Source organism: Lipotes vexillifer, unplaced genomic scaffold (genome assembly GCF_000442215.2).
Source record: "Lipotes vexillifer unplaced genomic scaffold, Lipotes_vexillifer_v1.1 scaffold1103, whole genome shotgun sequence".
Taxonomy (NCBI): Eukaryota; Metazoa; Chordata; class Mammalia; order Artiodactyla; family Lipotidae; genus Lipotes; species Lipotes vexillifer.
The window spans coordinates 841044-966441 of record NW_006775759.1 but is presented as its reverse complement, the minus strand read 5'-3'; the positions used below and the strand labels follow the sequence as shown (position 1 = coordinate 966441).

The 125398-nt window shown below is 36.1% G+C and overlaps 3 protein-coding genes and 2 pseudogenes across 3 annotated transcripts in view; 1 reads left to right on the top strand and 4 right to left on the bottom strand.

Moving 5' to 3' along the window:
* The window catches only part of TMPRSS11F (transmembrane serine protease 11F), a 16800-nt gene extending 12215 nt beyond the window's left edge, over positions 1-4585 (bottom strand). The window contains 1 exon segment of the mRNA XM_007472242.1: positions 4470-4585. Within this exon segment, the coding sequence (XP_007472304.1) occupies positions 4470-4585 (116 nt within the window).
* An 18731-nt stretch (positions 4586-23316) lies between these two features.
* TMPRSS11B (transmembrane serine protease 11B) lies at positions 23317-47999 on the bottom strand. The gene is given in 13 exon segments (XM_007450179.1): positions 23317-23480; positions 24115-24255; positions 24607-24866; positions 26603-26780; positions 27593-27631; positions 29020-29200; positions 30357-30402; positions 30404-30426; positions 30505-30620; positions 32873-32902; positions 32905-32990; positions 41695-41836; positions 47936-47999. Coding segments are annotated over 13 exon segments (1470 nt in total).
* A 206-nt stretch (positions 48000-48205) lies between these two features.
* On the bottom strand, positions 48206-49178 carry LOC103081917 (RNA-binding protein with serine-rich domain 1 pseudogene; annotated as a pseudogene).
* Positions 49179-55036: 5858 nt separating this feature from the next.
* Positions 55037-83334, bottom strand: TMPRSS11E (transmembrane serine protease 11E). Its single transcript, XM_007450177.1, is given in 10 exon segments — positions 55037-55198; positions 61023-61165; positions 61771-62030; positions 62877-63054; positions 64531-64569; positions 72157-72320; positions 76018-76085; positions 78293-78414; positions 83164-83307; positions 83310-83334. Coding segments are annotated over 10 exon segments (1305 nt in total).
* A 15122-nt stretch (positions 83335-98456) lies between these two features.
* On the top strand, positions 98457-111714 carry LOC103081652 (vacuolar protein sorting-associated protein 45-like; annotated as a pseudogene).
* Positions 111715-125398: the final 13684 nt, after the last annotated feature.

The window sequence follows — 125398 nt, the reverse complement described above, 5'->3', positions numbered from 1 at the left end:
AAGGTCGTATATGACAAGCCCACAGCCAACATCATCCTCAATGGCGAAAAGCTAGAGGCCCGCTTCCCAAAAAAAAAAAAAAAAAAAAGTAGCCAAACATAAGGGGGAAATATGCTGTGATAAGAGTACACATAAAGAAAGAATTGTCTGTCACTAAAGAAAATTTAAAATATCACAGAAATGTCATAACATATAAAATCCACGTAGAAGTAGTAAAAAGAAAAAGTGACACCAAAAAACAGAGATAAGTGGTTTTTGGGAGTATAGATCTGATGAGATCTTTCAGAATGCAGAGGAAAGTAACCTGAGATGGAACTAGAAATAATGATTGACATGGATAGCAGAAAATGGACATTCAGATAATAAATCATTTGTGTTCCTGAGGAAGAAAAAAAAAGAACAATTGGAACAGAGTCAATCATCAAATTTATAGAGGAAGAACATTTTTCCAGAATGAGAAAAAAATAGTGTACACATTGAAAATGCTCATAATTTCCCAAAGTTTAGTGCCAAATACAACCACATCTAGACCTCTTGGCAAAAAAAAAAAAAAAAAAAAGTTATAGGATAAAGATTTCCTACCTTCAAAAAGGTAACCTATATAAGAATAAAAATCACACCAGCCTTAGACTTCTACTCTATAACAAAAACACTAGAATAAAAGGCAATAATGTATATACAATTATTTGGGAAAGTTTATGGTCCAATAATCCTATAAAATGAGAAAAAGGAAGTAGAAAGAGATTCTGACATGCGAGTTCTCAGAAAATACACCATCTGTATAATTTTCTTGTTTAAAAATAACGTGAATATAGCTGATTCACTTTGTTAAAAAGCAGAAACTAACACACCATTGTAAAGCAGTTATACTTCAATAAAGATGTTAAAAAAAAAGAAACAGAAAAAAGAAAAAAAAATAACTTGAAGATAGAGTTTAGCAAGCAAAAAGATGAATTTAAATCAAGACTCAAGAATGAGAAATAGTAAAAATATAACAAGAGTCTTTAGTGATGGGTAAATAATTGTAATATTGGGATAAAATGGAACATGATATTTTGAAAAAGAGTATTAATAGATTTCCTGGACATTTCACTTCTCTTCATTTAATGAGAGCTATGTATGTGGCAGAAGAAAATATATGTGGTAGAATTTTGTTTATTGAGGATGGTCATAGAATATCGTTATTTTGATATTAAAATAACCTTTATAGTAAAAAGTCAGTATACATGACCAAGAAGGCTGAAAAGTGATTTTTAAAAATTGTAAAATAAGAAACTCTACAATTTTAACATTTTTTATGGTGGATATTTTACTTTAGCTTATATAATCATGTATTAGGGAAATTATATTATTAGGAATTGAGATTTAGTTTGAGATTGCCGTTTATAGAGTGCTGGAAAATGTCATATTTTTCTTTGGAATATAATTGATTAAAAATAAAGGTGGAAAACATACTCTTCATCATTTCTAATTACTTCAGGAAGAAGTTGTCACTATTATGTGTGGAGATTCTATCTCAAAATGTATTTAAAGGATTTTCCTGATGTCTAACAATAAAGAAATTCACTTTAGATGATCTGTTTCTTCAATTCATGGCTGCTAGGAGGGGAAAAGACTCTAGGTCCAAAGGACAAGCCTTATTTTTTGGTATTAAATCAGAAGTAACTACACTTGGAAATAATTGGAAGCAATGAACAGAGCTGGAACACCTAATGCCTGTGAGACGTATACTAGAGTTCAGGGGGAGGAGTAAGAAAATAAAAAGACACAGTCCCTTACCTTGGCACTTACAATCTTATTTGAAACACATTATTTTACTTTCTCTAATTATATGTTGGCATAGAAAAATAGAAATGTCTCTCAGTTTGGTTTCCAACCAGTTGTGAGGTAGTTTTAGTTTCATAACCTTTTGAACTTCATTTTCTTCCACTTTTGGGGGAAAATAAAACGAGAACTTTTCTGAGTTTGTGTTGTGAGGAATCAATGAGGAGATGAATAAGGAATTGTTTTAAATTGGAAATAAACTAGAGAACCTCTTTACAGTTCGTGTCAGTGGCTCTTCCAACAGGGGTCAACCTTCATAAAGATGTCTGTTTCTTTGATACTATAGAAGCTAACCCCCATAACTGACCAGTAAAGACCTCTGGGAGTCAGGATACCTGTACTTTAATTCTTCCCCCAAGGCTTGCTAGTCCCATGTCTGACATCTTACTTGAGTCTAGTTTCCTTAAACTGGTGGAAATAATACCTACCCTTTCATGTTTTTGAAAAGATCCAACATGATAATACATATATGGGGGGAAATTAAAAACCCATAGCAATGCCCACGAGTCTTCAGCTGAAAAGAAACCAGTGAAAATGATAAGCAAAGAAACAAGCAGCAAAGGAATGAAGAACTCAGCTCAGGGCTCATTTAGCCCCCCCCCCCAATAAAAAGTTCTTTATCAGTATAACAACTGACACTAGAGCATTTACATAAGGACTATCTGTGATTCAACAAAGCATAGGAAGGACAAAGTAATTGAAAAAGCACCTCACAGACACAAGGGACAAGAAAAACAGGATATGTTACTCTGATTCAAACTATTTTACTTTACTTCCTTAGTGTGATGTTTTAGTTCTGTTTCCTTCACTCCCTTAAAAAAATATTATAGACCACAAGAATGGAAATGGTGGGTCATTATGATGAGGAAGAGATTGAGGAGATGATGAGGTGGTGGAGAAGGAGGGAAATGTTCCTGAGTGTGTGGTTTTGTGTGTGTTTGTGTATATGACAGAACAAGAACTCAGGGCTGGAGGGGAAGCAAAAATTATATGTTTGAATCTTGAAGCATTTTGTTTTATTTTTGTTGAGTAATATTGAGCTGGCAACTCTAATCAAAAGATTTGAAAAAATTCATTCCATTGGTTATATTTAGATCTGGTTAGAAAAATGGAGGAAAATCAGAATTAGTCTATCAATGGGGCCTAAGAAGTTAAGTTGACAGATAAAATGTCGGATACCTGGTTAAATTTGAAATTCATATAAACAATAAATAATTTTTTTAGTGTAAGTATATTTTATGCCATATTTGACATCCTCCCACATTCCACAGCTGCACAGCCCAGGTTTGAAACCCAGCTGAGCCATTTATTTGCAAGGACAAGCAATAGTTGAAATATACTTATACTAAAAAACTATTTTTTGTTTACTGAAATTCAAATTAAACAGAGTGTGATTGATCTGTGAATATATTTCTCTGGATGTGTATTGTCATGAGTGTGTGTGTGTGTGTGTGTGCTTGTGTGTAGAGAGACAGGGATGAAATATAGATGACTCCAGGTGGAGTAAGTGTAAGAAATATTATTTTAAGTTTCTAAAATAGAATTTATTTTTCTTTGTATTATAATAACATTGGTATATATGTTACACAAAATTTTGAAAATACATAAGAGTATAAAGAAAAAATTTAAATCCACAATCTCATCACCTGGAGGTAATCGCTGTTAAAATTTTGAGTTATGCCTGAATTTTTCTTTCTCTTCACTCCTCATACCTACAAATATAAAATTATAAAATTTAAAGATATACAAATGCTAACATTTATTAAGTACTTAAATATATATGCCAGGCAGCTTACTAAGTGCTTCATGGGAATTAACTCACTAAATTCTCAGTGAAAACCCTATTAGGTAGGTATTATTGTTCCTACCATTTTACAGGTGGGAGAAAAAGGCAAAGAGAAATTAAGCAACTTGTCCATGGTCACCTAGTAAGTTAGAGGCCCCACTAGCATTCAAATCTGAATAGTGCACCACTGGAGTGTGGTTTATATGGTTCCTCCACCACTGTAATTGAAGGAGTAAGCCACATCCACAACCATTCATTCATTTTATAACATTTAATCTACTAAAGATGTCAGTACCACAGACCTATTTTTTTAATTTTAATTTTTATTTGGAATTAGGAATAAGACATTACCCTATAGAAAGACAGTGCTACTGCTTCAACAGAATAAGCCATCAGCAGTTTCTGTGACCAACCAGAAGTTTAAGACGGAGTGAGCTTTTCTATGTGGCTCAGCACATAACTAAGAATTTAATTTTCAGATTAGATATATTTGGGTTTAATCCCTAGCTCTGCTGTTTCCTAGCTATATAACCTTGGGCAGGTGACTTTTCAAACCTTAGTTTTCTATTTTTTTTAACAAGGCTACTAAGAGTCTCTATCCTACTGACAGGTTCATGAGAGTACAACTTGTATAGTCTTACAGGACACTTCCTACCAGAAGGGCTCCCACTTGGTTTAATATTCTACTGTGCCATCTTGAAATTCTTAGTTATTTTAACTGTAAACATGTGCATGAGCAGAGGCAATACACTGGGTATCAGTGAGCACATATGATTGTGATCAAGCAGTAGTGCCCACATCTGTAGGCTCAAGTCCCAAGGCACCACGGGCAGTATAGGTGACAAGCTGTGGGCCTCACTCTCTGGAGCACATGTACATGTCTGAGCGGGCTGCCAGAATGGGACCCTGGTTCAGGTTGGTAGTGACAATTGTGGCAGCAGCAATAGAGGTAGCAGTAGCAGTGGTAGTGGCCATTGCCCAAGAAAGGTCCTCACATGGACGCAGAGATGAGACGGTCGTAGAAGACCAGCTCATCCTTCTGTTCCAGGGCTCTCCCTGCAAAGTCTGCACAAATATTAACTGTCTAGCCTGAGCTTTGTCAGAAGGACTGCAAGCATTCAATCAATAAACTTTCCCAGTAAATTATTACAAAATAAAGTCATACACATGGACCTTGCAATAAAATATATCAGGGAGTTATTAGAATTCTTAAAAAGGTGTAGAGTCTCCAATTTTGAAAACTGCTCCACCATTGCAAAACAAATACCTATAGTCTTAGAAAAAGAAATTGTCTTTAAAGATCATTTCATTCAATGGAAAAGAAAACTATTTTCACATGGTACTTTGAATGAAGAGATTATTAATGAAAAAAATTTTTTAAATTAAGTTTTCTTTGTATAGGCACTTTGAATTATATACAAATCATGATGCCACTTTCAATTTTTTGTATGGTTTCCACAAGTTACAAGAAATGTCTGAAGAAACATTAAAATTTCATTGTATAAATTTGAATTTAAAATTAATTTGACTTACTCAGAACTGATTTCTATGAAAAGTTAACTCTTTTTTAGAAAAATCTTTTTAGTTATGTGAGAATCATCAGCTCTAGAGATACTAAAACTTATATTTTAAAATAATTTATTAGAAATTTATCTAAATGATGTCAGATTGTATAAAATACTCTTAAGAGCTCAAGTGGCAGTCGTATCAGTGAAAAGAGCTTTCTCAAAATTAAAAATTCTCAAAAATTTTAAGACTAGAAAAATCCATGTGGTAATGGATTAGATTTAGAGACATAAGTATGAATTCATGTTTAGTTTAATATGGATACAAATTGCTACACAGCGAGATATTTTTAGACACATATACACTGGATATATATGTATATACATATACACCCATATATTTACTATGTATACACTATGGTTGTAAATATGTATACATAGTATATAACACATATGTATACAAACATATTTACTATGTATATACTATGTATGTATATATGTAGGCATATTTCCTCCTTCTTTCAGCTGAGAGGATTTAGAAGCAAGGAAACACAGTAGCCACAAACACACTTAGCTCCCAGATCTTAATTTCTAATACCATTCTCCAGTAAAAGTCACCAGGGCTCCATGGAGAAATGGCTGAGTTTAGGGCTGGGACAGGAAATACATGAGATGAGCCCACAGTACCTTGTCGTTCCAGAAAGAAAGTGCTAACAAACAAACAACCCCCCCCAAAAAACAAAACAAAAAAGCTTGATGGTAGTATGTCACCTAGTTCGGACACAGGAGGCAACCAAAAGAGCTTCTAGGACTTCCCTGGTGTCACAGTGATTAAGAATCCACCTGCCATAGCTAGTGGGAAGCAGCCGCATAGCACAGGGAGATCAGCTCGGTGCTTTGTGACCGCCTGGAGGGGTGGGATAGGGAGGGTGGGAGGGAGGGAGACACAAGAGGGAAGAGATATGGGAACATATGTATATGTATAACTGATTCACTTTGTTATAAAGCAGAAACTAACACACCATTGTAAAGCAATTATACTCCAATAAAGATTAAAAAAAAAAAAGAATGTAACAAGGTGGGAGGGAGATGCAAGAGGGAGGAGATATGGGAATATATGTATATGTATAGCTGATTCACTTTGTTATAAGGAGAAATTAACACACCATTGTAAAGCAGTTATACTCCAATAAAGATGTTAAAAAAAAAAAAAAGAATCCACCTGCCAATGCAGGGTATACGGGTTCAAGCCCTGGTCCAGGAAGATCCCACATGCCGCAGAGCAACTTAAGCCTGTGCGCCACAACTACTGAGCCTGTGCCCTAGAGCCCGTGAGCCACAACTACTGAGCCCACATGCCACAACTACTGAAGCCCGTGTGCCACAACTACCAAGTTTGTGCTCTAGAGCCCATGAGCCATAACTAATGAGCCCACATGCCACAACTACTGAAGCCCGTGTGCCAGAGCCCGTGCTCCGCAAGAGAAGCCACTGCAATGAAACACCCGTGCACGGCAACGAAGAGTAACCCCCGCTCGCCACAACTAAAGAAAGCCCGTGTGCAGCAATGAAGACCCAACACAGCCAAAAATAAATAAATAAATAAATTTACTAAAAAAAACTCAACGTACAAAATAAATATCCATGAGTGTATACTGATATAAGTAAATACTTGGGGGAAAAAAAGTGAGGGAGAAGAGACAAATCTCTCATGTAGAAGAATTCCTAATAATTTATGTAGATACTCCATTCTCAAGGAAGTGGAATGTAACTCTCCACTCCTTAAGGGAGGCTGCAAAGAGTGACTTCCTTCCAAAGAGTACCCTTTGGGAAGGTGAAGAGGAAGAATAACTTTACAGTGGAGAAACCACACGATCACTACCTCAGCCAGTTGAACAAGGTCAACATCAATGGTAATAAATCATGTTAATGGCACATAATGATGTAAAGAAAATGACATTGTACCTCTGTGGTATTCTTCCCCCAAACCTGTGACCCCAATCTAATCGTGAGGAAAACATTAGACAAACCCTAGTTGAGGGACATTCTACAAAATACCTGACCAGTACTCTTCAAAACTATCAAGGTCATCAAAATAAGGTAAGTTTGAGAAACTGTCACAGACAAAATGATCCTAAGGAGACATGACAAATATACTATGGTAGCTGGGATGGGGTCCAAGAACAGAAAAGGGACATTAGGAAAAAAAAAAAAACTGAAGTAATATGAGTAAAGTATGGACTTTATTTAATAATAATGGATTAATATTGGTTCAATAATTATAACAAATAAACCATATTAATGTAAGATGGTAACAATAGAACTGTGTGGAGACATAGACACTGCACTTTTCTGTAAATGTACAACTGTCAAAAATTATGTTTATTTAAAATAAACTTTTAACTAAATTGTTTACCTTTTAAAAAAGAAAAAAAATTGTGATCTTGCCAAGAGCTACTGACATAAATTTTAATTATACCAGTTGAAAACAAGGTTGATAAAAGTATAAATTTTAATAAGCTAACAAATGAGTTTTTATAAAAGTAAACCCCAAATTTTTATAACACATATATTACAAAGTGTTGCTATTTATTGTGATAGCAATAATTATATATTTTGCCATTTATTATTTTATAATGTTACGCAACACCAATATCCCTATTATGTTTTATCAATAACAAAATGTTTTTAGAGGAAAAAGCTTAAGGGACTTCAAATTTTCACATTTCATTAGGCCCTACAAATTATGTAGCTGACCTGTTTCTACATCATAGGGCTACTAGGAAGTTAAATGAGATTACCTATATTAAGCACTTAGGTTACCACCTGTTACACAAGAAGTGCCTAATAAATAGTTAAGTATTGTTATTGAGGAGTTATTGTCAGTGCCCAGATATTGATGCCTGAGAACAATCATTCTTCAGAGAATGTTTGTAACACCTCAGTTGAATTTTTCACTAATTCACTCATTCAAAGCAAAATAACTAATTCATAGCAAGATCCAACCAATTAATGTCACATAGATGGTGAGAGATACTAGTATACATATTTGCATGTAAAGTTAAATATTGGAGAAGAAAAAAATTTGTGACAAAGTATAGTTCAGGAGCAGTTTCTGATTTAAACAAGATTTGCTGATTTCCTGTTGCTGTAACGAACATTTTCAGTACTTCGTTTCCTTTAATCCTCACATCACTGTGAAGTGTACAGCACAAAGCTGGAAAGCAAACTGAGATCAGGGAAGTTGAGTAAACTTCTCAAGCCACAATATAAGTAACAGAATTGGGACTGGAATCCAGTTTTTCTTACTTCCAAGTAGTTTTCTTTTCATTACCTCACAGTGCCTCACATTTCCCATGGTGCAGGTACTGTTTTCTTTTTTATTGAGGTATAGTTGACTTACAATATTCTATAAGTTTCAGGTGTACAACATAGTGAGTCACAATTTTTAAAGGTTATACTCCATTTATAGTTATTATAAAATATTAGCTATATTCCCTGTGCTTTACGATATATCTTTGTAGCTCATTTATTTTATACATAGTAGTATGTACCTCTCAATCCTCTCAAACTCCTATCTTGCCCCTCCCCTCTTCCCTCTCCTCACTCGTAACCACTAGTTTTTTCTCTATATCTGTGTCTGTTTTTTTCTTTTTGCTATATGCCTTAGTTTGTTTTATTTTTTAGATTTCACATATAAATGGTATCCTACAGTACTTGTCTTCCTCTGACTTACTTTATTAAGCATAATACCCTTCAAGTCCATCCATGATGTTGCAAATGGCAAAATTTCATTCTTTTTTATGACTGAGTAGTATTCCATTGTGTGTGTGTGTGTGTGTGTGCATGTATGCACGTGTGTGAGTATATTTATATATATATATATATACATATATATGTATATATATATGTATATATATATATATATATATACCACATCTTCTTTACCCATCCATCTGTTGATGGACACCTAGGCTTCTTCCATATCTTGGCTATCATAAATAATATTGTTATAAACATTGGGGTACATATAACCTTCCAAATTAATGTTTTTATTTTTTTTCAGATATATTCAGATATATATACCCAGGAGTGGAATTGCTGGATCATATGGTGGTTCTATTTTTTAGTTTTATGAGGAACCTCCATACTGTTTTCCACAGTGGCTGTATCAATTTGCATTCCCACCAGCAGTGCACAAGGGTTCCCCTTTCTTCACATCCCCACCAACATTTATTATTTGTGGTCTTTTTGATGATAGCCGTTCTGACAGGTATGAGGTAATATCTCATTGTGGTTTTTGACTTGCATTTCTCTTCTCATCACTTCTGATTAGTGATGCTGAGCACATGTTGTGATGCTGAGCACATTTTTTCATGTGCCTGTTGGCCATCTGTATGTATTCTTTGGGGTACTACTTGCTTTTGTTTACATCGCCTCATTTTAGTGAATACTGCAAAATCGTTGGATATCTTTAATGAACTTAGTTTAAACAGGTAAGAATTAAGAGTGGCTTATTCCCCTACTTCTTTTATAAGCTTAATTTCCATAAATAGTGGGGGTTTTCCTTATAATGGCTGCAATACTCTTTCATGAGCTCACTCCCTTCCAGCTCTGTTGGGTTATGACTAGACCCAGTTTTTGTTCAACCTTTGGATTCTAGACCATAGTTTTCTCTGGTTGGTCCTAATAATCCTCCAGATTTCCTGGCACCTACACATTAGCATAGACCATAGAAGAGGAATTTCAGACTTTGTTGGAGGAAAGCTTGCTGATGTCTTTGTGATGGGAGCCATGTTTTCATGGTATTCTGCTTGCTTGGCCAGGCAGTCATATTGGGGTGACTGCTCGCAGTCCCTCGTTCATGGGATTCTCAAGCAAGACTGACAACATGTTGTCTTATTCTTTACACTACATCTCATGCTTCCCATTTGGGCTCTTCCTTTGCCTGAGACACACAGGAGGTGCACTGGCTTGCCCAGCTGGGTCTGTGAGATTGAAGCCTATACATGGACAGGTAGGCAGTATCACTGGCTTGCTTCTGCTCACTAGCTCACCTCATGCAGTGTGGCTGGTGTTATGAATGCTGTCACTGCTGTCTTGGGATTTAGATTTCCCATGGCTACTGGAAGGACCAGGTGGTACAACCTAAAAGTGTGTCACTGTTGATTCACTATATGGTGAACTTTGTTCAAAGGTAGATAGGAGAAGGTGGATAAACTCTTCTTCCTCTCTCTCCCTGGTCAGTCTGTGCAGAAACACAGTAGCTCATATAGATATTCTGAAGATATTGTATTAGCTTGATATAAAGCTCTAGACAGACTGGTAATCTTCCTCATTGCATTTGATTTCCATACCTCCCTGCTCATTGGCCCCTTTCCCTCACTCTTTCTTCCCTAGAATTGCAAACCCCCCAAAGTAAGGCTTCTGCTTCAGGCTCTGTTTTCTAAGAAATCCAGACTAAGATAGTTGGTGATCCTAAGATCCCCTGTGATTAGGGTTTCTGCCTAGAGTCAAGTCCTATTCACCTTATTAAAAAAGATCAGCAATAGTTTTAAAATCGCAGAAACAGAATCTTCGTGGACTTACCTAAAGTTAATTTATTGAGAGATAAAAGAGGAACAGAAGAATCATATTTACTGGGCTCCAAGAAAGTAGCTGAGATTGTCCTACTAGGAGAACCATGACAAATTTCATAGGTTAACAGATGGTTTGGTGGGTGGAAGGGAGTTATACGTGCAACTATTCAAGTCATTAGCACTGTAAAAATCTTACTTGATTTGCAAGAGGTAGAGTTTAGGATGTTTTAGGGACAGACATATCAGAAACTCTGATGTAGTAATAGGTGAGTATATAGATAAACAGGTTATCCCATGTGTAATTGTTTATTTGATTACTATTTGATTTATATTAATGCATACCATTCATTTGTGGCCAAATAACCACAGCAAATTTGCTAATGTAATGTGTTTAAATAATAACAGCCAGACTAGAGAGAAGAAAAGAGCACAGCATGACCACTATTTTCACATTCTTCTCATAGGAAGACAATGAAGTGAAAACAACCCTGTCAAATTCTCGGAAGCGGAAGCTCAGTAACATAAAATACTTTAATGGAACTATCAACTTTTGCCCTACAATTAGCGGTAATCTAATTATGTCAGAATAAAGGTCAGGGAAATGAATAAACATGACCAGGGAACAATAATATGACATTTATATTAAAAATTCAGATGCCTCCTGACATAATACTATATATTGAGTACTTTGGATCACACCAAATTTCTCATCAAATGTTCAGTATATCCTTTGATGACCTGCTTGTTTAATAACAGATCATACGATCATTTTCTTAAGGTGTCTAGGATTGCAGGAGTTCAAAATGTATTGGTGATAGACGACTAGGCATCCAAGTGACAATACATATTACCTAATTTTAAATAATATGGTAGAGGTTTAACCTGTGTGAGGTTAGGGGAAACTGATTAATGTCTTTATCGTTTGAACACTGAAATTAATAGTTAGGTCATATACTTATATCTCAAAAGCAATATTCTTTCACGTGATTAAGCTGCAGCCTCTTAGAACAAAGACTCATTTTCCCTCTTATGTGTGTCATAATTGGGCCAATTCTTCTGTAGCATCTCTTATATTAATAAGAAATTGTCATTTCATGCAAAGGGCTGATGATGACTATAAAGAGGAAGTGAAGAGTCTTCTGCTGCTATTTTAATTTAAATTATTCATTGAGAAGACAAAGATGATGCATTAACATAATTTGTTTGACTTGTAGCATGCATTTGAGTCTAGTATTTTGTAGACTTGTTCATTTATTCAGCAAATATTTACTGGAGGCCCACCATGTAGAGGCACTGTTCTGCGTGCTGGTGTTTTGGTAGTGAATACGACAAAGTCCTTGCCTTCATGGTAGCCTACAAAGAGAGGAGACAGGGAGTAAACAAATAAACACATAATTCCAAGTTGGTTTTGATGCTAAAAAAAAAAATTAAAGCAAATGAGGGCAGAAAGTGATGAGTACCTGGGCACTATTTCAAGTAGTGGAATGAGGAGAAAAATCTCTGAGGATGTGAGATTTAAGTTGAGACCTGAAGAATGGTATTCTTTGATAAATGTTAAAATAGCTTTAATTCAACAGTTCTTTTAAATAAATTTATATTTTATGAATTTCAATAGCATCTATACATATTTGGAAGTGGGAAGTCGTACATATTATTCACTTTAAGGCATTGTTTGGAGCACTAATAGATTTGAGGATTCCTTATAATAGCTACACATCCCACTCCCTCCTTTAGGGCTCCAAAGCTGAGAAGCCCTTCTCTAGATTAACCCCATATGCCAGATCCCATCCTTATGCTCCCTAATGTGCATTTCTTTCCTAGTGTGCTCAAATGTGCCACCATCATTGCTTTGTTCAAGTTCATTATTCCCCTCACCCAAAATGCCAGCCTTTTTCCACGGTTTCTACCTGTCCAGATTCTCCCTTTCCATCAAGGCCTAAACTTCCCTAAAGCTTCTCTAACAATAGATCACCATTTGAGGGGTGTGTGCGTGTGTGTGCGTGCGTGTGTGTGTGTGTGCTTACACGTATGGTGGGGCACTAGGCACTGTGTTAAATACTTTACATTCGTTATGTTATTTATGAGCCTTGGTACTATTATCATTCCTACTTTGTAGACAAGGACGTGGGGACTTGTGGAGCTTAAGAAATTTGCCAAATTCATACAGCTGGGCAGCAGGGACAGAATTCCAGTTCAGGTCTGATGATTCTGACATCCATGCTTTAAATCATTCTGGGACAACTATTCCATCTTGATACGATTTTACCATCTTAGAATGCTGACAGAAAGTACACTTCCCAACTTTGTTCTGCCTTGCTTTGTGCACTAGTATTTCATATAATATTTAGTTTATACTCCCCAAGTTTGTAGGCAACAAACATATTTTGTACTTCTTCAACAGATTCAATAACAATGTTTATGGTTCTGAACAAATATAAATTCAGAAAATAGTTGGTCCAGCTGCAATGGGGGCAGCAGGCCCTTCCTGCGCACAGGTGGGTTGGAGTCTACCAGCACCTGCAGCTGCTCCCTGGCTAGCCAGGCCAGCCAGTGCAGCCTGGCCATCATCTGGTAGGCCAGGCAGAAGCAGCAGAAGAAGGAGGAGTATTGTACTTACTACATCCACTTGGGCAGCTGCAACTGAGGAGAGCACTGTCCCTGCCTCAGGGGATTTGCAGTAACAGCTACGGTCCCTATAGGCACGTCTACGTGTCCCTCAGGCAGAGGTCTGCACCGACATCCTCAAAGATTGCTGTGCCCTGGGCATGAAGTGCAAGAAGAAACACACACCGCTGTGCCATGTCTTCTCCTACAGAGGCGTCTGCCTCAGGGGTGTCCAGAGATATTAAATGGTATTTAGAGGTCTAAAACTGGCAGTTATTACAGCTATCTTGCATCTGAGTTTGCTGGGTATTCATACTTTATCTTCACTAGATCATGTGTTTTTTAGAACAGAATCCATTACTTAATAGATATATCTTTATTTATCTTGGAACTTGATATTGTCCTTTGCAAGAGTGGATTTTAAAGAATGAACTTAACCTGTGCTTCTTCCCAGATCCATTTTTAACCTTCCCTAGATGTGATGACACCCTCATTAAAAACTGTTTGCCCTCTGGGCTGTTAGCTGTCTGTCTCCACACACTTGACGTCTGGCACAAATTGATAAGAATATGCACAAATCACCTCAGCTTATATTCCTCGTTTACCCAAAATAAAGATTGAATTTGTGAAGCATGATGCTTGGGTTGTAGTGCCCTCTGCTGGGAGAAATGATAGAACATAGGTGTTCTCTCCTGTTTGCAAAAGAAAAAAAAAAAAAAAGCCCAGATTTCAGAGGTAAAAATTAGATGCTTATTATCCTTTAAGCAAATATGTGTCTGTGTGTGTTTGTGTGTGTGTGTGTGTGTGTGTGTATCTTTTACAGAAAAGTAATTCAAAATAATGCATCATTTAAATACCAAGCTATTTTAGTAATTTAAAACATAATTCAGTTTACAGAAATTGGATTAACACAAATTTCAGTAACACCTCTGTGGAGAGCAAGGATGTATGTTAAAATATATATATGTACATTATGTACATATATACATATGTATATGTATATATACATTATATGTATATTATGTATATATACATATATGTAAATATGTCCCATTTGTGCTTAAAGAAGAATAATTACAGCTTTTCAGTTCTTTGTGGCTGTGCAGCCATATGATTTTCCAAGACTGTTTAATGCAAAGTTTTCAATCTTGTCAAATTTATATCAAGCCACACATCCCAATTTAAGGTGGGGGAAAGTATGTTCACTGTATTAATGAATATCTCATCTCAATATCAGACTTATTTGTAGAAAATGTATCATTTAGATTGGCATTTTTAAAATGAAACTTAAGTTTTTCCCTTAGTTACAATGTAAACATACTCATTATGGAAAATAGAAATATCAACAGAATTAATTGTTGAAATCATCCTGTATTTCCTTTTAGTCTTTTTATGCATATTTTACACAATAGGGACAAACTACATAGTAGTTTAGTATAACTTTTTTTCTATTAGCATTATGATATAAATTTGTGTAATTCTAGACTTCTCTCTACATAGTACCTGTTTTTCTTTCCCTCTTTTACCCATTTAAAGAAAAAAGTTAGCTTTCCAATATCAGAGGGAGATTTTGATCTTTATACCATAAAGAATCTCTCGCTTTGTATCTGATCTCCACTCCTCTACTTATACTCCTTTTCGGTCTGAAACTGCAGTGTGGATCTTTCTACTAGTCATCATTCTGGTTGATTAACAGAGCCCTTAACTCTTTACTCTTAGAAATTATGTGTGCTAGGGATCTGTTTTAAGGAAATAGGTTAAGCCATAGAAATGTAAGGCTCTCCAAATATCCAAGCCCTCTCTCACATTTCTCAGCCTCTTAAAGTTAGAAGGGGCCATTTGAGGGGTTATGGCTAATGGTCTAGGAGCATTAGCGGATATTTGTTCAGTTCTATTAGTGGAGCTATTATTAGCAGCTTTCTCCTCCTCTGCCATGGATTCTGGAGCCACATGTTCACATGGCATAGCCACAACACAAGCCTGGGTTGCTGATCCAGTTGCCTTAGAGAGTTGTCCTACTGGTAATAGTCAATGAGGGAGAAATAAATTTTGATGTGCTAAACTATGGAGATTTAGGTGTGTATTAGCACAATATAATCTAGCCTATCCTGACTAATACACGATGCTATGTCCAGTCACGGTGTTTGACAATGTGTTTTCTCTGTTTTGGGTGCCATTCCCAAACACCTCCACCCCTTTACCAGGAAGTCTTTTCCTGGCTTTTTCTTGCTCATCTTCTTGTTCATCTCAGGGGCACTTCCTCTGATAAACCTTTGGTTGCCCTCATCCCCCTTTCTGGGTTAATTGCCTCTTCCACATGCTTTTGTCATACATGAGTATATAGATTAGTGATTTTTGGTTTTATATGGATTGATAAGATTATTTTGGATATTGGTTATGTACACTTCCCTTGAGAACAATTAGCATAGATCAGTGGTTTTAAAAGTGTGGTCTGTTAACCCCTGAGGTCTCTAAGATCCTTTCAAGAGGTCTGTGAAATCAAACCAATGGTGTGAAAGCAGTAACTGCTAAAACTGCTAGTACTTTAGCAGATCAAGTTAGTGGAATCAAACTATAATAGGAGTCTTTGTATCATAGTATTTTTCACTGCCACATATTCACAGGGGAAAATATCGTTTCATCAAGAACGCCCTGAATGAAACATTAAAAAATATAACTTGTATAAAATCTTGACACTGAGTATCTGTCTTTGTAATATTCTAAATGACAAAATGAGAATTACACATAAGCACTTTTGCTGCATACTAAATTAAAACGGCTATCTTGAGGGACAGCACTTGAGCAATTGTACAGTTTATAAGCTGAAGTCACCACTTTTGTAATGCAACAACATTTTATTTGAAAAGGATGACTGAAAACTATGGTTATTTAGAATCAGTATTTGGTAGACATTATCTTGGAAATGTATAAAGTAAACAAGGAAAACAACTAACAGTATTTGTTGTTAATGATAAAATTTGAGATTTATTGTGAAAAATTAGAATTGTGGTAAATGTATATGTGCCCCTGTGAACTTGACAGCCTCCAGATAATGAAAGACTTTATGATGAGGTTGGTTCTGATATTGATGAATATGATTTTTTTGGTATTATATAATGAAAGCTGTCAATACTTGGAACAGCACCAAAAGTTCATTGATAAGGTTAAATTCCACATTGGAAGAAACTACCACTTGTTGAGTAGTATTTTCACTGGAGAATATCTAGAAATATTATTGCCATACTTTTCCCTTTTTCAACTGCATACCTGTGTAAATGTCAGATTTTCTTCATATACTTTAATCAAAAAAACAAGTTTAATAGAAAAGCAGATATGAGAATCCAGCTGTCTTCTGTTAAGCTATATATTAAAGACATTTGCAAAACTATAAAGCAATGCCATTTTTCTCATATTTTTGTCTTGGAAAATTGAGCTATTTTTTAAATAAAAATTCTGTTATATTAACATGTAATGAATTTATTATTGTTATTTTAAGTGGATTAAATATTTTAAATACTTTTCTCTTTTAGCTTTTAATATGATAAATATCAGTAGTTATAGCCTATATAAGCAAAAGCTCTTTGGGGTTCTTAATAATTTTGAAGGATATAAATCGATCCTAAGAGCTCACAGTTTGAGAACCACTGCTATAGATAATTTAAGATCAAGGATATGCATCTGGCAAAGCTAACATAGTAGGCTGACTACAAGAGTGCAGACAAAAGAGTTTATAGTAGAGATAAACACCCTCAAGCCCACAGCCCTCATGTGACTCATTTATAAGTGCCTTTTCTTTTTTTTAACATCTTTATTAGAGTATAATTGCTTTACAATGGTATGTTACTTTCTGCTTTATAACAAAGTGAATCAGCTATACATAAACATATATCCCCATATCTCCTCCCTCTTGCGTCTCCCTCCCACCTTCCCTATCCCACCCCTCTAGGTGGACACAAAGCACCAAGCTGATCTCCCTGTGCTAGGCGGCTGCTTCCCACTAACTATCTGTTGTACATTTGGTAGTGTATATGTGTCCATGCCACTCTCTCACTTTGTCCCATCTTACCCTTCCCCCTCCCCATATCCTCGAGTCCATTCTCTAGTAGGTCTGTGTCTTTATTCCTGTCTTGGCCCTAGGTTCTTCATGAACATTTTTTGTTTTGCTTTTTAGATTCCATATATATGTGTTAGCATACGGTATTTGTTTTTCTCTTTCTGACTGACTTCACTCTGTATAACAGACTCTAGGTCCATCCAACCTCACTACAAATAACTCAATTTTTTTTATGGCTGAGTAATATTCCATTGTATGTATGTGCCACATTTTCTTTATCCATTCATCTGTTAATGGACACTTAGGTTGCTTCCATGTCCTGGCTATTGTAAATAGAGTTGCAATGAACATTGTGGTACATGACTCTTTTTGAACTATGGTTCTCTCAGGGTACGTGCCCAGTAGTGGGATTGCTGGATTGTATGGTAGTTCTATTTTTAGTTTTTTAAGGAGCCTCCATACTGTTCTCATAGTGGCTGTATCAATTTACATTCCCACTAACAGTGCAAGAGGGTTCCCTTTTCTCCACACCCTCTCCAGCATTTACTGTTAGTAGATTTTTTGATGATGGCCATTCTGACCAGTGTGAGAAGATATCTCACTGTAGTTTTGATTTGCATTTCTCTAATGATTAATGATGTTGAGCATTCTTTCATGTGTTTGTTGGCAATCTGTATACCTTCTTTGGAGAAATGTCTATTTAGGTCTTCTGCCCATTTTTGGATTGGGTTGTTTGTTTTTTTGATATTGAGCTGCATGGGCTGCTTGTAAAATTTGGAGATTAATCCTTTGTCAGTTACTTCATTTGCAAATATTTTCTCGCATTCCTAGGGTTGTCTTTTTGTCTTGTTTATGGTTTCCTTTGCTTTGCAAAACCTTTTAAATTTCATTAGGTCCCATTTGTTTATTTTTGCTTTTATTTCCATTTCTGTAGGAGGTGGATCAAAAAGTATCATGCTGTGATTTATGTCATAGAGTGTTCTGCCTATGCACTCCTCTAAGAGTTTGATAGTTTCTGGCCTTACATTTAGGTCTTTAATCCATTTTGAGTTTATTTTTGTGTGTGGTGTTAGGGAGTGTTCTAATTTCATTCTTTTACATGTAGCTGTCCAGTTTTCCCAGCACCAGTTATTGAAGAGGCTGTCTTTTCTCCCCTCTATATTCTTGCCTCCTTTATCAAAGATAAGGTGAACCTATGTGCATGCATTAATCTCTGGGCTTTCTATCCTGTTCCTTTGATCTATATTTCTGTTTTTGTTCCAGTACCATACTGTCTTAATTACTGTAGCTTTGTAGTATAGTCTAAAGTCCAGGAGCCTGATTCCTTCAGTTCCTTCTTTCTTTCTCAAGATTGCTTTGGCTATTCAGGGTCTTTTGTGTTTCCATACAAATTGTGAAATTTTTTGTTCTAGTTCTGTGAAAAATGCCAGTGGTTGTTTGATAAGGATTGCATCGAATCTGTATATTGCTTTGGGTAGTATAGTCATTTTCACAATGTTGATTCTTCCAATCCAAGAACATGGTATATCTCTCCATCTATTTGTATCATCTTTAGTTTCTTTCATCAATGTCTTATAATTTTCTGCATACAGGTCTTTTGTCTCCTTAGGTAAGTTTATTCTTACGTATTTTATTTTGTTGCAGTGGTAAATGGAGTGTTTTCTTAATTTCACTTTCAGATTTTTCATCATTAGTGTATAGGAATGCAAGAGATTTCTGTGCATTAATTTTGTATCCTGCTACTTTACCAAATTCATTGATTAGCTCTAGTAGTTTTCTAGTTGCATCTTTAGGATTCTCTATGTACAGTATCATGTGATCTGCAAACAGTGACAGCTTTACTTCTTCTTTTCCGATTTGGATTCCTTTTATTTCTTTTCCTTCTCTGATTGCTGTGGCTAAAACTTCCAAAACTATGTTGAATAATAGTGGTGAGAGTGGGCAACCTTGTCTTTTCCTGATCTTAGTGGAAATGGTTTCAGTTTTTCGCCATTGAGGATGATGTTGGCTGCGGGTTTGTCATATATGGGCTTTATTATGTTGAGGTAAGTTGCCTCTATGCCTGCTTTCTGGAGGATTTTTATCATAAATTGATGTTGAATTTTGTTGAAAGCTTTCTCTGCATCTATTGAGATGATCATATGGTTTTTCTCCTTCAATTTTTTAATATGGTGTATCACATTGATTGATTTGCATATATTGAAGAATCCTTGCAATCCTGGGATAAACCGTACTTGATCATGGTGTATGATCCTTTTAATGTGCTGTTGGATTCTGTTTGCTAGTATTTTGTTGAGGATTTTTGCATCTATGTTCATCAGTGATATTGGCCAGTAGTTTTCTTTCTTTGTGACATCTTTGTCTGGTTTTGGTATCAGAGTGACGGTGGCCTCATAGAATGAGTTTGGGAGTGTTCCTCCCTCTGCTATATTTTGGAGGAGTTTAAGAAGGAAAGGTGTTAACTCTTCTCTAAATGTTTGATAGAATTTGCCTGTGAAGCCATCTGGTCCTGGGCTTTTGTTTGTTGGAAGATTTTTAATCACAGTTTCAATTTCAGTGCTTGTGATTGGTCTGTTCATGTTTTCTATTTCTTCCTGTTTCAGTCTCAGAAGGTTGTGCGTTTCTAAGAATTTGTCCATTTCTTCCAGGTTGTCCATTTTATTGGCATAGAGTTGCTTGTAGTAATCTCTCATGATCCTTTGTATTTCTTCAGTGTCAGTTGTTACTTCTCCTTTTTCGTTTCTAATTCTATTGATTTGAGTCTTCTTCCATTTTTTCTTGGTGAGTCTGGCTAATGGTTTATCAATTTTGTTTATCTTCTCAGAGAACCAGCTTTTAGTTTTATTGATCTGTGCTATAGTTTCCTTCTTTTGTTTTTCATTTATTTCTGCTCTTTATGATTTCTTTCCTTCTGCTAACTTTGGGTTTTTTTTTTTTTCTTCTTTCTCTAATTGCTTTAGCTGTAAGGTTAGCTTGTTTATTTGAGATGTTTCTTTTTTCTTAAGGTAGGATTGTTTTGCTATAAACTTCCTTCTTAGAACCGCTTTTGCTGCATCTGATAGGTTTTAGGTCATTGTGTTTTCATTGCCATTTGTTTCTAGGAATTTTTTGATTTCCTCTTTGATTTCTTCAGTGATCTCTTGGTTATTAAGTAGTGTATTGTTTAGCCTCCATGTGTTTGTATTTTTTACTGATTTTTTCCCTGTAATTAATATCTGGTGTCATAGCATTGTGGTCAGAAAAGATACTTGATATGATTTCAATTTTCTTAATTTACAAAAGCTTGATTTGTGACCCAAGATATGATCTATCCTGGAGAATGTTCCATGAGCACTTGAGAAGAAATTGTTTTCTGTTGTTTTTGGATGGAATGTCCTATAAATATCAATTAAGTCCATCTTGTTTAATGTATCATTTAAAGCTTGTGTTTCCTTATTTATTTTCATTATGGATGATCTGTCCATTGGTGAAAGTGGGGTGTTACAGTGCCCTACTATAATGGTGTTACTCTTGTTTTCCCCTTTTATGGCTGTTAGTATTTATCTTATGTATTGAGGTGCTTCTATGTTGGTTGCATAAATATTTACAATTGTTATATTTTCTTCTTAGATTGATCCCTTGATCACTATGTAGTGTCCTTCTTTGTCTCTTGTAATAGTCTTTGTTTTAAAGTCTATTTTGTCTGATATGAGAATTGCTACTCCAGCTTTCTTCTGATTTCCATTTGCATGGAATATTTTTTCCATCCCCTCACTTTCAGTCTGTGTGTGTCTCTAGATCTGAAGTGGGGCTCTTGTAGACAGCATATGTACAGGTCTTGTTTTTATATCCATTCAGCTAGTCTATGTCTTTTGGTTGTAGCATTTAATCCGTTTACATTTAAGGTAATTATCAATATGTATGTTCCTATTACCATTTTCTTAATTGTTTTGGGTTTGTTTTTGTAGGCATTTTCCTTCTCTTTTGTTTCCTGCCTAGAGAAGTTCCTTTAGCATTTGTTGTAAAGCTGGTTTGTTGGCACTGAATTCTCTTAGCTTTTGCTTGTATGTAAATGTTTTTATTTCTCCATCAAATCTGAATGAGATCCTTGCTGGGTACAGTAATCTTGGTTGTAGGTTTTTCCCCTTCATCACTTTAAATACGTCCTGCCACTTCCTTCTGGCTTGCAGACTTTCTGCTGAAAGATCAGCTGATAACCTTATGGGGATTCTCTTGTATGTTATTTGTTGTTTTTCCCTTGCTGCTTTTAATATTTTTTCTTTGTATTTAATTTTTGATAGTTTGATTAATATGTGTCTTGGTGTGGTTCTCCTTGGATTTGTCCTGTATGGGACTCTCTGTGCTTCCTGGACTTGATTAACTATTTCCTTTCACATATTAGGGAAGTTTTCGACTAGCTCTTCAAATATTTTCTTGGGTGCTTTCTCTCTCTCTTCTCATTCTGGGGCCCCTATAATGTAAATGTTGTTGCGTTTAGTGTTGTCCCAGAGGTCTCTTAGGCTGTCTTCATTTCTTTTCATTCTTTTTTCTTTATTCTGTTCCGCAGCAGTGAATTGCACCATTTTGTCTTCCAGGTCCCTTATCCATTTTTCTGCCTCAGTTATTCTGCTATTGATTCTTTCTAGTGTAGTTTTCATGTCAGTTATTGTATTGTTCATCTCTGTTTGTTTGTTCTTTAATTCTTCTAGGTCTTTGTTAAACATTTCTTTCATCTTCTCGATCTTTGCCTCCATTCTTTTTCCAAGATCCTGGCTCATCTTCACTGTCATTATTCTGAATTCTTTTTCTGGAAGTTTGCCTATCTCCACTTCATTTAGTTGTTTTTCTGGAGTTTTATTTTGTTCATTCATCTGGTACATAGCCCTCTGCCTTTTTGTCTTGTCTATCTTTCTGTGAATGTGGTTTTTGATCCACAGGCTGCAGGTTTGTAGTTCTTCTTGCTTCTGCTCTGAGTCAATAATTTATAATAAAGAAAAAATAAAAGTAATGTCACAAACAATTGAAGGAAGAGAATTTTTAGTTTATTTTAGCTGTTTTTGAAATTTTTAGGTACTTCTTTTAATTTTAGGAGAATTAAAAGGTGAATTATTTGAAGAGATTACAAAATCAGCCCTCCATACAATTGCACATGCACTATCAGGAGAGCTACTGCAATAGATGCCACACCGTCCTCTCCCCTTGAGGACCTCACATTATTTTTGCTGCAAGAAAATGCAAACAGATGACAAAAGAAGGACATGAAGAAAATATTATATAAATAATTGAAACTTAAAAATCATTTTTTAATTCCTGACTAATTTTGGATTTAAATTCTATGAGGGAAAATTCATGTGAGGGTTACAATTTATCATAGAGGCTGAAGAATGACTTTAAGCAAATAATTGTTCCTCTTAGTGTTCCTCACTCTGTAAATTAAGAGACTTGGTCTAATTGAACCTATGTTACTCCTTCTCCATTCCAAGGTCATATGATTTTACAAGATATACAAACTATCTCAAATATAAATAAAATGTGAATGTACATTATTTTTCTTACATATTCCAGTTTAACAAAATGAATTTATAATTTATAGAATTATAAATCTATAAATTTATAATTTATAGAATTAAAAATAATTTATTTGGTAGATCCAGCATTCATGTTCTCATACTAACAAAATATGTATTTTTTTTAATTCTGAAAAATAAATTAAGGTCCATTCCGAATATAAAGGTAAGATAAATTAGAACTAGGCTATGAATAAAAATATTTTGACCTTTTTTTTTCTTTCTGTTTACTATATTAGTAAAATAGATAAATAAATGGATAGTGTTTTAAATAAAATAAAACATTAATCAAGACCTTTATGCATTTGTATATAAGAAAATGATTAGTATACCAACAATCAAAAGAGAAAGATTTTGAAGCAATGGATAAGAATACCCTATAGTTGTCTTTTTGTTCCATTTCAAAGTTACTTCTGTTTCAGAGTGCAGTCTTGGAGGTAATCCATCCATGATAAGCAGTCACTCGAGTATAGACACCTGGTTTATTCTTTTTACTACATCCTTCACCCCAGCTTACTATTCCAGCAAGGTTCCAGATATTCCTAGAGTTGGGGTAAGCTAGTGGTCCAACAGAATCATTCTAGAGTAAAAAGAGAAAAAAATGTTTCTTGTTCTGAAACATTTCTTTCTATCTCTCCTCTGGAGTTGTCAACAGCCCCTAGGCAGTGAGACAATCCACCCTCTTTGGGCTTAGAACTGTCGGTCTCTTGAATTTCTTCAAAACACAGGGCAACTACAAACCAGAATATATTACCTACAGCTGGACTGGAGTGGATTGGGAAGACTAGAAGCTGACTTTGTAATGAGTCCAAACTTAACTATGGAGAAAGTGACTCATAGGCTCCATGATGAAGCCTCTGAGGAATGCATGACATGTGCACCTGTAAAGCCTCCTGCTGCATCTCCTGATAAGAGAGAGGCAAGCATTCTAGTTCTGCAGGTTTCCCAGAAAATAGAGCCAAATTTATTTTATTACCTTGTAACTATGGATTCCTAGACTGAAAACTCCATGAGAACAGGGATTGTGTTCACCACTGCATCTCCAGCTTATGAATTGGGTTCTGGTACATTAATGAGATTAATAAATGTTTGTTATGTGGATTGAAATAAGAAGCTACTCTGAAAATCATTAAGACAAAAAAAATTATGGTGATAAAAACTTCCATTGAATTAGTACTTGGGAAAAAATGATTTGATAATGTATCTAGAAGTATTTGACAGGCATCAGCTTCTCCTGACATAAATCTAGCACACAGCATTGTATCAGTTGCCAAGCCAGACAATGCATGTGGAGCATTGCAAACTTTATTATCAATAATCTTCAAAAAAGCCTGCTGAAGTATCACTGGAAGAGGACCTAAGGGCAATAAATTCTGCGTATTATGGAGATCTTAACCTTGTTTGTTGAGACAAAGAACATCTATGGAATAAAGCAGATTCTCTTGGTCACCAAGAGCCAGACCAGTCCCAGGCTAGATTGCTTTCTTTCTAATGTTTATTAGAGCTGGCTGCCTCACAGATAAATTCCAAATTTTCTAATTCTTATTCCCAGAGATATTTCAGAAATTGAAGACAACACCATGACTTTGGTCCCATCACTTGGTTTTCTTTTCAGTATATTTATGGACTGGTTAATTGTGTGAAAGAATGATTGATTGATTAAATAATTATTCCTATGAAGCTATTACATATTTACAGAAAAACTTACTATTTATATAAAGTGTTCCCCATTCTGTAACTACAACACTGTCATTTTCTGAGAGCTTCATTTTGGCTTTAGGAAAACAAATCCTATGAATGTACTTCGTAAAAGAGACTTCTTCAGCAAGCTGCACAAGGGCAATATCATCATGAACCCCAGCTCTGCTATAATTTTCATGAAAAAGAATGCTTCGGACTTTCTGTGTCATATATGGTTTATTTACTATAGTTACAAAGTTGACAGTCAAATCTTCTGAATTATTTTTCCTGGAGGACACAATTTAATTAAAATACACTCAGTTTGGGGGCCAAAACGGTATTCACAGTGATTATCTTATCACTTTAAGGTGTGAGTTTCCCAAACAACACTATAAAGCACTTAAATTCTTATTTTTAAAATGTCTTTGTTTTTTTTTTGTTTGTTTGTTTTTTTGCGGTATGCGGGCCTCTCACTGTTGTGGCCTCTCCCGTTGCGGAGCACAGGCTCCGGACGCGCAGGTTCAGCGGCCATGGCTCACGGGCCCAGCCGCTCCACAGCATGTGGGATCTTCCCGGACCGGGACACGAACCCGCGTCCCCTGCATCGGCAGGCGGACTCTCAACCACTGCGCCACCAGGGAAGTGGAGAAGTCATAAATGCTGCAGACACATAAAAATAGTGCTAAGGACTATTAGAGCTGTCAGCTTTCTTCAAATTCTCCTAACTAGAGTCACTGATGTCTCCTGCTAGTTCAGCCCCATCTGGTTTCTATGCATTTGAGTTGGGTAGGAATCATATAAGCAGTCTCAGTGGATGGAGTCCAGAATCACTCATACTGCCATATACCCTCGGCTCCAGGAGCCTGTGGCAGGCTCTGGGCATCCGTCTGCATACATAAAAAATTGCAATTTGTTCTCACCCAATCACCCCATTATATTTACCAAGTCAATGCATCTTGGCTTCTAATTTAGATTTTCTGACCAGTTTCTCCAGTTCCCCTGAGATTCTTTCTCAGTTTAGGCCCTAAGATCCTATTTAACTATTGTCACTTCCTCAAAATGTCAGGTGTTTTTTTTTTTTAAAAGGTTTCAAGACCTTCATGTAACTGTGACCCTCTTCAGTCCTTCTCTCCTTCTGAAATCTTCAGTGACTCCACACATTCAATAGCTGTGTTTCTCCAGTAAGTAAGCATCTTGTCATTTAGAGGTGTCCCCAATGAATAAAACTACCTTTTCTAAGAATATTTTCTAATGTTTCCTTTTACAAGTCTTCTCTACTTCAAATAGTTCTTTCTGTTTGCTGTCCAGAGAATACAACTTGTGTTGCTCCATCTCAACACATTTGAAGAAGGCTATTTTTCCAACTCGAAATGCATATAATTTTTTTCTGATCTACCTACCCCAATCAATCAAAGCTTATATCTTTAGAGTCTAGATCAAATCTTACAACTGAATACCTCAGCTAGATTGTGTTCTCTTTCTTCACCACGTTTCCATAGCATGTGCTATCTGTGTTGTACATGTGACACTTACTACACTGTGCTGCCTTATACCTTTAATATATAATGTTTAAATTTCTTCAACTAGATTGTAAACCCCCAGAGGGCAAGACAAATAAGCACCCTGTAACTGGAGTCAGACATACCCAAGTTCACACTCAGTTTCTTTTATTTAAGAGCTGTATGATCTTGGTCAAGTTACATCACCATTTCTAAACCCTAGTTTCCTTATCTTTAAATAGGTTAAAGTATACCTTTCATATGGAATTATTGTTATGATTAAATAAAATGATGTAAGTAAAGTACTTAACATCAGGCCAAAGCCCCTATTTGGAAAATGTTAATTGCTTCCATTCACTTTTCCCTTAGTTGCCCAATTTAAATGTCTTTGCTGCCCTTCAATTACCTAAGTGGTTGTAAATTTCATATGGTCTTAGAGAACCTCACACATTTAGGTTAACCCCACAGACCTCCCAAACAGGCCTGCAACCAGAATCCTGCATTTAGTCAGACTTTCAAACTTACTTAGCAAAGCAGTGAGCTGCAGATAGGAGCCACCTACTGCTGATCAGAGAAGCACCACAGTGGTGTTGGCCTTTCCACTACATGCTTGCCTGCCATGGCCAGGCCCCCATCAGGGCATTTTCCCCATTCACAATTCGGTTGCCTGCTGTGATACTATTGGTCAGTCATCCCCCACAACCTGAAGAAAGGATTTATTTATATAAGAGCACGTATCTTTCATTATATTTTTTAAGAAATATATTTTAAAACATTATTTGAAACCCTTCAATGATTGTCCCACATCTCCTAACCAATGTTGTTTCTTTCCTGGAATGTACCCTTACATGATAGCCCACTCCATCCTTGTTTGGGTGACTTTTACTTTTCCTCTTTTCCAATTTCAAGCATTTTTCAACTACTGATTTTTGTTGTATCTATCTGTTATAATTCTAGTCTCCCCAAGTAGATTGCATAATTCTTGAAGGTGGAGACTTTGCTTCATTAAGGTCTGTATCTTGCATAGCATATGCAATGCTGTCTGTAAAGCCCCATGTAGACAACAGATACTCCATAAATATCCACTGAGCGAATGAATACATGGATGTATCACACTGTAGGCCTCATGATACTCTAAAGAGAATTTGCTTAAAAGGTACAGAACTATTATTTACCTTATAATAAATATATTTGATATAGCCTAGTTTTGCATTTTCTTATTATTAAGAAAGTTGTTCTTTCTTCCTTCACTATTTTTTTAAAACTAATTCAGACATAATATTCTTCATGATTCCATTCTTTGGAAACAGTTCTCATTTCACCCTTTTGGACAACCCATTATAAATGGTCAGTGTTTTTCAAAAAGAAATGCCAGGTAGATATGTGGTATATCCAATAATTTTGAAAAAAACTACTATAGATTTCCAACATGAAGTACTTCTAGATCTTTTTTAGCAAAATGATGGGGAACTATTTGTGAATGTGTTAAATTTATAATAAAGTTTCTAAACTTACAGTTATTGGTAAGCATTTCAGCATTAGCCTTGCTGATTTCTGAAATTAAAATAAAAACATAAGGTTGATAAAATAACACCAAGCAATTCTCTTCAGCCCAAGGACTAAATTTCCTAACCCAATTACTCCCAACATTTAACTATTCAGACTAGTTCATGTATTGTCTATCAACCCCTCTCACTTCTACTTGTTATATTTTGGCCATCTCTCCACATCTCTACCAGGTAGTATAGGAAAAGGGAAAGGAAATAAAAAAGCAAAGCTCTCAGTTTTATAATGGTTGAAGTAAAATATTTAGTGAAGTAAGAAGCTGACACTCTTACTAAAAATGGCACTGGACATAATCTTTAGATTTTTTTTCCCTATGATAATTCTCATTACTCTGAAATGTAGTTAGCTATTTTTTAAAGAAAAAAACCCAATTCAAATTACATTTCATTAGACCTATCCTGCTCTTTAGAAGTCATCTCATTACTAAGACTGAATTATGAAATTTTAAGAATTTAACTTAAATTCAAGTCTCTTTTCTATTGGGAAGAGGCTCTAGAGAGAAAGAGAAGAGAGATCTAAAAAAAGACACATCAGAAAGTGCTGACTCTGAATCCCTGGGATACAGAGGGGCAGTAACTGGTACAGCCTTCTTTCCCAATGACTACCCACAAAGGAATCGTATCGCTCCTTTCAGAACCTCTACCTCAAACTCACTTCTCATGAGTGGCCCATTGGTGACAGGGACTATATTCTGAGGCAAAAGAGCTGTAACTGGCAGCTGGCAGCCATCAGAGCTTCTGGATCAACTGTCAGTCTGGAAGAAGCACAAAACTGGGCTCTGGAAACACAAGCTTATCACCTAATAGACCTTTTAACAATCCAAGTTAACATTTGAAGAACTTCATAGGACCTTTGAATGTTTACAAACTTTACTTTCTGTACTGGGGCAAAATCCTATCATTTTCTTCCCTTGTTTTCTAGGGAATTATTTCAGACAGATTTTATCTTTAATAGTATTACTTCCATTCTTCCACAAGAAACAATGAGAACTCCCTGTCCTCAACTTCACACTGACTTCTGCAATCTTCACGCTTAATGATCAAGAAAACCCTGTCTGTTTCCTATAATGAGTTCCTGACAAAAGTAGAAGTAGGGAGGAATAATGCTTCAATTATTATTTTTCACCCCCTTTGCAACCATTACAGCCAACCCTTCCAAACTCACAAGCATACCTGTAGCTTAACACTTATTTCTATCACTGTGCAGACAAAGATTCTATAGCACTGCCCTCTCAACTACCACCTCAATGGTAGGAGTGCCACAGTTGGGAAGACTAGTTTTTCCTAAGCAAATTCCTGAAACTCTTGGTTCATTTTTTTTTCCAGTACTTTTTTTAATAGTCTAGATAGTTAAGTAGTAGAAAATAAGTGAAATACCTATAAGTTTGATGGAAGTGGGAACTGCATTCCAGGATGCCATGTTGTCCTTCAATATCAGATGTAAGATAGCCTTGATTTTAGTCCTCATGCTATTCTTTTTTGCTGGAGGAAACTTGAATGTCAACTGTAACTGTACACTTGAACCATTGGGATAAGAAGTAGAAGCAACAGAAATGTTCTAGTGTGTTGTTTCTTGATTTTTTAGATGTTTCATGAACACATTGGATTTGCCACATTTTAATTATTATATTGCCTTCACATACATATTAAAAAAATATACAGATATTGTCCCAGTATAAATAAAGTGCAATGGTCCCTAAAAATTTAACTGGTTAAGAGGTATTGTTCATGAAAGAGGATATGAACCACAAACTAGAAATCAGAATATTTCAAACACATTTGAGAAACTGAGTACTGACCAACAAATAATTGACTTGAGATTTTATAATAATACAGTAAAAAAAAAGTGTTCTTGTACAGATATTTTCTAATAACTTAATTTTAGAGAAAGAGATAAATGAGAACTTAAATGCAGGGCCAGGAAGCATTCAAAAGATATTGTCTGTAGGTAAGTAGATTGGTTGGTTGGTTGGTTGGCTAGCTGGATTTTTTGTTTTGTTTTGTTTGGAGAGTTCAGACTTTCCCAGAATAGATATTGGCAGTTACCAAATTACAGGTGCTCTCTCCTTTTATCACTCATCCCCTATGCCCTGTGATACCTGTCTCCCTGCAGCCCTCACCACTACCACCATCAAGCACACTTACAATACATTTAGACAAATGTTATCTCAAAAGATTCACTTTTGTTCACAGGCATTACAGTGATGGTAATTATTAAAGAGACCAAAAGAGGATTATTTTAGGAAAGATATGGCCAGGTGGGTATGAATGGGAGAAGAGGTGGCTAGTATATAGGTAGCAAAACAATCAGATCAGACTCCTTGTTTTGCATAGTTACAGTTATCTTTTATCATAGAAATCAGTTAGGACTGACTGCCACGAAAAACCTTACAATTCTCCTTCAAGTACAGAGATTAAAGATATGTACAGAATACTTCCTACACTGAATAGAAATTTGTTAAATACAGTGATACTTTAATTTATGGGGAGCTCTTTATCCCTTCCCTCCCTCCCTTCCTCCCCTCCTTCCTTCTTTCTTCCCTTCTTTCCTCCCTTCCTTCCTTCTCTCTTTCTCCCTCTATCTCTCTTTCTGTTTCTTGCTGTTGTTGTTATTTAAAACTGGAGCTGATATGACATATTACCTACTTCTCATTCCATAAGATCTTTTAAAAAAATTTTTTTTTTGTTCCATAAGATCTTGAATGAATTTGTACTTACAGAAGTTTGATGACCTGAGAGTTGATATACTCTCTATACACCAGAATTTTGAAATGCATCAGACATCTGTCAAGAGAAAAAAACAAAGCTACCACGTTTCAATCAAATTTATAGTAAAATTAGTAAGATAAATCTCTGACTTACCTTAGTCTCAATATATTTTCTCAGATCTGTGCTGACTTGTGAAACTGCTTTTTCACAATTATCACTGTATGTGACTCCAGAAATATGAAAATCACCTTGGTAATAGTAAGTCTTTCCTGTGAAATAAAGAAATACTTAGAAAATTTTAAAATAGGAAGTGACCTCAAGTCCCTCCATATCTTTATCTCAAAATTAATATTCAATGGATATACTCAGACAGGGAAATTAATTTACTACCACTTGAATGAGAGATTCCCCTAGCTCTCATCCAACTCTAGTTACTCTCAATATTAACAAAGATGGTGTTAGTTCCTAAGCCAGAATCCCAGAGTAAACCCATCTTCCAAAATGACTTCAAACAACCTTTACAACAGAGTTTGAGTGTCTATTTTTACTTCAAGAAGCCCAGTTCAACTAATTTAACTTCAGGTAATATAAGCTTGTCCAGCCTTGTATCTGAAATTGTAGATAGTTGATCATATAGAGAAATTCAAGAGTAAATTCTCATCCACACACTTCCTGCTCAAGCCAGGATGCCTGCAGTTCTCCCTTTTGCATCACTCCTTTCCACTAAGTAATTGTTTCCCCAGAAGAAGAAACAATGTTAAATGCAAACTATATTTTGGAAGGATAGCTAATTAAGCTACTGGTCCTCACTAACATGCTGACAGGGCTTCTTTACGAGGGTTTGATTTGGAAAACTCAGAGCACTATACATAAGGAAATTATGTGAATAAAGTTATTTTATTATTATTATTATTTTTTTTTTTGTGGTACACGGGCCTCTCACTGTTGTGGCCTCTCCCGTTGCGGAGCACAGGCTCTGGATGTACAGGCTCAGCAGCCATGGCTCACGGGCCCAGCCACTCCGCGGCATGTGGGATCTTCCCGGACTGGGGCACAAACCCGTGGCCCCTGCATCGGCAGGCGGACTCTCAACCACTGTGCTACCAGGGAAGCCCCAATAAAGTTATTTTTTAATGAGTAGAGCCAAGAAGAGGATAGAAAGATTCAGACTACAGAGAGTTCGTGGGTAGACATGGCAGGCAAGAGACTGAACAACCACTATGCTTCTGAAGGATAAGTTTTAAAATTTGAAACTAAGATAGTTGGGGAGAAGCAAAGGAGAAGAGGTTAGGTTGGAAGAGAACTGGAATTTTCATTGAATCAAGGAAAATGTATCCACACTGCATTATTGTATAGGGTGATATATTTCAGAGGAATAAAACAGAAAAATCATGATAAAGTCAATAGAATAATATACTTAAAGTATTAAGATGTGGATTTGTGCTCAGCTATGCCACTAAAAAGCCTGTGATATCTAGGAAGTCACTTGACTTTACTGAGCCTCATTTTCTTGCGTATGAGAATGAGGATAATAGTAAAACCTGCCCTCCCAGGCTCAAAGAATTAGTATGAGGATCAAGCAGAATAATAGATATCAAATTTCTTTAAAAACCTTTAATGGTCACACAGATTTAAGGGTTTACTTTTCTGAAAGGTAAAAATAAGCTGGAAAAACATGCTTTTCTGGATGTAGGGTTAATAAAAGTTATTAAAAATAAGATCAAGTTAGTATGAGCATTCAGCCATTTAACCACTCTTAACTATCCACTATTAGAAGAGCCATTAGTGGATTATCCATTGCTGCTTATCAATTATATCTTAACAACCAATATCAGAAATGAGCCAATAAGAGGGGGCTTCCCTGGTGGCGCAGTGGTTGAGAGTCCGCCTGCCGATTCAGGGGACATGGGTTCGAGCCCTGGTCTGGGAAGATCCCACATGCCACGGAGCAGCTAGGCCCGTGAGCCACAACTACTGAGCCTGCGCGTCTGGAGCCTGTGCTCCGCAACGGGAGAGGCCGCGATAGTGAGAGGCCCGCGCACCGCGATGAAGAGTGGCCCCCACTTGCCACAACTAGAGAAAGCCCTCGCACAGAAACGAAGACCCAACACAGCACAAATAAAATAAATAAAAATAAAAAAAAAAAGAAATGAGCCAATAAGAGTAGGGATCTCCAAAGTTTGAGGTATATTTACTAAAAGATGTACAACTTAACTACAAACCTCCTATATAAACACTTTTATTGACAATGAATATTGGCATCAAATTATTGAGCATTTCAGTCTTGCCCATACTCCCATAACTGTTGATATAACTTATAGACTGGATCAAAGAGGCATCTGATTCCAAAATATTATAAACTTTGGTGTCAAATAACATAAAGTTATTATGTTGAAATAAAGTAGTAAGTAGATGAGAAAGTTTCCATAAAGAAATTTAATATTCCTGTTGTTTCTTGTCAATTTCTAAGAGTTAAAATAGATTTAGTAGTAAGGGTGAAAATTGAAGTGTCAATACTGACCAGCTGCCAGAAAATGGACAAGGAGACCAAAGTTACTGCCAAGATTGTCATCAGTCCAAGAAAAATAAGGATTGTCATCCACAGTGGCCAAGATCTTCTCTGGGAAGATATGTTGTACCTACGAAAGGAGGAAAGTGGCTCAAATCAGATGATAAATATTCTAAATCTACCTGTCTCTCCGCCAACTCATACAACACAATCTATAACTTATGCATCAGGTCTTTATATTAGCTTAAAACATAGAAGCCTCAAATGTGTCAAAGAGGATAGACCCTAATGCTCATTCATTTAACAAATCATCCTGGAGTACTATGTTAGCTGCTAGGGATACAGCAGTGAGCAAAATAGCATGGTTTGTGTACTCATGTTGATGAGGAGAGATTGATTTGCTTTTTTTCTTTATCCAAAGAAAGTTACAAAACATTACATGTGATCTGATTTTATCTTTGCAAACTATAGCCACATCATCTACATGGACATATATAGATTTATAAACACAAATATATAACATCATTTATATGTTTAATTAAATGTGTAAGAAAACATAATGTCAATTGCAACTTTCCCATGTTATAAGATTATGGGTAGACTTTTTTCTTTTTGTTTAGTTTTTCTTTAACTATACTTTATAATGTTTTGACAATAAACAAGGATTATTTGTATAACATAATTTAACAGGTACGTTTCATCATCAAAACCAATCAATTAGATTAAAAATAATCAGAAAATATTGTGACTTGGCATCATACAGATAGAGTGGTCTAGGGTTAGAGTTAGGTAATATGGCCACCCTTAGTCTAATTTTTAAGGTTTGGACATTAGTTATTCTTCATATCTTGAAAGACATGATGTCATGAAATAGTCCATTTGGACAAAGAGCTGTAACACACACACAAATCTGATTTCAAGTTTCAAAATAGTCTCAACTAGTTCTTCAATCTCTTCAATCTCTGCATTTTCCTAAATAAAACTTACAAAACAGAAGAGTTTGTAAGCAGTGGATATATTTGGCAAATTAGATATTTCCTATGAGCAGGAGAACATTTTTGTTCTTATCCCTCCAGGACTAATTAACTTTTAGGTAGAGAAGATCCTTTAAAAATGAGTAATAAGGGGCTTCCCTGGTGGTGCAGTGGTTGAGAGTCCGCCTGTCGATGCAGGGGACATGGGTTTGTGCCCTGGTCCAGGAAGATCCTACATGCCGGGGAGCGGCTGGGCCCGTGAGCCATGGCCGCTGAGCCTGCGCATCCGGAGCCTCTGCTCCGCAACGGGAGAGGCCACAACAGTGAGTGGCCCGCGTACAGCCAAAAAAAAAAAAAAGAGTAATAAGTACCTATGCCACACCTGTGCAACTCCACCCAGTCTTATTCCTCTCTGTTCTGTTCTCAGTTCTTAATCCTACTCTTCCTTCTATCTCTTTTGATGACTTGTTAATTAATGTTTCCCTGAGCCAACATTGTCAAAGCTCTTCAAAGAAACTCCCCACATTCCATGTATGCTTTTATACTGGAATTCATTTGTTTAATCTCATCCTCTTATACTAGATAAATCACACTTTTAAAGGAGTATACAATTAAAGTAAATAAACAATATTTATAACCTTATTAATATCTGATCATATGTGTCTTCTAATGAGTAGAAAAATTTACTGTGATAGTGAAGTCTCAAATTTGTTTTGGATTAGCTGGTTGTAACTTAGCCTGGTAGCTTAGTCTTTCTGAGACATGAATATTAGTTTGAGGGACTCAAACACTATGTAGCCTAAATTATGTACATAGTACAGAAAGTAGCTGAGATGGTTTCTATACAAATAATCACTATATTACAGTTTATAAAATGCTTTTCTTGGGCTTCCCTGGTGGCACAGTGGTTGAGAGTCCGCCTGCCGATGCAGCAGACACGGGTTCGTGCCCCGGTCCGGGAAGATCCCACATGCCGCGGAGCGGCTGGGCCCGTGAGCCATGGCCGCTGAGCCTGCGCGTCCGGAGCCTGTACTCCGCAACGGGAGAGGCCACAACAATGAGAGGCCCGCGTACCGCAAGAAAAAAAAAAAAAAAAGCTTTTCTTGGAAGACCCCTTTTAGATGTTCTTGAAAGTTCTAAAGAATACATATTGTTGACTATAGCACTGATATTGCTTTTTCCCCTTCATTGTGAATTTCTTCCTGTCAAAAACAATTAAGGAGATTTTTTATATCTAAAAGATCACAAGAGTTTATAATTTATTCAATTTCTCCTCTAGTAAATAGGATGTATGGACTCTAAAAATCGATTATTATTTTTTAATAATAGCTGAAATTGTTAAAATCATGTTCTAAATATCCAAAAAAGTCCATTCATGAAACAATTTACTCCCTCATCTATCAAAAGAATTTTGGGCCATAATTTTTTTTAAAGGTAGGAATTTGAGTTCTTGGATGACAAAGAGAATAGGTTAAAAATTAATCTTCAATGAATTTAACCAACTCCATATGCTTAACTAAACTATACCTGACTCACTTTGGGATTGAATTTACTTCAAAGAAGGGCTCATTATTATTCTGGTATAATCAACCATTCACCTTAATCAAATTACAATAATGTTAAAAAATGATGGTAACTACATTATTCACAATTTTTTTTTTTTCAGTACTTGGGCTTCTCCCGTTGCGGAGCACAGGCTCCGGACGCGCAGGCTCCAGATGCACAGGCTCAACGGCCATGACTCACTGGCCCAGCCGCTCCGCAGCATGTGGGATCTTCCCGGACCGGGGCACGAACCCGTGTCCCTTGCATCGGCAGGTGGACTCTCAACCACTGCGCCACCAGAGAAGCCCCACAATTTTAGAACATCAATCTCACTGTAATTTATCTCCTACAGCCCATACCAGGTATCATTTCCTAGATTAGACTTCCCTATAGCCACATTCTGATACTGCATTAGCAGTTAAACTGCAAAGTATTACAAACAGTAGTTTTAATTTATTAAAACTTCATTTCCAACCATTTGAATTGGATTAACCTGATTTCTGTTATACAGTGAAGAGTGTTAAAAAAAATTCCAAAACAAAATTCCTCAAATCCTCTAAAGATAAACCTTTTTTTTTTTTTTCCCAATAGGGGACTTTAAATTATTAGGGAGAGGCTTGTGAATAAGGAACAAAGAAATTAATGATCAAATGAAGCAAATGGCCTCCACCACCAACTTTCTTCTGGAACTCGAGGAAAGCCAAGAGTCCGTGGATAGGAACTCACTTGGAAATCTATTAAGTTTTGTGGGCCCACTGCAGTTTGTCAAGTGCTAATTTAGGATCTGTGTTGTAAAGTACATTATTCTAAAAATCTATAATGGCATTCAGGTTTTTAAATTATTTCTAAAAAACATTCAAGCTAGAAAATATGGTTTTAGTTACACTATTAGAGAACAAAAATGGTAGTATTCTTATGAGTGATTATTTTTAAAAAGTAAACAAAATTTTGCTGAACTTTATTTTTTTTCCAAATTTCTGAAACTTTCCCAGAGACTTTCCAGGACCTCTAGACCTCAGAAATAATAGCATGGGTCCAGAAATAAAAATCTAAATTATAAAAAGCAACCAATTAACAAAAAACTAGAGCAACCTGTTAGCTTTTATAGACTTAATCTCCCAAATAAAATCCCATTTACCTGAACATAATGTTCTGATTGTGGTGGTGATGTCAGGGACAAGGGTAGTGATTGATGATGACAATGATGATAGTGGTAATAAAAATAAGGGCCTTCTGGTGTAGCTTTTAAGATAATCAGTGTTTCACAGGTTTATGTGCTACATCCAGTGTTGGTTGGTTTGTTTTTATGGGCTGGCTGAAATATAGAGAACAAATAAGATGAAACTTGTCCAACTAATGTTAATGACTGTCGTATTTCTATGGTTTCAAGATAGGAGTCATCCACTTCAAGTCATCAAACTTCCTTGACTTGGCTATTTAGAAAAAAGTAATAGCCTAGTCTTGGACTAGTCACTTAAAATGCACACCCAAGAAACAGCTTTGTGGTAAATCAGGATAATCCTAACTCTTGTGTTTGACCAATCCCATCATTCTGGCTTCTTTCTTCTCAACTGAAACCATCTGTAACTATGTAGAAGTTTCTGACAAAAGACTTCGCACAAAGTACCAATTTTAACATAACTAATATTGCCATCATTTTGATATAACGAAATTCTATTTAATTGCAGTTTATATTTTCATTTCCCTAATTACCAGTGAGAATGATCATTGTGATCATTATTTCACATATTTCACTTTTCAGCCATGCTGCAGCCCCAATTTTTGTGCTCTGACTCTTAAAGCCAGTAAGACGGTGGCTTTCTGCTTAACTTTTTAGCTCCTCTACATCACCTGGACTGGCCAGTGCCCTCTGGCAAGAAACCATATGTATGTAAATCTTACCCAGTACAGTCCCTTCCCTTCATGAATTGACTCTGAGACAGTTTTTATCAGTTTTTTGTCACTCTGTACTGCCTTCATATGGTTTTTATATTTTTTTCCAAAGTTTATAACTATTAACTCTAGAAGGGCTTTATATAAGAAATTTCACCATTGCTGGAAGTGGAACTAGTTATTGGTGACTTTTAAAAAACAGAATTTCTTAATTTTAGTTTAAAATTTGTCAATATTTCCTTTCAAGGTTAGTATTTTATGTGTGTATATATGAAGTTTGTTGAAGAATTCCTTGCCTTTTATAAAGATATACTTGTATGTTTTATTTTAAAAACTTTAATATGTTACCATCTGCATTTAAGTCATCAATTCACATTGCATTCATTTGTGTGTATATTATGAAGTAGGAGTAAAGGTGCATTTTTTCCATATGACTATTAATTGACCCTGTACATCTTATTGAAATCATGCATGTGCAATTCTTTATCTACTGCCGTGCAAAGCCACCTCTGGTATAAATCAAGTATAAATCAAATGCAGGTCTCTTTCTGAATTTTTTATTGTTTATTTGATTTATATTTTTATTATTGTGCCATATCACACCACCTTAATTATTGAAGTTATAGAATGTTTTGTGTCAACTTAAAGAAAAACACACAACATAAGAGTTGTGAGTTTAAGTTGTATTCAAGGTCTTACTGAGGACTAGCCACTCAGTTGGCTCTAAGGAAACTGCTGCAAAGAGGTAGGGGAGAAACCAGTTTATATACGATTTTTGGCTGAGAAATACATGCAATCAAGCATACATCTTGGTAAAAGTGTACTGCTATCACAAAGAACAGATACCTCAAGTCAGTGATTTTAGTGCTTTTCTATGTATGGGAAGATGCAGGAATCCGGGGTTATTAAAATTCTTCTGGAGATGTTTATCTAACTATCTAAGGGACCTGCTTGTCCAAAACAGAGAGCCTCATCCTGTCATCCTCTTAATTTCTTCTCAGATTGCAGTAGGTCAGCGAATATAGTGGGTTATGACTTAATCCTTGTAGAAAACACTTTGTTTTTCTCTGTTCACACTTGATATCTGGTATGTAAGCCCATATTTGTTTTCCTTTTTCAAAATTATCTTGGCTATTTTTAGTCCATTGCCTTTACTTATAAATTTTAACATTGATTGATCAATTTCCAAAAAGAAATCTCTAGACTTTTGTTGATATAGCATTGAACCTATAGATCAATTGGGGAAGAATTGACTTCTTAATATATTGAAGCTTCCAATCTGTGAACTTGGTACCTTCTTTCATTTATTTAGATTTTCTTTAATTTCTCTCAATAATGTTTCACAGTGTCTGAATAGGAGTCTTATACATGTTCTCCTAGGTTCAGTCTCATGTATTTGGTTTATTCTATCCTGGTGTAAATGGTATTATTCCTTAAATTTCATGTTATATTTATTGCTGACATATAGAATACAATTGACTTTTGTCTATTGACCTTGTATTGAGAAAACTTAATTCATTTATTAATTTTATTTTTTCTATTTGTATATATATATATATTTTAAATTTTATTTATTTTATTTATTTATTTTTGGCTGTGTTGGGTCTTTCTTGCTGCATGCGGGTTTTCTCTAGTTGCGTCGAGCGGGGGCTGCTCTTCATTGCAGTGTACGGGCTTCTCATTGCTCTGGCTTCTCTTGTTGCAGAGCATGGGCTCTAGGCCCGTGGGCTTCAGTAGTTGTGGCTCACAGGCTCTAGAGAGCAGGCTCAGTAGTTGTGGCACACATGCCCAGTTGCTCCACGGCATGTGGGATCTTCCCGGACCAGGGCTCAAACCCGTGTCCCCTGCATTGGCGGGCAGCTTCTTAACCACTGCACCACCAGGGAAGCCCTGTATTTATATATTATTTTAGATTTTTAGCATACACCTACATCTTCAAATAAAAACAGTATTATTACTTCCTTTTTCATTGATTATATTTTCTTTTTTTTTTTGGTTGCTTGGTTGATTGATTGCCTTACATCATAGAACTCTAGTACACTGTTGAATAGAAAGGGTTGATAGCTGGCATCCTTCTCTTGTTTCTAATTTCAGGGAAAAGCTTTCAGTATTTCACCATTAAATAGGATGTTTGCTATCATTTCATCAGATTAAACAAGTTTTGTTTTACTTTTAGTTTGCTAATTTTTATAATAAATGAATTTTGAATTTGACCAAATGCTTTTTTTTGCATTTATTGAGATAATCATATCATTTTTCTACTTTTCTTTGAGCAATATTGTGAATTACATTGATTGATATTTAAATATTAAACCAACCTTGTATTTATAGAATAACCCCAACTTGATTGCAAATAAAATATGATACATTTTGTGTGTCACTGGGTTTCATATCTTATTTTGTTTAGGATTTTTGCATCCATGCTTCTGAAAAAGAATGACATAATTTTGTTGTCTTTTAATGTCATTGTTAAGTTTTGTAATCAAGGTTATGATGGCCTTATAAAACAAGTTGGAAAGTAACTATTCTATTGCAAATAAAATTTTAAATTTATATCAAGTGAAAAAAATTCCTAGAAAAAAGTTCAAGTCTCCAAAACTGACGTAATCACCACTCTAAGAAATGCTACCTGCCCTTCAAGCATACCACCTTTGGACTTTGCACAAAGTCAAAATAAACTAACTCCCTGAGATTCAGAACTTTATTGGGTTGGCCAAAAATTGCCTTTAGTTTTTAAGTAAAAATAAAAGGCACATTTTTAATTTTCACCAAGAACTTTAGTGAACAACATATTCACACTTTGTTCCAATACCTTCTTCCATTTTTCAGGCAAATTCATAATTCCATCTTCCTAAAACTTCTTATCTTTTTGAGAAAAGAACTGTTCCAGGTGCCTTTTACAGTCTTCCAGGGAATTGAAATTTTTCCATTAAGAGAATTTTGTAAAGACCAAAATAAAAGGAAATCTGAATGTGCACCAAAATAAATGGAAATCTGAAGGTGCAATGTCTGGTGAATACGGCGGATGAATCAGAACTTCCCACCCAAGCTGTAACTGTTTTTGCCTGGTCATCCAAGAAACATGTGGTCTTGCAATATCCTGATGGAAGATTATGCATTCTCTGTTGACTAATTCTGGATGCTTTTCGTAGAGTGCTGCTTTCAGTTGGTCTAATTGGAAGCAGTACTTGCTGAAATTAATCATTTGGTTTCCCGGAAGGAGCTCATAATAGAGGACTCCCTTCCAATCCTACCATATACACAACATCACCTTCTTTGGATGAAGACTGGTCTTTGGTGTGGTTGGTGGTGGTTCATTTCGCTTGCCCCATGATTTCTTCCATTCCACATTATTGTACAGTATCCACTTTTCATCACCCGTCACAATTTGCTTTAAAAATGGAACGTTTTCATTATGTTTAAGTAAAGAATCGCATGAGGAAATATGGTCAAGAAGGTTTTTTTCGCTTAACTTACGTGGAACCCAAACATCAAAGCAATTAACATAACTGAGCTGGTACAAATGGTTTACAAGGCTTGATTTGGATATTTTGAGTATGTTGGCTATCTCCCACATGGTATAATGTTGATTCTTCTCAATTAATGTCTCGATTTGATTGCTATCAACTTCAGCTGGTCTACCTGACCGTGGAGCATTGTCCAGCGAGACATCTCCAGAACAAAACTTCACAAACCACTTTTGACACATTCGATCAGTCACAGCACCTTCTCCATACACTGCACAAATCTTTTTTGTGTGTTTTGGTTGTGTTTTTACCTTTCTTGAAATAATAAAGCATAATATGCCGAAAATGTTGCTTTTTTCTTCCATCTTCAATATTAAAATGGCTACACAAAAATTCACCAATTTTGAAGTCTTTTTTTAAATGCACGCTGATATGACAGCTGTCACATACAATCTAACGAACCTGTTTTTTTTGCGGTACGCGGGCCTCTCACTGTTGTGGCATCTCCTGTTGCGGAGCACAGGCTCCGCACGCGCAGGCTCAGCGGCCATGGCTCATGGGCCCAGTCGCTCCGCGGCATGTAGGATCCTCCCGGACCAGGGCACGAATTCGCGTCCCCTGCATCGGCAGGCGGACTCTCAACCACTGCGCCACCAGGGAAGCCCAACAAAACTGTTTTGAATGAAGTTAAAGGCAACTAAGTGCTACTAGAGCCATCTTATGGAAAAAACAAAATGAACCTTTTGGCCAACCCAATATTTGTTGAAACAGCTAATAGAAATATGATCCGTGACTCATAGAGATGTTATATGACATTTACTGTCAATTTATCTTTTTAAAACAAGACTTAAAGATTTGAAGCTGATATATATAAAATGTTTATATTAGATATCAATCATTTCATAGCATCTCTTTTTTCTTTTGATTTGCTTCTAATGTCAAAAATAGCAACTACCGAATGACGTTGTTCTTCAACTTTCCACGGATAAACAGTGTTGCTGCTGAAACAGTATAAGCCTTTCTTCCATCTTGAACAAAGCCTAAAATTTCAGTACTTATGCACTTTTTCTCCCCTTGGTCCCATAACCACAAAAGTCCTGTCAATTGTAATGGAAAATCACAATATGTCATGTTATATATTAATGATCTGGTTGACTCATCATTCTTTAAATGAGTATATTATAGAATGCACATGTGTTCCAATACATTTCCCATAGGTTGCATGTCCCAGTTTCAATTCAGTTATGAAGTCTCAATGTCTTAACAAACTTGGATAAGAATTAATTAAATGCTCTGTACCAGCTGGAATTATCCATCTCATGACAGCACTTCCTCTTCCTGGGTTTATATTTCCCTCCAAACTTTATCATGACATTTGCATCCAAATACATTTCTTTTCAAAATTTTCAAAATCCTTCAAACCCACCTTAAGCCTTTCTACCAAATTTTCTGCAATAACTGTGGTCCACATTACTTTTAATATTTTCTGTCATAAAATTGCACATACCTCACAACAACCAATTATTATTTATTGTTCTATTTGTGCCATACTTGTTTCCCCAAGAAGATGATAAGATACTAAAGTTCAGGGTTTATGTATTTTACTAATTTTTCATACATTCCAGGTTCTCAATAAGCACTTACAGGTTCATTGTCTGGAACAGGAAGCAAGTACCTCTTCTCCTTTCTCTTGATTGCTTGTTTATTCCTACATAGTATTTGGCTCTTATTCATACTATTTTCTTTTGCATTTGCAATAATATTTGGTTTAGCTCATCTAGTGAGGTAACAGTGGCCTTTTTCAGGACACTGTTTCTTAATAAGCACACTTCTAAGAGGACCTGGTTCTCAAAATAGCAAAACCAGAAGCTCAGTTTTATCAGTAGTTGATCATGATCCAGATCTAGGGAATTACTTCATATTTATCAAACTCATGGTGTATTTTTTAGACCAAGATGTCATGTAGTTAACTTAGAATGGGAGCTACAGTATTCCCTATCTATAGAATGCATGAGTCCCATCACTAGGAAGCTACCTTCATATTCTCAAGTAACCTGGGTAACCTATTAACCTAGTCAATAGGTCTGTTAGTTAATAAGTGATGTAGGACTTCCCTGGTGGTCCAGTGGTTAAGACTCTGTGCTTCCAATGCAAGGGGCGTGGGTTCAATCCCTGGTCAGGGAGCTAAGATCCCACATGCCCTGCAGCATGGCCAAAAATTTAAAAAAATAAAAAAGTGATGTATATGTATCAAATTCAAATATTCTGATACTTGAGTGCCCACCCACTTCCTATAAATCCTCTAGATTAAAACACCATTTCTTGTGCATTGGTAATTTTTTTTGTTAAAACTATAACTTCATTATATACTCTGTTCAGACTAAAGAAAGTTGAAAGAAGATTGACTTTCCTTGCCAACCCTTGTAACATAGTGAACTGAAGTCTAACATTAATAAAAAGACTGTAAGAGATCAAGTTGCTGTTCAATAGGTTTCAGTCTTTTCTAAGATGAATTACATTCCTAGGTATTAGGAGTACTTACAAATGAAACTGTGTGCAGTATTATAGCTAATCTTTATGAAATTTTGATGAATCATAAGATGAGAGGAATACAAGAGTGGAGATAACACAGTTTATTTTTTTATAATAGATATTTATTGAAGTATAATTGCTTCACAATACTGTGTTAGTTTCTGTTGTACAACAAAGTGAATTAGCCATATGCATACATATATCCCCATATCCCCTCCCTCTTGAGCCTCCCTCCCACCCTCCCTATCCCACCCCTCTAGGTCTTCACCAAGAGAAAAGTTGTTATTGAAAATCATTTGCCACTAGTCTAACAAAATACTGGGTAAAAAAAAAATCAAGGATAAATTATTAAAAGTATATCTTGAGCAAATCTAAAAACTGGAAGCAATCATTACTTGAAGACTATGTTGATTCACTTAAAATAAATGTTGTCAGATTAACTTTATACCACTTTTAGATTAGGAGAATAGGGCAATGTGGTACACAGAGGTACTTAGAACTCTTACTGTTTTCATCATCATCTTAATAATTATTATCATTACTAATATAACAAAGATAATAGCTGCCATTCATTGAAGGCATACTATCAGTCTTATATTGCATCTTCCAAGCTTCTATATAACTTTCATATTAATTTTTTCAACAATTCTATGAGATAAATTTTGTCACTCCCGTTTTACAAATGAGGAAATTGAACTTCAGGGAGTTTGTTACTTGTCAAAGTTCACCCAGATAGTGAGTAGTGAAATCAAGATTAATTTTTAAAAAATATATGGGACTGGGCTTCCCTGGTGGCGCAGTGGTTGAGAATCCACCTGCCAGTGCAGGGGACATGGGTTAGATCCCTGGTCCAGGAAGATCCCACATGCCACAGACAGCCAAGCCTGTGTGTCACAACTACTGAGCCAGAGCTCTAGAGCCTGCAAGACACAACTACTGAGCCTGTGTGCCCCAACTACTGAATCCTACACACCTAGAGTCTGTGCTCCGCAACAAGAGAAGCCACCACAATGAGAAGCCTGCGCACCGCAACGAAGAGTAGCCTCAGCTCACCACAACTAGACAAAGCCCGCACGCAGCAACGAAGACCCAACGCAGCCAAAAATAAATACATAAATAAATAAATTTAAAAAAATATATATGGGACTGACATGGAAGCAACTTAAATGTCCATTGACAGAGGAATAGATAAAGAAAATGTGGTACATAGATATAATGGAATATTACTCAGCCATAAAAAAAATAATGCCATTTGCTGCAACATGGATGAACCTAGAGATTTTCATACTGAGTGAAGTAAGTCAAACAGAGAAAGAAATATCATATGATATCACTTACATGTGGAATCTTAAAAAAAAATGGTACAAATGAACTTATTTACAAAACAGAAATGGAGTCACAAGTAGAAGCCAAATGTATGGTTACTACGGGTGAAGGGAGTTGAGGGATAAATTGGGAGATTGAGACTGACATATACACACTACTATATATAAAATAGATAACTAATAAGGGCCTACTGTACAGCACAGGGAGCTCTACTCAATACTCTGTAATGACCTATATGGGAAAATAATCTAAGAAAGAGTGGATATATTTATAACTGATTCACTTTGCTGTACACCTGAAACTAACACAACATTGTAAATCAACTATACTCCAATAAAAAATTTTTTTAAATACATGGGTCTGGGACTTCCCTGGCGGTCCAGTAGTTAAGACTTCACCTTCCAATTCAGGGAGTGCAGGTTCGAGCCCTGGTCGGGGAGCTAAGATCCCACATGCCTCAGGGCCATAAAAACAAAACATAAAACAGAAGCAAACAAATTCAATAAACACTTAAAAAAAAATACATGGGTCTGCCATTTCCTGTAATGATGGACTAAGGAATTCAGACCAACACTTCTGATAATTATAGTAGGAAAGATGGGTAAAATAAATAGTTAGAAATTCTGTTGGTGAGGTCACAGAGATAACAAGATAAAAATTTCAGGGCCGAGATCTCGGCGAAGATAAACTCAAAGAAGTTGGGTTAGCCTGCCATTTGGAGCTGCTATTTCTGAAAACTATGCTAAAGCTGAGTAGGACATCTGACAGTATCAGGGCAACAGCATCAAAAATTGGAATCCAGGGCCCACACTGGGTAAGGGTGGTTGATAAACCCAACATACTTTTAGTTGGGTTCCTGAAAGGCAATTTGCTAAATGAAAGTATATGCCCAATGACTGAATTGGATATCTCTATGAAAAACAATAATGATACTTGGTCCCTACATGGCATTCTACTATAGGAGGATCATAGATCTTAATGTAAAAGGAAAAATAATAAAGCTTTTAGAAGATAACTTAGGAAATAATCTTCATGATTGTGAAGACAGCAAAGTTTTCACACAATGAAAAAAAATGTACTACCACAAAATACCATACCTTGTGGTATTTTTACATAATAAAACATTCCACAGCATTTTATGTAAAAGAACTTCAGATGCATGCAGAAACATAGATAATTCTCACAAATGAAAAACTTACAAAATAATATATACTTTATGATTTCATTTCTGTAATATTCAAACACACTTAGATGTAGAATATAGAGTTAGAAGTCTAGGTTACTGTTTTCTGGGATGCTGGCAGTGTACTATTTCTTCACTAGGTGGTAATTATATGGCTGTTCACTCTGTGACAATGTATTGATCTGTATCTTTGTCTTCTGTGTTCTTTTCTGTGTTATACTTCACAGCAAAATTTCTGAAAAATTAATATGTAAGCTATTCAAAAGAAAATTATTTCTGTATGAAAGCAAAATAAAGAGCCTGTCAACAATATGTACTGAAAACTTGCTACACTGCCGAGCACCTTGCAAGGTGCTGTGAAGGTAGATATGAAAGATACAGAAAAGAATGCGTCTGCATTCTAAAGATCTAAAGAGGTTAGATGTGATAAGAAATTTAATATACCTGAAACATATGTGAATATTGTTATTATAATAACTAAATGACTTTTTCCAAGAAAACTTGTCAAGAGTTACACATTTCAGTGCACTCCATTTTCAGATGGAGTTTTCATAAGAAGAAAATGAGTACCCATTATTTACATAGCTAAATGTGTAAAATTTTAAATATACTGCTGGTATTTAAAACCCCTACTCTCAAATTTTTTTTTTTGTTGTTGGAGTATAATTGCTTTACAATGTTGTGTTAGTTTCTGCTGTACAGTGAAGTGAATCAGCTGTATGTATACCTATATCCCCTCCCTCTTGGACCTCCCTCCCTTCCCCCCATCTCACCCACCTAGGTTGTCACAGAGCACCGAGATGAGCTTCCTGTGCTTTATAGCATGTTCCCACTAGGTATCTGTTTTACACATGGTAGTGTATATATGTCAATCCTAATCTCCCAATTCGTGCCACCCTCCCCTTACCCCACTGTGTCCACATGTCTGTTCTCTATGTCTACATCTCTATTCCTGCCCTGCAAATAGGTTCATCTGTACCATTTTTCTAGATTCCACATATATGCGTTAATATACTATACTTGTTTTTCTCTTTCTGGTTTACTTCACTCTGTATGACAGACTCTAGATCCATCCACATCTCTACAAATGACCCAATTCCATTCCTTTTTATGGCTGAGTAATATTTCATTGTATATATGTACCACATCTTCTTTATCCATTCGTCTGTCATTGGACATTTAGGTTGTTTCCATGTCCTGGCTATTATAAAATCTTTATAACTATAAATATATTTATGTGATAAATATGATTCTGTTCATATAATTAAACATTTCAAATTTATCCTTAGCAAATACTTTCCAAATTACTGGGGAAAGAACTACTGAAGTTGTAGACACTACATATTTTCTTATGGTTTTTGCAAAATATTTTTAGCATCCTGAAAATACTAATATTTTATACTACTTCACCTGAGATTTTTTAAGAATGCAAATCACAAAGAGCAATTGAATTCTCTTCTTTTATCATAGTGTTTAAGTATAGATATTCTAATTGTCCCCTCAGAATTATTCCACCTGGACCAGCAGGTCTTCTTTCCTGGCTGAAATTCTGATTTGCAGATTAGTAGCACCATCTAGAGTTCTACCTACATATATCTCTGTGGGCAAAAAAGTCCTTTTTTGTTTGTTTTTTTTTTTTTTTTGGCACTCTAATCCTAGGTTTATTCAACACAATTCTTTCCTCTACACTACAAAGTACAAACACAATATTACCTAAAATGTTACATACAAAGTTACAAAACTCAAAACAGAAAATGTATAGTACTGACTGTACAATAAAAGCCAAAAAAGCAATGTACACGTTGCCAAGGTAACCTGCACGACCACCATGAATACCAACACAACGGGGGGCTTCTGTGATGACCCGACAGAGGTGGCTCTCAGCTTACCAGTTTCAGAGAGAAAGGGAGACGTGTGTGTGTGTGTGTGGGTGTGGGTGTGTGTGTGTGTGTGTGTGTGCGTGCGCGCGCACATGAGTACACATGGAAAGAACCATTTTGGGTATTTGGCCCTAGAGGTCAGAAGAGGACTCAAGCAGGAGAGCAGGGCCAGGCTCACAGTAACGGCAGTTGCATAAAAGCACACCCTTTCCTGTGGGACCCTGCAGGTCAACAGGTTAGGGCACGAGCAGGCCACCAGATCGGCCTCAGGTCACCTGTGGAACGGGAAAACATGCTCCCAGGCTGGGGCTGTACCACCTCCTGGAGCCCCCGGCTCATCCCTGCTGGCTTTGCCACTAAACTGACTCTCAGGAACTAGAAATGTGGAAGCTTTCTAGCCAGAAAACTGGAGGGCATCTTTATAAGCACGACCCCAAACCAACAACGCTCCTGCAGCCGGAACTCTGCCGCCAGGGCAATTACTGCCTTCACCTTGGAAGCCTGTCCCTGAGTGAGGATTTTCTTTCCTACCGATCCTCCTTCGGCTAGAAAAGTGACAAAAGTGAGTTGGATGCGATACAAGTCACAGGGCAGAGCTTCGGTGGCCCTGCGTATCGGGAGGAGTTGAAGCTGGAGCGGCTCCTGTGGCTGCGGCGGCCAGGGGACCTGCGCCAAGGGGAACGCGACCTTCTCCTCATCCGTGGGGGTGACCTGCGCCACATGGGAGGCGGTGACAGCATTCTCCTGGGAGGGCTGAATCGCCGGGGGGCTGGGGGAGGGGGTTGGCCGAGGCCAGGGGGCCAGAACAACGGTGGCAGTGATCTCCTGGCCATCGATGTGTCCTCCGTCCATGTGCTTCAGCGCCTTCTCGGCCTCATCTGGATTCTCAAACTACACATATGCGTAGCCTTTAGACAGATGCGGGTGCATCCTTTCTACAGGCACGTCAATCATTTTAATTTTCCCATAGATGGAGAATATCTCCATGATATGATCCTTGGTCACACTCTTGGTGAGCCTTCCAATGTGCACTTTGGTGGGTTTGGGCGAAGGGCTCCGCCTTTTCCTTTCCTTTTCATCTCTTTTGGGTGGTTTGGATTTGGAGCGGGAACGCCGCCTGTTGTCCTGCCTGCGCCGACAAGGACTGGGAGAGCCAGGGGAGCTGCCGGAGCTGGAGCTGCGGGATGTGCTGGAACTTCCTGAGCGGCTCGATGCTGAAGATGAGCTGGAGCCGCTGCTGGAGCCTGTGCTGGTGCTGGAGCCCGAGCTGGAGGTAGAGCTGGACCGAGACCTGGTGCTGCTGCTACCACTGGAAGCGCTGCGCCTCTTTCGAGTTTTATCCCTGCCACGATCCTTCTCGCTCGACTCCTTGGTAGCCCCCTTATCTTTAGAGCGATCCTTGGACTTCTTATCAGAGCGGTCTTTGCATTTGGTAGGAGAAGGAGCCCTAGTGCTGGACTTTTTATTCTTTTCTTTGACTCCTAGCAAGCTCTTCTTTTTCACTCCTGATAAATGCATTCTCCCCTTCTGAGGTGTTCAAAGCAGCAGTGGCGGCCTCACTTATCTGAACTCTCATTTCTAACTTGAGTCTGAGAAACGATCCCTAATCGATTGCAATTTACACCAAAGTGCAGCAAGTCCCCAGTCCAGGCGCCGGGCTGTGAGCACTTCCAGGGTAGGGCTCGGCGTTGCCGGCCTGGGTCTCCCCGGCGAGAGGGCCACGAGGGCGGGGCCGAGTTCCCGGCTGCCCCGAATTCCGGGGGGCCTCACTGGGCCCGCCGCAGAGCGGACCTAAAAAAGTACATTTAAAAAAAAAATTGGGGCTTCCCTGGTGGCACAGTGGTTGAGAGTCTGCCTGCCGATGTAGGGGACACGGGTTCGTGCCCTGGTCTGGGAAGATCCCACATGCCACGGAGCGTCTGGGCCCGTGAGCCATGGCCGCTGAGCCTGCGTGTCCGGAGCCTGTGCTCCGCAACAGGAGAGGCCACAACAGTGAGAGGCCTGCGTACCGCATAAATAATTTAATTTATTTTGGACTACAGTTGATTTACGATGTTGTGTTAGTTTCAGGCATACAGCAAAGTGATTCAGTTATACATATATCTATTCTTTTTCAAATTCTTTTCCCATTTAGGTTATTACAGAATACTGAGTTCTGTGTGCCATACAATAGGCTCTTGATTGTTAACTATCTTAAATATAGTAGTGTGTAGTCACACAATCCCAAACTCCCAATTTATCCCTCCTCCCCACCTTTACCTTTTGGTAACCATAAGTTTGTTTTTTCTAAGTCTGTGAGTTTGCTTCTGTTTTGTAAATAAGTTCATTTGTATCATTTTTTTTTTATTCCACATACAAGCAATATCAGATAATATTTGTCTTTCTCTATCTGACTTACTTCACTTAGTATGATAATCTCCAGGTCCATCCATACTGCTGCAAATGGCATTATTTCATTATTTTTAATGGGTTAGTAATATTCCATTGTGTATATGTCTTACATCTTCTTTATCCATTCATCTGTCAATGGACATTTAGGTTGCTTCCATGTTTTGGCTATTGTAAACAGCACTGCAATGAATATTGGGGTGCATGTATCCTTTAGAACCATAGTTTTCTCTGGATATATGCCCAGGAGTGGGGTTGTTAGATCATATGGTAGCTCTATTTTTAGTTTTTTAAGTAACCTCCCTACTGTTCTCCATAGTAGCTCTACTAATTTACATTCCCACAACAGTGTAAGAGGGTTCCCTTTTCTCCACACCCTCTCCAGCATTTATTGTTTGTAGACTTTTTGATGATGGCCATTCTGACTGGTGTGAAGTGGTATCTCATTGTAGTTTTGATTTGCATTTCTCTAATAATTAGCGATGTTGAGCATATTTTCATGTGCCTCTTGGCCATCTGTATGTCTTCTTTGGAGAAATGTCTGTTTAGATTAAAAAAAAATCCATTTTTAATGGCACCCTGAGTGCAATTTATTTAATACTGTTCTCATATTTATTTTTAAATATAAAATTACTTTTTAGTGTTAATTATATTAATAATATTGTACATTAAATCTCTAGTACTTATTTGTCTTAAAACTGGCAACTTGATCTTGGGCTTCTCAACCTCCAGAACGTCAAGAAACACATTTCTGTTGTTTATTAAAGTCACCCAATCCATGGTATGGCTGCTTCATTTTGCAGGAAGAAACCTGAACATCAGTAATGTTTGTTAATTTACACCACCAGAGTGCTAGAACTAACAAGAGAAATATTCTAGAGTTAAAAAACATCATTGCTGCACTGGCTTTCTGCTAAAAGTTGTTTCTTTGAAAATGTTTTGTGAATTTCTTGAACATCACAGAATTTAATTATTAAATTCCCTATGTTTACATGAAAAGATATTAAGATAATAACACTATTATTAAGATATAGTCTTATTATATTTGAACATATAATTGGTCCTGCAATGTTTCTAAGTGTGTAAGTACATAGGATGATGCACCAGGAACAGTGATAAATATAAAATTTGTACACCAAAGGAGGTTAGGGTTGACAATTGATGTGTGCTTGCATAGTACTTTATATAAGATTGAGAAAAAAATGGGAAGATACAATGAAAACTTAGGTTCACACAAAAACCTACACACCCACATACAAATGTTATAGTAGCTTTATTCATAGTAGCCAAAAATTATAAACAACTTGAATGCCCTTCAATGTATGAATGGTTAAACAAACTGCAGTGCTTCCATACTGTGGAATACTACACAGCAATAAAATAAGAATGAATTATTGTGTGTGTGTGACACGCACAACTTGGATTGATCTCAAGGGAATTATGCTGAGTGAAGAAGCCAACCTCCAAAGTTTACATATCGTATGATTCCATTTATATACCATTCTTGAAATGACAAAATTATACAGATGGAGAACAAATTAATGTTTGCCAGGGGTTAAAGACTGGGAACAGGGGTAGGGATGGAGCCAGATGGCCGTGGGTAGCATGAGGGGTCCTTGTGATCAAACTATTCTGCATTTTGACTGTGGTGGTGGCCCACAAATCCATACATGAGATAAAAAAACAACATGGAACTAAATACACACACACATGCAAAGAACTGCATGTTTTAAAAACATAAAATGTCAAAAGGTTAATAGATTGTCTCAATGTCAACTTCCTTGTTGTGATATTGTACTATAGCTAAGCAAGATGTTACCTTTGCCAGAAACTGGATAGAATACACGAGATCTCTCTGTATTACATTTTACAACTCTGTGTGAGTCTATGATTATCTGAAAATAAAAATGTTATTTTTAAGTGGTAAGAAATTTCAGAAAAAAGAATGTTATCTCCACTTGAGGGAGTCAAGGAAGGCTTCATGGAGGAGGCATCATTTGAACTAGACTGTAGATCTTCATGTAATCCAGTAACTCTATGGTTAATAAGGTTTATCATTTTTAAAAGTTGAAATGAAAAATTAGAATAACAGAGAACAAGTTGACAATCTCTTTTGGAATAATCCCAATAAAACTTCTTTTGTAGAATTAGAATTAAACAAGAAGTCAGTGCATTCTGTTGACCTACTCATCTCTTCATTTTGAAAATACTTTTTCAAGCTATTGTGATCAAGTAGCAATCGTATAAAATAAGACTGTAGTTACAGCAACAGTTATAATAACACTGTTTCTTGAGCACCTACTGTGTTCCAAGAACTTTGGTAAGCACTTTGAAATATCTCATTTTAATCTCTACAACGGTGTTTGAGGTAAATATTATTATCCCTGTTTTATAAGTGAGTATACTGAGGCTTAGTGTGTATAAATAACTGGCTTAAGTCACACAATGTAAAATCTGGGATTACTTCTTAACACATTATTAACCGGGGGATTTTTGCAGAAACTAACGCCTGTGGCCGTATTATGTCTCCGGTCAAAAATGTGTTAAATCAATGTGTAAATAATAACAAAGCTATATTTTCTGCATAATACAAAAATAAAAGGTCAGTTCAACAACACTTATTGAAAGACTATTATATACAGAGCACTTTATTAGGTACTGTTGGAAGAGAGATAAAAGATGTAGCTGAGAAATGGCCTGCCCTCTTGCACAGTTAATAGGTATTATTTCAGTCATGACTTCTTAAGTTTTTCCAACGAGATGGTTAAAACAGACATGTCCAGGAATGCTGAAACCCTTTATAAGTTATCTTTCAAAGAAAGTTATTTTAAAAATATGATACTGTATTATCTATTTCTCTGTGCACATAATATTTGAACTATTGCTCATATTTTCACTGTGGCCTAACCTCTATTTCTCAAATCTTTTGTAAAAGAAAATATCAGAAATCTTTCTCTGAGAAATATGATGCCATTGTGAAATTAAACTTCTAAAATTTCTCCTTAATTTAAATCTCTTCAAGTTTGTTTGCCAAAGAAATTCCTCATTATCACATTATAAAATTTATTTTAATTTGGAAAGTCACGTCCAGAAATCTGGAAAATACTACTCATGGTGTCAATTTATATGGATTCATCTTTAAATGCCTTTGCAAAGATGAATTGTATTCTTTCGGTTTTACTACAGTTTTCATTATTATTTGAACATCCCAAGGGCTTGCTTCCCTGTATCTACCTGTGTGCTACCTAGAGGCCCAACTGCAAAACATACTCAAACAAGGGGAACCAATCTTTAACAGAACACTGAGAGAAATTAAGTTTGAAATGTACTTAAGTCTTTGTTTAAAATTCAACATTTTCCTCAATGTTTTTCAAAAGAGTTCATTAAATGAAATATGTTTTTGCAAAATATTTAATGCTGTCAATTCATATCAGATTTCCTACCTTATTTTAGCCAAGTCCCTAAATTTTATCAGTTCATATACCAGCATTATTTAGGTTGATAAAAATCAATCTTTTTCTACTAATGTTTCTTTCAAAGTGGTTACGGTACAACACAGAACTCACACGAGTAGCTATACACAATGAGGAAAGGGTAATGGGAAGATTCCGTGAAATCTCACCACCAACAGGCCTGTACGCCATGGCACCAATCCTAACTTCATAGTGCCTAGATCACGTGAATGTTGTGTATCTAACAACTCAGTAATAATTTACCAAAGCTGAAATTATGAAGGTGGTTGATATTAGGCTTTTTCTCATCAACTTTATATCTAGGCAATGAGCAATTCAGTGTCATGCTAGAGGTAGCAGGAGGCAGCTTTCGTGATGATGTCTTCCCCCTGAGCCCAGAAGAGTCTAAGATTCCCATGGTCCAAGCACTGACTGGAAATGTGGAGGAGCGGGAGGGAGTGGTAAGAAGGGGAATCTGCAGTCATTTCAAAATAGAGGTCTGACCTCTAGCTTCATTTGCACAACTACAGCTACACACTAACACCTGGACCTTATTCCCCTTCAAGGCCTTGCAGTTTGGAAAAGTTTTAAATACAAGTACACAAGCACTTGGTGTTAATTCCATTTCATTCAGTAGTTTGTACTGATTCTGTTTTTATTTCCTCCGATCCAACCGTACAAAAATCTTACCACATAAGGTATGCTGGTTGTTCTTAAGTGAATTTTCATTCTAGCCTCAGACTTTAAAAGAATTTGCAATAAATTGATTGGTGACATTTTCCCCATCTTCCCCTTCCTCTTGGGTTATTATATTATAATATCAAACAAATTGATGATTTTTTTATTATTATATATTGACATTCTCAGTAGTGCAATGTTAAATAAATATTATTTGCTTTAACTTAGAATAAGTACATTATATGTTTGTATAATTATTACAGGCCACAAGAAAACAGAATCTTCCCCACACTTATCTCTGTTGTTTGCTGAAAATGAAAATAAAGTTGTATTTCGGTTTCTTTTTGTTTCCTTAACTTTAGTTCCCATTCTTTTGCCGTCATGAAGTGTTTGGTATTCCGCTGTCTGTGTGCTTGAGCTTTCATAATGATTAAGATCACTTTCCTCATTTCATTAAGAAAAAAAACACCTAATACTTTTCTGTACATAAAAATGTAGTTCTTTCCTTTTCATACTTCCTTTTACTCTTTGTCCTGCACCTTGAAAGTGGAAATTTACCAAGATGAGAGAAGCTGGGGAAATGAAGGTGGGGATCACTTCAGATTGTATGTATGCATGAGAAATTTATGTCAACAAGCCAAAATTTGATGACAGAAAACTCCTAGAAAACAAGTGACTGCAATTTGGGACAGAATCCATCTGGCAGAAGCAGGATGCTAAGTGAAGCAGAGCTAGGAAGGAAATAGCAGTTTAGTTCGATCGGTCACATCCAGGTGATCTGCATGACTTCTGCAATTCTATATCTCTAAGGACGGCCTCTACACAAAAATGTGTTCCATTCTTCTAGGTTGTTCTCTCTCAGACACCAGTTTTGGAAGTGATCCAGTCCCGGAAGGCAGTCACTCTAGCATAAACACCGGGTTTATTGGGATGCCCACATTCGTCTCCCCAGCTCACTATTCCAGCGAGGTACCAGATATCTCTAGCATCTGGACTAACCAGTGGTCCTCCAGAGTCACCCTAAAGGAGAAGGGAGAGATTGGTAATTAGTATTTCAGTTTTTCACAGAGAAATGTGCTGTTTTTCTAACATGAGTTTAATGAAAGGGGCGGTTTTCAAAAATCTTCAGTGTGCTCAAATGAGAAGCAGTGCTTTTTATCTATGCCAGTAATTCACATAAAGGAGGCACTCCCCTACCTGGAGAACAGCTTAGACTCAGGGTTCAGTACACAGAGATTAAAGACTCCACCTCTTGGCAGGACAGTACTAGTCTGATACATCTGACAAAATAACTGCCCATACTCTTTATCAGTTTGACACAGCTCCCAAAAGAAGGGTGAAGAATTTATTACTGATAAAGAATATGGACATTAGGGTCAGAAACCTGGGTTTAAATCTCAAGTCTGGCCCTTCCAAGCTGGCTAAGACCTTTAATTTGCTTATTTGTAACGCTCCTAATAATACCTACCTTCAATGATAATTTTGAAGATTATGCAAGACAGTGTATGCAATGTGCTCAGCATAGAGCCTGACACAAAACAGAACTTAGTAAATATCATATATAACCACAAATTCCAATTGTTTGTTCTTTGTGAAAAACAGCCAGCGGGCTGTTTCTTTATACAGGTCATAAAAACAAGGTGCTGACTGATCTTCCCCGAAAAATCCTGGGGTCTCTAGTTACTGACCACCCATTAAGTGTTCTGCACTATATGAAACTATTAATTAATATATTATTTCATTAACCCATGTAATTCTGGCAACAAAACATGGAGTTAGGTTTAATTTTCTCCATTTTAGCAGTGAAGAAACTGAAGCCAACAGAAGTTAAGCAATTTTCCTGATATCACATGCTATTCAATGTCCAGAGTGATCTAACTCAGAAGCCTATGCTTTCTTTCCCCTTACATTATACTAACTTCCTTGTGAATTTTCTTTTTTCCACATAAAAATATTAACTAATAGTAATAACTCAATTAGAAATAATGTTTGTAATTTTTAAATCAATTAACCAATAAGTATTTACTTATACTCTCATATGTGGTAGGAGATGTAAAAAGAGTATAAACACATGAGCCGTCCTCTCAAGCAGTGTACAATCTGCTTATAGAAATAAAATGTATTATATGAAGCTATTTGATAACAAATCATTTTGATAATTGAAACCCAGGCATACGTGAAAACATAGCAGATTAGGAAAAAGAAATAGAAGATGACAGAGACAACAAAGCTTAAATTTGTTCAAGGGACAGGAGTGAATGAGTCTGAGAATAAGGTAATTAAGGAAAAAAAGAAAGCAGTGAGTCTAACAGCATTACAAGCTGAAAACTAAGTTAATGCCAGCAAGTATCAAATAGAGAAAGATATAGTAGGTTCTGCTAACATTAGTTAGCTCACATGCAATTGGTAAATAGGGGAGTTATATCAGGATAAAGTGGAAGTTTTCATGGCTTATATGTGTTTTTGTCTTAGGCAGTGGAGCCAGAATAATGGGAGTAGAATTGCAATCTTGAAGAAAAGGCCTCAGCTCAGCTATTGCACAGGCGGAAGCCTTTGAAGCTCTATTTTAAGAAAATGTTAAGAGTGTCTGTGCCGAGGAAGCCCTCTCCCTGCCCAGAGTGACACAGCCCAGGCTTGCTTAATTCTTGGGTCCTGGCAGGTCAGAGTTCCTCCTCTGCCTAGAGCTATACTCTCATGTGCAGTGTCTCAGCCTCAGCAAGTCAGTATTTCTACTCTATTGTTTCTGTGCATTTTTAACTTCACTTAAGTCAGCTACCAGCCACCCTGGACATTCTGTCTACCTACATTGTCTAAGTTATTTTTCAAGGTACAATTATTTTTGTTGTTGTCGATGTTGTTAATTCTCTGGTTACAAAGTTGCATAGCCTTTGAGGGGTCTGTTGGTCTGTATCTAACCCTATTTTTACCATAAATTCAGTTATTTTTAGTGAATGGTTTAGTGAGAAACATAACAGGAAGTTTATTCAAGAATATGTGTATGGGACTTCCCTGGTGGCACAGTGGTTAAGAATCTGCCTGGCAATGCAGGGGACACAGGTTCCATCCCTGGCCTGGGAACCCATACGTGGCGGAGCAACTAAGCCCATGCACCACAACTACTGAGCCTGCACTCTAGGACCCGTGAGCCACAACTACTGAGCCTGCATGCCTAGAGCCCGAGCTCTGCAACAAGAGAAGCCACCACAATGAGAAGCTCGTGAACCACAACAAAGAGTAGCCCCTGCTTGCTGCAACTAGAGAAAGCCGGCTTGCCACAAGGAAGACCCAACACAGCCAAAGAAAAAATAAAAGAATATGTGTATGTATAACTGATATAACTGATTCACTATGCTGTACAGCAGAAACTAACACAACATTGTAAATCAACTATACTCCAATAAAAAGTTTTAAAAAAAGAATATATATATATATCACAACAGAAACTTTTAAAACTAGAAGCCAAGCTAGAAACCAATGTTAGTGATCAAGATATGAAGTAATGAAGGAATAGAGTACGGTCTTAACAGAAAGAATAAAGACAAAGAGATAAATTTGGAAGAAATAGTAAAGAGGAAAAATATTTCATGACTTAATTGATTACATGTGAAGGAGATTTAAGAGTAAAAGAAGATTCCAAGAATAATGAAAGCCAACCACATAAATGAGAAACTTGAAATGAAAAAACAGGTAACATTTTGTGATGCCTGTTGAGTTTAAGATGGCAAGTACATAAATTTTAGTCTTATACTAACAACTTAAAATATATAAATGGAAACGGTTTTGGAGTACATGAAAATGTGAGACTGAATTTGGGCAAGAGGTTAATTTTGGAGATGTAGATTTGGAAGTCATTAAAGTGACAGCTGACTTAAAGAAAAGATAATTTCTTTGAGTGAGTATATAGAGAGGAAAAAAAAAAAGAGTGTTGAGGAACAGCCAGGCTTAGAGGGAGGGAGAGAGGAAGAGAAAGAGAAACCAAAATAAGGAACCAGGAATGAGTTGTTGGAGAAGGAGGGAGGGGGAAATCACCATATTTCAGGATCATAGAACCCAAAGAAAGATCATATTTTAAGAGGAGGTAGCCACATGCCACTGAGATGGGAAGGAGTAGGACACCCAAGTAAAGGTTTTTGCATATAAAGTTATTAATGATTTTTGAGATATTAAAATATATGGAGGCAGTAAAGTGGCAAAAATTGTGGCGAGTAGACATAAAAGAGGGGGAAAAATGAGTGCCAGGTCCCCCCTGAAATAGAAAAGCAGGATATTATAATCACAAGGCTAATCTTGGTTTCTCCTCTTTAATTCCCCAAATTTATGAGACATTCACATCTAATACTATTATCAAAATGGCATTGTAGAATAGGTGACATATTTTCAAGTGAAATCATATACATCTGTGATTTACTTCAAAATAGATCTAGAGTTTAGGGTGGGGAGAAGAAAGTTGGGGGGTTAAAATATATAGGAATGAAATAAGATCAACCATGAGTTGATGATGTTGAAGCTGGGTGATGAGTACACACTCCAGCCTATAACAGAAAAAACTGTGGCTCCATTCCAACCCCCATAAGCAAAGGCCAATTGGGGAGCCTAGACTTCCAGCCTTACCAGGATCTAATGAGGCCCAATCCCCCATCAGACTTATGTCAGAGAAGGCTGAGTGGAGAGCCACTCTTTCATCCCTGCCAGATGATGATGAAGCCCTCCTCTGCCTCCTCTGTGGTGACCAGCTGGGGAGCATGGACTACTGCCCAATGGTATAATGCCCAGTGGCATAACTTTCTCTCCCAGTAAGGTGATGTAAGAAGAGACCTAGTGGAGAGCCAAGCGGTGATGAGGCCACTACCCCATGAGGTCAGTGGAGACCACAAGGGGAGCAGTAAAAAGATGCCCCCATCCAGAGTGGTAGTTTTATATTGATACTTCATCCTCACTATCTCAGGCTTTACATGTGGAATCCCCTCAATGGAAGGGGTGGGGGGTTTTCTGTTCATCCAACAAGTTGGTGAGGATGGGAAAAAGAAAATATTTAAAGAAAATTATATTTAATAAGTTTCTCTAACCTTTAAGAAAAACAACAACAACAACCAATAAAACCCATGCCTAGTGAGGACCCTGAAATTCCACCTCCATCCAGCAGTAACAAAGCACTATTCACCACCCTGGTGTCAGAGGACAATGAGTGGGAATAAGATAGCACTTCCCTACCTCCTCTGGTATCATGTCAAAGGAACCCTGTTAAAACAGAAGATACAAAGACTCATAACATAATACCCAAAATGTCCAGGATATATCTGAAAATCACTCAATACCAAGAACCAGGAATATTTTGACTTGAGTGAGAAAAGGCAATCAATAGACACTGACACTGAGATGACACAGATGTTGGAGTTATCTGACAAAGATTTTAAAGCAGCCATCACAAAAATGTCTTAATGAGCAACTACCACCTTGCTTGAAATAAATGAAAAAATTTAGAAGTTTCAGTAAAGAAATAGCATACATAAAGGATCAAATGGAAATCTCAGAACTGAAAAATACAATAATCTACAAAAAAAAAAAAAAAACCTCACTAGAAGTACTTAACAGAAGAATGGGGATGATTTAAGAAAAAAAATCAATGAACTTGAAGACAGAATGATAGAAATTACTCAATTTGAACAGAGATAAAGAGGAGTGGGAAAAAAAAGAACAGAAGCTTAGAGATCTCTGAGACCATAATGGAAGAGCTAACGTACCTGTTATTAGAGTTCCAGAAAGAGACAAAAAAGAAAGTAAGGCTGAAAAAGTTTTCAAATAAATAATGGCTAAAAATTTCCCAAATTTGTCAAAGGACATAAACCTGCAGATTAAAAAGCTGAGCAAGCCCTAAGCAGTATAACCCAGAGAAATCCATGACAAGATATGTAATCAAACTTCTGAAAACTAAAGACAAAGAAAAAACCTTGAACACAGCAAAAGAGAAATGACACCTCATCTTTTAGGGAAAAACAATTCTAATAACAGCAGATTCCTCATCAGAGATCACAGAGGCCATGATTTAAGTGCTGGGGAAAAAACATTGTCAATCCTAAATTCTATATCTGGCAAAATTATGATTTAGAAATGAATAGGAAATATAGAATTTTGCAAACCAAGAAAATCTAAGGGAATTTGTCACTAGCAGACCTACACTAAAAGAATGGCTAAAGGAAGTTTCTGAAACAGAAAAGAAATGATGTAAAAATAGTCTTAGAAAACCAGAGGGAAAGAAAGAACAAATTATGAGTAAATAGACTTCCCTTCTCCTCTTGAGTTTTCTAAGTTACATTTGGCACTTGAAGCAGAAACACTGTTTGATGTGGCTCTCAGCATATAGAGAGGAAATATTTAATATTTGTATTTATTAATATTTAATATTATAAATGAGGGAGGGTTAAAGAGACTTAAAGGGAGGTACATTTTCTATTCTAAACCCCACTCAAACTAGTAAAATCTCAACGCCAGTAGACTGTGATAAGTTATGTGTGTTTAACTTAGAGGAACCACACAATTTTCTTACAAAGAGAGAGTCTGGTCAAAAACACTAATAAATAAATCAAAGTGGAATTCTAAAAAAAGGTTACTGTATGATGCTACACTCTCAAAATTACAAAATTATAGAGGGTGAACAGATTGGTGATTGCCAGGTGTTAGTGATGGTAAAGTGTTGGGGGAGGGAAATAGATGTTATTATAAAGGGAGACAGACCTCTGTGATGATAGAAGATGAGACCCCTCTGTACTATCTTTGCAACTTCCTGTAAAGCTGTAATTATTTAAAAATAAAAGGTGAACAAAAAATTATGTAGCAAACCACTTACCTGGCACGCATCTCTGTTTCCTTTCAAGGATCCAGCACATAACATTCTAGGAGTTATGGCCTTATTGTAAGCTTTGTGTTCATTACAGATTTTAGTGTCTATGAGATCCACCTGTACTTGCCAAAGGTGATTTTGACTACTTCCTAAAGGAAAAAAATAGACTTCATATTTATAAATCTACATATATTCTATAAACCTGAAGAAAGTCTTTTATAATTAATTATTAGATAAGATGGTGGCATAGAATCTTAGGATATGTATTTTTTCAGGTACAGTAAAATTTGGGAAATGAATTCTTTTCTAACTATTTTAAATGAAGTTAGGTGCCTAGGAAAGAAGCTCCAGTTGTTTAAGTAATTTCTCTGTCATTGTTAAGCTTAGAAGATAATTTCAGCAGGGGAGAATGGTGTCTTTATGATTCTCTGATCTTCACAACTGGGTGTATGCATTAATGATCCCTAATCTCTTATGTGGTTAATACCCTAGTAAAAATTTCAGATATATTTACTCTTTCAGACACCTTACCAGCACAATTACTATAGTGGTAGTGATGTATTTGATAGTAACCTAAGGCCTGAAGGAATTTATGTGTCTTCTAAATGACTTAGTTCGCAAGTAGGGCCTGACTTGGCCCCGGTCCATATGACCAACCCACAAACATATTTTGGCATAATGGCATTCCATTTTTTAAATGCCTTAGAATACCAAATTAAATTACTATGATTTGACTTTCTCCTCAGATGCGCACCATCATTTTGCAGTGCTCCAAATCCTGTCACAAACATCTCATCACCAGGGTGGAATTCACGGGATGCATCAGGGAGACAAATTCTGTGTACTGCATTTGTGTAGGGAACAGGGCTAGAAAGCTCTGCAACTGAAATATCATAGTCATGTGATGGATATTTGTATTTTTCATGCACAATTATCCTCCGGAGGCCTTGTTTCATTTTTGGAGGCTCTATTTTTACTCCAAAGGAAGCAGTCCATCTGGCTGGGTCCTTATACCTGAGGAGAAAGTATGAGGAACAAATCCTACTTTACCATTTTTACCAATATAACTATTTATATTAAATAATTTAGTGTAAAAGTATCAATGTAAGTTTTCTTTTTAAAATGATGGTTTATATGCATAGATACAAACTCTTTCCAATCTAAGGCTCAGGTGTGAGATCAGGTGGAAATTCCACCTTGGTATGTTTCTTAAGATATGCACGCCACTCAGCATGCTGAGTCACCACTCCAGATCCTAGGACCTTTTGACATTTCTGGGCATCAGTTGGCTCCAGGGGACATATGGAAAGCATATCCTGTACAGAATGAGAGAACTGAATGTATTCTATGTGCACCATGTTGCCTATCCACACATTTCTCTGAAAATCACTAATGTTATACAATAACAAAGCATTACTTATCCTGTATACTGTAGGCATTTTGCACTGGGTTGGAAGATTGAATTGAAATTCCTTGAAATATAACTAGTCGACCTATTCAGTTGTATAATTTGTTACTACCAAATTTCTTCATATTTAATTTTTTCTTACAACATGGAATTTCCCTATCAGGGTCAAACCTACATCCACCTAGCCTCCATCTCTGATAGATGACTCTCAAATTCCTGCTTTCTTTGATAAATTATTGTGTAGTTGTCAATGGATAATTTATCTACATGTACTTTGGTACCATTTCCATTTCTAAACTATAAAACCACTTACTAAGGTTTATGAATTTCCCACTCTCATATGTATATGATCTTTAATTTGTATTAAACTCATCTCTCATGAGGTATTTCCTTCCTGCCAAGCCCCAGTGCACTTCGCTTACCCTTAGTCATTCTCAAGGTTCAGGACTTACGTTCTAAAGCAGTGAGCAGCACTCACAAGCCATGTGTCATTAATCAAAGTTGCTCCACAGCGATGGATCCCATCCCATTGCAGACTAGCTTGCCATGGCCATTCACCCTCTTGTACCTCTGTCCCACCAACAATCCTGAGACTCTTTCTTGTAGTTTTGCTCCTTCGTGTCCCACAGCCTGCAAAAGAGATGATGCGTTAGTTAGCAGTTGTTTTTTAAGTATCAAATTATGTTACTGCGTCTCAAATTTCTTATACTTTGTGCTCCAACAGTATCAAATATTTTCTCTTGCTCTTACCTTTGCTTAAACTGTAGTGTTCCATTTATTTAACTCCTTTTCATCTTGTAAGATTTAAATCAGTCATGACCTTCTCTAGAATGCCTTCCCTAATAATTCCCTTGCCTCCAGACTGGATTACTTATGACTTTCTTGATGCTTACATCAAAATAATAATAACAATAATAATACTCTGTGTGTATATATATCTCTATATAATAGATTAATATATATTAGTTTATATTATTGTATGCATATATATCTAATATTAGTATGAGGATATTGTTTATAACAGGATGTCTCAATCTTGGCACTATTGACACTGATAGATGGATAATTCCTCGTGTGGGCGGCCGTCTCATGCATAATAGGATGTTTAAAGGATCCCTGGCCTATATACACTAGTACCAATAGCATCCCCCCTACAATCATGATAACCAAAATGCCACAATAGGACAGAGTCACTTGGGGGCCAAATTGCCCCTGTTTGAGAGCTATTATTTTAGAACTCTGTTTATGCATTAGTCTCATATATCTAGTCTCATTTGAGTATGAGCTGCCTTAAGCAAGGAGTAAATCTTATCCATTTTATATCCCTATTGACTAACACAGCACTAGCACATAGCAAGTTCCCACTAAATATTGGTGACAAAAATATATGCCATTTAGGTAATGGGATTATCCTTTGGTTTTATGTTTAGTTAAGTTTGTGAATTAATCAACATTCTGAGCTGGTGAATAACACACTTCCTTTCATCTTTTAACATAAATGTATTGTGTACTAATTCTGTTAAATATCAAATGTATTCTCTAAATCATGGCAGGGTACTCTGCTATAGGGGAAAGGAAACACTAAGCCTTGAGTCAGTATTTTTTTTAAATATGAGTGAAGATATTATCTGGGCCTTCAATAATTTCATCAGTCTATACTCCAACCCCATAATTGTCTGTAAGTTTTACAATAGGGATTAATAACATCAAGATTTTATTTAGTGTAGAGTAACACTAAATTTCTGCCTCTAGCTGACAAATAACAACATACAGATTACTTTTATATAATCTTTAGAAAATGTTCATGAGAGTATATTGTAGATATCTGCAATCAGAACATTGAGAAGTTTTTTTGCCTTTTCTTTAACAACTGTACTACTCTCTTCCACTACACATCTTCCACAAGCCCCATACATCCATTCCAAAATCCTCCCAGTTTTTATCCTTTTGCAATAAAATGTGTCTCAGAAATAAGATAAAATACCATGAGCTGTGCACAGATCAAACTTTGTTCTGACCCTATAATACCAACAAAGTAAGCCTAAATAATCCAGAGTTAAATTTTTCATTCAGGTAATGCAATTTTAATAGATATATTAAACTTAAAATTGTTCAGAAAGTTGTCTGTTTCTGTCTTGTTGATTTCTGAAACACACAGAAATGGTGAATAGAACAGGGTCTGCACATCAGAATTTCATAACGCCTCTGAGTACTTCAAATACTAAAGGTTGCTCAATTCCATTATCGGATAGTATCTCTATGTTGTTAAAAAAAAAAGCAACACAGTTTATCATAGATAGAACAGTTCATTGTCTTGGGGAGAAGGGAGATTTGAACAGTGTTTCTTAAACTTTAGTGTGTCTAAAAGTCACCTAGAGAGCATCTTCATACTGTAAATTCCTGTTCCTCTTCCCAGTGATTCTGACTCAGTAGCTTTGTGCTGAAACCCAGGAATCTGAATTTAATAGCCGGAAATAAGATGCAGGTAGTTCAGCCTTTTGGGGGGGACATAATATTCTAAACCAGAGTATTGATTCCCTAGATGTAATAGTATTTTTATTGACCATTATTTCAGATTTTTTTTTTTTACCAAACTCATAGGCATAGTTCCATCTGTATAACATATTCCAGTGGCCATAAATTTGTCCTTACTCCCATTTAAAAGCAAATGTTATCGTTTTCCAGGTCTTCTTTCTGCTGAAGTTTTAGCAAGTTTGCCCTCAAATTGTCATTCAACTCTAGCCAGTGGCTCCTTAGTTTGTTGACTTGTCAACAATCAGGCCCTAATCCTATCCAAACACTAAACCAACCGACAGATACATAAAACTTTAAGAACTCAAATTTTCTGACTCAGTAGATTTCCAATGGCCCAACCTATTTTCTTAGAACATGGTAAGATGGGAGTTCTAAATGCAAAAATTTTAAAGTTAATTTTTCTTTTAGTATTTAATAGTATTGATTTACCAAAAAAAAAAAAAAAAATCTGTATTCTTGAGAGGCTTCTTTCTGACTTTCTCTATTCTGGCTATATTTGGGGAAAATGACAAAAATGAAGAAGAAGTGACCATTTATTCTCAGTAAATAAAACACCACCACTAGTCTCCCTATTTCAATAAACTGTTCTTTATTTCAAGCTTTTCCTAGAGAAAATTCTGGCTTTGCATTTTTTTTAATTGGAGTATATTTTCTTCACAATGTTGTATTAGTTTCTGCTGTACAGTGACGTGAATCAGCTATATGTATACATATACCCCCTCCCTCTTAGACCTCCCTCACACCCCACTCACCCCACATCCCACCCATCTAGGTCATCACAGAGCACCGAGCTTTCTGTGCTTTATAGCATGTTTCTACTAGCTATTTTACGCATGGTAGTGTACATATGTCAATCCTAATCTCTCAGTTCGTCCCACCCTCCCCTTCCCTACCTGTGTCTACATATCTGTTCTCTACATCTATATTTCTATTCCTGCCCTGCATATAGGTTCATCTGTACCATTTTTCTAGATTCCACATAAATGTGTTAATATACAATACTTGTTTTTATCTTTCTAGCTTACTTCACTCTGTATGAGACTCTAGGTCCATCCACATCTCTACAAATGACCCAATTTCATTCCTTTTTATGGCTGAGAAATATTCCATTGTACATATGTACCACATCTTCTTTACCCATTCACCTGTCATTGGACATTTAGGTTGTTTCCATGTCCTGCCTATTGTAAATAGTGCTGCAATGAACATTGGGGTGCATGTGTCTTTTTGCATTATAGTTTTCTCAGGGTATATGCCCAGTACTAGAATTGCTGGGTCATATGGTAGTTCTATTTGTAGTTTTTTAAGGAACCTCCATACTGTTCTCCATAGTGGCTGTATCAATTTACATTCCTGCCAAGTGCAAGAGGGCTCCCTTTTCTCCACACCCTCTCCAGCATTTATTTTTTGTAGATTTTGTGATGATGGCCATTGTGACCAGTGTGAGGTGATACCTCATGGTAGTTTTCTCTAATAATTAGTGATGTTGAGCATCTTTTCATGTGCCTCACTGCTATCTGTATGTCTTCGTTGGAGAAATGTCTATTTAGGTCTTCTGCCCATTTTTGGATTGGGTTTTTTTTTTTTTTTGATTTGACCTCCATGAGCTGTTTGTATATTTGGGAGATTAATCCTTTGTTGCTTCATTTACAAATATTTTCTCCCATTCTGAGGGTTGTCTTTTTGTCTTGTTTATGGTTTCCTTTGCTGTGCAAAAGATTTGAAGTTTCACTAGGTCCCATTTGTTTATTTTTGTTTTTATTTCCATTACTCAAGGAGGTGGGTCAAAAAAGATCTTGCTGTGGTTTATGTAAAAGAATATTTTTCCTATGTTTTCCTCCAAGAGTTTTAGAGTCTCCAGTCTTACATTTAGGTCTTTAATCCACTTTGGGTTTATTTTTGTGTATGGTGTTAAGGAGTGTTCTAATTTCATTCTTTTACGTGTAGTTGTCCAGTTTTCCCAACACCACTTATTGAAGAGGCTGTCTTTTCTCCACTGTATGTTCTTGCTCCCTTCATCATAAATTAGATAACCATATGTGCATGGGTCTATCTCTGGGCTTTCGATCCTGTACCGTTGATCTATATTTCTGTTTTGGTGCCAGTACCATCATGTCTTGATTACTATAGCTTTGTAGTATAGTTTGAAGTCAGGGAGCCTGATACCTCCAAATCAGTTTTTCTTTCTCAAGATTGCTTTGGCTCTTTGGGGTCTTTTGTGCTTCCATACAAATTGTAAAACTTTTTCTTCTAATTCTGTGAAGAATGCCATTGGTAATTTGATATGGATAGCACTGAATCTGTAGATTGCTTTGGGTAGTATAGGCATTTTCACAATATTGATTCTTCCAATCCAAGAACATGGTATATTTCTCCATCTGTTTATGTTATCTTTGATTTCTTTCATCATTGTCTTACAGTTTTCTGAGTACTGACAGGTCTTTTGCCTCCTTAGGTAGGTTTATTCCTAGGTATTTTATTCTTTTTGTTGCAATGGTAAATGAGATTGTTTCTTTAATTTTTCTTTCTTATCTTTTGTGGTTCGTGTATAGGAATGCAAGAGATTTCTGTACATTAATTTTGTGTCCTGCAGCCTTACCAAATTCATCAATTAGTTCTAGTAGTTTTCTGGTGGCATCTTTAGGATTTTCTATGTATAGTATCATGACATGTGCAAACAGTGACAGTTTTACTTCTTCTTTTCTGATTTGGATTCCTTTTATTTCTTTTTCTTCTCTGATTGCCATGGCTAGGACTTCCAAGACTATGTTGAATAATAATGGCAAGAATGGACACCCTTGTCTTCTTGATCTTAGAGGAAATGCTTTCAGTTTTTCACCATTGAGAATATTTGCTGTGGGTTTTTCATATATGGCCTTTATTATGTTGAGGTAGGTTTCTTCTTTGCCCATTCTGGAGAGTTTTTATCATAAATGTGCATTGAATTTTGTCAAAAGCTTTTTCTGCATCTATTGAGATGATAATATGGTTTTTATTCCTTAATTTGTTAATATGGTGTATCACATTGATTGATTCACATATACTGAAGAATCCTTGCATTCCTGGGACAAATCCCACTTGATCATGGTGTATGATCCTTTTAATGTGTTGTTAGATTGTGTTTGCTAGTATTTTGTTGAGGATTTTTGCATCTATATTCATCAGTGATATTGGTCTGTAATTTTCTTTTTTCTGATACCTTTTCTGGTTTTGGTATCAGGGTAATGGTGGCCTCATAGAATGAATTTGAGGGTGTTCCTCCCTCTACAATTTTTTGGAAGAGTTTGAGGATGGTGTTATCTCTTCTCTAAATGTTTGATAGAATTCGACTGTAAAGCCATCTGGTCCTGGACTTTTGTTTGTTGGAAGACTTTTAATCACAGTTTCAATTTCATTACTTGTGATCGTCGTTTATATTTTCTAATTCTTCCTGGTTCAGTCTTGGAAAATTGTACCTTTCTAAGAATTTGTCCACCTCTTTGAGGTTGTCCATTTTATTGGCATATAGTTGTTTGTAGTGTTCTCTTATAATCCTTTGTATTTCTGTGGTGTCAGTTGTAATTTCTCCTTTTTCATTTCTAATTTTATTGATTTGAGTCCTCTCCATTTTTTTCTCGATGAGTCTGGCTAAAGGTTTATCAGTTTTGTTTATCTTCTCAAAGAACCAACTTTTAGTTTTATTGATCTTTGCTATTGTTTTATTCATTTCTATTCCATTTATTTCTGCTCTGATCTTTATGATTACTTTCCTTCTACTGTTTGGGTTTTCTTTGTTCTTCTTTCTCTAGTTGCTTTATGTGTAAGATTAGATTGTTTGTTTGAGATTTTTCTTGTTTCTTGACATAGCACTGTATTGCTATAAACTTCCCTCTTGCTACATCCCACACGTTTGGGTCATTGTGTTTTCATTGTCATTTGTTTGCAGGTATTTTTTTATTTCCTCTTTGCTTTCTTCAGTGATCTCTTGATTATTTAGTGACATATTTTTTAGCCTCTATATGTTTGGTTTTTTTACAGTTTCTTTTCCAGTAATTGATTTCTAATCTCATAGCATTTTGGTTGGAAAAGGTACTTGATACAATTTCAATTTTCTTAAATTTTCCACTGCTTGATTTGTGACCCAAGATGTGATCTATCCTGGAGAATGTTCCATGCGCACTTCAGAAGAAAGAGTATTCTGCCACTTTCAGGTGGAATGTCCTATAAATATCAATTAAATCTATCTGGTCTATTGTATCTTTTAACAAGACCCATATATATTCTGTCTACAAGAGACCCATTTCAGACCTAGGGACACATACAGACTGAAAGTGAGGGGATGAAAAAAGATATTCCATGCAAATGGAAATCAAAAGAAAACTGAAGTAACAATACTCGCATCAGATAAAATAGACTTTAAAATAAAGACTGTTACAAGAGATAAGGAAGAACACTACATAATGATCAAGGGATCAATCCAAGAATAAGATATAACAGTTATAAATATTTGTGCATCCAACATAGGGGGACCTCAATACATAAGGCAAATGCTAACAACAATAAAAGGGGAAATTGACAGTAACACAATAATAGTAGGGGACTTTAACACCCCACTTACACTATGGACAGATCATCCAAACAGAAAATAAATATGGAAACACAAGCTTTAAATGGCTTTGCATGTTGATACTGTTAAAAAAAGAAATAAGGAGACTCAAAATGGAGTGACTTGTGCTAAGTCCTACATCAGCAAACCGCCTAATACCTAGCCTAATTGCAGTTTCAGCATGTCTCAGGAATGTGACCTTTAATCAGTCAATCTGGAATTACCTGGTCGGCACCAGTGATGTAATCTGTCTGATAGACCCCACCTACTCCCAAATGAAGTTGCCCTTTCATGACACAGTCCACTCTGTTAGAAAGCTTCCTAGTCTCACCTCCTTCTGGCTATAAAAATCTTCCATTTTGTACAGCTCCTCAGAGCTCCTATCTATCTGCTAAGGCGGAATGCTGCACAATTTGTGAATCATTAAATAAAGACAATTAGATCTTTAAATTTATTTAGTTTATTTTTTTTTTTTTTTTTTTTTTTTTTTACAATACTACTAACAGGGCTGAATTCATGGGTGTGTGACTTGTGTATCTGCACTGAGTCCTGCTCTCAGCATGACATCTCACTTGTTTTAATGTTCACTGTCTTGAAATTCATAATAATTTTATCTCATAACATGTTTGGAAGTGAAGTTTGACAGGATAATAGAGATGGCATGGGCAGAGGATATATACACAATAGGTGTGCCCATGGATTCTTGCTACCCCATTTGTATATATCATGAACAATATCCTAAGAACTAAGAATTCTAGTGGACCCACAATGTTTAGCAAACTCAAAGTGAGTATCAGTGTGTGATGTCTACCACTGTGTAAGCAGAGGGCAGTGACAGTCTCAGGAGGCTGTTTTCTGTTTGAACCAGAACTTGCTTAGAACACAAAAGAAGGCAATGGCATTCTAATAAACATGAATGACTAAGGGACCCTCTCATATCCTTTCTTGCTCCCGTTATTTCTTTGTATTAGCCAACAGCTTCAGCTGAAAATAATGACAAAGAAGGATCTTTTGGTTCTTCCTCACATTAGCTGAAGGTAGAGAGCATTGGTAAAATGTGCCTGTATCAAGAAGGGAAATAAAAAATGTTGAGCTAGACTTCTGTAGTGTTTCCATTGCATGGAACAAAAATACATGCATGGATGAGCTATGAAATACAGTTGTATAATTTTCATGATTCCAAATAAAAGTTAAATGCTTTTATATTTACATTTGAAATTGACATTTCACAATATGAAGGTGAACAGCAAAACTCATGCTAGGAATTTAAAGTTTGGATTTTTTCACTTAGAAATCATTAATTAACAAATAAAAATGCCATAAGTCAAGAGAGACCATGAAAGAAAGCAAAGTCTTATATCTTAGTACCTTTAACAGCATTGTTTAATTGCTTTTCAAAGAGTCCTACACTTTCACTTTGCACTGGGCCCGACAAATTACATAGCTGGCCCTGACAAGTGAGCCTCCTTTTCTAAGCAAGTAGAGGGGCTGACCACCAGGTTAGGCCTCTAGTTACATCTGTCAGGTTTTATATCAGCACTTGTATTCATTCTTTCTACTTGTCCCCTATTCTGTAGTTTCTAGTGCTACCATATCCAATATTCTATTCACTAGCCACATGCGCCTAGTGAGCTCTTGAAATGTGACTGAAATGCGCTGTAAATATAAAATATACAATAGATTTCAAAGCCTTATTACAAAAAAAATCTCATGAATAATATTTACATGGGCTATTTGTCAATATAAATTACATTGTGAATACAATGTAAATTACATTAGCATTTCAACCAGTAGTCAGTTATTGGACTACTTGTTGAAATAGTACTACTTTGGATATATTGGGTTAAATATATAAATTATTTAAATACATTTCACATGTTTACTTTTACTTTTTTAATGTGGCTACTAGACAGTTTAAGATCATACATGTGGCTGGCACACTATTTCTACAGACTAACACTGTTCTATAGCACATGACTTAGCTTTAACCAGTCTTTTATTTCCCCTAAGGATCTCCTATTTTTTTTACTTTCTAGTAATGAGGACCTATCACTGTTTATCTTGTCCCCCTGCCCTGACAAAAACAAAAACCTCAGATTTATCAAATTAGTTGTAAAATATACCAAAAATAATTTATACCAGAAACTAAATTATAAACTTTTCATCAGTAAAGGGCCTAAGTAAAGAAGCTAACAAGGTTTATTAATGACATTTGAAAGCAAATATGTGGATGGCATGAAACTTTCCATCCATCATACTCAGAACACAAAAAGTAAGCAACAAGAAAAAGAAGAGGAATAAACGCACAAAGCCACTTTCTCCATTTATCATTGGATTCTATAGCTAAAGTGCAAGCCCCAACATAGAAAAAGAACACAGGCTCAGGGGTTAATGACAGACTTGCATGGGTGGTGTAAGTATAAGGTAGTATTAAGAAATTTTAAACTTCATTAGAACCAATTTAGTCTGAAAGAAATATTCTGTTGGTGGCAAGATCCCTACAATGAAAGACATCCAAAAACTTTTAAAAAAAAATCAGTGCCCAAGACCAAACTTAACATGGAGCTATTCTATGTAAGAGAATTGAACTACATAATAGGAAATAAACTTACTTTTAATTTCAACTAATTCAGGATTTAATTCAAGGGGTCCTACAGCATCTTGCAGCTTTTCATGTAGAACATGTTGAATAATTTTATTTACGGTTTCAGGATCCTCAGAAGAGGGAAATCTAAAAATCAGCAGCATATGAGCCAATACTCCATGTTCCTCTTGACTATGGACCAAAAAGGAAAAAAAAAAAAAAAAAAGAGAAAGATGGTTTTTAAAGATAAAGTTCCAAATAAGATTTATGGTAATATCAAACTCTATTTTTTTCTTTGTCATTCATCTGAAGCACAAACACACACACAAAACAAATCCATAAATGCAATTTTAAAAGTTCTAATTTGTTTTCTTCTATACTCCTATTGTTTGTCATATATAGAACTCCCATCTCAGCCTCTCTGATTAGCAACTAGTATGCTCATGATCTCCCTTACCACCATAGGATCTAGTTAAATACTTGGGTTATTAATATAAAAAACAATTCTCTTGTCAACCATTCAAAATTATCAAATAAAATGTATGGTAAATATGAAATCAACTCTGGCTTTGGCTTTCAGGCTTAATTTCCAGTGGCTTAAGTAAATCCAGTGATTTCTCCTAAGCAGCCTTCAGACTATCCTAAACAACTCCCAATCCTAAGGACATTAGAAAGCTTGAGCAAGTTGTTTTGACTTCACGTGATTATATTTCCAAGATAGAGTGTTCACTAGCTTTAGCATTATTTGAATGAATTACTACTTTGGAATCATCCTTTTTTTTTTTTTTTTTTTTTGGAATCATCCTTGACAACACTTTCTCATTCTCTGTCAGTTACTCTACCCCTTCTTTTTAACTGCAATCAGTTCCCTTTTAGTCTGGGGGCAATAAGCTGCCTCAGTGCTGGGCCCTGGGATGGGTGAGCCCAAGTGCATGGGCCTTTTAAAAGCCATCTCCCAGATGGCTACAGTTTTGTGGTTCTCAGGACTCAAACACTGTTTATTTTCAAAGTTAGATGTTTTGGAGGCTCATCTCTCAGGTGCACATCCTAAAAGTTGAGGTGCCTGATATGGGGTTCGAACCCTTCAGTCACCAGGGAGAATCTCTGGGTTTTGAGTTTTCTTCTGGTGTGGGTTGCTCTGCTGGGGTGGAGTTTATGACAAAATTGTGTCCCATTGTCTCCAGCCTGCTTCAATGTGGTTTTCTTCTCATTTGCCCAATGTGTAGTATTTACTCAGCCAACTTATTTTTTTTAAGGGAAAATTGTTTCTTATGTAGCTGCAGACTCAGTGTGTCCATGGGAGAAGGTGAGTTCAGTTCTTCCTACTTCACCATTTTGAACCAGAACCCCAAACAATTTTAATCCTCCCTGTATACTGCATCAACTCCTGTGCTCCCAAACTGTAAGTGTGAATATAAATTAGAATCTCATTTTTGGAAGGCAGTTTATCTGTTATAAATTTGACTATCCATCTTTGATGCAGCGTTTCTGCTTTTAGAAGTTTAATTTTCAAATACACTCTTTTGTGTGCAAGGAGATATGTACACATATGTTGTCATAACCTTATTGTTTTTTCCTGTACGCGGGCCTCTCACTGTTGTGGCCTCTCCCGCTGCGGAGCACAGGCTCCGGACGTGCAGGATCAGCAGCCATGGCTCACGGGCCCAGCTGCTCCGTGGCATGTGGGATCCTCCCGGACCGAGGTGCGAACCCGTGTCCCCTGCATCGGCAGGCGGACTCTCAACCACTGCACCACCAGGCAAGGCCTCATAACCTTACTTTTAAATCAGAAAAATATGTAACAACCCAAGTGTTCATCAAAAGGGCCTTGGCTAAATCAATCTTGACATATACTTGTAGTGAAATACTATACAGCCAGCTAAAGAATGAAATAGAGCTATATGCAGTCATTGGGAAAATGTTAAATATAAGTTGTTAACAAAACGTATCATTTCTGGGTGTGAAATTATTGGAGAGGGGGCTTTCACTTTCTATTTTTTGTAATACTGTGTTATTTGAATTTTATAAAATTTTCTATCGTTTTTGTAATCTGAAAAAAACAAATAGGACTTTAAAGAGATTATTGTTATATATATCATCCCATTTCACTGCCTCAGCAACCCTGTAATCTATTACTTACTCTTTCTTATTTATCTTAAACTATTCCTATACTGGCTGGCTAATAGAGACAAAAACAAATAAAACTCTCCCTCTACCCCAGCTATACAATTTATCTCACACCTTCATATCACAGAAAACCTTCTTAAATGGGTAAATTACATTCTGCCTCATATTTACTTCATTACCGTCTGCATCCTCCCCTTCTGTTCCACTGAGTTGTTACTCTGCTTGAACACTAATGACTTCCTCATTGACATTTCCAATGGATTCTTTCTAGTCACATTACTTGGCAACTCAGGAGTCTTGTTGATGCTGACCACTCACTCCCTGAAATGTTCTGTTGTTAGATTCAGTTGTGCCTCTCTTATTTCTTCATTTTTCCTGCTCCTTCCCTATTTCCTAGGTTCCTATTTTTCTTCTATTTCCTTAAATACTGTCATTCTTCAAGCTTTCTTCATCATCTTTTTTTTCTTGCGTTACTCCTTTTCTGAGAAATTCTGTTGACACCCACACTTTCTAATACTTTGAGTTGATGTTGAGCAAATTTATGTCTTCAGCTCAGTTTCCATTTCCTCCCTTACGTCAGACACATATTTCAGGCTTGTAAGGTCCCTTAGTACCTCAAATCAACATCTCTAAGAATGACTTTATCTTTCCAACAAATTACACTTCTTCATATTGTAGTAACAGAAGAAAGAATAATGAGTAGCAAGATTTCTGGGATGAAGGCATAAACAAAATAGAAAGTTATTTGGAAGACAGAATTGGTAGTTATTCATAAAGTGCGAGGGGCCCAGGAAAGGGAGGAGTGTGGGATGACTTCCAGTTTTCTCATTAGTGTGATTGGGTTTTTCTTGAGTTTAAGAATTTTCTGTGAAGCCTCCATGTGGAGGTGTGCGTGGGCAGGCATATAGTTCTAAAAATCAGGACAACAGTTTAGACTGGAAATAGAAACTTGGGTTTCAATAGCACATGAAACCATGTTGTGGGTGTATGAAGTCCCCTTGAGAGAGTGAAAATTTAAGAACTGGAGAAGCAGATCTAAGAAAAAGTAAAATTTCAAACACCAAACAGTATGGAATTTTCAGGAGAAAGTGAGCAAACTAACACCTCAGAGATGTCAACTAAGTAATAGACTGAGAAGTAACTTGGAGTTTTTGTCATTGAAATAATGTTGGAAATAGCTCTTGTTTTATTTTGAAAAATAAAAATAATTTGTATTAAGACGATACATTACTTAAGATCCTCGTATAGTGTTTTGCTTAAAATGTTATGTTCTGGATTCTATTTATTGATGGTTGATGATCAGATCTGAGATCTTAAGTATTTGTAGAAAAAACGAGTGGAATGAAAGAAAGGAAAGAAAATTGGTAGGAAGGAGAACCAAGAGGAGAAGAAAAATCTCATCTACTACACTATTTTACATAGGACACTTATTTGCTATTAAACCGAGGGATGTGGCTTAGGTCCCTATTTGTGCTAATTAGGGTTTCCAAAAAAACACACAAACAAACAAACAAAAAAACAGTTCTATAACATAGCCACCAATAACACTTCTGTCCCTCAAAATCATCTTGCAAATGCCTTCTTTTGAATTTAAAGAATGAGTAAGGCACATTGTAACCCATGACTTATACAGAGCAGGTACCAAATTAACGTCTGTTGAATTGAATTATATCATATCACTTCAGACAGTATTTATTACTGACCAGGTTAACAGCTTTAGCTTTAAATTATATTCAGAAGTCAGCATTTTAGATCTACATACCTGAACTTGATAATGTGAGACTTGACAAATGCTTGCCTCAATGAAGATTTATGAAATGCATTATTCACCTGTTCCAAAAATATTCAAAATATGTCAGCAAGGATAATTTTCTGAAATTCTGCAAATTAATTCAAAGCTTAAAAACATTTTTAAAAAACTTAAAAGCAGAACACATTGACTGACATTTCACAATGTGCTAAACTTGAGGAATCTCTTTTTGTATTCTACTCAGTGATTTCAACTGAACTCTGCCTTAGGAATTATAGGAGCTGGGGAGCCATAGTAGGGGGACCAGGAGTGACATCTTCTATGTTACACTCAGAAAGAGTCAAAAGAGAATAAACAGATTGGGTTTTGAAAAGTAAGAGTAAGCATCCACACTGTGAGATACAGACTTTTACAGTAGATAAACAAAGGAAATGAAAAAACTGTCAAGTGGTAGATCATAAAAATAAGGACAATCTATGGCCACACCATCCTGAACATGCTGGATCTCATCTAATCTCAGAAGCTAAGCAGGGTCGGGCTTGATTAGTACTTGGAAGGGGGAAATGAACACATAATGGTGTCACGTGGTTCTCAAACCTGGTGAAAAAGTTACCAAATATCCTGTCATAATCTGCACTCAATTCAGCACTCAAGATGCTCTTAGGAAGGCCCAGGTGAACTGGGATACATAGCCTAATACCTCCTATAAGGTTTATTCTAATAGGGTGGAAGAATGTGTTTTGTGGAGGTATTTCTTACTACTACAAATAAGAATTCTAGCCAACTTAAAATTTTAAATTAAAAGTCAAGATAAACACATCAAGTGTTTCTTGTTTTCACTGTATGGATATTTACCAAACACAGATACTACAAGCTGGTAATTGACTGACAGAAACAATGAGCCTTTTTATTCTTTCTTACATTTTGTTTGACTTCTGAGTCTTTGTGCCCAAGGAAAGTTACTTCAATTATGAGACAAATCAGCACAATTCAAATGAGTTCTCTAATGACAGCATTCACTTGGAAATATTTACTTAAAGGTTTATTTTTTTATCAAACAATTTCAAAATTATTAATTTTTAAGAGTATTAGAGTCCTATTTATATTCCTATATATTTAAGTCAGTCTGGATCTTATAAAAATTTTAGTGAATGGCACAAAAAACAAGGAAAATAGTTGCATCTTTACTTGATCTCTTTAGTTCAATTTCCTTTCCTTTAATATATGTTATATTTTAAACATACATATATATATATATATATATACATATATATACACATATATATGTATATATATCCTAAAATATAGCTCCTTAAAAAGAGCTTATTTGATATTTCCCTGGTTTGGTGTTTACAAGTACAAATACAACCAGGATTTGACCCTCTCCTCAGCAAAGTATCCAAATCCTCAGGCTCCTAGTCTACCAGGCAGTTTCCAGGTGGGCCACTGACATTCTGTTCTCACTCAGGATATTGGAACTGGAAGACAATTTGGAAATTTTCTAGTCTAGTGCCTTAATTTTCACATAAGAGAATTTTTCCAGAATGATAAAGAGATATGTCAATGACACATCACTGGGTAGTAAATGGTACTAGAACTAGGTGTCCCAACTCCTAGTTTAGGGTGTTTTCCATCACATCATTCCACTAACTACTTCACAGGCTACGAGGAAAAGTCTAAATTATTCTCTAAGTAGTCTGACAATGAAGAGAAGTCATCACCCAGGCTCTTGCTCTTTTGGTCTATACTGCTAAATTTTCTACTATTTAAAATATTCAATTCATTCCTCAGGATGAATGTTGATGCCCTAAGGATAAAGATGAATATCCAAGGATTTCCTATAGACTTATGTACCAAAAACTTGTCCAAGGTTGGATATTTTAAAATACTAAGATACTTCTCAAGTATGTGTCTGAATAGTTTCAATCTTGTGTCCTTTTGCTAAAGGTCTCTTCTTTAGGAAATCAATGATACAACAACTGTATCTTGGGTCACTCTAACATTCTCAGAATTTCTAGACTCTGCTGATCAATACTGTAGCACTAGCTAAGGAAGGGTGAGTAGGAGGTACAAAAAGAAATGGCTAAAAGTCACTAGGTTTAGCCCTGTAAGGCATATTCCTCCAAGTCATGTATTGTTAGTTTTGTCTTATATCTCTCAGGTAGGGCCTCTCCCCATTTTGCAAGATATACAAGATAAGTTGAATGGATGTTTGAGAAGCTAGGATACTAAAAATTATGTTAAAAAGTGATAACAAATACCCTAGAAGTGGGAATAAAATGCTTACCATTGATTCAATTTTCTGGCTCATTTCTGTGAAATTTTTAGAAGCCTCTTTTCCAAGCTCACCATATAGTTTGTCACTTGTAAATGACAATGTGCTATAGTAATTGTAGGTCGTCTTTTTATCTACAAGGATAGAGGAAAAAACTCATCATACTTTTTATCAGATGTGTGTAAAGCATCATCATTTCCCCATTTGGTAGTTGCTAGACAGACTGAGAAAGGAAAAAGTGCTACCCTGGTCAACATCTCCATCATCCTGTTCTAACCTTCATGGTTATCTCAAAATAAAAGACAACAATGTACATCATCATAAGATTTAGAGTATAAAAGCCATATGAAATGCTTGGTGTTCCTGTAGGCTAATTAGTCACGTGTTATCCATTCCTGAATAAGCCACAAGAAGCAGTAAGTCACACCATCTGAGCATATCAACAGGAATAGATTCAGAAGCTTCCCAAGAGTAAATGCATTTTTATATTTTAAAAGTAGATTTCTTCCAATTCCATAAATTACACATCAATTCTTGCCATAGGGGCTCTAGTGTAAGAATATTTATTTTGGATAAGGAGATGAGGGTAGGGATTAAAATGCTAGGAGCTCAGGGCTTCCCTGGTGGCGCAGTGGTTGAGAGTCCGCCTGCCGATGCAGGGGACACGGGTTCGTGCCCCGGTTTGGGAAGATCCCACATGCCGCGGAGCGGCTGGGCCCATGAGCCATGGCCGTTGAGCCTGCGCGTCCGGAGCCTGTGCTCCACAATGGGAGAGGCCACAACAGGGAGATGCCCGCGTACCACGGGAAAAAAAAAAAAAAAATGCTAGGAGCTCAGTATATAGAAGTTTAAGGAGGTATAGTTGCCACCGGACATAACCCTCCAGAGACACTACTTAGTTTCACCTGCTTCCCTTGTCACTCTATTTATTTTCTCCCACCAGCCATAGGAATTTGTTTGTCTGTTTCTTTAGCCATTGTCTCCACTTTCTGCATCCAGTTCAAGCAGCCCATGTTTTTGGTCTGCTGAAGAATTAGTGCAACAATTCAAGCTTTTCCTCTACCCTCCTGTACATGAAGCAAGCACAGAGCTCAGAAGATTCATTCCAAGAATATTCATGCTGACTATCTTTTCTGTGAGAGACTCTGTGCCAAGCATCTGGAACATGATGGTTGCATATGGTTATGATAGGAAAATGGAGTGTGCCTCATCAATCTCAGGTGCTCTCTTGCTTCTCATCCTTTCCCTCACTTAAACCCCGGAGGGAAAGGAAACTAACATTAGATACCTGTGTCCCAAGCATATTTGCATATCTCATTCAATTTAAAATAACTCCCATAAGAAAGTAGTATTATCCACATTTAACAGATAAGGACTACCATCTCAGAAGTGTAAATAAATTGCCCAACCTCAACATGACATGGCCAGAAAAGACTGAACTGGGTTTCAAGCTAAGGTCTAATTCCCAAAGCACAAATTTTCATTATATATTGTTTCTTGGAGTGGAAAAAACCAAATATACTCACTGAGGCTATAGGAGAAATCTCTAGTTTTACATGAGAGTTATATAAGAAAAAAAAAAAAAAAAACTACCAGTAAATTCCAAAAGAACATTCTAGCCATCCAGAGGATTTGTTGGGACAGAAAGGGAAACCTCTGGTCAGACTCGGACAAGGCCTGGGGAGGGGTTGGTTATGCATAAAGGAGATGGATGACACTGAAAAGTCAGGGTCTCCTGAGCATTAGCCACTTAAGTGAGGGTCTAGGGAGGATTTGCCTTCCTCCCTCTCTTTCACTGAATGACCTTGCCCTTGCCCTGAGGAATGTTTGACCTGAAATTCAAGCAGATCACAATATACACAATTTCAAGTAACGTTTTAAATTTATCTAAATATTGACCAATAGTTTACTTTAGGTCTAAAGTTGGGCCCAACATGTATCCGGAGAAAACCATAATTCAAAAAGATACACATACCCCAATGTTCATTGCAGTGCTATTTACAATAGCAATTGTGTTGTATTGTAAATTGTATTGTATTGTAAATTTACTATTACAGTACACGGAAGCAACCAAAATGTCCATTGATGGAGGAATGGATAAAGAAGAGGCGGTACATATACACAGTGGAATAAGAAAGCCATAAAAAAGAATGAAATAATGCCATTGGCAGTGACATGGATGGACCTAGAAATTGTCATACAGAGTGAAGTCAGACAAAGACAAATATCATATGATATTGCTTATATGTGGAATTTTAAATAATGGTACAAGTGAACCTATTTACAAAACAGAAATAGAGTCACAGATGTAGAAAACAAATTTATGGTTACCAAGGGGGAAGTGGGGGGAGGGATAAATTGGGAGATTGGGATTGACATATACTCACTACTAGATATAAAATAGACAACTAATAAGAACCTACTGTATAGCACAGGGAACTCTATTCAATACTCTGTAATGACCTATATGAGAATAGAATTTTAAAAAGAGTGGATATATGAATATGTATAACTGATTCACTTTGCTGTGTGGCAGAAACTACACAACACTGTAAATCAACTATACTCCAATAAAAATTAATTAAAGAAATAAAGTTGGGCCCAAGATTCTGCATTTCTAACAAGCTCCTAGATGAGGCGGATGTTGCTGGTACCTAACCACATGTTGAATAGTAAGGTTCTAAATAGGAGGAAAACATACTCTTCTACATCCTTAGACCTGTTTCTTTTCAGTTATTAGATTGAATTATTTGAAATTGCCATTTATATAGGTTTAAAATGGTCAAATATCAGCAATTTTATATGCTTCAACCAAATGAACAACTTATCTATAGTCAATATTTTAATTTGCCTGATAGACTCAAAAAGGTTGCTAGGTGTCAAAACATATTTCCAGTTACCAGAATTATATGGCATGTGCAGTTGTTGAAAAATATTATTGAGAATATTAACAGAAAAGAAAAATAAGGATGAACTTATTTTTTTGCTGATAATTTTCTAACAGCTTTGTGACTCTATAACCTACAATGATGTTAATAATAGATTCACCTGCTGTCATTCAAATCACAAAAGGGACAGAAACGCAGTCCCAAAGGCCACTGGATAAAAACTGAACACACAGTTCTATGCTGTCCTGGGTTTTATGCCAAAATGATGTAGTCTGATCACCTCCATCTTTATCTGCCTGTTTCTACAATAGATTTGTTTGACTCAGTTTGGTTATCTAGGCGTGCCAGCACCTAAATTCTCATGTGTTATATCTACTCTGTTCTTAGGTTCTATCTCTAAACAAAAGACAGATCACAAATATGACAGTAACACATATCATAACAATTGCTGTTTATTCAGGTGTGCTGTGTGGGCAGTGGACGTTGTGTGTTCCATATTACTCAGCTGATCATCCCAATAATAGGGTACACAGGAACAGGTTACTGAAATCTTACCAGGTTTTTATTGTATGCATATGAGTAAGATTTGTAAGCCTTATAATACTTGGCTTGGGAAGAGGCAAAGGAGAAGTAGTAAGAACATTTTCTCTCACTGAAGTAATAAGATCCCTAACATGACTAGGAATTCCTTGTTAAGTCAGACAAACCAAAATATGCCCCAAGAAAATATCATAGGTATGATTCATTTATTTTTATCATTCAGTATTCAGTAAACATTAATTATCTAATATGCACTTAATAAGTTCTTTAATAAGTTCTAGAAATATAAAAATGCGTAAAACATAGGCGTCCATGGAGAGGAATAATGATGCTTACAACATAATGGGTCTTAATATATTCAGAACAGAACTGTAGAATTATAAAGTTATTTTAGCTATTCTTTTTATACTAAAAAACATGCTCCAGAGAAATTATCAAAATGCAGATAGTCCAAATTCAAAGACCTGCATGTGGGCAAATTCTACCCCCCGAAAAAAAAATCTTTGAATACTTTTTCTTTCAGGAATAATCCACCTTGTTTAGGAAATTAAGATTGGATTTGTGTCTGCTAGTAGAAGATAACCAATTTACAGATCACCATCTCTCTTTACAAAACAGCAACTGCTGCAAATTCCCAATTCAATTAGAATCAAGTGATTAGCTTCTTTGGTTACAGGGTCTTGAACATCAAAGCATTATCTAGTCACTAAGGGAGATATTAAACAAATAAGTCAAAGTGGAGTCAACTAATTAAAACCTGAGACAGAGTAAGAAGGAAACTTCAGAAGGGTTGTTATGCCCTAGAAGAACAGTTCTGAAGTACCCTGGGGACCTTTCTAATAACATAGCAGTGTTCAGGGTTCATCTATCAGGGAGGTACCTGATTACCACAGAGTGAACCTCTTTGTAATTAATATTCTCAGCATATCCTATCTCCTTTAATCACTTGCAGTATATACCAAGATGATTTTAAAATAATGAATAGGCATTTATTCAACAATATATTACTATAAGCATTTTCCCGACTTACTAGTACAAAATAGAGCCTAATTCCCTATGATCCCTGATTGTACAATTTATTGAGCTGTCAGGATTTCAATGAGTTGGAGTTATTTTAAATCAAGATGATTGTCCTATGACCTCAAACAACTCCAAATATTGGACTGTAGCTTTCCTATGGTTTTCTCTTAATTAAGACTTGATTATTGCTGTTACTGAGTATGAAAACTAGCATGCTATTCCCAGCAGGAAACATTGCTACATCAAAGACAGAAGAAAGAATCCTCCTTGGCTTGTGAGGACTAAATGAGTAACAAGGCTGGTGAAGAGTTCTTTGTACCAGCTATGCAAACAAATTATAGTAATGAATGAATAAGCTTGAGGCAAATCAAAACAGGTATATAATCAGGAAATATTTGAGGTAAATCACATGATGCTAGGGCAACCCATACTTACTGTATCTCACATAATGAACGATGAGTCCGATGCACACTGCCAGGACAATCAGGGATATAAAGGTGATGAGGCCAATAACCCAGGGCTCCAAACAAGCTCTCCTCCTGGCCCTCACCACAGCTGGCCTGAGAAAGAAAGCAAACAATGGATTATATTACAGTGCACACCCATACCCACTGCTTAGGTGAAGTAGATATTCCTGAGGAACTAATTCAGGACACTCAGTTAGAAGGAAGAGTACTGTTTTGTTTTAGAACACACCCTAATCCCTGGCTGCTGAAACCATTCCTGGTCTGGTTTCTTGACCTTAGGCGGGTAATTTGACTTCTCTTATCTCAGTTTCCTCGTTCAAAAAATGAAGATGATAATGATAGTACCAATCTTATAGGATTATTGTGAGGATTAAATGAACTACTGTATGTAAAGTGCCTATAACAGTGCCTCACATGTAGAAAGTGCTATTTAAGAGTTAGCTATGATTTGTTGAGCCAGCTATGTGCAAGATACCAAGTCAGGCACTTCCACTGTAGAATCTTAAATGGCCTGTGATATATGTTACAGTTTGAACCATATTAGGTTGAGGGCAGAGTTTCTAATTCTATTCTCTTACTATTTTTCTGAAACAAACTTAGAAGATACACATAAGAGATAACCAGAGGTCTCTTCTAAAGAACCTGAGTGTTTGAGCTAATATTTACCTCTAAACATCAGCAATGCTGCAGGAAATCCCTTCTGCATGAAACTTCCTCAACCTCTCCCATTTGTTCTGCCTTCAAAAATACATGTTACTGAAAAATGTTGATCAACCTGATTTTTGTTTGATTAGTAAAGTTGCCATTTCCTTGTGTTAAAATAGCTGCTAAACAAGCTCAGAAGTTAGGGGAAATGAAATGTCAGAATTGGCCAAGTTGTTTAACTACAATGCTGTTATTTTAAATTTCTTGAGGTATTTAGCATGTTGGTAGAATCAAGGCATGTGTTCTTATCTCCAGAGCAGTCTGGTACAAGAACTGAGGGAAAGGGAAGTGTTATCCTGAAGGAGCACCTGGGGTTGCTTCAGAATAAAGAGAATTCCAAGTCCAGCCCTTTCCTTACCAGCTTGGACAAGTTATTTAGACTCTAAACTAAGTTAAGTCTAAACTAAGACTAAGTCCATCTGTCAATAAGAGACAGCCTACCCATTCTGTTTAAAGCACATGGTTGACTGTGGGACCCAGAATGAGATCATGAATGTGAAAACTTCTTGGAAACTGTAAAGCATTTCACAATAAATAATCGTTGCTTACAGAAATCAAGAGAACTCCGTTTCCTGATGATACAAGACCAGGAAGTGACATAATCATTCTGGTCCCTGGCACACCATCATCCCATCTTGGCTCTGTCTCAATATCCTGTTTGGTGGGAACACTGTTGCAGAAGTCAACAGTGTCTTCACTACATGACTCTGCCCTGCTGAAGTCACTGGAATGTAGTGGAAGGCTCCAGGGACTCTACTTGGTCTCCTCCCTTATTTCTGTGATATCCCCATGGGGCTGTAGCTGAGGAAACTATATTTCTCTCCCCAATCTCTTCCATCTCCAGTTCTCCCTTGAGTGGGATTCCAAGCACCTGTTCCTAGAATTACAATTACTGTAATATAAAAAGACTTCTCCACTTCTCTTCTGCACATTTCTTACGTGAAAACATGTGTAAGAAACTTATAAATTGACTCCTGTTCCTTCATCCCTGAATGCTTGCTATTCATTTCTTGCAGAAGAAAGAAGATGCATATAGCAGACATAAGCAAAAGTTTGGAGGGAATATGGGGAGGGAAGGGCTTCTCAACTAGTTTCAACACATGCCAGATGAAGAATATGAATTTGTAAATGTAGGAAACAATTGATATTGATATAATCGTCAAAAGAATATGTAGAACTGTGAAATATAAGACAGAAGTTCTATTTATTCTACAATAACTCTTAATCAAGACAGAAAATTAAAACAATACAGCCATTAAATTGATGAGGTAGAGCTACCCGTATTAACATGCAAAATGTCAATGATATATTTTAATGAAAAAATATTGCAGAATAATATGCATACTATGTTCCAATTTTTGTACATAATAAAGCTATATGTGTAGGTGCATAGTGAATTATATAGAAAGACACACAAAATTTTTAACAGTAAGAAGTGGAATAACAGAAGTAAGAGAGCAACTTTAATTTTAATTTAGGTACTTTTTTATGTTATGATGCATTTAAAATAAAAAAGAAACATCATGGCTTTTGAATTAAATGAGAGAGAGAGAAAGTAACGAGGACGGTTATACATGTCTCTTCATGGAGTTCCTATCACTATCTTGTTTGAGGTACTGCTGTGTCTTCTTTTCCTGTCTCCCACCTTTCAAAACTATTTTAGGGATGCTCTGTCTTTGGTGGCTTTGAGGGAAATAATAGGGATAGTATGGGATAAAGAAAAAAGAGAATCCATCAAAAACACTTTGAATAAACAGTTAAGAGAGTATGTTTCTGATTATGACCACCAACGTACTGTATAGTGTAGTACCAGCAGATTCACTTCTCTCCCTTATTTTCTCCATGTGAAAAACAAGGATAAGAAATCCAGACCCTTCCTAACTTGATGAGCTCTTAGAGATAAAAATGATGAAGTATTTCATTACTTTGAGCTGTCCAGTAGAAAATCATTGTACAAATAGTAAGGACTATTATTATTATCATCATTATTTTAATTATTGATAATAATGGTAATGACAACATTACTGAGATTTTTTCATTTGAAACATTATCTCTTCCCTTCCCAGTCTGTATGAGATTGCTTTTCAAACTGATTCACCCTGTTTCTTAATTACTTTTTTTGTTTGCTCTCTCAGCAAGTGATTCCATACTGAATTACCCCAAATTAGATGTAGTAGAAGTGTGCTAAAAAAAATTAGTAAAATGGAGGAATAAATCTATTTTACATATCAACAGACACTTGTGTAACTAACCTCTTCCTGCACATAAACACTTGTCCAATCATTATTGGGGCCTGTTGAAACTTACATGAACCTGCTCTTATAAAACCACCTTCAGACAGACTGGATAAATTCTAATAGCTTCAGTGGTATCAGATTTCTTTCTATGATTTTTCTTTTCAATTGAGGATGTATAATTAGACGGTGAATGTAGCAGGTGAATATAGCAGTTAAAATATGGTTATATTTTTATAAGGTCCAAATTGCCAGAAGACAAGTCCAGAGGTGCATTATCATTATCACTTCTTAATGTGTCTTTTTCTAGAATAGTATAAGAGAGAAAAGCAGCAGAAACAACAACAAAAAGAGGAGAGAAAAAAACATACTACCACAAATAAACCACATGGCAAGCACTGGAGAACCATAAGTCAAGGCTCACAGTGCTTCAGAGGAAAGTTTACCAGAACAAACCCTTTCCTAACACCACCACCATGGACCGATTAATAGAAGATGTCCAATTCGTTGTCCATTCTCTGTAATGGTAAGCAGTGCTGATATTCTTAGTTGGAATGTTTCATCAGCTCAGTCCAGCTGAGCTGTTTTGAATGAACACGTGCACAATATCTATAAAGCTGGTGATGCTAATGCATCATTAACTACTTAAGCCAGAGGTCAGCAAAGTTTTCTGTGAAGGTCCAGATAGTAACTATTTTAGATATTCTGGACCACACACTCCCTATTGCAACTAGTCAGCTCTGCCATTGTACTGCAAAAGCAGCTATAGACAATACATATACAAATGAACATGGCTGTGTTCCAATAAAACTTTATTTCTGTACACTGAAATTTGACTTTTGTATAATTTTCACTTGTCATGAAATATTTTTTTTATTTTGATTTGTTTCAACCATTTAAAAAGTATAAAAATCACTCTTAACTCAAGCTCAAAACAGGTCGTGGGCTGGATTTCACCCTTGGGCCATAGTTTACTGATGGCTGACATAAGCAATAGCCTACAAGTCAATGATAATTGTGTTGGGAAGTTATAATAGTATTCTCATTTTCTAGTCTCAACTGCATGGCAAATCTAATTTAGTGTGTCTCCAATCCCATTACCACTAACTTTGTTCTGATAATTGTCACTAAAACTCATCGTCCAGCTCGATGACAGGTTTCTCATCTGCCTCCCCAATCTCTGAATCATTGTCCATTACAGTAAGTGCTCTTTCTGGAAGTGATAGAGCCACTGGCTAGGATCACTTGAAACCCAAGTTGGCCTGTTAGCCTGGCATTCCCCCTCTTCCCCATGAGCTTTCTAGCTCTTTGCCTTTGTTCCTGCTGCCTCCTATATGGAGTAACTCAGAGTCTGTAATTTCCTTGCATCATAAAAGCCTTTGTGCATTTAAGAGCCAGTTCAGAAAAGTCCCCTTTATTTAAGTAAGCTATATTCACCCCTAAGTATCACATCATAATATACATCTTGAGCCCCTTGGGGATAATGTCTGTGCCTTACTTATCTCTTTTTCTCTGACCACTCTGATGCTCAATATATATTCACAGAGGGGATTGAACTGAAGTTGATTAAGCCAAATTGAACTGACCATTTGTCAGTACCACAATATGGGTTTCAACCTCTCTCAAAGCACTTCTGTTCTGCCTTAGTCTTAGAAAAGAACTTGGAATATTACAAAAAGAAAAGAAAGGTCAGATGTTGTGAAGAATAATTACTATTTAGGTAAAGCCTGATTTCCATAAAACACTTTATATAATAATCAAGCTTTGTGGTTGATATGTCTGTTTCACCTGTTTAAAATATATAATTTTCCAACTATGATTTTATCTATCTACTGTGAAGTATTATCATAGTTCAGAAAGTGATAAATGAAAATAAGGACACATTAATTTCAGGAGACACTTATTATTTGCGGTCATTGAATGTCTGTATATAATTACAATATCCAAACAAAAGCATAAGGAAAGATACCACAATGAAGTAACAGCATAGTACCTCATGACGTTACTAATTCCCTAAGTCAGTGCTTAAATTTTAAAATATTAGTTAATAAATATTTATTCAGTTTTTGTTGAGTATTTGGCACTAGCTCATTTCTTTACCTTATAGATTGTGCCTGCTTGTCTTGTTCACACAAACACTTCAGATGCTTTGTGCTTTGTGGAAGAATCGTATCAGCTGGCATTGATGAGATCTTCAATCTTATTAGATTCTTATTATAGTCTAGAACAAGACTATTAAAATATCCAGGGTGGAACTGAAATTTTGAATACATGGTCATGGATCATATGTTTTCATTGCTATGTTTTTAAAAGGAATACAAATAAATTACTACTTGTAAAATTACAAATAATACAGAGGGAAGACAGCAGAAGCAAGAAGAATTACAATTCTGCAGCCTGTGGAACAAAAACCACATTCAAAGAAAGATAGCCAAGATGAAAAGGCAGAGGGCTATGTACCAGATGAAGGAACAAGATAAAACCCCAGAAAAACAACTAAATGAACTGGAGATAGGCAACCTTCCAGAAAAAGAATTCAGAATAATGATAATGAAGATGAGCCAGGACCTTGGAAAAAGAATGGAGGCAAAGATCAAGAAGATGCAAGAAATGTTTAATAAGACCTAGAACAAACAAACAGAGGTGAACAAAACAATAACTGAAATGAAAACTACACTAGAAGGAATCAATAGCAGAATAACTAAGGCAGAAGAACGGATAACTGACCTGGAATACAAAATGATGGAATTCACTGCTGTGGAACAAAATAAAGAAAAAAGAATGAAAAGACATGAAGACAGCCTAAGAGACCTCTGGGACAACATTAAACACAACAACATCCACATTATAGGGGTCCCAGAAGGAGAAGAGAGAGAAAAAAGACCAGAAAAAATATTTGAAGAGATTTTAGTCGAAAACTTCCCTAACATGGGAAAGGAAATAGCCACCAAAGTCCAGGAAGCACAGAGAGTCCCATACAGGATAAACCCAAGGAGAAAAACACTGACACACATAGTAATCAAATTGGCAAAAATTAAAGACAAACAAAAATTACTGAAAGCAGCAAGGGAAAAATGACAAATAACATACAAGGGAATCCCCATAAGGTTAACAGCTGATTTCTTAGCAGAAACTCTACAGGCCAGAAGGGAGTGGCGTGATATACTTAAAGTGATGAAAGGGAAGAACCTACAACCAATATTACTCTACCCAGCAAGGATTTCATTCAGATTCGATGGAGAAATCAAAAGCTTTACAGACAAGCAAAAGCTAAGAGGATTCAGCACCACCAAACCAGCTCTACAACAAATGCTAAAGGAACTTCTCTAAGTGGGAAACACAAGAGAAAAAAATGACCTACAAAAACAAACCCAAAACAATTAAGAAAATGGTAATAGGAACATACATATCAATAATTACTGTAAATGGGAATACATTAAATGCTCCAACCAAAAGACACAGGCTTGCTGAATGGATACAAAAGCAAGACCCATATATATGCTGTCTACAAGAGACCCACTTCAAACCTAAGGACACACACTGAAAGTGAGGGGATGAAAAAAGATATTCCATGCAAATGGAAATCTAAAGAAAGCTGGAGTAGCAATACTCATATCAGATAAAATAGACTTTAAAATAAAGAATGTTACAAGAGACAAGGAAGGACACCACATAATGATCAAGGGATCAATCCAAGAAGAAGTTATAACAAATATTATAAATATATATGCACCCAACACAGGAGCACCTCAATACATAAGGCAAATGCTAACAGCTATAAAAGAGGAAATCAACAGTAACACAATAATAGTGGGGGACTTTAACACCTCACTTACACCAATGGACAGATCATCCAGACAGAAAATTAATAAGGAAACAGAAGCTTTAAATGACACATTAAACAATATGGACTTAATTGATATTTATAGGACATTCCATCAAAAAACAGCAGATTACACTTTCTTCTCAAGTGCACATGGAACATTCTCCAGGATAGATCACATCTTGAGTCACAAATCAAGCCTCAGTAAATGTAACAAAATTGAAATCATATCAGCATCTTTTCTGACCACAACACTATGAGATTAGAAATCAATTACAGGGAGAAAAACGTAAAAAACACAAACACATGGAGGCTAAACAATACGATACTAAACAACAAAGAGATCACTAAAGAAATCAGAGAAGAAATCAAAAAATACCTAGAGACAAATGACAATGAAAACACGATGATCCAAAACCTATGAGATGCAGCAAAAGCAGTTCTAAGAGGGAAGTTTATAGCTATACAAGCCTACCTCAAGAAACAAGAAAAATCTCAAATAAACAATCTAACCTTACACCGAAAGGAGCTAGAGAAAGAAGAACAAACAAAACCCAAAGTTAGCAGAAGGAAAGAAATCATAAAGATCAGAGCAACAATAAATGAAATAGAAACAAAGAAAACAATAGCAAAGATCAATAAAACTAAAATCTGGATCTTTGAGAAGATAAACAAAATTGATAAACCACTAGCCAGACTCATCAAGAAAGAGAGGGAGAGGACCCAAATAAATAAAATTAGAAATGAAAACGGAACAGTTACAACAGTCACTGCAGAAATACAAAGCATCCTAAGAGACTACTACAAGCAACTCTATGCCAATAAAATGGACAACCTGGAAGAAATGGACAGATTCTTAGAAAGGTATAATCTTCCAAGACTGAACCAGGAAGAAATAGAAAATATGAAAAGACCAATCACAAGTAATGAAATTGAAACTGAGATTAAAAATCTTCCAACAAACAAAAGTCCAGAACGGGATGGCTTCACAGGTGAATTCAATCAAACATTTAGAGAAGAGCTAACACCATTCTTCTCAAACTCTTCCAAAAAATTGCAGAGGAAGGAACACTCCCAAACTCATTTTATGAGGCCACCATCACCATGATATCAAAACAAGACAAAGATACTACAAAAAAAGAAAATTACAGACCAATATCACTCATGAATATCGATGCAAAGATCCTCAACAAAATACTAGCAAACAGAATCCAACAACATGTTTAAAGGATCATACACCACGATCAAGTGTGATTTATCCCAGAGATGCAAGGATTCTTCAATATATGTAAATCATTCAATGTGATACACCATATTAACAAATCGAACAATAAAAAACATATGATCATCTCAATAAATGAAGAAAAACTTTTGACAAAATTCAACACCCATTTATGATAAAAACTCTCCAGAGAGTGGGCATAGAGGGAACCTACCTCAATATAATAAAGGCCATATATGACAAATCCATAGCATACATCAGTCTCAATGGTGAAAAACTGAAAGCATTTCCTCTAATATCAGGAACAAGACAAGGATGTCCACTCTCACCGCTATTATTCAACAGAGTTTTGGAAGTCCTAGCCATGGCAATCAGAGAAGAAAAAGAAATAAAAGGAATACACATTGTAAAAGAAGAAGTAAAACTGTCAGTGTTTGTAGATGACATGATACTATACATAGAGAATCCTAAAGATGCCACCAGAAAACTACTAGAGCTAATCAATGAATTTGGTAAATTTGCAGGATACAAAATTAATGCACAGAAATCTCTTGCATTCCTATACACTAATGATGAAAAATCTGAAAGAGAAATTAAGGAAACAATCTCATTTACCATTGCAACAAAAAGAATAAAATACCTAGGAATAAACCTACCTAGGGAGACAAAAGCCCTGTATGCAGAAAGCTATAAGACACTGATGAAAGAAATTAAATATGATACCAAAAGATGGAGAGATATACCATGTTCTTGGATTGCAAGAATCAATATTGTGTAAATGACTATACTACCCAAAGCAATCTACAGATTCAGTGCAATCCCTATCAAATTACCAATGGCATTTCTTACAGAACCAGAGCAAAAATCTTAAAATTTGTAGGGAGACACAAAAGACCCCAAATAGCCAAAGCAGTTTTGAGGGAAAAAAATGGAGATGGAGGAATCAGACTCCCAGACTTCAGACTATACTACAAAGCTACAGTAATCAAGACAATATGGTCCTGACACAAAAACAGAAATATAGATCAATGGAACAGGATAGAAAGCCTAGAGATAAACCCACACACCTATGGTCAACTAATCTATGACAAAGGAGGCAAGGATATACAATGAAGAAAAGACAGTCTCTTCAATAAATAGTGCTGGGAAAACTGGATAGCTGCATGTAAAAGAATGAAATTAGAACACTCCCTAACACCATACACAAAAATAAACTCAAAATGGATTAGAAACCTAAATGTAAGACTGGACACTATAAAACTCTTAGAGGAAAACATAGGAAGTGTTAACACTCTTTGACATAAATCACAGCAAGATCTTTTTGGATCCACCTCCTAGAGTAATGGAAATAAAAATAAAAATAAACAAATGGTACCTAATGAAACTTAAAAGCTTTTGCACAGCAAAGGAAACCATAAACAAGATGAAAAGACAACCCTCAGAATGGGAGAAAATATTTGCAAACTAATCAATGGACAAAGGATTAATCTCGAAAATATATAAACAGCTCATGCAGCTCAATATTAAAAAAACAAACAACCCACTGTGATGCTTTTGCAAATATGTTCCTATAAAGGGTTTCATCTTCAAGGAATTCATGGAAAAGACTCTGACAAGTACAGGTTTCTGGTAACAGACTACACTGCTGAACTGAATGAATAAGCATTTTCAGAACTCTAATGGAAAACTGATGAATTCATAAAAGTGCTAACAGAAAATGAAAATGAAAAAAAAATTACATGGGACTGAGTGAACTGATGAGGATGATTATAATTTTTGTGACTATCTGTTTGAATAAAACAAAAAAAATCCCACAAGGACTCAGAGGCAAAAAATATACAAATCAATTTTCACTGCAGAGTAAAGGAGCTGTTACAGTGGAGGATTACTGGACTGAATGTCAATATTATGACATATTTTGAGTGTGTTTCGTGTTTGGTAAATGCAATCATTGTTGCTTTTGTTGTAGTCATCCATTTACAATGCATGGTGTCAGTTAATTTATCTCTTGTAAAAATAAAATACAGTGTGTGTGTGTGTGTGTGTGTGTGTGTGTGTGTGTGTGGAAAAAAAAAAACCCAATCCAAAAATGGGCAGAAGACCTAAATAGACATTTCTCCAAAGAAGACATACAGATAGCCAAGAAACACATGAAAAGCTGTTCAACGTCACTAATTATTAGAGAAATGCAAATCAAAACTACAGTGAAGTATCACCTCACACGAGTTAGAATGGGCATCACCTGAAAATCTACAAACAACAAATGCTGGAGAGGGTGTGGAGAAAAGGGAACCCTCTTGCACTGTTGATGGGAATGTAAATTGATACAGCCACTATGGAGAACAGTATGGAGGTTCCTTAAAAAACTAAAAATAGAATTACCATATAATCCAGCAATCCCACTACTGGGCATATATCCAGAGAAAACCATAATTCTAAAAGACACATGCACCCCAATGTTCATTGCAGCACTATTTACAATAACCAGGTCATGGAAGCAACCTAAATGCCCATTGACAGACGAATGGATAAAGAAGATGTGGTACATATATACAATGGAATATTACTCAGCCATAAAAAGGAATGAAATTGGGTCATTTGTTGAGATGTGGATGGATCTAGAGACTGTCATACAGAGTGAAGTAAGTCAGAAAGAGAAAAACAAATATCATATATTAATGCATATATGTGGAACCTAGAAAAATAGTACAGGTGAACCAGTTTGTAGGGCAGAAATAGAGACACAGATGTAGAGAACAAATGTATGGACCCCAAGTGGGGAAAGTGGCGGGGGGGGTGGGGATGGTGTGATGAATTGGGTGATTGGGATTGACATGTATACACTGAAGTGTATAAAATTGATGACTAATAAGAACCTGCTGTATAAAAAAATAAATAAAATACAATTCAAAAAATAAATTACAAATAACCTACTGCTGTCGTGTCCACTGTTATACAAACATACCTATAAAGTGTCTGATAGCATCAGCCAGGCCCTTGGACTGAATTATGTGTGCATTCCCTACCCTAATAACTATGAAAAGTTCTCAAAGAGAAGTTACAGTCATAACAAGGTGGTAGTCTAATTACCAGACAACTGTTTCCATTTTCTTTTAATAGCACCAAGAAAAATGGTGGGAAACTCATTGTTTTTATTCTAAATATTTTTATTTATATTCTACCTTGTTCTAGACTGATTTAAGGTAGCTTATAAAGATATATATTTACATTTATATAATTATTAAATGATATATAGTATTAAATTACATTTACATATATGGTATTAAATTAAACATAGAGATGCAAGAATAAAGTGAAAACACATAAGTGAAAACACAAAATGAGAAGAGTACTAAAACTACATATCATAATTCCTATCTAGATATTTCCTTAAGTCAGATGACAAACTTTGTAGCTTTCTAGCAGCCAATTCAAAAGCAAAACTAAACAAAACTAAACAAGAAAACAACTAAACCCTATTCAGTTACATTCTTCATGTCACCCATAAGATTAAAACTGAGCAACTACTTAGCCACAATACAATTCTTTCAGATTCTAATAAAAAGAATACTGTGTAATGTCATGAACTCTATTCACCACAATATTCTTAGCATAGAAACAAAAATTAGTTTTATAATACTCTTAGTATGCCCCTCAATACTGGAAAATGGCACCAATGACTATTCAATAAAAACAATTTTATGTGGGGGAAGCAGTGTTGAAATTATTTATACCAAGCTCTAAGATAATGTTTTTAAATATCTGACAACACTTTGTGAATTATTGAAATGGCTCTGTGGCAATTTCACATTATAAAGTACCTAAAAGTTGAAATCATAGACATAAAAATATATTATTACTTAGTACCATAATAAGTTTTTAATAAGCATAGTATTACTTAGTGCAATAGTAAGTTTTTAATAAATAATGGGAATGAAAGAAAACCCTACTACTAACTGTTAACTTAGGTAAAACCCATAGCTTAATGACTCCTATATTTAACTAACCATAAAACTCAAGTGATAATATGTTTCCTCCCACCGACTTTAAAAGGAATTTGTGATTACAAATATGGTATCATCAGGCTTTTATTGGACATGTGTGTTATATAACTATTAGTGACAATTCAACTGTAACGAATGTCTCTGGCCTCCACTGTGTTATCATCTAGCTCTTTATTAAGTTCCCAGCCAGGTATGATGCGGCACAGGAAACTACAAACTGAGATTTAGGTTGGCACTCTGCCTGACGTTTAGAAATTTACAGTCACAGATAGATGGGGTGCAAAAAATTTAAAGATATTATTAAGTAATTAGTATGGGTCTATAGAATTATAAAGTGAGCTACTTTAACACTTAATTACACTAACATATTTGCTTTATTTTCTTCACACTCTTTGCAGCTCAAGATAATAAGTCAAAATGATCTGAGTAAGCAATTTTAAAAGCAGCAGTTTCCCACAGAAACATTGACAAGAGACACCGTTGCAGCTAGTCATAGGGAATTGTATGCACTTTAAAATGTGGAAGGAAAAAAAAAGCATTAACAGGGAGTGTGTGACTATGTTGTGGCTGTAGTATCAGAAGAAAAAAATGGTTGAGAAACCTGAGCTAGAGACACTCTCGAAGCTGCTAATGTATAGCAGTCACTTTTAGAAAAATTTTTTGTAACATTAGATATCTTTCTACCAAATATTTCTCATGACTTTGTCTAGATGCCTCTTATGAAAGTTGGCATGATATGGTGGAAATAACCCTGAACTGGAAGACCAGTGACCTGTGTCTCCATCTTAGAACTTTTATTGAAAGACTAAGTCCTTTCATCTAAGTCCTAAGTTTCTCAGCTGAGAAATCTGAGAGCATATTCAACATCACGGAAGTTCCAGCATCCTGTAACCCCCAACTTAAATGATGCGAAGTATGCTCTCATTTTATTCATGAAAACAATGAGAATTTTAATTGATCTAGCTGCTCTTTAGTTTCCACCAAAGCTCGCCTTCCATGCCTCAAATAACCTAAAAATGCTGAACATTATTATAATTAAAATTTAGCATTTTTTAAACAATCAACTTTAACATAATTTTTCACGTTATTTTTCTGATGGCTACATGCCAGATCATTTGGAATGGTCAAATTAAGAGTCTGCAAGTCATTTGAAATAATCCAAGTTTCATATGAGGAAGTCATTAAGTTTCTTGACTACTTGCATCCTAAGCCAGTTTTTAAATTCCTAGACTTGTAAAACTGCATTTTGTGCAAGCCACTGATGGGCCTTAAAATTGGAGTGTGACAGCTGCAACATGTGCTAGACTGTGTGGTGTCCTCCTGGCTGCTGTTTCCCTAGCAAGTACTGTAAGCCATACACAAAGGATCCCTCAGATAATCTAGAAATTTCTGTATATAATAAAACCCTATCTGAATTAATTTAGCAATGAGGGACAACTGGAAATGTATTGACTCTTGTTAGTGTTTGTATTATTCTTCCAAAAGAGGGATTTCTTGATTAATGAATTTCCTGCCTCAGTTGCTGACCTATAATATAATGGAAGTATTGAGTCTTAACTTTTACATGGAACACAAATTTGTGAAGTTGATCATTATATATTTACTTAATATAAATATATTTACTTAATTATACTTTAATATATTGGCATTTTAATAATAACAGTGAAATATGCTCAGATTCATATTAGAATAAGGTAGAATTTACTGTGCAAATACCATAAAATTATAAAAGTATTATTTTATCTAGGGCTTCCCTGGTGGCGCAGTGGTTAAGAATCCACCTGCCAATTCAGGGGACATGGGTTCGAGCCCTGGTCCAGGAAGATCCCACATGCTGCGGAGCAACTAAGCCCGTGCGCCACAACTACTGATCCTGCGCTCTAGAGCCCATGAGCCACAACTACTGAGCCCATGTGCCGCATCTACTGAAGCCCGTGCGCCTAGATCCCGTGCTCCGCAACAAGAGAAGTCACTGCAATGAGAAGCCTGTGCACCGCAACGAAGAATAGCCCCCTCTTGCCCTAACTAGAGAAGGCCATGAGCAGCAACGAAGACCCAACACAGCCAAAAATAATAAATTTATTTTAAAAAGTATTATTTTATCCAAAAGGGCTAAATATTTTCTGTCCATGTCTTTAATTCATATCTAAATGCTGATGGCTACCAAATCTATAAATACAGATTACTTGTCTAAACTTCAGACCCATATACTCATCTGCCTACTGTTCATCACAACAGGATATACCTCTGATCACTCGAACTAAGCATGTCTGTGCTACAGACTCATAGGTGCCTATCCCAAATATTTTCCTTAATAATAGAATCTTTGATTTTTGGTTGAGCATATGGCCCCCTGGAAAATAGAATAATGTCCTTTATCCATGACTCTCCCTATGAATATAAGTTCTGACCAATGGAGTCTCTATTCCATCAGGTAGAATCCTGATGTGCTAGTTGGAGCTCTGGTAACCATACTAAACCATGATTGGGAGGATATATGTTCATGTTGATAGGACAGCACAGCAGTAGAAGCCTAGATTCCTAATTACTTGGTAAACCTCCCTATCAGCCCCTACCTGACTATCTCCAGACTTGTTTTACATTAAACTGAAATAAAATGACATTTTATGTAAGCCACTTTATCCTAAGCTTCCTGTCACTCATATCTAAGCTGATACTATTGCAATATGCAAAACAGATTAGTTGCAATCAGGGTAAATTGTGATTTTTTATGTAATTATCTTTGGGAGAAGAGGACATTCAAGAAATATATTTACTTAATAAAATATTTTTACTTAATATTTTCTAGCTGCACAATTTTGAGATACAAGTAATAAATCTGATACTAATAAATAAGGAGACCAAGTTTTCATCGACGATCTCATTGTAAAAAGTTCTAGACTTTAAGAAAATGACTTCTATTTTCTTGCTTAGTGGATATAGGTGTGGTCTTTTGCGTCAAACAGCTTGGGTTTCACCCCAGCTCTACCTCTTACTAGCTAGATGGCTCCAAGCAAGTTACTCACCTTCTCTAAGTCTACATTTCCCCTCCCGTAAATGGGCATAATGATAGAACCTAACTATAGGGTTCTTCTAAGGATTAAATGGAATAACACTTACGGAGCAATTGGCATTATACCAAGTACACAGTACATGCACAGCAAATGTTGGCTTTGTCATTATTCCTACTTCATAATGAGGAATTAATTTGTTTTCAAAACAGGTTGAAAAATCCCTCAAATTGCCTCATGTGACTAAGGAGATAAGGAGAAGATGGAACAGGTGAGGCTCCCAAGCCTTATTCCCACTCCACCCGGAGCAACACTGCTTCACGCAGCAGGGGTTTGCATTAGCCTTATGTGTGAAAGGGATTCAACTGGTAAAGAAAATGTGTAAAACTACTCATCTTTGGACCTTTTTAGCTCTAAGAATCTATACATCAAGCCAATGGTCAGCCATGACGTATAGTTTTGTGCAAGGACTTAGAACTCTACTTAAGAAGCCCATTGTATATATGTGCCACATCTTCTTTATCCATTCATCTGTTGATGGACACTTAGGTTCCTTCCATGTCCTGGCTATTGTAAATAGAGCTGCAATGAACATTTTGGTACATGACTCTTTTTGAATTATGGTTTTCTCTGGGTATATGCCCAGTAGTGGGATTGCTGGGTCATATGGTAATTTTATTTTTAGTTTTTTAAGGAAGCTCCATACTGTTCTCCATAGTAGCTGTATCAATTTACATTCCCACCAACAGTGCAAGTCAGGACATGGAAGCAACCTAAGTGTCCATCGACAGATGAATGGATAAAGAAGATGTGGCACATATATACAATGGAATATTACTCAGCCATAAAAAGAAATGAAATTGAGTTATTTGTAGTGAGGTGGATGGACCTAGAGTCTGTCATACAGAGTGAAGTAAGTCAGAAAGAGAAAAACAAATACCGTATGCTAACATATATATATGGAATCTAAGAAAAAAAAAAGGTCATGAAGAACCTAGGGGTAAGATGGGAATAAAGACACAGACCTACTGGAGAATGGACTTGAGGATATGGGGAGGGGAAAGGGTAAGCTGTGACAAAGTGAGAGAGTGGCATGGACATATATACACTACCAAACGTAAAATAGCTAGCTAGTGGGAAGCAGCCACATAGCACAGGGAGATCTGCTCGGTGGTTTGGGACCACCTAGAGGGGTGGGATAGGGAGGGTGGGAGGTAGGGAGATGCAAGAGGGAAGAGATATGGGAACATATGTATATGTATAACTGATTCACTTCGTTATAAAGCAGAAACTAACACACCATTGTAAAGCAATTATACTCTAATAAAGATGTTAAAAAAAAAAAGAATCCCAAATCTAGCTTTGCTGTTGAATCCAGTAATATATATCCAAGTGCTTAATTACAACTTGAATGTACTATAAGGTTTGAAAGATTGGTTTGAAATATTTTAGATGTATTATTTATTATCTTTGGTATTTTCTGGACTAGGAAAGTTTAGACACAAGGGTTAAGCTAATTGTTTAAAAAGAAAGGAAAGTTATCTCTGCTTAACCAAGGGGAGCACTTGTGTTTCCAGGGATCATGATGTAGTGGAAGCAGCAGGGAGTATTAGAAAGTTCAGGACCAGAGTTAGAAATGTATGTCAAACTCCAGTTCTACCAATCACTTACTCAGAGATTTGGAAATCTGTCTTCCTAATCTTTGGTTTTCCTATCTGTAAAATCATGATAATATTAAAATTGTCTGCCTCACAGTTGTTGATAGGTATCAAATAAGAATATATGTTGGAATTATGTGTAAAGAACATATATATGTGTATATACATATATATCCTACTATATATACCCTCTCTGAATTTTGCTGTGATCTGCTAAGCTTTTAATGTGCAATAACCAATTTTTAAAAGTCCATATAATTCTATACAAATTCAAATGGTAATAGGAATAACAGTAACAACATTTCCTGGGTCAGGTAGACACCTGTGTTGGTTTAACTCTTCTACTTGACAACATTGGACTCGGTACACAGGTGAACTGGGAGGACAGATTCGAGCTTTAGTATTGACTGACTCACCCATTCCTGTGACCACATGCAAACTACCTAATCTTTGACTGTGGTATCCCTTAATTTATAAAACACAGAGATACTTCCTGTCTACAAGCCTCAGAGGTCTACTTAGAAGATTATCCATTGAACAATAACATTGTTCCTTGTAAATATAACTTTTATATCTTTTAACGCAATAAGACAGTTAAATCAGCATAGCAGTAGCATCACCTAGGTAGATAAAGGAGGAATTGTGGGGATGGTACAGTATTGTGATCAAGAGCATGGGTTGGAGTCAGATAGACCTGGGTTAGTTCCCAGTTCTGCCATTATCACCTCTAGGCAAATACTGTCTGAGCCTCAGTTTCCTCATCTGTGAAATGGGTATAATAATATAACCATTGTTTGTTATAAAGATTAAATGCACATGCTATTTTAGAACAATAGTTGGTACACAGTACATGTGAAACAAATGATAGCAATTATTATTTGTTCTGCACTGACTCATAGCTCAACTTTAAACAGAGTGCTAAATCCTTCTGTATTTGCTTTTGCAGCTTCAAAAAAAAGACATCATCTGACATCTTCAGATAAAAGGTTGAAAGACTGTAAGATAGAATTTAATGGTGACTGATACTTTGGATTCCCCTAAACTTAGTTCTATCATCTCAGAATTACTATTGTAAAAATCTCAGAAATTGCTCAACCATGCAGGCCATATATGTACCTGGGAGAAGGTTTGGCTTGCAGGTTCTGGCATGACCTGGTATGTCTGCAGCCCATTTTTTCTCAACCTCTTAAAACTTTCCTACCCTCTAATCCACTCATTTCAAACCTATCAAATTATGCTTGAAACCATGAGAACATTCTCCACAATTCTTATCCACCATCTTCGATGAGAATATGTCCAAAGGAGTGTGCTTTGAGACGTACTTAGTGGAGTTCCTCTAAAATCTAACCCTGATAAAGCCATGAAACACAGACAGACACTCATTTCACCACCGACCATCTTAGAAGACCTGCTCCACAACTGCCCAAGAGCCCCATCCTCAAGAACAAAAGCATCAGGCATAATTATAAATCTCAGGGCTGACAAGGAAGCACATGATGTTGCTTTTTTTCTTGAATGTTTCTATTTATTCCCTTATTATATTGGAAGCAATTATATTTTTTGAGGAAAGCAGACAATAATGAAAAAATAACAAAGGTTCACTAGACAGTTATAATTATTACACACTGATGAATTCCTTCCATGAAATGCTGCACTAAGATGAACTTGATTTTAACGCAATAGCAAATATTGCAATCTTTTTTAGAAAACAGTGATGATATAATTGAAGTGCTGTACTCTCAGTCACTGATCACCTTTGAGATAGTGCGGAAAAGTTAGGTCATGTTCTTATCTTGTTTAAATACAGAGACAGTTTTAAGAAAATTATATAACGGTAGTCTGTGCATTCTTCAAAACATTTGTAAAGACCTGTCAATGAAAGTAAAATTATACCACCACCCTTCCTCCGTCAACATATATGTGCATTCTTTCATATTAACCTGTATTGACCTGTTTCTTTGCCTATACATTATAAAAACATGTATGCCTACACATACATACACATTTTCTCTGTGTGTGTATATGCATGTGTGCACGTTTTCCATTTCTCTGTTAGAGGGCAAACTTTCCAAAGACTCTTCTTTTAGCTTCCCACACATGATAAGACAGTGTGTTACAGTAGAAAGAACATAGACTTTAAAGCCAGAAATGCCAAGGTCAGGTTCTAGATCCAACACTTACTAACCCTGGACAATCTGAGCTGCAGTTATTTCATCTTTTTAAGGAGAGAGAACAATAATGGTTTCTCAAAGTATTGCCAAAATTCAATCAGATAACATTTTACAAAATGTGCAATACATAATAGGTGCTCAACAAAGTTTTCTTCCATACAGAACTTAGTACACAATGAGAACTCACTAAAAGTTGTTACATGGACCAGGACTGATTTTAGCTGAAGGAGAAGTGAGGCACAGCATTAAACGCTTGGAACACTATCATAAAGCAACTCTGGACCTGCACCTCAGTAGAGGGACCCTTCAGTATCATTATCTATTGACTAATTTCAGGGCAAAAAGGAAGAGGTTGCTACAATAGATTAATTTTACATTGAGATTTTTCCCTGTAAACAAATAGATTCTTAATCCAAATAAGACCACCCTCCCTGTCTGACACAAACTACCCAAATTATGTCTGTATCCTCCCTTCAGTTTTCCAGACATTCTGAAATTATCCTCTTTTCCTTAATCATCACTATGTTGCATAAATGACTACTCTTCTCCCTTGGAGGAAAAGGCAAACTGCGAGAGAACACCTCCCATTGAGGTATAATTATACCAGTTTAAATAAAACAAAGAGCTACCACTTCAAAAACTGACCTATTTCATTTCCACTTTAATTTCTTTCTATCTTACAAGTTCCTTTTTTTATGGCTTTGTACTGTATCAGTTCTTCTCAAACTGTACAGTAAATAAGAATTACCTTGTGTAACTATTAGTACAATTCCCATGCCTCAACCAGAGATTCATGGGAATTTCTTGGATGGGAACTGGACTTTTCTGTTTTTAATAAGTACCCAGTGAATCTAATGGAGGGGGTCCATGGGTCACATGTTGAGAGATAATGCTTACCCTATGAAGTAAAAATTAAAGTTGTCCATTTTATTTCATTTGAATATTACTCAGTTTACCTTCATCTATCTAAACATGTGTAGATATTAATGTCTACAAATTTGGTCTGCTGTCAGTGGTTGCTGGTTGTCAGTAGTTGCTGGTGAATACAGGTGGCAGACATTCCTATCAATAATAAATATATTTAACAAACATATTCTTCTCAAATCTCTTCCCTATAAACTTATACCTGAAAAAGTCTTCTTTAACCTTCTGTTGTATGTGTTTTTATAAAATTAATGTGTTGATTTCTTCATATTCAAAGGATAGTATAAAATCAGAGTTTGTAGAAAATGATAGCATCTGAAGAATAATGTTTACCTGGTCCAAATTTCTTCTAACCTTTAAATTATAACATAGTGTTTTTCATTTAGAACAGGTGGAGTGAGGAAGGGGCTATCAAAAATTTGGTCAAAGAGGAAGGAACATGCCATTTGATAAAACTCTCCACCTGTTTCTGATATGCCTTCCCAGTTATGAGCAAATGGCCTTAAAAAGAAATTGCCTATATATCTCAATATACCTATTTTTTCAAAGCATTCTTGTTTGTACACTTATTCCAGCAAATGTGCTAATAAATTTAATCCTTTTCACTCTAGCCCATTCTCTGAACATCTCCTAGTCTGACTCAAACATCGATATGCTCCACTTTGTGTACAATTTTTAGATCAGGAAGGAGTTTTTTGTTTGTTTGTTTTTCCTTGAGAGGTATCTTCCATCTACTCTGAAGCAAGACTGAAAACATCTTTGCTTCAAATTAGAGACTATACTCAGGAAAATTTGTTCCAATACCTCCAAATTATAACTCCCCTACACAAACTCCAGACTCACTCAGATTTAGCATAGACAAAGCCTGAAATCAATTTAGAATCTTGAGTTTTGATAGAAATTATATGTTTAAATAAAAGCACTGTTTTCTATAGTAATATTCTTAAAGATAATCCAGGTAAAAAGGGTAGGACATAAAACCATCATGGATTATAGAGAAGTACCTGCAGAAGGCAGGAAGCCTTGAAAAGTCTGATTTAATTTGTGATGTCTGTAGCTCTTAGTTGATTCATCAACAAATATAGAGAGTATTAAATTTCTCATGAGGACTATGTAGAACTTTCTTCCTATCAACTACAGAGCCTGAGTGTTTTTCACTATTAAGATTCCATTAGAAGCTTTATAATTTTCAAACTGTTTTCTTCTCAAAACAGAAATTAACTAAAAAGAGCATGCCAATATCTCAATCAGAGAAAGTGAATTTTAACATGAAGATAAAATTATTTTCAGAGCCCAAACTGGTACACTGAAATCTTGTTACTGTTTAGTTTCTAACTTTTAAAGAAAACAACCTCAGAATAATTATGACTTCTCTATTAGAGAAGTTGATTGTGGCCAGGTACATCATTGGATTTATTTTAAAAATCCAACTATAATAATTTAATCACATTGCCTTCTTAAATTGTTTCTTGTTCTTTTAAAACATATATGTATATTTTAGTTTATACTATTTACTTACAGAAAGAAGTGTAAGTTTGATTTTCATGGCTTTAGATTTTTTTCTGATGTATAATTTTGAGTATTAAATATAATATAATATAATATAATATAATATAATATAATATAATATAATAAACTTGGAACAAATAAAACCCAAGCTAAAAACACATTCTATTTTTCTCAAAGCAAAACAAACTAAAAGACTGTTGTTAAACACCATGTGCCTTTATCTTTTGTTGAACTCTTCTGAAAGTACATAAACATTTGGGATGGGTCACAAGAGGACGGGGAACACTAGTATAGACAGAAAAGAAACCTATTTCTTGACATAATTTCATGTTAAATATTAAAAGTATTTTTCCACATTAAGCAAATAATAAATTGGAGATCTACACATTCCTTAGTGTGGTTCATGCCACTTTAAACAAGTTAACTTAAGACAAAGGAAAAGAGAAGAAAACTCACCGATACATTGCTGACCAGCAAGGAATGATCCTGTGGAGACCGAGGTCTGCCATCAAGTGTATGTATCCAGGCTCTATCAGTAACTTTGTAGGCTAGACTGAGGTGAAGAAAGAAGTCACTGATGATCTAACTAGAACCAGTCTGACAAGTCTTGGCTAGTATGATGGGAACTGTCTGACTAGTAAGATGAAGTCAAATTTTATAAGGAGGGAGAGAACATCAATAATACAAGCACTTCCTAGGAGTGGGAACTTAAAATCTATTGTCTTCTGATTATAATGATTTCAAAATGTTAATATAAACCAGATTTTTTCAATAAAAGTCAGATGTTTAAATCTAGAAGAAAACTTTTTTTAAATCATCTTGCTCAGCTTCTTCATGTTTCCAATGAAGAAACTGAGGTTTAATTAAGTTAAATTGGTCAAAATCACATAGTTAATGCTTCTATATAGGACTAACACCTATTTTTTTTAAAACTAATCTGACATGCTTTCCACTCTACCATGCATATTATAAAAGTTTTACTTTGGTATTTACTATAAGTCAGCTGTTGAAAATACAGCAGAGATTAGAAAAGCATTAATATCTCAAAATTATGTGCCACCGTTCTACTAGAAAAGTCAAGTAGTTTGCAAATATTAACCCCCAATTAAGACAGTGTGTTTCTTTTACTATGGTGGAGACAGGCATATCAGCCAACACTGAGGCATTACTACCTTATTTCTGAAATGATAATAACCTAGTTTTTTAAAATGTGTGCCAACACATGTATATGAAAATATCTGTGTATTTGTGTCAGGTATAATCTTTAAATTGTCTCCCCTAATCCCCATAAACTAGATTAGGTGTTTCTCCTCTGTGTTCTCATGGTATCATAACACTTACCATAATGTACTAGAATTTTTTATTTTTATCTCAACCCCAGCAGACTGTGAATTCTTAACAGACTAACTTTATTCCTAAGACATATGGGCTCTCAAAAATATGCATGGAAAAGAGAAAGGGAATGAAGGAGGAAGGGGGTATGTATGACCAGTCCTAAAAATCACCATAAAGACAAATAAATATTGTTGAATACTACTACACAGCCATTTAGCCAATGGCTCATCTGAACAGATGTAGAAGTTGGAATCCATACTGAAGTGTGGGACTAGGCTGCCAAGAATTGGAATCATTCTCTAACAGTAACTCAAGAAACCTCTACGTTGGGGCACACTGTACTTAGGACTAGAGAGAGCATCACATCTACCCTTTTTATTAGCCAAGAGATCCCTTAACACTGAAGAATAGCATGGATATTTACTTGAAGTTATTCAATATATAGTATCATGTTTCTGTCTACTCACTTGAAAGTACAATTTAGCCAGAAATAAAGAAGCAATAATGAAGTAAAAACTTTCAGGTTATGAGATTAATCTGTTCTTGTTATATAGCCTTTAAAAAATGAAATCCTCATTAATGAAATGTTAATAATGGCTTGACATACTATATTCTACTTCATATTAATATTTTATGAAAATATTGATTATACTCTTGCTTTCAAAGGAAGACATATTCTTCCTCAGAGTGACTTTGGGCCAAGACTTGTCAGACTCATTTTAACAGAACCCCATGACTCTTTCTCTTTACCAAAATCCAGACTCCAAACTCAATTCCTTCATATGGTCCAGTTACTTAAGTTTATGTATACCTGAACATGTAAATGAAAAAAAATGAGAGGGCTTTCATTAATTTTTTAAAAACCCTATGAATATAAGCTAGAAATTATAAAAAAACAGAGACTAAGGATACATAAATAGAGGATGAGTGGATGTCGGTCAAAATATAACCATAATGATTTCCTTCCTAAATAAAAGGCCTTCATTCACCCTATGCAAAAAGCATTAACAGTGTGTATCATCAAATTTCATGATATTACTTACCTTTTAATAGAAATTTGAATAACAGGGAAAGAAGGAAGAATGAAACATTATACAAAATTATCCACGGAATGGAGCCTTTCATGCACTCAAGGTATTTCTTTAATAGTCATTCTTAGAAATTAGAACACTCCCTAACACCATACACAAAAATAAACTCAAAATGGACTCAAGACCTAAATGTAAGACTGGACACTATAAAACTCTTAGAGGAAAACATAGGAAGAACACTCTTTGACATAAATCACAACATCTTTTTTGATCCACCTCCTAGAGTAAGGAAATAAAAACAAAAATAAACAAATGGGACCTAATGAGACTTCAAAGCTTTTGCACAGCAAAGGAAACAATAAACAAGACCAAAAGACAACACTCAGAATGGGAGAAAATATTTGCAAATGAATCAACAGACAAAGGATTAATCTCCAAAATATATAAACAGCTCATGGAGCTCAATATTAAAGAAACTAACAACCCAATCCAAAAATAGGCAGAAGACCTAAATAGACATTTCTCCAAAGAAGACATACAGATGGCCAAGAAATACATGAAAAGCTGCTCAACATCACTAATTATCAGAGAAATGCAAATCAAATCTACAATGAGGTATCACCTCACACCAGTTGGAATGGGCATCATCAGAAAATCTGCAAACAACAAATGCTGGAGAGGGTGTGGAGAAAAGGGAGCCCTCTTGCACTGTTGGTGGGAATGTAAATTGATACAGCCACTATGGAGAACAGTATGGAGGTTCCTTAAAAAACTAAAAATAGAATTACCATATAATCCAGCAATCCCACTACTGGACATATATCCAGAGAAAACCATAATTCTAAAAGACACATGCACCCCAATGTTCATTGCAGCACTATTTACAATAACCAGGTCATGGAAGCAACCTAAATGCCCACTGACAGATGAATGGATAAAGAAGATGTGGTACATATATACAATGGAATATTACTCAGCCATAAAAAGGAATGAAATTGAGTCATTTTTTGAGAAATGAATAGATCTAGAGACTGTCATACAGGGTGAAGTAAGTCATAAAGAGGAAAACAAATATCATATATTAACGCATGTATGTGGAACCTAGAAAAATGGTACAAATGAACCGGTTTGCAGGGCAGAGGTTGAGACACAGATGTAGAAAACAAATGTATGGACACCAAGAGGGGAAAGCCATGGGGGAGTGGGGATGGTGGTGTGCTGAATTGGGCGATTGGGATTGACATGTATACACTGATGTGTATAAAATTGATGACTAATAAGAACCTGCTGTATAAAAAAATAAATAAAACAAAATTAAAAATTAAAAAAAAAGTCATTCTTAGAGTTATGGGACACCAAAACAAAGCCAATTAGTTTTAAATTAATTGATCTCTAAGGGGGAAAAATAGTATCTTAGAGCAAAAATTTGTCTTTCATTCAAATATTTATTTTCTTTATACTGTTTTTCTGAAATCATAAATTTTATTCTGCAATCCTTTGCCCTAAACTGTGGTGTGAAGAAACTGTATTCAGAGTTATCCACCTCTTTGTTTCTGAGATACGACAATCTGTCTTACCTGTGTCCTTCTGTGCAATGTGGAAGCAGAGTCAGGAGGAATATATTTGTGGATTCGAGTCTCTTAGAAACCCACAGTAGATATGTCACATTGCATAACTAGTAAAATAGCAACTAGACCATAGGCATTTTTACTAGCCAACAAACTATTCCATAGTTCTTTACATATTTAGCAGTGTCATAGCAATGAAGCATCTGATGGCCACAAGGATGAGTATGCTAAAGAGGTATAGTGCCAGTGTGGCTAGTCATGGGTTGTTCAAGTCCCCTGGCTTGAACCAAGTTCTTTTATGCCTGATAATATCAATGCATGGATGCTTAAGGATAGTAATCTGATTAATTTACAGAAACCCTCAAAGTTATACCTAGATTATATCTCTGTAATGCTAAAGAGATCCTTTCATTGGCCAGTTTATTGGGTTGTACATGACAAACAGACCAATGTTAAACTAGTGAATGTGTAAACATAGCTATATTGTCATTTGTGGATCCATTTCCTCCTATCATGTATTGTTTTGAAGGTACCCATGCACCTTAGTTTGTTTAAGCTGAGAAAACAAAGAACATTAATATAATATAATATAATTAATATAATTAATTAACCTTTGGCCTCTATTTCAGCAAAAAGAGATCATGCAGATCTCCTCTGAAGAACAAGCTATCACCATTCTGTCACTCTCCTTTATCTAATTTTCTTAGCAAAAATGTGATTTGTTTTTGACCAGCCTATCTGTCCCTGTTTTTGAAATCCTTTTTTTATCTCCCCTAAACATTTTTTATTGAATGTCATCATGTAGTGGTTGTTTCTCAGTCCCATCTTGTCCATTGTTTTGCAGTGGAAGAGACCATCTCAGCCAAACTATCATTGGCTTTTAACCTGGTATTGCACTCATAGGGTTGGCAGAGTTGATTCCAGGATGCAGCCACAAGCATGGGGAAGAGGCTGTAGATAACTTCCTGCACTTCAGCTGGTTGGAGAGTACCACTCCCACTCTGAACAACATTTCACCTTCCCTCCAAAGAGTGTACTGTACTTGAAGCAAAACAGTTACACACAAATGGCTATGCATAGAATTGTTTGCCAAAGAAATTTCTGGCCCTTCCCTTTCCCTTAACTGCCTTAGGGAAGAATCTTTTCTCTAGCTTAGTTTCCACATGATGTTGTTTTTGAGAAAGGAGACTGGGACAAGAAATCTGTCATGTAGTTAAGCAGGCAAGAAATATTATTAATCCAGTTTTGTTTGAGAGTTGTTTGTCCATATGATTTTTTAAAAGTCAAGTTTATTTTCACAAAACCTTTTTTTTTCTGAAATTCCTTTTGGGGTAATATTTAAAATGAGAGATTTTAACTCTGTAAAATGCATAGGGAATAAAGCATTCCAGTGTACACAGAAAAGGCAAATTTTTAATCAAATAAAGTTTTATAAAATGAAAAACAAAGTCCTCTATAAGATGTTTTGCACCTGCTATAACTATCTCCTATGCTAGGGATAGTTTTCCTGGCCATTGACATGAGGATCTGCTAAGCTTTACAATACATAGTGATACATATAACAAAAACCAGAGATATGGTTTTTACAATTGAAAGACAATAACAATGCTAAAACAATCTTTATTGTTTAATGTATTGGGATATACAGTATAGACTAGTTAATGTAGTTAAACTAGTGAGTGAATGAGGATAACATTTTTGGACCCATTTTAATTTTAAAACATTTTTTAAAATTAGTCTTTAAAAACATTTTTAAGAGTTATCAGGCTGCCAGTGTCCTTGCCCCCATGGTGAGCCACAGCCACCCTCTGCCTCTGCAGGAGACCATCCCACACTAGCAGGAGAATGTGGATTATCTGATTCAGGAGCTCCGAAGACCCAAATACAATATATATTTTATTTATTTCAGTAATGTGGTCAGCAAGAGTGATGTGAAGTCATTAGCTGAACCTGATGAACAGGAAGTTGTGGCTGAGGTTCAGGAATTTTATGGTGATTACATTGCTGTGAATCCACATTTGTTTTCCCTCAATATTCTGGGTTGATGCCAGGGTCGAAATTGGGATCCAGTCCAACTATTCAGAGCAACTCAAGGACTGACAGCTCTCCTTTTATCTCTGAAGAAATGTCCCATGATTCATTACCAGCTTTCATCAGAGGCTGCAAAGAGACTTGCAGAATGTGTTAAGCAAGTGATAACTAAAGAATATAAACTGTTTGAATTGTGGCAGACTGAGGTTCCTCCCTTGCTACTTATTTTAGATTGCTGTGATGATGCCATCACCCCATTGCTAAACCAGTGGACATATCAGGCCATGTCCATGAACTACTGGGCATAAACAACAATCGGATTGATCTTTCCAGAGTGCCAGGGATCAGTAAAGACATGAGAGAGGTGGTCCTATCTGCAAAAAATGATGAATTATATGCTAACAGTGTGTACCTGAACTTTGCTGAGATTGGTAGCAACATAAAGAATCTCATGGAAGACTTTCAGAAGAAGAAACCAAAAGAACAGCAAAAACTAGAATCAATAGCAGACATGAAGGTCTTTGTTGAGAATTACCTACAATTCAAGAAGATGTCTGGTACTGTATCAAAGCACATGACAGTGGTTGGAGAGCTGTCTCGGTTGGTCAGTGAGTGGAATCTGCTGGAGGTTTTGGAGGTTGAGCAAGAACTGGCCTGTCAAAATGACCATTCTAGTGCTCTCCAGAATGTAAAGAGGCTCCTGCAGAACCCCAAAGTGATAGAGTTTGATGTTGCATGCCTGGTGATGCTTTATCCTCTACATTATGAGCGACACAGCAGCAATAGCCTACCAGGATTATGATGGACCTTAGGAATAAAGGTGTTTCTGAGAAGTATCGAAAGCTTGTGTCTACAGTTGTTGAATATGGTGGTAAACAGGTCAGAGGAAGTGACCTCTTCAGCCCCAAAGACGCTGTGGCTATTACCAAACAGTTCCTCAAAGGATTGAAGGGAGTAAAATATGTATATACTCAGCATCAGCCTTTCTTACATGAGACCCTGGACCATCTCATCAAAGGAAAGCTTAAGGAAAACCTGTATCCTTATCTAGGCCCCAGCACACTCAGAGACAGATATCAGGATATCATTGTGTTTATAATTGGAGGAGTCACCTATGAAGAGGCTCTAACAGTTTATAACCTGAACCGTACCACTCCTGGAGTGAGGATTGTCCTGGGGGTAACCACTGTTCATAACACGAAAAGTTTCCTAGAGAAAGTTCTGGCTTCTGGACTGCACAGCTGAAGCAAGGACAGCTCTCAAGTTACATCAGGGTTAGCAAGCAGAAGATGAAATGGTGATGGAGAGGTGAGAAGAATGGCGCAGCTTCCCCTCTTGCCTCGCTGCAGGCTTTCTCCACTGACCAGAGGGGTGTTGGAGAAGAGCCCTGGTTTTTGTACTTCTTGTTATAAACCATCTCCAGGTAGCCTGCTGATTCCTGAACTGTTGGCACAGACACCAAGACTCCAGTGGTGAGTTGAGAATAAGTCTGAGCCCATTTCAACCCACTTTTCTCATGTTTTCTTTATCAAATAAATAAATGTATTCCTTGTATTTGATAGCACAAAAAAAAGATGTATGAATTTCATGTTGAGGGATCACCTTTCAGTCTTCTGAACAGACTCTTCCTGAGATATGAATTAAATGTATTTATCTGCACTCTACCTCTTTACAAATAGACACCCCAAGATGTATAAATATATTGATAAAATAAGGATCAAATTCAAGAAAAACTACAAATGCAAATATACTATCTCTATATATTGTTTATACTTGCTTTCATAGAGCTGGCAATTTGGCTTTGAACTTCCTGGCAGTAAGGATAACAACAGAAACTTAGATAATTCTCATTATAGAAAAGAAAAAACTTTTTGGTCTAGCTTGATCTAAAGGTAGAACTTGAATTACCTTAACTAGGGATACTATGTTCCTTAGATGAACATTCCTAAATATCACTTCTCTCAGAAGACCTTATAAGAACAGAAAAGGAGATTCTGAGTTCATATCCTTGACAAAGGTCTGGAGAGTTAGGATTATGCATTGCTGATTGCGGGAAGATTAATTTACTTTGTTACACCAAAGAGGCAATTGACAATATTGATACTTTATCAAAACTGAGGAGCAGGAGGAAGCTTTACTTTTAAATAACATAAAACCCCATGAGATTATGATTTTAGATTAGTGCACTTTGACTCCTTATTAGCTCCTGTGTAGTTTGTATTATTATGTCTCATAGTTTGCTGGATTGTATAGTGTATCTCAATAGGTGCAAAAATGCACAATAGATTAATCTTTATTCCAATAAAAGCTTCTATCCATGATGTGCCAAATCTCCTTTTCATATTCCTTAAAGAAATCTTGGTACATACGATCATTTTCTATTAATTATAGTCTAATTTTAAACCTTTGTCTAGTGTAAAACTTCAATAGTGAATCTGATATAAATACGATCACCTCCTTTACCCCTTAACGCAAGCATAAACTATGACGCTGGCTGCTTGGAGTAGAGAAGTTGGAAGGAGGTCTGGCTCCTCCTCCTCAGTGCTTATTTCTTCTAGATTGGGGTCAGACAGCGGAGATAGGGTAGTAGAGATTTTACATAATCAGCTATGTGTCGGTGTGGGAAAGCATCCCAGGTCTTTCTCTGGTTCAATCCAGTTGTGTCTACTGCTAATAGATTCTGTTATTGAGAGTTCTTTGCTGATGATGTGCTTGGTTTTCTTTGGATGGTGTTCAGCTTTATCCTAGCCTCCCAATCACTGAGGAATCCCTCAGGGAAAAGTAACCATGTCCACTTTGGGCTTTGACACTGGTTCTGCTCCTGACTCCCTCGCCTCACTGAGCAGCTATCCTGCCCCTTTCCTTTCCTCTGTGCTGCTTCAAATATAGTCAAGGTAACTACTGACATCATCTTCTGAACCCTCCAAGAGCCACAGAACACCAGCATGGGATAGAGGGGGCTATGTATTCCCTCTCAGGGACAAACTCCAGTCCCTTACTTCCCTGTTAATGTGAGCTAATGCAGTGAGCTCCTCCTCTTCAAAAATCTGAAGACTAGAAGTGAGCAGCTGTCTTTGGTTCACAGGTGGTGCTTAAACATCGGATGGCAAATGCTTAACTTCCCCAAGAAGACTTTCAGAACAGGGCTCTGCCATAGCAGCTCCAGGTGAGCCTCTCTTGCTTCTTGCAGACACACACAAACATTCTCTACACATGATTCTCCCAATGGGCAGCCATAATTTGGCTTCAGGAAGAGAAGAAAATAATCTCTCTTCTTCCCTTGGGAAGAGGAGAAACCTTTTCCTCTGAGGTCTGTGATCTTCAGGAGTTACTGGCTCTTACCACTCTTCTCCCTAGTTTTCTCCTTATACATATGAGGAGTTGAGTGCTGGTTCTTGTTAGGAGAGCAGGTTATTTTACCTCACATTGTGCCTACCCTTGGTGGAGGGCAGTGACTGACCCCAATTTTTGGCATCTCTTTGGAGGTTTTCATACAAAGGGTATTACTTAGCTCTTCTTTTCAATTATAAGCAACAGAAAAAGTCCTACTCAACAAGCTAAAATCTTGTTTACAAATATATCTAGTATGTCCCCTAATTTCTATAATATTTTATACTTCTTGAGGTATTTTTTATCAAAATGTTCCATCATTTTTGTTGATTCATTGAATATATCTATTAATCCAAAATTATTTGCCTACTCCTACCTCATTTCCAAATATAGATGTCACTTCACTTTACCACCACATGGGTCTTCTGTTTGCTCTTGAACCCCTGAATTCAGATCTGCCTCATGGCATTTATACTTGCTGTTCCCACTTTCTAAAATTTTCTTATTGATTTTCCTATCACTTACTCTCTCACTTTACTCATATCTATGCTCAAATATCACCTCCTCAAAAGAGTCCTGACCATTCCATCTGAAACAGTCTGTCGCATTAATATCCCCCATCACTCTTCATCCCATTAGCCTGCCTTTTCTTCAAAGTACTTATTAATTGTTAAAATTATTTATATATGTGTTTGTTTCTTTTTTATTATCAATTTCCTTCATTAGAATGAAAGCCCTTAAGCTGAAATCTTTATCTTGTTCTCTTTGACTCTATCCCTAGGACCTACAGAGCACCTGAAACATAAGCACTCAAATACTTGTTGGACAACTAGGGCACCTACCAGGCACCAGTGGGGGACCACGGACACCTAAAGGGATGGGAGGAGCCTCCAGTGACTGGCTTGTGGGATCTTGGTTCCCAGGCTGGAGGTCAGGCTTGAGCTCCTGTGGTGAGAGCTCTGAGTCCAAACTGCTGGACTAACAGAGAACCTTGGATCCCAGGAAATATCAATTGGACCTCCTGGAGGTCCTCATCTCAACACCAAGACCCAGCTCTAGCTAACTGCCTACAAACTCCAGTGGTGGACGTCTCAGGCCAAACAACCAGTAAGACAGGAATACAGCACCACCCATTAGAAAAAAAAAAAATGAAAGGACAAAAAAATTTGTTACAGGTGAAGGAGCAAGGTAAAAACATATAAGACCAAATAAATGAAGACGAAATAGGCAAACTACCTGAAAAAGAATTCAGAGTAATGATAGTAAAGATGATCCAAAATCTCAGAAAAAGAATGGAGAAAATACAAGAAACATTTAACAAGGATCTAGAAGAACTAAAGAGCAAACAAACAGTGATGAACAACACAATTGCTGAAGTTAAAAATATTCTAGAAGGAATCAATAACAGAATAATTGAGGCACAAGAGCAGATAAGTGAGCTGGAAGACAAAATGGTGGAAGTAACTGCCAGGAAGCAGAAAAAAGAAAAAAGAATGAAAAGAATTGAGGAAAGTCTCAGAGACCTCTGGTACAACATTAAATGCACCAACATTCGAATTATAGGGGTACCAGAGGAAGAAGAGAAGAAGAAAGGGTCTGAGAAGATGTTTGAAGAGATTATAGTTGAAAACTTCCCTAACATGGGAAAGGAAATAATCAAGTCCAGGAAGCACAGAGAGTACCATACAGAATAAACCCAAAGAGAAACATGCAGAGATACATATTAACTAAACTATCAAAAATTAAATAAAAAGAAAAAATATTGAAAGCAACAAGGGAAAAGCAACAAATAACACACAAGGGAATCCCCATAAGTTTAACAGCTGATCTTTCAGCAGAAACTCTGCAAGCCAAAAGGGAGTGGCAGGGCACATTTAAAGTGATGAAAAGGAAAAAGCTACAACCAAGATTACTCTACCCAATAAGTATTTCATGCAGATTTGACAGAGAAATTAAAACCTTTACAGATAAGCAAGAGCTAAGAGAATTCAGCACCACCAAACCAGCTTTACAACAAATGCTAAAGGAACTTCTCTAGGCAGGAAACACAAGAGAAGGAAAAGATCTACAATAACAAGCCCAAAACAATTAAGAAAATGGTAATATGAACATACATATGAATAATTAAATGCTCCAACCAAAAGACATAGACTGGCTGAACAGATACAAAAACAAGAGCATACATATGCTGTCTACAAGAGACCCACTTCAGACCTAGGGACATACGCAGACTAAAAGTGAGGGGATGGAAAAAGATATTCCATGCAAATGGAAATCAAAAGAAAGCTGGAGTAGCAATTCTCATATCACATAAAATAGACTTTAAAATAAAGACTATTACAAGAGACAAAAAGGACACTACATAATGATCAAGGGATCAATCCAAGAAGAAGCTATAACAATTATAAATATATATGCACCCAACATAGGAGCACCTCAATACATAAGGCAAATGCTAACAGCCATAAAAGGGGAAATTGACAGTAACACAATAATAGTAGGGGACTTTAACACCCCACTTTCACCAGTGGACAGATCATCCAAAATGAAAATAAATAAGGAAACACAAACTTTAAATGATACATTAAACAAGATGGGCTTAACTGATATTTATAGGACATTCCATCCAAAACCAACAGAATACACTTTCTTCTCAAGTGTTCATGGAACATTCTCCAGGATAGAGCATATCTTGGGTCACAGATCAAGCCTTGGCAAATTTAAGAAAATTGAAATTGTATCAAGTGTCTTTTCCGACACCAATGCTGTGAGACTAGATATCAATTACAGGGAAAAAAACTGTAAGAAATAAAACAAAAATGGAGGCTAAACAACAGGATACTAAATAACCAAGAGATCCCTGAAGAAATCAAAGAGGAAATCAAAAAATACCTAAAAACAAATGACAACAAAAACACGATGATCCAAAACCTATGGAATGCAGCAAATGCAGTTCTAAGAGGGAAGTTTATAGCAATACAACCCTACCTCAAGAAACAAGAAAAATCTCAAATAAACAACTTAACCTTACACCTAAAGCAAGTAGAGAAAGAAGAACAAAAAAACTCCAAAGTTAGCAGAAGGAAAGAAATCATAAAGATCATATCAGAAATAAATGAAAAAGAAATGAAAGAAACAATAGCAAAGATCAATAAAACTAAAAGCTGGTTCTTTGAGAAGATAAAATTAGCCAGACTAATTTTAGCCTAAGAAAAAATGAGAGAAGACTCAAATCAACAGAATTAGAAATGAAAAAGGAGAAGTAACAACTTACACTGCAGAAATACAAAGGATAATGAGAAATTACTACAAGCAAGTATAAGCCAATAAAATGGACAACTGGAAGAAATGGACAAATTCTTAGAAAACCACAACTTCCGAGACTGAACTAGGAAGAAACAGAAAATATAAACAGAGCAATCACAAGCACTCATATTGAAACTGTGATTAAAAATCTTCAAATAAACAAAAGCCCAGGATCAGATGGCTTCACAGGTGAATTCTATCAAACATTTAGAGAACTAAAACCTATTCTTCTCAAACTCTTCCAAAATATAGTAGAGGGAGGAACACTCCAAAACTCATTCTATGAGGCCACCATCACCCTGATACCAAAAACAGACAAAGATGTCACAAAAAAAGAAAAATACAGGCCAATATCTCTGATGAACATAGATGCACAAATCCTCAACAAAATACTAGCAAACAGAATCCAGGAGCACATTAAAAGGATCATACACCATGATCAAGTGGGGTTTATCTCAGGAATGCAAGGATTCTTCAATATATGCAAATCAATCAATGTGATACACCATGTTAACAAATTGAAGAATAAAAACCATCTGATAATCTCAATAGATGCAGAGAAAGGTTTTGACAAAATTCAACGCCCATTTATGATAAAAACTCTCCAGAAAATGGGCACAGAGAGAACCTAACTCAACATAATAAAGGCCACATATAACAAACCCACAGCCAACATCATTCTCAATGGTGAAAAACTGAAACCATTTCCTCTAAGATCAGGAGCAAGACAAGGTTGCCCACTCTCACCACTCTTATTCAACATAGTTTTGGAAGTTTTAGCCACAGCAGTCAGAGAAGAAAAAGAAATAAAAGGAATCCAAATTGGAAAAGAAGAAGTAAAACTATCACTGTTTGCAGATGACATGATACGATACATAGAGTATCCTAAAGATGCTACCAGAAAACTACTAGAGCTAATCAATGTATTTGGTAGAGTAGCAGCATACAAAATTAATACACAGAAATCTCTTGCATTCCTATACACTAATGATGAAGAATCTGAAAGAGAAATTAAGGAAACACTCCCATTTACCATTGCAACAAAAAGAATAATATACCTAGGAATGAACTTACCTAAGGAGACAAAAGACCAGTATGCAGAAAACTTTAACACACTGATGAAAGAAATTAAAGATGATACAAACAGATGGAGAGATATACCATGTTTTTGGATTGGAAGAATCAACATTGTGAAAATGACTATACTACCCAAAGCAATCTACAGATTCAATGCAATCCCTATCAAGCTACCAATGGCATTTTTCACAGAACTAGAACAAAGTATTTCAAAATTTGTATAGAAACACAAAAGACCCTGAATAGCCAAAGCAATCCTGAGAAAGAAAAACGGAGTTAGAGGAATCAGGCTCCCAGACTTCAGACTATACTACAAAGCTACAGTAATCAAGACAGTATGGTAGTGGCACAAAAACAGAAATATAGATCAATGGAACAGGATAGAAAGCCCAGAGATAAATCCACGCACATATGGTCACCTTGTCTTTGATAAAGGAGGCAAGAGTATACAATGGAGAAAAGACAGCCTCTTCAATAAGTGGTGCTGTGAAAACTGGACAGCTACATGTAAAAGAATGAAATTAGAACACCTCCTAACATCATAAACTCAAAATGGATTAAAGACCTAAATGTAAGTCCAGACACTATAAAACTCAGAGGAAAACATAGGCAAAGCACCCTATGACATAAATAACAGCAAGATCCTATTTGACCCACCTCCTAGAGACAAATGGGACGTAATAAAACTTAAAAGCGTTTGCACAAGAAAGGAAATTGTAAAAAAGACGAAAAGACAACCCTCAGAATGGGAGAAAATATTTGCAAATGAAGCAACTGACAAAGGATGAATCTCCAAAATATACAAGCAACTCATGCAGCTCAATATCAAAAAAACAAAAAACCCAGTCCAAAAATGGGCAAAAGATCTAAATAGACATTTCTCCAAACAAGATATACAGATTTCCAACAAACTCATGAAAAGATGCTCAACATCACTTATCATTAGAGAAATGCAAATCAAAACTACAATGGGGTATCACCTCACACTAATCAGAATGGCCATAATCAAAAAAAATCTACAAACAATAAATGATGGAGAAAGTGTGGAAAAAAGGGAACCCTCTTGTACTGTTGGTGGGAATGTAAATTGATACAGCCACTATGGAGAACAGTATGGAGGCTCCTTAAAAAACTAAAATTAGAACTGCCATACAATCCAGCAATCCCACTACTGGGCATATACCCTGAGAAAAGCATAATTCAAAAATAGTCATGTACCACAATATTCATTGCAGCTCTATTTCCAATAGCCAGAACATGGAAGCCACCTAAGTGACACAAAGCCACTTTGTGTCACAGTGGGAGACAGTGGGAGACTACTGGTATAATTAGGGAGCAGGCCCACACACTCAAGTAAAAATAGTAACAGGTAACACTTACGGAGTGTTTACCTGTGCCATAGCCTCTTCTAAGGACTTCACACATTCATTGATTTAATCTTCACAACAACCCTACAAAATAGGCATTATTACCATCTCCATTTTGCAGACAAGGGTACTGAGATACAAAGATTTATGTAATTTTTTGAAATTGTATTTTATTATGATAAGAACACTTAATGTGAGATCTTACCTCTTAATAAATTTTTAAATGTATAATACATTATTGTTTACTATGGGTACAATATTGTACAGCACATTTCTAGAGACTATTCATCTGTTTAACTGAAACTTTATGCTCATTGATTAGTAACTTATTTCCCCCAGCCCCTGGAAAGCACTATTCTCTTTGATTCTATGAATTTGACTATTTTAGATTCCTCATATAATTGGAATAATAAAGTATTTGTCTTCCCGTGACTGAATTATTTCACTTAGCATCATGTCCTTGAGGTTCACCCATGCTGTCACACATTTCAGAATTTCCTTATTTTTAAGGGTGAATAGTATTCAGTTGTATTTATATACCACTTTTTATTTGCCCATTCATCTGACTATGGACACTTAGGTTGTTTCCATATCCTGGTTACTGTGAATAGTGCTGCAATGAACATGAGAGTGCTGATATCTCTTTGGGACCCTGATTTTAATTCTTTTGAATAAATACCCAGAAATGGGATTGCTGGGTCATGTGGTAGTTTTATTTTTAATGTTTTGAGGAACCTCATACTTTTTTCCATAGAAGCTGTAACATTTTGCATTCTCACAACAGTGCACAGAGCTCCAATTTCCTCACATTCTAACCAGTCTTTTTCTCTTGTAATAGCCATCCAGGCAGGTGTGAGGTAATATCTCATTGTGGTTTTGATTTGCTTTTCCCTAATGATTAGTGATTTTTTTTTCTTGTATATCTGTTGGCCATTTGTATGTCTTTAGAGAAATGTGTATTCAAATACTTAGCCCATTTTTATAATCAGGTTACTAGTATTTTTGCTTTTGAGTTGTGGGAGTTCCTTATGTATTTTGAAGGTTAACCCTGTATCAGATAAATGGTTTGAAAATATCTTCTCTCATGCTTTTTAACTCTGTTGATTGTTTCTTCTGCTGTGCAAAAGCTTTTTAGCTTGATGTAGTCCCACTTGTTTATTTTTGGTTGTGTTGACAGGACTTATGTAACTTAACCTAAGTGACACACTGGTGTCTAATCTTGGATTTGAGCCAAATGAGTCTAGTTCTAGTTTATAGGCTGAGTTAACTACCATAATTTAATAGTGCACTTTTACCTTCTAGATTGGTGGTTTTCCAGCTTTAAATTATGCTTGATAAGTCATTAAATTCAAGACCAAAAGTATTGCCATTTTTGAATCTATAAAGCTAATCATAAAGAGAGTATATATATATATATATATATATATATATATATATATATATATACATATATATGTAAATTATCTAAATTGCCTTAGAGGAGGAGTTCACTGTTCAACATCCAAAGATACAAATCTTAGTTGGTTTCTTTTTAAAATTTACCTATAGTTTTATGTAAGCCTCATTCTAAAAAAGAGATAGGAGTAGATATTTAACAATATTAATAATTTGATGGATGATAGTATAGAAGATATTTTCTAATACTAGAAGTGTACAAATTAAATGAGGTTAATTGATGCTAAATTAATTGAACTTGAACTGTGGAACCTAGAATAGCTATTTAAACAAGTTCTAGCAGGTTGTGTTTGGCACATGTCTCTGTTTGGAAGTTACAAATGATTTTGATTACAGTGAAGGGAAAGGTTAACTGATACTGCAGTCTCTTTTAAGGAAATAACTTTGTTTTATTCATCTTTTATTCTGCAAACATCTAGCACAGTGCTTAGTGCAGCAGGATCACTCAAAAGCATTTGCAAAATTGCCAGAAATATTGTTGTAAAATATGATGTTCTGCTTGTTTAAAACTGGCCCTAAGTGAACAACTCTTGGTTTTCCTCTAAGATCACAAAAAAGGCTATTTTGGTCTCTGAAAGCCACAACTTCCTGTCACCATCCCAAATCCTAATATATTACAGTAATATGTTTTCCTACCTATTAGTGGCTCTGTTTGGGCCTAATAAAGTTATAACAAAATACACAAGTGATAACAAGATCTGCCCTCTGTGTGGAATATGTGGAAGTATGAGACACAAATTATTAAAAATAGAACACCTGAACAGGCTGTCAGAACTGCTATGCCATTTTTTCATGGTCTAAAAAAGATTTAAGGGGGAACATCCAGTATCAAGAGTCACTCTACAGCATTTTTGTGTCTGATATATACCTGAAATGGAAGAGAAAGGAGGGCTAACAGTGGAAAAGAAAAAGTCCAAATATAGGACAGTCTTTCGCTTAAGTAACTTGAGGTGCAGGACTATACATCTGTAGAAGAGCATGGAAAGGGTAGGCATAGGCCTTTCTTCATTTGTTTTCTCATTTGACTCCATTCCACAGCCCTGATTAACTGCGTGGACAAGGCCAATCCCTCTATCTCCGCCTTAGAGGAGTTCACCATTGCTTGGGTGTGTTTGTTTCTGAATTACTCAGTGGGAAATCAGTCTCACATCTCATTCACCTAATCAAGATGATTTCAGAACAAATGCCAACGTCACCACCACTACCTCATTCTTTTCTTGGGAAACAAGAAAGAAAAAATAAACAAAAATTTTGAATACCAAGAGAGTATAGTCTTAAAGATAGAGTAATCAAAATAATCAGTTGACTATGAAAATTAAACTAAATTTTAATCCATTTAATACACATATTTCTTTAAAACATTTATTATATTTAAATACTATACAGAGTTCTGAGGTTAGAAGGTAGAATGATTAATTGCTTTTTGCAAGCAGGAAGGCGTAGGAGGAGAGGCAGATAGGGATGGAAGCTCCACCTGTGTTATGAAACAAAGGGTTAAGGGGAAAGAGAGAATGGAGCAACTGATTCTGCTTGGCAGAGATTTTATAGAAGGCCAAAGACTCACCAGTGATTAAAATTTCACCAAGATACAAAGAAAATTCATTCCGGGAAGAAGAAACAGCACGAGTAAATAGTACTGAGGCTTGAACAAAATACACAATACACTTATAAGATGTTGACAAAAAAAATTCAGTCTGAAAGGAATACAATTGTTTTTTCTAATTTCTCCCCGTAAGTAATCAAAGTCTTTGTGCTAGTCCCTTCTTGCTGGATCAGTGTAATAAGCAACCCTGGAAACAATTTCCCATACTGAATGCCACTTGACTATCCCTTTACTTCTAAGAAACCATTCTGTGTGGTTGAACCAGAGTAAGTTTTCATTCAAATATAGAAAATTACCACCAAGCTACTCCTTCCTTGTCTCCCCTCTCGTTATACTGCATCACATTCTTGGAAGACATTCCTGAGCCCCTTAAGGAGCCCTGCTCTGAGCTTCATAGGATGCTATACTTCATGTTATGTGCACTTCTCAGCCCATTTTATAATTGTCTGTATATTCCTGTGTCCCTAATGACAGTGAACTGTGTCTTTTATTTTAACTACACTATTCCCAAGGCCTAGCTAAGTGCCAGACACATAGTTGGCACTCAATAAAGATCTGTTAAATGAACACATATCTTCAAGCTTGTGTTTTTGTGGGTCCAAGATCTTCCTGCAGGGTACTGGGCCAGACCTGGCCAAGATGAGTCAGTAGGGCTGACAACTAAAGATTAGTCCCTAGGGTAGGGTACACTAACTGAGGAGGTCTGCAGTGGAGAAAAGCAAGAACACTGAATTCCGAAGTCCTTAAAAAGAATCGGGTTTCAAAGTCAAGGAAACAAAGTCAGAGGGAAGAATCAGGGTCTGAAATGCAAAAAAAGCCTGTGCCTCTCAAAAGGCTGTGCCTCTCAAACTGGGGACCTTGTGTTCACAGGGGTATTTGTCAGGGTGCCTCGGAAGACAGGAAAGCATAAGACCAAAATGGACCATCTCCCTAAAGTATCAAATTTATTAAACCGTGAGTAATTTAGAACATTCTATTTCTAATAAACATAGACTAAAATGCACATTTTCATGGATTTTAAAAGTAAAAATGAAATTTCAAATGAACTCTATGCTTTCAAGTGAGCCACTTTATTTTGATACCAAGTTCCTAGAGTCATGTGCTTTTCCTCTTGATGTTGGGGATACTGCAGCACAAATTTCTGAGAAGCATAGGCAGGCTAAGAAGCTGAGCAAAACCAAACTTTCAAAGAAATACATTGGGCACAATTTGAGAAGTATCTCAAGCACCTGGTAAGAACAATATTGGGCTATCCTTAGCTTAATTGTACTGATTTGCATAAAGGTGAATTCTATGGATTAGAGAAAATAAGTAGGTGACTAGATCCTAACATCCTTTTAACTAAAATCAACTTTTTTCTTATTACAAAAACAATGCATAAAACAAGATTTGTCACAAGTTGATAATTGTTGAAGCTAGGTGATGGATACTTGAGGGTTCACTATACTATTTCATTTATTTTTAGATTGACTTGAAATTTTCCATACTAAAATGTTAAAGAGACAACAACAATGTATACTTAGTTATAGAAGACTATTACATGCAGGTAAGGAAAAGGAAAACATGTAAAAGAAATGTAATTCCATTGCCCAATGCTATCATACTGTGGGATTAATTTTCTATTCTATTCAAAGATAGATATTAGATAGATAGATATTTTTAAAACTGTATTTGACTCTCCAAATGCATTTCACCTGTACTCCATTGAATGGCAATACTCTGGTTTAGGAAATTGATATTAGCTCAGTGAGTAAGCCTGACTAGTCTAAAGAGAGTCACATTCCCTTTGCCAACTATGAGCTTAGAAATCTGAATATGATGCAATTCTAGCCAAGGATAAATGAGGAGGTGGTTGCTAGAGACTTCTAAAAAGGTTCCTCTTCAGTCTTTACAGCAAGTGATAGCCATTCTCTTCTTCTCCATCTGAGTGTTAATGAGGAATCAAGTAGTTATACCAAATGGCACGTGGAATCCATCTTACAATTATTTGGGGAACTAGCTGGAGGATAAAGCATATATTTTGAGTGATAGAACAAAGAGAAACAAACTCTGCCTATCGTGGTTTCCTTGATAACATTGTTAGGTTACTGAATCAACCAACTGTAAAGCCTGCCCTGTCTCTGGACTAGATCAATTGGATTAACACATCTAATAATTATAATAATAAATACATCACTTTAAATTCATTTTGAGTTGGATGTTCTGTTACTTGCTGCCAAAACTATCCTAACTCATACATTCAGTTTAGTCTTTTTGTGTACTTAAGTATATATATATCATGAACATCTGCCCATGTCAACAAATTCATTTCTACAGCATCATTTTGAATACCCATACAGTATTCTATTGTGCACTTATACCCTGCCAACATCTCCAAAGTTTAATTGCAATCTTCTTGTACTACCAAATGCATGAAGTTCTTTATCAATGAATCCATTAAGGACATGATCTAAATAACAGTACACTTTCTGAAGGCAGGACTACCCCTCCATTGAATGACCACTATAATAAGATAGCAACAATGTTCAAAACCATTGTATCTAAGTTCAAGATTTGACACCAAGTTAGCAGTTCTTTCTTATGAATCCATGGGAAGTTTTACATGGTACTGTCTTCTTTTCCACTCTTAATCAGGGAAAAGGATACTATAACCCAATACTAGAACAATTTTGCCACCTCATATAGGATGCTATGCAAAGTTCCTTCTCACTGAGCTGCAGGAAAAGGTAGGGCTCAGTGTCAAGAGATTTGTTATGACTATCTTCCTGGTATACTCATGCATCATTCAGAAGGGTCAGAAAATAGTGACCTCTTAAGAGACTCTGCTTATTGTAGGGAA